This window comes from Dreissena polymorpha, chromosome 1 (genome assembly GCF_020536995.1).
Source record: "Dreissena polymorpha isolate Duluth1 chromosome 1, UMN_Dpol_1.0, whole genome shotgun sequence".
NCBI lineage: Eukaryota > Metazoa > Mollusca > Bivalvia > Myida > Dreissenidae > Dreissena > Dreissena polymorpha.
Window position 1 is genome coordinate 59,061,437 of NC_068355.1, and position 144,179 is coordinate 59,205,615.

The 144,179-nt window shown below is 34.4% G+C and overlaps 5 protein-coding genes and 1 long non-coding RNA gene across 8 annotated transcripts in view; 5 read left to right on the forward strand and 1 right to left on the reverse strand.

Moving 5' to 3' along the window:
- Nucleotides 1–14,642: 14,642 nt before the first annotated feature.
- On the reverse strand, nucleotides 14,643–39,963 carry LOC127882275 (APGW-amide-related neuropeptide-like). Its single transcript, XM_052430832.1, has 3 exons — nucleotides 39,487–39,963; nucleotides 27,072–28,015; nucleotides 14,643–15,900 (listed from the first exon to the last, which is right to left on the reverse strand). The coding sequence occupies exons 2-3, from the start codon at nucleotides 27,484–27,486 to the stop codon at nucleotides 15,794–15,796; spliced, it is 522 nt and encodes a 173-aa protein (XP_052286792.1). The 5' UTR covers nucleotides 27,487–28,015; nucleotides 39,487–39,963; the 3' UTR covers nucleotides 14,643–15,793.
- Nucleotides 39,964–60,608: 20,645 nt separating this feature from the next.
- Nucleotides 60,609–88,233, forward strand: LOC127882284 (uridine 5'-monophosphate synthase-like). 2 transcript variants are annotated; one of them, XM_052430844.1, is made up of 11 exons: nucleotides 60,609–60,777; nucleotides 67,004–67,096; nucleotides 67,709–67,870; nucleotides 68,149–68,252; nucleotides 71,945–72,089; nucleotides 73,589–73,732; nucleotides 76,109–76,242; nucleotides 78,385–78,514; nucleotides 80,284–80,362; nucleotides 85,092–85,193; nucleotides 87,443–88,233. In XM_052430844.1, the coding sequence occupies exons 1-11, from the start codon at nucleotides 60,649–60,651 to the stop codon at nucleotides 87,637–87,639; spliced, it is 1,419 nt and encodes a 472-aa protein (XP_052286804.1). In that variant the 5' UTR covers nucleotides 60,609–60,648; the 3' UTR covers nucleotides 87,640–88,233. The 2 variants fall into 2 exon arrangements, with proteins under 2 accessions (XP_052286804.1, XP_052286812.1); XM_052430852.1 differs by lacking the exon at nucleotides 60,609–60,777 and adding an exon at nucleotides 61,555–61,686.
- LOC127882318 (uncharacterized) lies at nucleotides 78,539–79,954 on the forward strand. Its single transcript, XR_008050486.1, has 3 exons — nucleotides 78,539–78,929; nucleotides 79,134–79,286; nucleotides 79,338–79,954. It is a non-coding gene; the product is annotated as an uncharacterized LOC127882318 (long non-coding RNA).
- A 13,520-nt stretch (nucleotides 88,234–101,753) lies between the features above and the next one.
- On the forward strand, nucleotides 101,754–106,283 carry LOC127882308 (uncharacterized). The gene is made up of 5 exons (XM_052430877.1): nucleotides 101,754–102,873; nucleotides 103,588–103,850; nucleotides 104,246–104,356; nucleotides 105,022–105,150; nucleotides 105,653–106,283. The coding sequence occupies exons 1-5, from the start codon at nucleotides 102,858–102,860 to the stop codon at nucleotides 105,788–105,790; spliced, it is 657 nt and encodes a 218-aa protein (XP_052286837.1). The 5' UTR covers nucleotides 101,754–102,857; the 3' UTR covers nucleotides 105,791–106,283.
- An 8,071-nt stretch (nucleotides 106,284–114,354) lies between these two features.
- Nucleotides 114,355–124,475, forward strand: LOC127882297 (uncharacterized). Of its 2 annotated transcripts, XR_008050478.1 has the most exons (6): nucleotides 114,355–115,384; nucleotides 115,768–115,845; nucleotides 119,938–120,194; nucleotides 120,627–120,737; nucleotides 122,271–122,399; nucleotides 123,020–124,475. XR_008050478.1 is itself a non-coding variant. In XM_052430863.1 (5 exons), exons 1-5 carry the CDS (start codon nucleotides 119,034–119,036, stop codon nucleotides 123,155–123,157), a joined length of 678 nt encoding a protein of 225 aa, XP_052286823.1. In that variant the 5' UTR covers nucleotides 119,019–119,033; the 3' UTR covers nucleotides 123,158–124,475. The 2 variants fall into 2 exon arrangements, 1 of the variants encoding a protein (XP_052286823.1); XM_052430863.1 differs by lacking the exons at nucleotides 114,355–115,384; nucleotides 115,768–115,845 and adding an exon at nucleotides 119,019–119,076.
- A 3,427-nt stretch (nucleotides 124,476–127,902) lies between these two features.
- Nucleotides 127,903–144,179, forward strand: part of LOC127876725 (uncharacterized) — a 34,976-nt gene continuing 18,699 nt past the window's right edge. Inside the window, exons 1-4 of the mRNA XM_052422187.1 lie at nucleotides 127,903–127,958; nucleotides 128,688–128,950; nucleotides 129,346–129,456; nucleotides 130,015–130,143. Coding sequence (XP_052278147.1) covers nucleotides 127,943–127,958; nucleotides 128,688–128,950; nucleotides 129,346–129,456; nucleotides 130,015–130,143 — 519 coding nt within the window. The 5' untranslated portion in view covers nucleotides 127,903–127,942. The remainder of the gene's footprint in view (nucleotides 127,959–128,687; nucleotides 128,951–129,345; nucleotides 129,457–130,014; nucleotides 130,144–144,179) is intronic.

Genomic DNA, 144,179 nt, shown 5'->3' on the forward strand with positions numbered 1-144,179 from the left:
AACACAAACTAGTTTGAACACATTGCCCGACCGTAATATTTAACGGCCAAAGAACTGCTTTGACATCGTAACCATGAAATTAACTTATCACAAACCATGCCCGGTTAGGGAACAAAACGAACGAATGTGTCAATTATTAAGCGACTACTGTATCAATACTAAATCAATCGAATAGAGGTAACCAATCAGTATCTTTTTTGCAAATTCATGTTCACAAACTCTTTTTTATACTTATTAGTGTTTTCGATTTTGTTTTGTTTCAGAGTTTATGTGTTTCAGAATGTTAGCGGACGCCAGTGGCTTAAGTGTCAAGATTTTGACCATTATTATCTAGTGATCTAGTTTTTGAGTCGATCGTAAGCTTTTTGACATACGTTAAGCACTGATAATGTATTTTCAGACGCCATACGTGAACTCGCTAATAGTCGTATTTTGACAAAAAATAAATTAAACATCATTATTCACCCATTCACGATCAACCTAAGCTTACACTTAACGTAATGCTACGTTAAATCTCTCTCTCCGATTTAGCTTTGACGTACGGGTTTGTGCCATACACAACAACACATTGAACAGTCAGTGGACGATTCGCATCAGTTTACAAGCATACATGATCGAGGACGCGGTTTGCTTTACACACATGTCTTACGAGATTGTCAAGAAACGTAAAAAACATAATGATTATCGATGCTTTCATTGCACAATTATTCGGCTCTGTTCATAGTAGGCCTAGCGTCGACTCATAGCCTTGGGCTCGACCGCCATAATTTCCAATCCAATATTTTCATGAACTAAATCCTGTTTGATAAACGCTCCTGGTCACAAGAGCAAATACTAGGAGGATGTCAAACAGATCATAATGTAACGAATTTATGAAAATATTACCATTGAGGAGAATTGTTCAAGTATGGCCATCACCCTGCGCACACTGCAAAAAACTTTATATTCTTTCCTTGTTTTTGAATATTTTAAATGCTAGTACCTCTGTAAATCCTGATGTGACAGTTATGATTTGTGTACTTTTCCCTAAGAATATCTTAAATTGTATTTGGATCCCTGAATTGTTTCGAGTTAGGCATCACACGAGAGACTGACAATTCAATCATATGTAAAAGGCAATAACTCGACCCATACTAAAACGTGAGTTGTAGTTCTTGCTTTATGCACATCGTTTTACTGTATCGAAGACAAAAGGTAAATTTAATACATTAAATACTGAAGTTATGTATAAGATGATTTACTTTAAGATAATAACTCTGTAAATACTGATAACTTTTTTATGGATCTTACAGTCTGCAATTACCCTCAATACCCACACTAATTTTATGAAGTTTGACTTGAATAGCTTCATTATTTTCTGAGTTATACACTGCGCAATAACTCGACCGATACTAAAACGTGAGTTGTAGTTCTTGCTTTATGCACATCGTTTTACTGTATCGAAGACAAAAGGTAAATTTAATAATTAAATACTGAAGTTATGCATAAGATGATTTACTTTAAGATAATAACTCTGTAAATACTGATAAAAAAAATTATGGATCTTACAGTCTGCAATTACCCTCAATACCCACACTAATTTTATGAAGTTTGATTTGAATAGCTTCATTATTTTATGAGTTATACACTGCGCAAGAAACAAATTATACACAACATAAGTAAATGATAATAACTCCATACCTACTGATAATCGCTTTTTGTACTCAAAAATATTTGTTATGTCCTTTTTCAAAAAGTTACATTTAACTACTTCCAACACAAAGGCAGTTATGCAATGCACGAGACAATGCTTTTGAAGAGGATGGATATAAAAGCATCAATCTAAGTTTATCTACATCACCATAATTGTGTATGTGGGTACGAACATTTTGGCTTACGAAAAAAATGGGTACGAAAATTTTGGGTACAAATATTATGCCAAAAAAATTGGGTACGAAAAATAAGTTTGGTTACGAAATAAAATTGGGTAGGAAAAAATAACTTGGTACGAAAAAAAATTGGGTACGAAAAAGAATTTGGGTACGAACAACAAATTAGGGTACGAACATTTTGTTTTGGGGTACGGGGAAGTAGTACCTGTGGGGAACTTGACCCATTCAGTGAAACTGGGAGGCGGGTTACATTCTCGATCAAATAAAACAAGAAATATCGTTAAAAAGATTTTCGACGTGTATTTTCTGTACCACTTATCTTAAAAAGCGTTATGTTACAGTAAAATGTTTGTGCGTTATAATAGTACGTTATGTAGCAGATATATTCAAAACTTGACATGCTCTTTAATTACACCATGCTCTTTAATTTCGCATGTATATCATACCAAACTTTATATTTCGTTGTTTCCTTTGCTAAGTTAATGATGTTATGTGTACGGACGTGATTTCACGTGCCCATGTGCATGAACATATAATTTTTCTCTTTTGATTATTGTTTTTTCTCTAATTCAATAAGCTTAGGCATGTTTGTTCGTTAAGTACGGCAATAATTTCATGATGATTCCCGAAAGTAGGTATGAGCACATATTCGAATACGACTTGAATACGTGAGTTCGCCCATGAACACATGGTAAGGTTAACTAAATCTCCGCGATATGACCTAATATGTGTTTAAAACAGAAAACAATATCCTACAAACGAATGAATTATACAACATAGTGTGTGCACTGATGTGGCTCTTTAATTTATGTTTGAAAAGTTTATCAAATATGCAAAATGAGAGAGCACGCATACGAGCGAGTTTCATATATGTCGCACGGCTAGTATGCTGTTTATATACCATACTCGCTTTAACATTTACAAATGTCAGGTTCGAAATAATTCGTTTTCTTTACACTCATGATCGCGTTAAACGTTAATTATACAAGTTTTCATTCGCAATTTATTTACAGAATCACAACAAATGTCAAATACAATACAGAAAATGCATAGCTGTTTCATTGATCTATAAACATTCAATGGATTGAATATTACTGATTTAAAATTAACGTATTCAAACTATTATTAAATCTTTTCCCCAGAATATGCTGTCCTATCTATAGCTGAGCTTCCTTTACCTTTATCAATGATAATCAGCGAGATAAGCCGATTAGAAAAATCGAGCTATCTCAATCGGACTGGCTCGGTCTTTTATATAGGTCGCCATTGTGAAGAATTTTTTCATGGTATGATAACTCAGACGAGCTGCGTCGCAGCATCGTCAAAAATAGACCTTACTCTGTAGATCCTTATGCAAGAATTATAGTTCTTGTACATTTTACTTTTCCTTGATGTCCCTCGGTATAACATTACGTTTATACATGTAACACGCAAAATTAGGATATAACTCCAAAACTTCTGATGAGAGAGTAGCGGTATTTGTACTTTTGTCTTAATGTCTTTTATCTATGAAACACTTTCCATTTAAATACCTTGCATACCAATGGCGTTACTATGTGCAGATATAAATTGATAAATCTGTAATCTCGGTGAAATATTTATATATGTTGTACTATGTAATTCGCTTGATTGTGATCTATCATGATATGAATCGCTTTTATAAAGTTCGGCTTCACACAAAGTACTTTTAGCTTTGCGGTTTTTAATGTAGAACATGCAAGGCACAAAACAACAGTTCGTTGTGTCATCGTCAAAACAGCCGAGACGTCGTTATTTCGGTATATTGTTCATGGTGAAAAAATAATGAGTACCTAAAAGAAGGAAATAATTATTGTCGAGAAATGTAAAGCACATATGAACCGAAAATAATATATAACACATCTTTTATGGGTTAAAACTGTGTATTTTCTACTATTGTCATGCAAATTAATATGATTATGATGTGATTATTATTTTACTCCCCAGTGTATACAACTTCAGATATTTAGTTTATAGACCGTTATCCGACATGATGTGCCTCCGAGGACAATCCCATATTTCATGGTCAAATAATTATATTTCGTGTTTTAGTAGAGTTTGAATAATTGAGACAATATTATGGTATTTAGGCAGATAATACTTCTTAAACGTGACTGTAGTTGACGATAAAGCAATTTCTTAAACGAAAATGCAACAATTTTTTTTACTTAACTATAACTTCTATATATCCTAAAATGACTTGATACAGCTTCACCATTAATTCATTATTAAATTTCAAAGAAAATTGAAAACGCAATACTTTGCTACTATACACGTATATCAAATTTTGTTGCGATGGTTACGATAATTTTGAAAGCGACACACGTGTGCTGCATTATTTATCATTGTGAGTAATTATTCATAATTTTGAGCACGGTTTGAGTATGATCATATTACAACACCGTAATAACTGGCATCTCAAAATTCGTGGGAAGAATAATTGGAATAATAGAGAGAATAATAATTTCCAAAGCCCATAAGAACCATGCAAAATAATGTAAAATACTTGTTGTAAACATATGGCATTTCCAATATCAACATGTGTATTTAAATAAGTAAACAAAGCGCACGGATATTTAAGAAATTCCTGTTAACGTGGACATAACAAGCGCCTGTTAACATGGACATAAACAAGCGCCTGTTAACGTGGACATAAACAAGCGAAACGCACGAGTTATGCTAATTATGATAATTAACACTATTGATAAGGTTTTAATCATTGTTTTAGTAGCATATTTTTAGCATTAATGGTACAAATATACAATAACTAGGCGAACATCACACATAAGGCTTGTTTCAGCTTGATGTCTTTATCTATGTAACACTATAATGTTCCTGTTTTTTTACGTATGCAACGTTTGTCAAATTATAATTTAAATATCGTTATGTATTGTTTTTTAATTTGTTAATTCTAAATGTTAAAAATAAAACTATTAGTTTGTAATAGGATTTCGGAAATGTTTAAAGTGTCCTTTAATTTAAAATGAGTAACAACACGCACATTCATTGAATTGATATCCCCCGCCAAAATACTTCTGGACACAAATATTTCTGGACGGATGGACAACGCCAACATCATCCTCTTATCCATGTATATACTCATACCAAGTTTCAATGAAATCCGTCAAAACACTTCCAAGAGATGGCTCCGGGCACACAAAAAAAGCATTTTCTCAAGATACAAAGGGCCCTAACTATATACTCATACCAAGTATTAATGAATCCGCCAAAGCACTTCCAAGATACGGCTCCGGACATAAAAAAGCATTTTTTCAAGATATAAAGGGCCATAACTCCATTATTAACAGATGGTGTACAATGCCTATTTGGCATGCATCATCCTCTTATCAATATATATACTCATACCAAGTTTCAATGAAATCCACCAAAGCACTTCCAAGAAATGGCTCCGGACACAAAAGTGCCGGACGGACGGACGATAGGACGGAAAGACGGAAGGACGGACAACGCTAAAACAATATCCCTCCGCCTATGGCGGGTGATAATAATAATTCGAGCAAATATGGTCGATTTATTTAATAGGGGGTGTTGTTGTCGGAATGTTCATGTTTGTTGTTGTTAGAATTGCAATCTCAAGAGTAAACGATGCAAAACCCAATTAAGTATCCGAACATGTCATTAGTTCGTCATAATGCTTCCTGCAGATTATTACCATGCTCGTATTCATGACCGTACGTGATTATTTGGATTGTTTTGAATTTATGTGCTCGCAGAGAGATTCAATATGTGTAAAATTTTGTTTAAATATAGTTCTTTCCTTTGGCAACTACAATGTTCATCAATCATTTATAATACAATCATTATAAGAAAAGGATTGAAACGAAAGAACAATTATTATATAGTTTCTCTCCTTGAAGAAGTATTTACGCAATACATGGGTGTGCTTTAAGACATAATTTAAATTGTCCAAGAAAAAAGAATTATGCATAAAACTATGAAGTTTAGAAAGATAAATTGTATGATAAAGGATAATTGTCCATAAAAGGAGCAAATATGGCCGCAGGTTCTTATACTAGTGTAACCGCTGCAGTGCGCGCACCCTTTTCTCTGATAGAAAAAATATTATATTTTTCTCTTTTCCGCTCGTCCCCCACTACATCTTTAACTTGTATGTATTAAGGTAAGGTGGTTATCTTCCAAGAAAAAGACCAAAATACCGGATACAAGCAATTTTAAAGTTCACATTACTGTTTGAGCAACCCTCGTTGTAGCAGCCTCGTATTGCATCCGCCATTTTGTCAACATTCAGTTTTGAAATACGACGATTTTCCAAGATGTTTGAGCATTTCCTTGTTGATTTCTTCATCGCAGCTGTACTTATTGTGAGGAAGCTGCAACCTGTAGACGTAATAGTCGGTGAGGTACAATTAAACAACACCTATGATAACGGGACAATATTAGTTCAGCCCAGAACGACGAATTTATCGCCATCCCTCCACTTTATTTTGACGCTCAAATGTCAAATTAAAAGGGCACAGTATGCCGAGAAAAACTCGTCCTGCTCTACATGTGCATGATCCTTCTCCAAGTGTCCTTCTACCCAGAACTAAACCCGGTCCAAAGATCAAATATCCATGTAGGGTTTGCAACAGGGCAGTGAAATGGAAAACACCAGATGTGCAGTGTGATTCATGTGATCAATGTTTTCATTGTGACTGTATGGGTATGTGCGAAGAAGTATATGCTGGTCTACGAAATGTTTCATGGGAGTGTGTAAATTGCGGTATACCAAAGTTCGCGTCGAGCCTTTTTGATCTGACATTTTACGAAACAACAGACAGTTTTGATCCCCTCTTGAATTATATCAGAAACCACTCAGAGTGTTTTATTAGCTTTGCGCCTGATCCTAAGGCAACATCATCTCCAAAGAGATCTGAATCTCCCCTTCAGGACCGTCTCCCTAGCGACTACTCAATCCCATGTAATACAGTTGGTGAGGAGGAAAACATGGAACACTCCAGCTTTTTGGACCAAAGGCATGGAAAATTATCCACAAAAGCCAGCAGTAGAGACAAGATATACCATTTAAAATTGTCACCCTCAACTGCTAAGCTGTTAAAGATAAAAAATCCCTCTCAAATCTGTGTTCTGGCACTGGTGCGGAAATAGTCATCGTTAACGAGTCATGGCTGAATTCATCTCATCTAAATTCGGAAATATTCTCTGAAAACTTCAACGTATACAGACGAGACCGTATACTCAAGATGGGTGACGGACCTGGTGGTGGTGATTTCATTCTCGTCGACAAAAAGTATCAAAGTTTGGAACCAACAGAACTATCCATAGATGCTGACTGTGAGATGCTATGGGTCTAGGTTACAGTCAGGGGAGCCAGAAACCTCTATGTTGGTGCCTTCTATCGCCCGCCATCGATGGACAGGCCTGAGTATCTATCGCACCTCGACACAAGTTTATCGAGGATTCCCACAGGAGCACATATATTGATAGGCGGGGACTTCAACCTTGCTGGCATTGACTGGGAAAAGAACTGCGTAGTGTCATATGCATACCATTCCAAACTTTGTCAACAGCTTCTGGCGATCATTTCCTTGATCAGCTAGTTTCGGAATCAACCAGCATCACAGCCTCGTCATCAAACATACTAGACCTTTTCTTCACGTATAAAAGTTTCATGATTAACACAATTCCTGTAATCTCCGACCATGAGGCAGTGTATGTGGAAGCTAGTCTACGGCACCACAAACTACCTCCGACAAATAGGACAGTCTTCGTATACAACAAGGCTGATTATGACGGCCTCAGAACTGACCGAAGACTAATAAATGGAGACTTGTCTAGATCTCCCAGAGAGTCAGTCGAAGTGTTATGGACTCAATCCAAGAATAAATTAACAGCTCTGATGAATTAGTTCATTTTTGCTAAAGTGCTTAAAGATAGCTATAAGCAAAGTAGACCGCAAAGTGAGAGCCTCTATGAGATACAAGGCGAACCTGTACATAAAGATGAAGAAAACAGGAAAAGAGAAAGACATCAGTAGATATAGACTTTGACAACCCAGAAGTTAGAGAGAAAACATGCCAGAAATACGTTAACAGCTTGATAGAAGTAGATGATCCAGACAGCACCAAACCTTCAAAACAGAAGAGATTCTGGAGTTTTATCAAATCCATTGGGAAGGACAACACAGGCATCTCACCATTGAAGGATAAAGGGAGGCTCTTTGATGCTGCACGTGTTAAGGCAAACATCCTGAACCGTCAATACACGTCGGTCTTCACCGACGAAACAGGAGGCGAGATCCCAAACTTGCAGGTTTGCCCTACCCTGACATGGATGAGATCGATATTCAGGAGGAAGGCATCTTGAAGCTTCTCAAGAACCTTAACCTCGGGAAAGCTTCCGGTCCTGACAATATATCAGCAAGGATACTGAAGGACTGTGCTTACGACTTAGCCTAGATCTTAAACCTGATTGTTTCAACGCTCCATCAGCGAAAGAAGGGTACCACAAGACTGGAGACAAGCCAACGTCACTGCCATCTACAAGAAAGGAGCTAGGCAAGATCCTGTCAATTATCGTCCGGTGTCCCTAACCAGCTTATGTTGTAAGTTGCTTGAGCATCTTATCGTCAGCAAGACACTCAATCACCTTGACAAGCATGAAATCCTTCACAACTGCCTGCACGGTTTCCGAGCTAGGAGAAGTTGCGAGACGCAACTTCTTACCCTCACCCACGTGTTTGCAAAGTCACTTGACAAGCGGATTCAAACATACTTGATCATACTTGACTTTATCAAGGCGTTTGACCGCATGCAACACCAGCGTCTACTCAAGAAAGTAAACCATTATGGAATAAGAGGAAACACCTTAGATTGGATATCGTCATTCTTACACGACAGAACGCAGAGAGTTGTGGTCAACAGGCAAAATTCAGAAGAGGTCCAAGTAGTCAGTGGAGTCCCTCAGGGTTCGGTGTTAGGACCTCTATTGTTCCTAATCTGCATCAATGGCCTACATGAGTGGCTGCTGTCAAGAGTTCGCCTCTTCGACGACGACTGCATTCTATACCGCCAGATCAAAACTGACCTTGATCGTCAGCTTCTCCAAGCGGACTTGGATGAACTAGCCAGTTGGAAAGCCACCTGGGGTATGGACTTCCACCCACAGAAGTGCAGTGTTCTTCGTATTACAAGGGCTTCATCCAACCTTATACAGTCTGAATATGTACTGAAAGGCATCAAACTATTCATCAACAAAACAACTAAATACCTAGGTGTGGATCTTGACTCATGCTTGCTTTTCTGTGGCGGAATCTCCGAAACACCTCTCAACAAACCTAGACATATGCTTACATCACATTAGTTCGATCCAACGTACTTCTGCACTGTATGGAGTCCACACTATGGAACTCACAAGTATCAGATCGAGATGGTACAACGTCGTGCAGCACGTTTTATTACCAACAGATTCCATAATTCAAGCAGTGTTGATAGTATGCTGGAAGAGCTCAACTTAGAAACACTCAAATCACCCCGCACAAAACATCAACTGACAATGCTCTACCGCATAGTAAACAAACTAGTTGACAGTGATACCAACAAGTACCTGGTACCACTAAAAAAGATGCACAAACACCCACACGGATAAGGCTTCTTACCAGTCACTCCTACATTTGATACCCTTAAGTACAGCTTTGTTCCACGCAGTATTCCACTTTGGAACAATCTACCAGCATATGTTGCTTAGGCCCCGTCTCTGGCATCCTTCAAGAGTGGGCTATCCAGCCTAACCTTCTAATGGGGACACCCTCACAGTTACGAATTAAGCATTCTAATGACGGACGCGAGCTATGTTGGCGGGGCCTTGTGCCCTGGTAACGTCACGGAAGCTAAATTGGTCTTGACCTGATGGGTGTGAAAAGTAACTGGGGCCTCTACTACACTTTCTTACTTTTACTTTACTTTTTTCTACCTTTAGTATTGTAGCTTTACGCTTTACTTTATATTCTTGTCTTGCGCACCGTCAAATAAATGCCAAGCCATGCCAGTTTGATGAAACCATGTAGATGTAGAACTAGAAGGAAAATTAGGCAGCAGCAATTCGTGACTGAGTCAGTAGCAGAATGTTGATAGAAGCGCATGAATTTGTACAGGTAGAGTTGGACATTTGTAAATATTTGAGAATTTTAATTTTCATCGAGACACCTACCTCAATAAAAGAAGTGTAGTGAGCACAATATCACTAGTTATACTAGAAATGTTGTAAATAAATTAATGGCGAATTTCATTGTAATATGGACATATGGAAAAGAAGTGGTTATTAGATTCAACAGTACCGCACGAACTCATAGGCGACGAATTATTTTTTTTCGCACACATGTGTTCACTAAGCGCACTTGATTTGGTTCTGAGCCGCGTGTGAGACACTTTAAGATAACGTTTACTTACATAATAATGTGACGGATTTTTTGTTAATCTTCTGTTCAGCTTAGATTTAAATATGTTCAGCATCTGGTAAAGCGTTCCATTTTCGGATAACTGCGAGAAGGAAGGAATTATAGTTTAGGGCTGATCTGCATTCGAATGTGCGTAAATCGTTCGCATTTCGAAAATTATACCTTGGAATAGATATTACATGTTGGGGTACAAGATCGGACAAGTACTGAGGGCTTAGTGAGTTTTGTATTTTGTACAATAATATGAATTAGTGTTTATTGCATCGATCTTGCAGCGGTTCCCAATTTATTTCATGTTGTAATTCATGTCTAGATACTAATTTGGATGCTCGACAGGCAAGTCGCGCTGCTTCGTTTTAAAATTTATCGAGTTCGTATTTTTCTGTTTGTGTTCAATTGTCCCATTTTACACCAGAATATTCCAATAGCGGGCGAATAAATGATGTATAAATGATTGGTAGCAATTTTCTGCCATGCACAAAATTAAGTTTGCGCATAATATTGATTCGTCCTCATGTTTTATTATCCCCCGCCATAGGCGGAGGGATATTGTTTTGGCGTTTTCCGTCCATCCGTCAGTCCGTATTTCCGTCCTTCCGTCCGTCCGTCCGGCACTTTTGTGTCCGAAGCAATATCCTTGAAAGTGCTCTGGCGGATTTCATTGAAACTTGGTATGAGTATATATATGGATAAGAGGATGATGCACGTTGGCGTTGTCCATCAGTCCAGAAAACGTTTGTCCAGAAGTATATTGGCGGGGGATATCAATTCAACGAATTTGCAAGTTAGTAATATATTTAAGGTGTAAGTGCCATTTACACGTGTTCAATAGGAAGACTCTAAGATGTTTATAGGAACTAACTTGAGGTATGTGTGTAGCGTGCGATTGTATAGTTATATTGATTTGATTGTTGCTTTCTGGATAATGTAAGTGTTCCGGATTAAGAAGGAATAAAAAAGACGTGACATTTAAACGCCCAATTAGAAATTGTGTTGATATCGTTTTGTAATATTGCATTTGAATGGTAGGGCTCGTAAATAATCATGTGAAGCGATCTGCAATCATCAAAAAGACGAATATATCTTCCGATGTCATTAAGATATCATTTATAAAGATTCAAAATAATATAGGTCCTAATATAGAGCCACGGGAAACCCCGGACTCTAGTGTAGCATGATTAGAAGCAGCGCCTGGTAATGCTACTCGTTGACGTCTACAATTACGATAATTTCGACATCAAGAAAGGAACTTCCAGCGGAAACCAATAGCACGGAGTTAAGTACGAGACTTTGGTGTCAGACTTTATCAAAGGATTTACTAATGTCAAAAAAGACAGCTTTAACCTCTAATCCATTGTCAAGGTCTTTGAAAAACGTTTCATATATATGAGTGAGTTGGTTGGTTGTTGAATCATCTGGTAAAAAGCCAGACAGGAATGAGGTGAGTATTTAATTACTAACAAGGTGATTGTACACATGCTTTAACATTATTTCTTCAAAAACCTTTCCACAGCGTAACGAAGTGAAGTAGGTCGGTAATAAATTACTACTTTTGAATCACCATTTCAAAATAATGCAATTACATTTTCTTCTTTCTAACAGCTTGGAATTATAAATGTGTTGAGGGAGAAATTCAAAAACTCACATAAAGCAGTGGATAGATCGGCTCGATATAAGTTTAGAAAATTGTTTATTTTACCGTCGGGCCCTAGTGCTTTGTCAAATGAAAGTGATTTTAGAATATCATCAGAAGGTGAAGGTCTCAGGCGAGTTAGCACTAGGTGCAAACGTGAGATCCGGTGTGCCCAAGTTATCTACAGTAGTAATTGATTTACTTTAAAATAATTTATTTCGAATGTTATCCTTTTCAAAACAGTCAATAGCGATGTAATTGTCGACTGGATTTGTAGGTGTGGTATTTATGTTGTTAGCAGGTTTGTTGATTAAAGACTTGAGATTGTTCCACCAGTCCTTATAAGTGGTATTAATTTATTTATGTTTTGCGCGTAAACTGTCGTAGTACTGTACTTTCGCTTGACAAATAAGTGTTATTGTCTGGTTTCTAATTGTACGAAACTTTGACCAATTATAAATAGTGTTTTTAGATTCGCATGTCGGTAAGCCCGTTTGCGTTTTCTTATCTTTCGACGTATATATGATTTGAGTCATTGGGCATCACGCGGTTCAATTTTTACTAACCTGTTTGGAAAACATTGTTTGGTATTACAAATGATAGTGTCAGTGATATAAGTGCAATAGGTGTCAACATAAATTCTTATATTCGTATTCTAATAAAGTGCAGAGAAAGTTTCATGCAGCAAAGCGTAGTTACCATCCTCCTATTTCATTATAAATGACACTCGTATACTTTCGCATGTGGTTTATTATATTAAAAAAGCCCACATATAGGGCTATTGTAGCGTTGTTGTTAATCAAGAAAGGATCACCAACACCTGATACAAAGCTGTTTGGTTTACTTACTAACATCAGGTGAAAAAATGACGATGATATTTCCGTAAAATGCGTTGATTCATTAATTACTTGAACAATAGTGTATACTAGGTACCATGAGTCAAGCGTTTTGACTAGTATAGGGTGACTGGTATTCAGATTGAAGTCTCCGGTTAAAATGATATCAGATATACCGGTTTCGATTGCTATGCCAATAGAGACATCAATTAAGGTAGTTTATGATGCATCTGACTTTGGTGGCCTATACAATAAAGCAAATACACACGTCTTACTCTACACGTTTAGTTCAATACAATTACACTCCAATGTCATAGGTTCGGAGTCAAATCTTATACATAGTGTATATAATCTTTAACGTACAGCATAATCCCACAGTGGCTATCATTTATTATATATTTGCGTTCGGGGCGGTGATATGAAGGGATAAGGAGTTCATCAGATTCAATAGACTTGTTAAGACACGTCTAAAAAAAATAACAAAACTTCAAAATTTGAAAGTTCTGCTGTAAGAATATATATTTTATTCGTATACGCATTATACTGAAGCAAAGAAAGGTTATATGGCATGGCTAATATACAGTGTGTTGAGTTTCGTTGCATCGAAATCTAGAGAACACATCGCTAAAGGGCCTGGGTTAAGGCGATATCCCCAGATAGCAACATATTATCTATATGCCATGTAATTAGCACCACTGTTAATAAAACAAAAATGGTACTTCTTAAACCAATTAAGTTAGAAATGAGACGGTCACCAACTATAGCGCGTATGTATGGCCAGCGGACGAATCGAGCAAGTTGAGATTGACCTTTGATGTTTCGATCGACTGTATCTTGATAGGATGTTATTTTTCATTTTGTAGAAGATTGCTATTAACGGTTATTGCTGTTATACTTAAACGTTGTTTTGTTGTTTAATAGTTTTTTAAATCAAGATCACAAATGGTTATAAGGTCACCGTGGCGTAGTGGATTTGGTGTCCTCTTAGCGACCGGGTGGTCATCGGTTCGATTCCCACTGTGGGAGTGTTCTTTAGATCTCTCCCATAGACACCAAGTACTGGTTCTACTTCCAGGAAATGGACTCGAAAATGTTTCAATTAAGCCTTAGGCTTGCAATGCAATCGAGCTAAAATAAATAAGTTTAAACTAAATGGTTATTAAGGATGCTTTATTAAACAATATCTTAAACAATTATTAGTCAGTTCCCCGTTTTTTTTTATCAAAAATAATTCCCCGTTTTTTTATCAAAAATAATAAAAGATGCTGTTTACTTTATGTTTAAGAATTTTCTATATGTTGCTCAATTTCGTGTCGGAAAAAAACGTTCAGTGCCTCATTTTTTTGCCAGAAAGTACTTCTTTGCGGAAATGAAATTAATAAACATGTTGTTTTGTTTTTTATAGATATTTCTGACTTTTAAAATTACTTTCAGGTGAAATATTTTATAATTGTTTGTTCGGTTACTTCTGAAATATTGTTAAAATGTCAGAAATCGAGGAATTAACAAGTTAAATGATATTACACAAAGCAAGAGGAGGGCGATTGTAAACGAGTAAGAATGAAATATGTTCAGATTATCGTGGATCTCAATTTAGACGTAAATGGATGCATAGGCAGTTTAGGCCAATGTTCATGCGTAATTCGAATAAAAATGCATATTGGCAAACATGGAAAGTAATAGTTAATTCAACGCCAACTTGAAAAGCAGTGATTACGGGAAATGCGATTTTCCGTTTAGTGGCTTTTTTGTTTAAATTATGTCTTTATAGTTTGTCTTTAGTAAAATAAACTTCAATAAGAGGTCCATTAATGGCGTTATAATTTCAGGTTAAAATGAAGAAAACATTTGTTTTACATCTTTATTGCAAATAGTACTTTTTAATCGATATTTCTTTAAAACAAATATAATTCAGAAAAAGTAGTGTAGTTTTGTTAGACACGTTAAGAGACAACTCATAATTCTACCTCATCACTATCACTGCGATCATTTGTAGAAAACATCTTAAAATTTTCAATAATTTTAAAATGACATTTGACTGAAATGTACAGTCTTTTTGAAACGCTGCATATGTTTGGAGCTGATTTGATCTCGACATTTGGAAAGCAAGGATTAAACGTAAATATTTAAAAATAAGCACTTCCATGACTGTGTATTTTCACCTGTACGTTAGGTAAATTAAAAAATATATATAATTTTTAACAAGGTCTGAAAATAATAATATGAGTAGTATAAATGTTGACAGACGAAAGGCACTACTTTCTTTAAAACATTGCCAATAGTACATTCACATGAATTATACGAGTTATTTATTTGTTTGACATAGTTACATGACAGTTGATGTTGTAAGAATACACTGTTTGAAGACAGTTGTACGTGATATAAGCATATATGCGTTGAGCATGTACATGTATCTGCCTGACGTAACTAATCGTTTTTAAACCATTTATACCTAGTGGACTCTTCCATCCTTCAAAATTGGATCAAGTTATTTCCAAAATTAGGGATGTCTAGTATATTTATTTCTATATTTAGAATATTTCTTACAGAAAAACATTAGCAAACAGCGCAGACCCAGATGAGACGCCGCATCATGCGGCGTCTCATCTGGGTATACGCTGTTTGCCAAGGCCTTTTTTCTAGACGCTAGGCATAAATGTGTTAAGGGAATCGCATATTGACACAGTTCTGAGGTAAAACCTCTTAATTATATTTCAATTAAAGTATATCAATTTGACCCAAAACGTCAATGTGGTTTCTTCTGTCTATATTTGAATTTATTCATAAAATGTTGTAGAAATTCCACTTATACGCATGTATTGATTATAACAGAGAAGTAACACCCATGTTTGTGCGAGGCAGTCTAATCAGATACTTCTAAAACTGTGTAGTAACGTAATAGTTTCAGAAAACAGTGAATCAATTTTGTATGCAGAGTTGGTCACTAAGTTCAATAAAACACTTTCAAGCAATGCACGCGAATGTCCACTTTGGATTTTTACTCATGCCCGGAATTATCGTCTTTGGGTTCCGGTTCCGGTTTGGACAAATCAAACAACGCCCTGACGTATGTTTGCAATTCGCCTATGTCTAGAGCATCGTCACCTGAAAATATAGATTATTGTATAGCAACTAAAATATAAAGACAATATTTCTTTTGCACTTACATGTTGCCAAAGAATATTGTTATATATTTATTTTCACCCATGTGCCCTGAACCACTTATATCTTTAACTAACAAGTTTATCGCGTTAACAGTAAAGACATTCCATCCACGAAAAGAGCTGGTGACGAGCTATAGTGCGTGCTCTTGTGTGTCACATATGTTCGAAAGTTTAACATGATTATTATTGGTTTTTATTTAATGGATCGACTATTTGCGTCCTTAAAAGCAACACTGATTTAGTTTTTTGTTTTTATAAACATGGCGTTTTGAATTATATACTATTTGGTACAAATTAATTCGTTTTAAAGAACATACATAATTTGTTTAGAAGTCATGTAGTTTACGTATATTGCGTTTAATCTCATACATATAATCAAATGGACCTACGTGTATTTGATATTAAATATAAAAATGTATCTTTTTAAAATAAATAAACACCAGCAAACAGCCTGTGACACCTTTTCGTTTAATGCAAAAAAACTTTTCATATCAATCTTCAGTTTAACAAAAAAATAACGGCTTCTGCTATGAATAAATGTATGCATTCGCGACAAAGGCGACACAATTGTCTCATCCCATTTTCAAGAAACGGAAAACTATAATGACTATTGACGTCCACTGAATTGCGATATTATTCGGCCATCATGTATTCTTAGAACTTCCGGCGTTCTGGTATAGCCTCGGGTTCGACAACTGTAATTTCCAGTCCAAATTTGCTTTGCCCCAATATTGCTTTAATAAATGCTCTGGTAATATGACCAAACTCCTGCAAGATGTCACAAAACAATCATACACTCGCGGCAACAAATTTAGGGCAATACTCGTGCACTGGAGGTATTTGTGAAATGATTTTGATTGTTTTTTGGTGTTAACATACATTTCCCTTTACAAATACGCTCCCGATAGGGAAAAACAACAAAAATACAACATATTTTTTGGTAAGTCATTTGTATGACCGACTGACTAATACCGTGTATTCCTATTTCATAGTCATCAAACATACATACAAACATGAATACACACAAAAGCTTTGTTACAACATCATACAACATAGTCTACAACAACGCCAGGCATACTGTATGCCGACACGAGTCCCTCTTCATAGGCAACTTATAAGGTAGCCACGCCTATCAACAGACTGCTACATCACCAGGCATACTGTATGCCTACACGAGACCCTCCACGAAATCAACTATAAAGTCAGCCACGCCTGTCGTCTCTTCCGGAGACCGAATCCCACAGTGGGATAAATAATAATTACTATGATACTGGTATACATGTATAAATTGAATACATGAAATGCATACTCAATGTGAATAAACGCATGACCTGTTGTAAAAAACGCAATCCTAAATTTCAAATATTAGCTCGTACCAGGGTAAAAAGCATGTAGATTACACATTTAAACAACAATATTTGTAATGTTACTTTTACTGTTATTCAAAACAAGTTAAAAATTAACACATGTATCGATCAGTCAATCCCAACGCTGAATGACTGAACAGAGTTACTCGGCCACTAGTAAAACGCTCTTTTACAGAGCCACCTATCGGAAACTACATTGACAAGGGAAAGTAGTTTTTGCCTAATTCGCACGTGCTCAAACGACGAAAACAATATATACCGTGACTATGTGAATATATCCCAGACATGGTATATATAAAAGGTGTGATGTCCAACACACATTCTGCATTGATATTTAAATATAAGATAACATCAGGAATGGAGATGATTATTGTCTCTTGGTTTTAAAGTAATATAAATTCAGTACATTGCGATACGAATATATACGGAATATTATGCTAGTCAATTGTTCCATGTGTTTGTATGTGTCGAGTGGCTCGTGTGATGACGTATCTCACGACAGGAGGAGCCTCGAGTGTGATACGAAATAGCGCAAGCCACAAGACTGATACAAACAAGTGTAACAATTGACTTGCGTAATATTCCTTTTATTATAAGCAACTTTGAATCATGTAAGATAAAAAATGAGTTTAAGCGTTCATAATTAACCAAGAATTCTCTTATAATTTTCTGCATTCAAAGTGACGTCATTAAAAGTAGTCCGGCTAGTATGGTAATACGGAATTGGAAAACTAGCGAGTAGCATAATACGGGAATTATTTCTGTGCAGTTGTATTTTACCGATTGATACAACTTGCATTTTTTGGGAACCTAAACCAGGTATATACTATATGTTTGTTATTACGTATTTTAAATATAAACGCATAAGTTCAAACAGATTCGAGACGAATGTAATGACATGTCATGTTTAAAAGTTACCCTGACGCCGTTGTTGCCAGTGCCTCTCCCAAACCGATGCAATAACCTATTATTTCTAGATATTATTACGCATTCTATCCGCAAATTGATTCAATCAGAGCAGAGCAAGGTGAAAAAGGCCAACTGCCCTAGGGCAAACGTGCGGGTAAGCTATGAACACGGATTTAAATTTCATTAAAATCTAATCCTGACTCAACAATATCGCTTTCTGATGAAACTAATCTTCTCATTAACCGCATCCTGATGACATTCGAACTTAATATACTTTCAATGCTGTTACAGATTTTTTAGGCGTCCAATTTAAATCTGAAGTGTAGAGGTATTGAAATGTTATGCATACTTGTTAGAGATAATTTTACGTAAGTTACACTATATATTATATGAATACAATGACAATTAAATGAATATTTGAACGCGCATAGTGGACAATTTGAACAATTGTCAAACTAGTCATTAAAAAAAACACACTAAGATTTCTCTTGCGTAAACTTATGACGCATTGCGAAAAAATGACCAATTACTATATTCACGAACGTGTATATTATTGTCTGTTAAGTATAGTTTTATGATTGTTTTGTCGCTAAAAAGGCTCCTATGAAAAACATCATAGTGTATTCGGTGTCAAACAATACAAAATTATTTAAAAATAAATAAATATTTTATTTACTGTAGTACCATTTGATATTGTTATCTGACATTGTTTCCGCTAGATTTCTCTGAATTTATTCGACTTTAAATTACAGAACAAGAAAATAAAATCCAGTTAGTCATGTAATTGTGATTAATAACCCACATATGGTTTTGATCCAGATATTAAGATATCTGATATTTTAGACATTTATAACAATGGACATGCCAAGATCAGTAATAAGAGGATTTTTTGCTTGATTTGCTGACAGAACTGTACTCGCTTGTCGTTACTCTCAATTACTTGCCTTTTAGACTTCCGTCGTTATATATGAAGAGGTTACACATACAAATACATACGAGCCAACAAAAGATTGCCTTGTATAGAAATGAGATGTTTGTTTTATTGGGGAAACAAGTACATGTATTCATGAAAGCATGAGTTGTTTGAATTGTCCGCGAAGAAAAATTTCTTTTACTGATATGCATAAGCCGTCTTAAGTCCTTATCAAGGAAATGAAATATTTCGTTAAAGAATTACATCCAAAGAGCTTAGATGTAGTTATAATCTCCGTACTGCAAGCATTTGGATAGGCGAGTCTTTTTCAAGAAGGTCGTAAACGTGTATTGAACTGTAATATGAAGTACTTAAAACGGGAATTTTGTATTAAGTAGCTCTGTTATAATGAAGAACATATAAGCTAATTTCATTGACCGTCATGAGTAGTGTCATTCAGAAAAAAATAATTAATCATTTAAACTTGTGCCCTAACAACATGCACTGGGTCTTATTTTGTTAAACTTGCTGCATAAATCAAACCATGGAAACGCTCTATTGTGGGTAACTTTTTGAAATGCAGAAATAAATGCACAAAAGTATGTAATATATAATACGATAATAAAGTGAATGTGTTGACCGTTACTTTTAACGATAATATAGATATTATCATAAAAATAATTCGCTTGAATAAATAACACCGAATGTCAGCAAGTGTAAAAATTGACGCAATATTGCATTTTATAAATGAATATGCATTTGTTTTGAAATGTTCTACTGACTGCGGGCAGATATCAATGTAAATCTTTATGGGCCGTGCTCTGTGAAAATGGGGTTTAATGCATATGCGCAAAGTGTCGTCCCAGATTAGCCTGTGAAGTCCGCATAGGCTAATCTTGGACGACACTTTCCGCCTTAACTTGATTTTTGCTAAGAATAGACTTTCTTGAAAAAAAATATCATAAAAGCGGAAAGTGTCGTACATGATAAGCCTGTGCTGACTGCACATATTTATATGGGACGACACTTGACGCACGTGCTTTAAACCCATTTGCACAGAGCACGGCTTATATATTTACTTTTGGGAACACATTTGAAATTAAAGAAGTATTCCATGTATACACACGAAGTGCATGTCAGCAGCCATCTATTCAGTTGTTTTGTTTATTTGTCATGCCTTTCAATGTTAAGACCATACACATAAATGAAGACATCCTTTTAACAAAATGAGGGGAAGAAACTGTGTTCAATATGAAAGTACACGTGATCAAGAACATATACAGACACATGAAACCAAAACATGATAGATGTACTACACACACGAAAAATTATCAAAATACCAATAAGAATAAGTGTACAGATTGTTTCATACAATGAATGTCAACTTTCAATTTTATATTTGGTACGTTCATCAGATTGCTAATCTGCGGGTAGCTTAACAGATGCTGTGGCTTTTACAGTTTGTTTTCTACACACATTTTTACTAACATTTTAAGTATGTATCATTGTAATTCATTTTTAGAGAATAAACTGATATAATACATCCACATCGATGTGTCATGCCTCATACAGAGAACTCCATCGGGACGTCATAAATCATACTGTAAAATTATCGATGGTTGTGAACAAACAACTAAGGTGACGTACTTTTGGAATTTGAAAATAATTGGAATCATATTTCCTAATTAAGGAATCATTCTAATCTTTGCGATCAATGAATGTTTGGGACAAAATAGCCTATAGCAATGGATACTTCATCTAAGTTCCATGATGTTCATTTTATGTGTATGTGAATCATGATTAATATGATGTATACATTATAAAGTTACTAATATTTAATCGAAATCTCACCTTGAAACTGTTATAACGACTGTTTGCTATAATAAGAAATTGCTAACACTTGTATTGGCATGGGTATTTTATTCAAAATCGGATGAATTGTAATTAAAGTTTTAACCTTGCAGTCCAAGCATCAGAAGCAAATTGAATCCATAAATTATTTGTTCTAAACATTCGATATGCATACCAAGAAAGAGTTGTTTATTAACTCGTTATAGTCATTATAAATTTGTCAAAAACAAATCGTTTAACAGAAATTTAGTGTGAAAATCAAATCGGAAAATGTATTTTGGTCATGGGGAATGAGGAACATCATAGTATATAACCATTGTTAACCAATCAGCCGTTAATGTGAAAAGATAGTTTTCTCTACAACTTTAGATTCTACTTGTGCATTTGGCTTTCAAATACTCAAGCTTGACCACCATTCATATTTTTGTTATATCGATGTTTATTCTTGTATTCCTTGCATAAAAGAGGGGTTAATATACAACCGCCACCAGACAGATCAAGTTCCATCGAATGATGATTTCTTTCAAAACAGAAAAAGCACATGTAGTACCTAAAAAATTAGCACAAAGTAGTATGAACGTAAAATGCTGAGAGGCTATCATTTCACGAAACATTTGTTTGATCGTATGACGAAACAATTATTTAGAGGTATTTTTGAAAATATTTTGTTAAACGTTGGCTATAAAGCTGTAAAATGTTTCTATTTATCCAAGTATGCCGCCTATGTAAGTACTGTTGCATTAAGAAGCACTTTTGATGAATTTTTATGACGACTGTCAATCAAATGTCAAATAATGTATACTTTGCCGTGGGGTTTTCCCATAACTTTATGTCGCACAATCTAAGAAAATATATAAAAAGACAGTTAAGTTAGCCAGAAAACATTACGCTTGTAAGTTTACATTTGATATTCTCGCAGTCCAGACTTTGAACCAGGCTAACACCAATATCTTGAAAAAAAAGTATAGGTCAAACTTAAGTGAAAATCTCAAAATCTCTTCTTAGCAAAAATCCAGTTAAGGCGAAAAGTTTCGTCCCTAATTAGCCTGTGCGGACTGCACCGGCTAATCTGTAACGACCGTTTACGCACATGCATTAAACACCCTTTTTAAATAGCACGGTCCATCTATGAATAAATGGCAGTTGGATTAAATCGTCAACACATATCGCAATTGGATTTATGCTGTGGTCGTGATATAAATTTCGTCTATGGGATCACTATCACAAGAAACAACTCATTTTTTTTAATACAACTACCTAAGTTCAAGCGTGCGCAAGGGGCTTTGGAACGCCAATATTTGTTTAAATTATGCAATACTGTGAAGGTCACGTTTCGATGGCTGGAGATAATTATTGCGTGGTGCCTTTTTCTAAAAGGTGATTACGTCCCTCGGGGTATAATGATATTTAATGCATGGGTTTCTTTACCTCACGGAACGTTGGTTTAATTTTTTGTAAACACTCTAAGGCGCAGTTGAGTAATAAGCACGATATTGTTGAACGTTTGTATCTGCGTTTATTTCGTCTTCAAGATAGACGATGATATCCCTGTGGTTTTCTAAATTCATATGTTACCATTCATCCGTTTGTTGGTTTCAACAGCTTGATCAAGGAAAGCATGTGCATTGCTAGTAAATTAGATATAACAAGAGATGTGTTTGTCAGAACACGCAATGCCCCCTACTGCGCCGCTTTGAAGCCGTATAGTTGACCGTTGACCTTGAGGGATGTTCTTGACCTTGACCTTTCAACACTCAAAATGTGCAGCTCCATGAGATACACATGCATACCAAATATCAAGTTGCTATCTTTAATATTGCAAAAGTTATGGGTAATGTTAAAGTTTTCGGATGGTCGGACGGACTGACGGAGTGACGGACAGATAAAAAACTATATGCCACCCTTCGGGGGCATAAAAGGGATATACACAATACACACCTTCTGAGCTAAAGAATCAGTACGCACAGTCATTCCAGTGTCAGAGTTGTTGTCTTAGCCAAAAATATACTTACATTATACGGCATACATTTTTATGAAAACCCCTGTTACATAAGAACAGAAGACGTATTGCATAAACTAACACATGTTTTCATCAAATATATATCAATCGACATATATTATAGGCCACGTGTGACGTCACACATTTTTAAATTGCATTTCGAATTATATATATATATATATTTTGGTATAATGTAATACCTTTGAAAATTATTTTATATTACCTTTTGGAACATTTTACTATGTTTTATTAAAAAAGCAAGAGATACGTATCGACTGAATGTTTTATCGCTAGGAACGCTAGTATGCAGGCGGTGAAGCTTTGTTGTATGTATAGACTTGCTTTCGTCATGCAAGAAGTATGGTAATAAATATGTAGTCCGCTGCATCAATGAATAACTGTGACAACTGTTGACAAATGACTATTCTACTACTAAAGTCATTTTAATATTTGTTTTAAGTTGAATTGTTATGTTTCAATACAGTTTTATAGTGAAGTGTGGTTTAGATTAAATTTTAAGTAGGTGTTTGTAAAAAAATGGTTCGAAAGTGTGACGTACTTCAAAGAGAGTATGCACGATTTTTATATGCGTTAAATTGTAATATATTGATAAAAATATGTTACAATAGCACAAAATAGGCAATACAAATTATACATTGAAGACGAATTTCATCAACTGCAGCAAAAACAAATAAGCGCCCCGAGCCTCGAGTGACGAAGATATTTCGAACATATTTTCCTACAATAACCGAAGCGTTCGTCTTTTTATTAGGATCAGAGTTAGTATTCGTGTGTCGTATGAATATATATCGTTGCAGAAAATTAAAATGATCCGTAAATCTTAATTTAGATTCACATCGTTCATGCATGACATACATGCTGGCGAATTCGACTGTACAGACATTTTCTATTTAAGAATTAAATATCTGACCTATTTCGCATTTTTCGACACATGTTCTTCTTAACTTTTATTTTAATTTATATTGAAATATATGTATCATATATGTAGTTACACATTTTATATAAATGCATAAATATTTCCTATTAGTGACAGTAATTTCCATGCACTCTATTTATTTAGGCCGATGTCTTTCAGTGAATCTGTGCTATAATGACACCGAATAAAAAAATCGACTTTTAAAAGTTGTATAACAACTAAAGGAACTAGATTATCAAAGGCACTAAGTCTCTTAGCTAAGACAAAAACAGCAAAATTGTTTTAGCATCAAGAATGGTGGTTGTATTATTAATATGGCCATTAAAAACCCCCATAACCAATTATAAAAGCCATATATTTGACCTTTGACCTTGAAGGATGACCTTGGCCGTGACCTGTCATTACTCAAATTGTACAGCTTCATGAGATACACATGCATGCCAAATATCAAGTTGCTATCTTCAATATTGCAAGTTATGACCAAGGTTAAAGTTTTTGGACACACACAATGAATGGATGACTGACTAACTGACAGACAGACAGATAGCCCAAAAACAATATACTCCCGATCATTCGATCCGGGGGTATAATGAAAACAACAACAAATATACTCGACAATTATTGACGTTATTAATAATTCTATCAATTTTCCAATAAACACTATTGGCCATGTTTATCAATTGCCTTCTTGTTTAAAGGGGCCTTTTCACAGATTTTGGCATGTTTTGAAGTTTGTAATTCAATGCTTTATATCGATCAATGTAAGCATTCGATCTACAAAGCTCCAGTAAAAAATCAAGAATAAAATTTAAAAAAAGAAAAAAGGTAACCCTCAGCAGGACTCGAACCACTGACACCTGGAGTCCTGGAGTAAATTAAAACTTGACCACTCGGCCATCCTTAATTTTACAATGATAGATGTATTTTATACTTCATATAAGCGATCCTCGTAGTTTCACAAAATCTAACGACAACAGCAAAACTCTCCAAATTCAATCGTTTCGCGATTGCAACGCTTTATAATTTTCAAGTTTTTAAATCGTCAAAAGATGCATATAAAGGCTATTTTAGAGCATGGTAAATGTTCAGTATTACGAATTCCTCACAAATATCATAATTAAAACGAAAATTTGCGAATATGAAACAACTTTTTTCAATTTTGTCAATTTACCACACCGTGAAAAGGCCTCTTTAATACAGACTATGATGCGGTTGATAGGAAATCGGACTCGGGTATCATTTTATTTCTGCATTCGTTGCGGTATCATTTCATTAATACAGGCTGTATACGACATATAATAAATATCAGAAAATACTAAAAAAGATTGTATTTAATGATTAAATGTGCGGTAATATCCACATATTAAAATCAAATCTAACAGCGTTTGAAAGAAATCTAACACGTTTTATTTTTAATATATATCGGATGTCAAACAGTCATTAAATTCTTTCACTAAGGACGCCCTTTATATATAGAGAGAATAATAGTTAGTGTTGATTATAGATCAGGTTTATCAGTTTTCCAATGTATGATCTTTTATATTACGCCATTTAACCCTTCTATCGGGATTGTAGAAGAAATGTTATGTGTGATTTTACCAGTTTCCCGATGTACATCCCATTGTAACCGTTTAGTTCGCTTTAATTTACTATGCTTTCATTTATCTTTCTGTGTTGTATATCCATTCAGAACCATTTTACGACTTGCCCGTATGGTCATGAACACGTTTGGAACGTTTAGTTCGCTTTGATTTACTATGCTAGCTGGAAGCGGACTAAGACAGAACCATTACAACATGAGTGAACTGCTGAAATTAGATGAAGGTTAACTGCAGACAAGTTTTCCAAACGTTGCAATCGCTGTACGAATATACTAAACAATTCCAGTTAATAACTGTCAAAGTGAGAGGTCATTTTAACATTATCACGCATGAAAAATTATCTGAGAAACACCATGAGTCAGGAAAGGTGGACATCATTGGGGCTACTGTCTATTGAATGTCAAGTCCTCCGAGAACTAGACTGCACACAGCTGGTCAATGACATTGGCCAGTCAAAGTTGTGTAGAAGAGACTTACAGGCTGGGATCCGTATATATAATGTAATTGTCAACTGTGTACAAATGCAAGTTTTCAGATCTTTGTGGTTGTTGTATCAAGTATGCTTTTCAATATACAGAAGGGGAACAGATGGACGGGGCCCCTGAACATGTGAAGCCTTGGGCCCCAAAACAGCTTAATCCGGCCCTGGTTATTATACTTTGTTAATGATTAAAATTGTTCGTCATTCTCTGTACTATTAAATTACAAGTACAAATGTAGTTCACATTAAACTTCAAATTACTAGAACTTTCAAGCGAGTATGTACGATCGTATTTTTTACAACTGATAAAACGCTGATGGATAGAACACATACAGACACCGTTTTGTTAGACAGCAAATACGAATAGCAAACGTGTTTGGTACGGCGTTAACTTTGTCCTTTTTTTAAAATTAAACACCAGTTGAGCCTTGTTCTGAGAAAACTGGGCTTAATGCATGTGCGTACAGTGTCATCCCAGTCCGCACAAGCTAATCATGGACGACACTTTCCGCCTTATTTTGATTTTCGGTAAGGAGGGACTTCGTTGAAACTAAAAATACCATTAAAGCGAAAGGGGATCGTCCCTGATTAGCCTGTGCGGACTGCACAGGCTGAGCTGGGACGACACTTTACGCACATGCATTATGCCAAGTTTTCTCAGAACGCGGCTCATTTGATAAACAGTAATATTATAAGAAAATTCACAATTTTAAAATAAACTGCCTTTTTAAAAAACGTAAATTGTCGCTTTAAATGTGACAATATTTATGAGAAAAAAGCAGTAAAACATGTTGACAGGATTGAATTTCTTTTAGAGAATGTTTTAATAATACTTAAAGCTCGATCAATTACACAAGAGACGTGACGAGAATGCTAACCTTCACCTTATTGATTTCACAGAGCGTAAACCGTACAAACGTTACTGATATAGCGGAGGAACATTTAACATATAACCGGTATCATATCAATCAATGGGTTCTAGCAACTTGCTGTAGATCTTCGTTATGTTTGAATCAATTGAAGAACAACCACACATCATAGTTTTGTCACTTACCATTCAAATCAAAAAGAGGAAGCAGTGTTTGTGCAGTATCAGCGGCAAATACATCGTCACGATCATTGTTTACGGAGCGCTTTCCCCAAGTAGCCATGCCGGTCCATCGTCGCTTTCCCCAGGCGCCCAGACTGACCCAGGAACGCGGTGCGCTATATCGCTTCCCCCACGAGGCAAACCTGGACCATGCTCTCTTCACTTGCTCTTTGTCTTCTTGAGACATATCACCTCGTTTTCCCCACGACATTAAGGGGAACCACTTACGCTTGTACATTTGGTCATCGCTACGTTTGCCCCACGAAGAGAATTTTTCCCACTTTCGCTTTTCTGGACTATCATCGTACATATCAGACTGATCATCAGCGCGTTTTCCCCACGACGAAAATTCAGACCACCTGCGTTTTTCTGCTTCCATGTTTCCAGCGTCATTTCATTCGTTTTCCCCACGTGGCAATAGGATTCCATTTTCGCTTATCAGCTTCTTCTTTAAGTTCATCGTCGAGTGGGCCATTAATCGTATCAAGGTTTTCCCTTTTACCCCACGAGGGGAATCCTTTCCATTCTCTCTTCTGCCTACTTAGCGAATCGCTTCTTTTACCCCATGTTGCAAGCTTTGACCAATCTTCTCTCTTCTCTGGAAATTCTTCTAGAGAATCACTGTCAGAATATGAACTGTCTCTTTTACCCCAAGCAACAAACCCTTTTCCATTAAAGCCTCGTTTTCCCCAAGACGCAAATTTAGCCCAGGACTCCCGTTTGAGTTTGTCCTGGATTTCCGAAGTGTCGTTATCTTCTACTTGGTGGTTTGTGGTCAGTTTGTTATCACCATCTTCTGAAAAGCTTGTTTCGCTTCGGCATGTGTTGAAAAGTACCACCAGAAACGTAACTACTGCGACTGTTATGGGGCACGTGATGGTCGATACCATTTTTTTCAACAGATGGTCCTGAAAAATAAATGTGAGAATATATCCGTTGTTTAAACGGACACGAGAAGATTGAAAGGTATGTTCGGTTGTCATTTTACGCACAAAAATACGCATACGAATACTTTATTAAACATGTTATTGATGGAAATTGAAGATCTTATTCGAAATTCGTCGCAACATTTAGTACAATGGTTATCACAGTATCACGTTTCATACAACAAACTGTAATCTTCACTAATCATTTAACACAATGGAATAAATCAATTATAAAAATAAATTGCGGAAGTCTTGCAACAACATTTTTTTCCGTGAAACCAGACTTCCATGTGTTGCTTTTATAGTTTAAATTGACTGTTTATTCTTTGTTGAAAAACAACAACATCACAGTTATACGTTCAAAGCAAGTGTTCGTATTGAATAATGTATACGGCTTAAAGGTCCAAGGGCAGCTATTTCTATAAAATAGTATAATTATATTTTTAATGGGCCTCTCGTTGGGTTTAATACGTGTGCATGAAGTGTCGTCCAAAATCAGCCTGTGAAGTCATGTCATATCTTTTTTATCCCAATGCATGCTTTTAAATGAGCAAATGAAATAAATATTTATTCAGGGACGACACTTTCCTCTTTTATTGATTTTACTTTTAAAGGAAGTCATTTCTTATCAAAAATCCAGTTTAGGCGGAAAGCGTTCTCACTGACTGCACATGCTAATCTCGGACGACACTTTACGTATATGGAAAGTGTTCTCACTGACTGCACATGCTAATCTCGGACGACACTTTACGTATATGGAAAGTGTTTTCCCTGACTGCACATGCTAATCTCGGACGACACTTTACGTATATGGAAAGTGTTCTCCCTGACTGCACATGCTAATCTCGGACGACACTTTACGTATATGGAAAGTGTTCTCCCTGACTGCACATGCTAATCTCGGACGACACTTTACGTATATGGAAAGTGTTCTCCCTGACTGCACATGCTTATCTCGGACGACACTTTACGTATATGGATTCAACTTCGTTTTCTCACTGACTGCACATGCGTATCTCGGACGACACTTTACGTATATGGAAAGTGTTCTCCCTGACTGCACATGCTAATCTCGGACGACACTTTACGTAAATGGATTCAAGTGTTCTCACTGACTGCACATGCTAATCTCGGACGACACTTTACGTATATGGAAAGTGTTCTCACTGACTGCACATGCGTATCTCGGACGACACTTTACGTATATGGATTCAAGTGTTCTCACTGATTGCACATGCTAATCTCGGACGACACTTTACGTATATGGAAAGTGTTCTCACTGACTGCACATGCTTATCTCGGACGACACTTTACGTATATGGATTCAACTTCGTTTTCTCCCTGACTGCACATGCTTATCTCGGACGACACTTCACGTATACGGAAAGTGTTCTCCCTGACTGCACATGCTTATCTCGGACGACACTTCACGTATATGGAAAGTGTTCTCACTGACTGCACATGCTTATCTCGGACGACACTTTACGTATATGGAAAGTGTTCTCCCTGACTGCACATGCTTATCTCGGACGACACTTTACGTATATGGAAAGTGTTCTCCCTGACTGCACATGCTTATCTCGGACGACACTTTACGTATATGGATTCAACTTCGTTTTCCAGACCAAGGCTCAAATTTTTAACGTGAATAAGTCTGTACAATATGGATTTTGCAAAATGTAATTATCTATTTCAAATATAAGATTTCACACATAATTAAATCAAAGTCATGGAAATAAATAGTATAAGATAAATTAAAGTGCGGAGCGCTGCAGAAGTGTCTTGAAGCTACACTCTCCGAAATTTTAAGATAGAGAAAACACGTTTTCATAAATCTTTTTAATTGATTGTAATGAGTTGGTTATTACTATAAGTCTGTTCGCGCGATAGGTTGCGAAGCCTCGAGTAAAAGCAGTAATTGGCATAAGTATATGCATGTATTCCATTCTCACTGAGCTCTTTCGACCATAGACGTAATAAAACAGATTTCATACAAGCTTAAACTGTTCACTGAAATAAACGCTATTTATTGCTATATGCATCGATCACGCGTTTAATTATTTTCGAATGGCGCTTTCAATAGTAAGTCGTGGAAGTGCATAAGTTTATAAGTGTGATAGTATCGTTTCGTACCCGGGTTCCTTTAGGCACACCATCCACCTCGAAGAAGGTTGTAATAAATAATAACTTTCAAATGGTCGTTATAACATATTTATTTTATCTCTTATTACAATTCTAAATATCAGAGTATGTAACCCTGGAATATATTGCTGTATTATGAGTACTTTGAACTAGTCATCAGGATTAACCTGATAACCTGATAACCTGATAACCTGATAACCTGATAACCTGATAACCTGATAACCGTGCTCAACTGGTGGGAAGGCCAACATAAACTTACATAATTAAACAAAGTTTATATAAAAAATATATAAACTTTATTAAACTACAACAATATACTTCAAATAGTTACAAAATTAGAAAATAATTATAATATTGTTGACATCAATATTATATAGGAACAATAAGTATAATTAATATATGAAAGAACGTTTTAAAGGATGGAAATTCCTTTAACATACCGGGAGGTAATATCACCCTGTTACATATCCCACTCCGTACGAAAAAAAATGTTTGAGAGTTAGAAAAAACACACATTTTTTCTTCCTTTAAAAAGAATAGAACTAGTGTATGAAACAAAAAAAAATGTACAAGTAACAGTTCCGGTACACACAAATCAGATAAATGATTTTAAAACGTTATAAACATTAATTCGATATTCATTCATAATCATACACCTGTAAACGGGACCAATGTATGCAAAAGAAACACAAAATGTAATACTAGTACCAGTACACACAATTCAGATAAATGAATTTATAAACGCTATAAAAATTAATTAGATAACGGGTTTTAAATTATTAATTTGCGGACGCTATTACAGATTAAATTAATATGACAAGGACGGAGTCTTCATGCATTTACATGTTGAAGATTATTATTGCTGCAATAATCCAACTCCCAGCTATTGACCCTCCAACAGGTAACCAGAATTTTCATGGAAACTCTGCTTTCCGGATTCAAGGCGGCACTTGTATTGGCAAAATGAGCAATATTTGCCTATTTTCTGGCATAAATAAACACCATCAGATCATAAATTTATCCTTATTGCTAATTCAAAACAACTTACTTGATGTGGTGTGCTAGCAGAATGATGATATTAATCCAATGTTTCAAACACGGCAACATTTCACGAAAATGTTTTAGATTTTTTAATGGAATACGCCGAGTATTCCGAACTTGAATATATGATTATGTATACATCGAATATATTCGGAATCCTCCGCAAGATAGATTTCCTGTTAAATCAACCAATCGTGCTACACCGACTATCTCCGAAACCTCCGTTATATAGATTGAATCGTCAATTTAAAACTTGGGTTTTCGGTTTTTATAACGGTTTTATCAACTTTTTGTTTGGGTCAGTTTATCCACAAAAGACACGCAAATTGATGTCGATGTGAATATGTATTGGGTTCGATACAGTTTATTAAGTTGATTGAATTAACTTTTAAAGACAAACTTGAGACTATTTTAACATGGAATTTGCTTATATAATAAAGAAATCAGAGATGTACGTATACGCTCATAAAAGCTTAGAGCATTCAAGAAGAACTAAGGGTAATATTCACCCTGTCATAATTGAACGTAAACGCCTTGATTACAGGTAAGCATCAAGTTTTTTTAATACCAATACTTTATAAGATTTCAAAAAAATCAACACTCTTTTCCCAGACTTGAAACGGTCATTGCATATGATTGGATTTGAAACTAGTTTAAATTCGTACCAAACTTCATACTTGGGGAAAATGAAAGATTTAAGTAGATTCGATGTGATTGGAATATACATTTTTTGTACAAATCACTCTTTCAGCAATTCCAAAATGGCAAAATTCTTCATTACATGGTTATTGCAATTCAGTTTCAGTATTCCGAAAGCATGCTTAAAATGTTGTATTTTTAACTAGCCAAAACCAATGGTAAAGTCAGGGTATAATCGATGGGATGGTTGAGATGTGAAAACACTAGTTAAATAACCATAAAAAGCTCGCGAAAGGAAGTTACATTTTCTTAGATTTAATTTAACAATAATTACACTCAACAGTTTTGTCTAGTGTATAAAATGTCAGATGTGTCTGTAACACAAGAGCGTTAAGATTCAGTAAATCGTGACTTGTTGTTTAATTAATTGCCGGGCCAAGATGCGTAAAGGATTTCTACCATGGGAGAATAGTGTGTCATGTGACGGTATCCGACGCTCTTGTTTGTGAACGGCATGGGACTTTCGTTTTATGTCGGTTGCGTCAACAACCTCTATAAATAAGAGTTATTTGATGGTAGTGGTTTTTCAGCTTGATCGCTTATTGGATTCAACTAATGTTAATACAGACAGCCACGTGGTATCATTGAATTAAGTAAAACATCCTGCGATGACATGTCAAATTTCTTCTATAATGTGCAATCATTTCTCGCATGTCCGTCTATCAGTGTAATTGAAATAATGATTCTGTCTTACTCGTACGGACTATGTAACCAATTTAAGAAAAATACAGCATTGTTTGCAATGTTATTTTTCATTTATTCTACACACCTGTTAGAGGGATTTTGATACCCCGGTATTTGCATGGTGTTTTAATTTATTAAATTACCAAGCATGCACAGACCACGTTTTTATCACCATAATTGTAATTCCCTCATGTTATTTCACCGCCTTAAACAAGTGTATATGCAATAAGGTACTCATTTGATGAAAATGAACTTTCATTGACACTGTTTTGGACATACATTACTCGTCGATAATCAAAAAGTTATTCTACGTATTGCACCGGAAAGTGTTCGCATTAAAAACCAGTAAAAACGTTCTCTACAAACGACAGTATTGCATGGTGGTTATCGTTCAAGATTGTTTGAATGTTTCAATACAACAGATCACACGTACGTTTCATAAAATGTTAATTACGTCTGGCATCAAGAAAATTGCAATTTAGCACTTTCAATTACATTTTAGTTCAATAATAATAATGTGTATGACCGATTTGTTCATACACCATATTTGTTTGATGAAAACTGGTCTTACGTTTGAACCTTCGATATCGGTAATTCTAAATTGCACTAATATTGTGTGAAGTGTTGGATTAAAAACTGGTATTACTCAACAAATACAAAATTAGTCTAAATAAAAAGCTGTAAATAACATTGATTGCATTTGCACAATACATATTAGTTAATGCATTAAGTGCTATCGAATGCTTATAAATGCGGTGGCTTGTTGTTAAACTCTTCTGAATTTCAAAACATACAACCCAAAATTTGCATCAAACACAAACGGTTTTGAGTTAATGTTATTACAGCTCAATCATGTAAAAAGATTGATAACACATTTCTTTACTACCACGGTTAAGTATGAATCAATGTCGAACACAATTTACAAATGAACAGCTACAAACGAAAACGAAATTCAACGAGCTATACAACGATCAGATGAGAGACGATTTAAATATTATGAATGGAACTGTATCACACATTTGAGTTCAAACATTAAAAGAAGTGCATCTACACGATTAAATAGACGAGTATGAGTACTAGTCTTCCCACGCAAGAAATCGTCATAAAAGAAGCATAACATGTAATCGAGCGTCCGCCGTAGACAATAAAATGAAAGATGTCTGAGACATTTAATTTAATGGGAACTATTTAATTGAAATAAAAAAATCCGAATTAGGAAATCAGAACATTGATGCAAACAACTAGCCTATGTTGATGTCCCCAACGTATTTGTACCAATTCCATTTCAGGACCTGGTGGCAACCACCACGAGTTGATGTTCTTAACGTATTTGTACCCAACACATGTTTGCTTTAAAATATGTTAATCCCATTGACCGTTTTGACATAAAACAGTTGTCACAAACACACAATAAATAATATTTTTGACTAAAACATCAATTATAAAATAAAACTTTCTTTCGATGACATAATTGATTAAGTCGGCCTCAAGAAATTTCAAGAATTAAAGAATGACAAGCAATTTTACCTTGTGACCATATGTCAGAAGTGAATATCACAGACGTTGATAACTGTTATCTACGTCTGTGTGGATATGCAATCCCACAAATAGACTTATTTACTCTAGCCGAATGCCCTTGAGGCATTATGTAAATTGCTCATATTATAAACTTACATCTCACTAGAGAAATGCTATATCAAATCATACACTGAGAAATCAACATCAAAAGGTTCAGTGCGGGTATTTTCGATCCGACTAAAACATATGAAACTGATAAAAGATTGATGAATACAACGTTTTATGAAGTATAAACTTTCAGAACACGTGGTAACAAAAAATCAACAAAATAGTTATTATAAAAATTAAAACAATTTATGCCTGTGTAGTATAAACAAATATTCACGTAAAAAAGCATGCACGCTTTCATGAAATCAAGTATGTGCAGATTTGTTTATTACACTATTATTTAACATCCCCAGTTCATTTGTATGTATTGGCTTACGATTGACAAAAAACATGGTTTCATTTTCATAAGAAAAGACAACCCTTTAATTTATTGCATTTGTTTAAATACACATTTCATTTAGTCAATTTTTTCATAGTTTTTTTACTGTGATTTTTACTTGAAAATATTTATTATATTTATCATTTAATATAATATATATTTACTCATTTATTAATTCACCCATATATCCACAAACTCATTTATTTGATCAAAAAACGCTACCGACTTAAAGGGACCGTCAACCACGAATGACGAAAACAAAAGTTCTAAAATACCGTATTTCTTACAATTATTAGTTTATATTGATTAAAATATCACGACTGGTATATTACATTACTTGAAAAAAATTTGTTAAGTTTTCATATTTTAATATATTCGGTAATACAATTTTACTGTGTATGTGTATCTGGTAACTACCAGTTAACTATAAATAGCGCAAGTAGATTGATCATCATCGTCACGTGGTAACCCCAGGAATGCAAATTGTACATGCGAAGTGAATTGTATATATATTATATATATATATAATAAACCTACTTGCGTTATTTAAAGTGTGTATATCGTTATGTCACCTATTTTCGCAATGTACTTTCGATTTAACATCGCGAAATTTTATTACCGAATATAATTAAAATGTGAACCTTTTAATAAGTAATGTTATATACCAATCGTGATATTTTAATCATTATAAACTAATAATTGTAAAGAAATACGGTATTTTAGAACTTTTCGTTTTTCGTCATTCGTGGTTGACGGTCCCTTTAAAACTTAACTAACAAATATCACTAAAATAGTCAGTAAACAATACTTACAAATAAAAAGCTTTCGCACTTATAATAAATAGCTTATTTAAAAAGCGGTACAAGACAGTGTGGTACAAAACTTCACTAAATGTCAGAAATGAATGGTCGTCGATTTTAAAATCATGGCTTAAAAAATATATTTTATGAGTTCATTAACACATCTTGATATCTAATTGACCTTGGAGATTAATCAATTGTGCCAACGGGTTTTACTGTAGTCTATTTATTCCAACTTAACTCAAACGAGGCGATTTCTAACAACGGTTATGCCTTCTATCGACGCCTTGGGAGTCTTTTGGTTTCTACCAATTTCCTTCGAATAATACATTTTTCAACCCCCAAGTTAGTAGTTGGTTAAATCGACTGCTTCGCGGAAATGTTATTAGTTACAAACATATTTCCATACTTTCGAACCCAAGTCTAAAACAAATAAGTCAACGTAATTTAAGGGTATAGATCTGACGAAAATGTAATGTTATTGTTTTAAGTTCTTTTTATTTGCAAGAAATGCGTTCCGTTATGTTTTTGTTCGAAAACGCGTAGCGCGGATGGAATATATATACACTTATACATTTGACGATGGTTACGAATTGTGTATACCTTCTATATTTACTATAGAAAGCAATATTCGATTTACTCCACAACGGAGTGTACTTACTCAATTTACTACTGAACGGGCTCTGTTACTCGACAAGCGCCAGACCGGAGTCTTCCTACTCGATTTACGCTTACTCCGTCGACAATAGAATGGAGTCTTATTATTCAATTTACACCTGAATGATGTCTTCTTACTTAAAGAGATCTTTTCACGGTTTGGTAAATTGACAAACTTGAAAAAAGTTGTTTCAGATTCGCAAATGTTCGTTATAGTTATGATATTTGTGAGGTAACAGTATTACTGAACATTTACCATAGTCCAATATAGCCATTTTATGTATCTTTTGACGATTTGAAAACCTAAAAATTATAAAGCGTTGCAACGTAAAACGATTGAATAATTTGGAGAGTTCTGTTGTTGTCGTTTAAATTTACGAAACTACGAAGATTGCCTATATAAGATATAAAATACTTAAATTATGTATACCCGGCGGAATAGCCGAGAGGTCAAATGCGTTTTTACTTCAGACTAGCTCCAGGACTCCGGGGGTCACTGGTTCGTTTCTCATTAAAAGGGTGTAACGGCAAACGCAATGAAACAGTTTATAGCTGTTTCTTAAACGTCACCAGACACAGTGTCACAATTTAATTAGCTGGGTGATAACGTTTTGAAACTTTTTACACCATAATTGGAATAAAAACAACGCATTTACCGAATATGGAACCGACAGTTACGTTATGCCGACTATCCACACTTCGCATCCGAGGTCCCATTTTTGTTCTAACAGAAAGTGACTTAGACATAATTCAATGAACTATGAACTCTAGCAAAGACTCGCTGAATGACTAGATGACATTTATACCTTCGACAAATAACGTCCTTTTTATGTAATGCTTTATTTTTCTTGCTTGAACAGCGATCGTTTTCGAACATTTCTCGTTTCTCACCAATATGTGTCATGTGAAGTGTATTTTTTATCAGTAATTAATACACGGGATAAATGTATTTAAATAAATCTGGATTAACAGCTGCTCATTGAAAATAATTCGTTTATTTCGTTAAACCATTTATGCCTAGTGGACTCTCCCATCCTTCTAAATTGGATCAATTAATTTACAAAATCAGGGATGTCTAGTATTTTTATTTCTATATATAGAATATTTCTTACAGAAATTCCTTTAAGCAAACAGCGTAGACCCAGATGAGACGCCGCATCATGCGGCGTCTCATCTGGGTCTACGCTGTTTGCCAGGTCCTTTTTTCTAGACGCATAAATGGGTTAATGTCCCGAAGCCTTTTGGCATATGTTAGTATGATTTGACTTGTATTCAATCAATACCATACTGCTTACATATGTCACTGGGAAATAGTGTTCTTGTCTACTAAATTATAACATGCTGTCAAAACATTCATATTCCCTGCACATTGATACATTAATAAAGTACTGTTATAAACTATATAAGCAGTCATTGAAATAATAAAGTCTTGTCTTATTAATAGATGTCACTATCATGTTACAGTAAACAGAGCATGTGCATTTCAAATGAGAAATCAAATGTCTTACATCGGTCACATTATGAAAGGGAATATATATAGCTTCCCTTCAAACATGCTCTGCAATTTTAGCAGGATTTTCGTTCATGCGAATGCCATAGTTAATGAACATCTTGCGTATAGATATAACAACAGCTAGAATATCATATCTTAAGAGGCCAATGATAAAGAGTACGTATTTTCTCTGTTAATGATTTTCCAAATAGTTGTGAAAATTATCCGTTGTGTCAATTTGAAACCCGATTAGCACAACTTGGCCGATTGCAGATGTTGTTTAAATGTTTTACATACAATCCACATAAGTAAGTTATAACGCACACAATGGTAGCTTTGGTATTTTGTACGCACTTCGTAATTTTGTTTTGAATTGAAGTTGAAACTATTTAAAAAGTCAATGAAATCGATTTGAAAAAAATACTTATGATAAACAATGTATGAAGTAACTGGAATATAACGTATGATTGCCGTTTAAGTAATTGGATTAGTGAAGTCAACCATTATTACAAAAATGAACATCGAATATAAAACACACACCCACAAATAAAGACAAGCTAAAGATAATACAATTTGAACAGGAAAGAAGACCAATAAATAAATATCATTGTTATATTATCAGAAATCTGTCTATGAGCCTTTCGTCGTACGGTATTACAGAAACATGTTTTTAATCATTTAAAACACGTTTGATGTAAATAACCCGTTAAATGCAAACTGAAGCAGTATGTATGTGAATGTTTGCATCATGCTGTGGTGTGAAACCAGTAAATAAAATTATTTTATACACATAACATTTGAAACTGGAATTGTTATCTAGAGTTAGTGAAAAATGCAAAAGGAAATCAACGAATGAATTGCAGGTTTAAATTATAAAGGCCATATGATGAACACTAATGTTACCATTACTGTATCGTCATTTCCGTGTGATAGTCTGATAATTGTATATAGAACATTAAAGATATTACAACGACTTGTATTTTAAACAAAACTTGGTCGGTTTGTATGAAGAATAATGATAACAAAAAATAACAATCGTAATACAGTTACATTAATTGTTGCAGAACATTGATCCCTGAAAGAATATAATTCAAAGGTATAAGTAGTTGTAGATTCCATGAATATTACGAAACAAAACGGCATATAATTGAGTTTTTTAAGCTTATGTTTTATTGGGTCTCCTGTTCAAGTTTACACAATTGCTTAGAACCGCTTTGTACAAAATATTCGTAGACAAAGCACTTACATGGTCATATTTAAATTCAGTTACACTGTTGTCGCGCATACATAAAAGATCAGTACTTGTTCATATTTAACATACAAGCAATACAGATTACGCAAATATTTTAAAGCAACTCCGAGAATGATGAAGACATTACTTAACCGAAATCTGTAATTCAACAAGATCAATTTAAATAAAAAATAAAGCATGGGAGCTTGATTGTCTCCTGCACTTAAAGTGGCTTTTTTATTTGCCTTTCTGTCAGATATTTATCACTGGTTCATTTCAATAAAAAAAAAATGATCTATTAGATCAAAATGCTTAATAAATTACTTAGTATAAAACTAATCAATTACAAATGGTAGATGTGAACGTGCATAATTTTAATAAATTTAAACATAACTAAAACACTCATTTTGCTTAACATGATTCCAATGTTTTATACTCATTTTGTCTGTGTTACAATGAGCGAATACAACGTTGAAAAGTCCTAAAGTGTATTCATTATTAATTGAGAATATGCAGCAAGCACAATTATATAATTGTTAAATACAAGTGTATTTGATTCATACAAATAAAAAACTGTATAGCAATTTACTAGTGTTCCTAAAACATGCCTTTCTTTATTATGTACAACTAATTAAATAATAATAAAACAACGAATTTCAATTTAAAGAATCCATTCGAAACCATTTGGCTCAATAGTCTTACCTTCTGTCAATTGCTATTCCTACTCACGATCTGTGCTGATAGTTGACCGTCGTCGAATACGAAATCTCACGTTCTGAAACCCATTAACAGAAACCTTTGCTGTAGTCTTTAAGTCAATAAAGGCGGGGCAATGGATCACGTGACAGTTCGTTTCACACTTACGACGCCGATTGTCCAATTATCTTGTGAAAATTAATTATTACGAATACTCTTCTATCTCTCGCTCTCATATACTAAGAGTTCTATGTTGTCACAGAAAGCCACCACTTGGGTAGAATAAAGTCGGATCAAGTATACGTATGGATGATAAAGCGGCGATGTTGTTCAGTCTTGGGCGTTTAAGAAAAAAGAATATGTTTGCAGACGTCATGTCAGTAAATCGTATTCACAAGTATTGGGAAATAATTGAACATGTTGAAGGCGTCGTGTCAGAAATATTTATTTTACAAGTATGAAAAATGACATTAATAATGCATATCATTTATGTTTTTATATTGTTTTATGTAAATTGTTTTATATTGTGTTTTATATGTATGCCGTTTGTACCGAAGACAAAACTGATCGTTTTAACAACTGAATACCACTTCGTGTTTCATCCTATTCCTCCAGCCGCATTGATGGTTAGATAACACATATATATCCTTAACGTGCTCCTTTTTACGCTCCGAGTTTATTTATTCTGGTTCCTGTCGTACTATAATATTTTAGTTCACAAAGTGACAGAGGCAGGTAATCCAGACTACCAGTTTAATCAACAGAGATGTCAGCGAGTATAAATAACATATCGTGTTTTGCAGGAGCTTAAATGTAAACATTTAGCTATATTTGCTTTAAGGCAGTCGTGAAAAGTGAATAACACTGACAAGTAATTATTAAAAAACAACTACCGTCAACATTGTTATGGAATCCTTTTAATTGCGTTGGAGTGTAACTGAGATATGTAACATTTAACCCATTTATGCCTAGCGTCTAGAAAAAAGGCATTGGCAGACAGCGTAGACCCAGATTAGACGCCGCATGATGCGGCGTCTCATCAGAGTCTGCGCTATTTGCTTAAAGGAATTTCTGTACGAAATTTTCTAAATATAGAAATCAATATACTGACCATCCCTAATGTTGGAAATAAATTGATCCAATTTAGAAGGATGGGAGAGTCCACTAGGCATAAATGGGTTAAACGCTCATTGCAACCACTCACAGCTTACAGTGTTTTACCGGGTATTTCTTAACTTTGAAATAAATTTCGCGTGCTGCTAGTACTTTAAACGGTTGTCAGTATTGAGAAAAAAATTCAGCTCAATTTTAAATGCACACATTGTGGCTATGTTATTGTTTCAAATTGTGTGAAATATGTATGAAAACGATATGTGCTTTATGTATTGAAGTCAACATAGTGATTAAAGTATGTTTCTAACACAATACGATACGATATAAATGAGCTCAATTTGTACATTCCACGTGAAGCGTCCGTGTGTGAAGTTATTTGTCGGTTTTCTAGTTATTGTTGACGAAACATATCCATTTCAAATATTAATTTTAGTGTATAAATAGAAAAAAAAAATTCACGCCCGGTGAAATTATATTTGTAATGAGCCCTGTTGTGGTCAGGTGTAAGGGTTATTTTTTTCTAATCAGTTATAAATCTGCAAAAACTAACACAAACAATAAGATAACAACATATTAACTGATAATCATCTTACCTCGTTGTGGCTTATAACACCATAACGCTAATAACGTGATCATGTAGGCTTATCATACCAACTCAAACAACATAAACCGCCGATGTCTTAATTAGAAAGGCTCCGTGCGTAAGCCGATTGTCAAGCGTCATTTACACCATCTTATCCTATAATACCAGCCTTATTTCAACATTTGAAACATCCTTATTAAAGCCGTGTACACCGGTTATAATTAACACTAATTATCTGTACATTCGTCAGGTAGTATTTATCCGATAAAAACATCCACGATTCGTACAATGTATGATATCAATGTCTGAATAGAACGTATTTTTTTACTTAAATGTAGCTGAAAGAATTAATTCAGATGTAATTCTTGAAAAATGTCAAGAAATGTAACACTACGTGAGGTGGGCGTGCAACGCCAGATGTGTGCAAATATAGCCAATTACACCGCGTATCACCTGAAAATTCAAAGAGATTCCACAAAACAGATCAATTCCATGACATATGATATACTTCAATTATTACATGTAAGGTGAATCGTGTGTTTTAAACGGAAACAAAGTGTGATATTCCAACGAAAAATATAACAAACATTCGTGTGGTTTTCTTCTCAAACTAACTGAAAAATACCTCTAAGTACACCGATTATTTGTTCAACAACTGAATATTTTGAGAAAGATAAACTATTGGAAAAATATTTATTGCAGCCAAGCATGAGTTTGAACAATTTAATGACAAAACATGCAATATGTAACACAGACGTCATTATGCCGTTGTACCTTACGTGCGAAAGATTTTAGATACAGTACGTTTTTGAGATAATATTCTTTTTCCATAAAAAAGAAGTTTAAATTCATTCATCTCAGATTCTTGACAAATCAGGCCATCGTTTTTCCTTGCGTTTCGGCTTTTGCTCAGCTCGTTATTGTTTCAGTCCATCACCTCTTACGTAAATTTCGTAGTTCACGTATTGGCATGTAAATGTTTCATTATTAATCTCATAGTCCGTTAATTAAAAAATGTCCTTTTGTCAGAGGTCTTAATTTCCAATGATAAGTCGTATGCAGCATTTATATCTCCTGAGATTTTCGAATGGGCTTCGTGTGAAAAACTAGCTATATAAAAGTGTATGCATACATACTTTTATGCACAATATTGTTGATTGAAAAAGTGCTTTTATTTAAAAAATACAATTAAGTACGTATAAGAAAATTGAACAGATTCTTTTCAGGATGGCAAATGTCAGGTAAAAACACGCCAACATATTTTTGAAACATGCTTGTATATAATAAACACACTAATACGAACATTAACAATCTGAATATTTACAATCTATATTAACAAGTATTATAGTATATAGTATAAAGTCATATACCAGTAATCACATTTGTATTCCGTGCACAATTTATGCTCTGGTAAAATATGTAGTAAATATATGAATGGTTCAATACTATCAATCACGATTAATAGATGAACCCCTATCGATAAAGACAAATTAAATAACTACAGATTTCCCCATATATTCTTCACTAGAATGGTAGCCGCCCATGTCAAACTTTCATTGGTTGTCTCTGGTTTGAATACAAAGAAAGAAACGTGTGACCGTAGCAATGCACTTGTGTCCATTCTTCAGAATATAGGAATTAAGGACTTGTTCCGAGCATTCTCGGAAAACCAACAGGGATATGTATATAATTTACATATTCACATGTACACACCTACAAAATATGAAGTTGAATATGTTAATTGTCGCCATCTCTACTAGATGGCATAATGGGCAGTAAAAATAGGCCCAAAAAGAAGTATACACAGCAAAAGACAAATATTCGATGCGTAAAATTCGTTTTACTAACATATGTAAACAAAGAGAGTACGAGAGTTAAATCATATGGCGGAGAAGGTGTTGTGGAGAGAGTTAATTTTTACCACATTGGTTAACAACGTCACAGTCTTTAGAGTAAAAAAGGGTCAAACTAGCCAAGACCGAATTTGATTCGTCAAAAGAGCCCATGTCACAAAAGCTAAGGTTAAACGTCGGTTTAAATATACGGGTTAAACAAGTAAAATTTTTACAGCAAATTAATAATTAAGAAGGCGTTCAATGACATAAAAAAATTAAGTGTGCATAAAATAGTATTGATTTTTTGGACTAGGTGGTAATTAAAAGGGCGTATACCGGGCGGACTCGTATGACGTGTACCAGCCTCAACTGTCAACTAAAATCCGTTATAAATATAGTTCCTACGTAGATAAATGTTATATCAATATCAGCCTGAACTGATAGCTAAATCAGGCAAAAAATTGCAGAATAAAAGTATGGTCAGAACTGATACCTAAAATCATGCATAGGGATAACATCAATATCAGCCTTAGCTGATATCTATAATCAGACATAATATTTCAAAAACATGCTTATATAGCCTGAAATGAAAACTAAAATCAGAAGTTCACTTGATAGTACACAATGTCTCATGAGCGTGGTCTTCCTGCTTCTAGCCGAAGTTGCACGTGTAGGTCCTTTGTGGCTTAAGGTATTGTTCAGGAGGATCGGCCGGAAACGTGCCTTATCACCACATTGTACAGGAAGTGCCCATATCGTGGTGGTGGGAGGTAAGTATGGCCTGACCTGATAACTTAAAGTGTGAATAAATATAACATAAACGTATTCTGAACTAATATCAGGTATTATAAAGTATAATATTGAGAATATAATAATAATATTAATAGGACATATTTTAAAAATTGCGACAAAAGTGCTAAAGTGGTGATTATAAAATAGTTGTGTCCAAAAACCTAAAATGAAATATAATGTGAGTCGAAAATAAGGGAACCAACGTAAGAAGTCACAGTGTGTCAGTTCTTGATATTTATTTATAAGAATGAGAGCGACATATAGGTCAGAGTGCAGAACTAAAACCTCTAAAACTTGTTTGTGTTGCAGATGGTGTTTTTACAGCAATCGACAGGTTTTATGGGGTAAACTTCCGGATTATCAGTACCTATATGCTATAGTCATAAACCACTCTCCCGAAGAGATATTCTTAAACTTGTAAATGCATCCAAACCAACCAAATGTGAACTTGATGCAATCCCAACTGCGAGACTAAAAGAACATCTTTCAGAATTAACACCTATATTGACAGAAATAGTAAATCTGGTGTATTCCCTGACACATGGAAAAGCGCTGTGATTAAACCATTGTTGAAGAAGAAAGGTCTCCTTTTGGAATTACCGAACTATCGTCCGCTTTCAAATCTGACATTGCTTTCAAAATTCTAGAAACAGCTGAATATCAAGGCTAATACTCTACTTCCACCTTACCATAGTGACCTATATAAGAGATCAGGGAGTCGAAACGGCAATGCTAAGAATTTATAATGAACTTGTAGAAAATATTGATGAAGGTAAAGTCACCATCGTGGTCCTGCTTGCCTTGAGTGCAGAGTTCGAGACCATTGATATCCCAATACGTATTCGTATTCTTCAAGACGAGTTTAGTATTCATGGCATTCCCTTAAAATGGATAAACTCCTATCTCACCAACAGAACAGTGAAAGTGTTAGTCGAATAGTTAACATCAGAAACTGAGCAAATACTTTTCGTTGTTCCTCATGAGTCTTGTGCCGGGCCAATTATCTTTACTTTGTATATATTGGCTCTTAACAGAGTGGTTGGAAAATACCTGGCTTATCTTTATGGATATGCGGATGACCATAAGCTAGCATTCAAAATTCCAACAGGTAATTCCGAAAAGGAGTCGACTTTTTTTCAACAACTTAATAGTTGCCTGGACGACGTAATTAAGTGGATGTCAACCTTCAAACTAAAATTGAATCAATCAAAAACTGAAATTATTGTATATAGAACCAGGCAACAATTGGCGAAATTGAGTACTTCAAGCGTGGTTGTCGATGGTCTTGAATAGAAATTTGTCAATCATGTAAGAGATCTTGGTGTTATCATGACCAACACACTCAACTTTGACAAACAAACCAGAAAAAGTGTCAGATCGCACATGCACAACTACAAAATATCAAATCTATACGAAAACATCTTACAACAGAGTCTACGGCATCATTAGCACGCACATGGATTAGTTCATTCGCATATTGACTTTTGCAATGGTCTTTTTACGGAAGTTCCCGCTTACCAATTCAAGAAGCTACAGCGAGTTCAAAATCATGCCGCAATAGTAGTCTTGAACGCTTCTTGTGAAGAACCTATCAATGATCTCATAAAAATGTAACACTGGTTCCCTGTAGAGGCCAAGGTGATGTTTAAATTGTAGTATTTCGGGAAATCAATGGTACAGCTCTAGTTTACATAAGAGACAATACAAATTAAGGTCACACAATGACACAAAATTCTTCATCCCTAGACGACGAGCAAAACTAGCCGACAGATCTCTTGCCGTCGTCGGTCTAAAATGGTGGAACAATCTACCTGAGTATCTTAAGGCTTGGCAATCTGAAGCCAGTTTTAGATCAAAGCTGAAAACACATCTCTTTGGACAATTTTACAAACAATAAGTGTACATGTAGGATTAGTATGAAGTCTGCATTTTACTAACTAAAATAGTAAATGTTTGTTGATTGTTTTCACGTTCTCGAACATAAATGTATATCGTTAACAAATTTTGGTCTTAATGCCGAATATGTAATTGTAAAGCGCAATAGAATATGTAAATACTTTTTGCGCTATATAAATGCTATGTAGTTGTATTTATTTGTATAGAACAATAAATTATCTAGTAATGGGACACAATTGGCACAAAGACCTTTAATGATAATGATAATATGAGCCACTGTTCCTTAATTCATACAGTTATTTACACACTAGCTAAATATGTGAAATGATTCACATTTTTGTTCTTGATTTTCTTAAATTAAGACACAATAATGTTTTAATATTAACTTGTCATCATGGCTTTTAATGACAATAAACCATCGAACACGTGCTTTAGAGATTGGTACATATGCATACATGTATGTGATGTTTATCACGTGCAAACATGTCATAATACATATGAAAATAAAGCATTTTTTCCAGACTGATGAAATAACGTATAGAAATGTATGTATTTAGATACTTGTTGAAGTGTAAATAGGGTCAATGAAACAATTATAAATTTATAATAAAGTTAACCATACAATTGTCATTAATAGAGCATGAAAACCAATACCCTAACAAACCAAATTACATAAGACTAATTGACCAATGACCATATAAATAAGGTTGTATTGACCGACATGAAACGTTGCTTGCATTTTGCAAAAACGTGGCGACAACTGTTATTGGGACAGTGGAAACCCAGCTTAACTGATAACTAAAATTCGTCATAACTATTCAAACCGTTCAAGCATATTCTGAAATTAAATTTTAATCAGACAAAACTATATTAGTTATTCAAGTTATTTAGAGCTGGCTGAATTGATTATAAAGATTTAATTTTTCAATAAGTGATTTTGGATGGTTTTCGAAACACAACAGATGCAACTGAATTTGGAGCATGTATAAGCGGGCATTAGGAACTAGTTGTATACATTACGCCATAAGACGCACGAAATGATGGAATAACTGAGGTGCCACTACAAGTTTGCAGAAAGTATATATAGGCCGGCTAAAAATAAAAAGCCAGAATTTTAATCAGGCACACATGTTAAACATTACATGTAATTGAAAACATATCTGACCTGAATCAGCTTGACTGAAAGAGGGCAGTGACAACTGCAGCTCGGATATACTTTGGAGAACGCGTAGCTCGTCCCGATCTGAAAGGTGACAACCATCCTAAAAGATGGTCTGAAGAAATGCACTTTTATCGATATGGGCACCACCATCTTGAATATCATCGATCGGACTTTAAGCGAACGACTATTCGAGATTTCGAAGAGACAATTTCTTCGGTGCAGCTTTCTACGGAAGCAAGGTCGCATTAAAGCACAACCGGCCTTCGGGACAGGGCCACATGCTATGAGAAAATTACGAGTCTCGGACATTCACTGTCTTAAGTTCACATTGTCTGCAGCCGAACATTGTCGGCCTCCGTAACAATTATGATTTATCAATTCACCACCATCTTGAATATCATCGATCGGACTTTAAGCGAACGACTATTCGAGATTTCGAAGAGACAATTTCTTCGGTGCAGCTTTCTACGGAAGCAAGGTCGCATTAAAGCACAACCGGCCTTCGGGACAGGGCCACATGCTATGAGAAAATGACGAGTCTCGGACATTCACTGTCTTAAGTTCACATTGTCTGCAGCCGAACATTGTCGGCCTCCGTAACAATTATGATTTATCAATTCACCTTTCACGTTCGGATCTGAGAAATGTATGTGCTGGTAAAATTTCTTATGGTGAAAGTGATAACTCTTCAAGTGACAACGTTGACATGTCAAAATCTAGACTGCAAACATTCAATAAATATGTGGAAAATAAAGTTAATTTTGCCAGTATTTTTCACATCCAATGTTCCAAATCAGATGCTCCAGGAATTGTGTTGGATGACTGCCAAAAGTAAATTCTTCAGAGATCAGCTTTTAAAGATGAGTATCGTACTTCTTTTCCGCTAAGTGGGGAAGTTTGAGTTGGTTTCTGGAACAATGGCAGAACATAACTTCAGAACAATTGGTTCTTTCAATCATAGAGTTAGGTTGCAAAATGGATTTTCTAGAATTGCTTTAGGATACAGGGATCCGTTTCACTGTAGAATCTGTTCAACACGAAAACTGTATTTAAACCAAAAATAAATACTTAACTTTAAAAAAGATGCGAACAAGTAAGTGCAAACGATGCTCACAATGGTTTTTACATGACCTTGTACACTGTTCCAAAACAAACGAAACAATGAAGCCAGTTATAAATCTCAGACCCCTAAAAGGAAAATTTCAGCATGAAAACCTTGTCAATAGTCATTCATCTAGTGAAACCAAAGCATTGGGCAATCATATTAAATTTGGCCGACACCTAGTTACACATTCCTATTTTCAAGGGTCAGGGGAAATATCTAAGAATCAATTTTCAAGATCAGTGTTACCAATTAAAAGTGCTAAAATCAGCCAACCGCGTGTTGACAACTTATGTGTCCGTAGTGGCGGGATATTTGAGAACAATTAGCATTCGTCTAGCTTTTTATCTCGATGACTACCTAAAACTGATGGTTTCAGTGGTTTCATGATAAATATGAGAGATTTCAGTTAGTTCCTACTAAATAATGTTGTATCTGTGAGCTCTGTTTCTTATAGAGGCAGGAATCATAATTCCTTCGGAGGAAAGATTAGTAAAATTTCAATCAGGAATAAAAAATATATCTGCAAACCTGTAGTGGCAGCTCAGCTATTCCACCATCATGTTCGTCATATGGCGTAATGCCCGCTTAAACATGCGCCCAATTCAGTTACATCTGTTGTGTTTCTGGAAACAATCCAAAGTTTCAGTAGATAAATGATTCCATGTACTTTTCACCCAAGATCTCATTTGGTCTGGTGGAGTCAAAAAGCAAACATTTTCAAGGTCGATCTATTTAGAATCAATTACCAGAGATCACTATAAAAACAGATGCATCCAAGATTATGCACGGGGGTTACACGGGGAAAATTGATTCCAATCAAACATCTTTAACTACTGTAGCTGAGTTCCTTTCAGATATGTTTCGAAGAGGGTCTGCAATATAATACCAATGCTAGATATAGATCTACGATGACAATTATTCTCCCAGATTGTTTTAAAGTAGGACAACATCCTGATATTACTAGATTAATTAATTGGGTTTTCAATTCCAGACCTCCTCAAAAAGACACGTGCCAGAATGGAATCTAAGATTCTGTTTTTGCGCAATTCCACAGAAACAATTTTGAATCAATGAAGACATCTTCATTTTAATTACTTACAAGACTGTATTTCTTATTGACATTACTTGTTTCTGGAGATGTAGTGATCTACAATCCCTGCAGTTAGGAGACAAAGTGAAGGACTCACTTATAAAAGACATGGGCTAGCTAAACATGACAGGGGATGTCATAATGTTACACATATCTTGCTTCCTACTTTCACAGATAATAAAAAAGCTGGATCTGAAAAAGACGTCTTTATTTTCATTTAAAGGACACTGAAGCTTTTCGTAGGTTTGTTCAAGAAACATGCTTTTCTGACAAGTGTCTTCACATACAATGCCTAATTGGAATGTGCAAACTTTAAAACTAGCTCTTAATGACAAATCATTACAAGTGAAAGGTAACAGCACCCGAGCAATTTGATCATCGTATGCGCTATATAAAGTTTATTTACTGAGTTATATCCTCTAAGCAGCTTATTGGAGTAGAAAATCAACTTTTGTTAAATATTACTTAAGAGATTTGAACATGTTGAGCTAAGAAAAGCTTGTATACACGTCTAAACTTCAGCGAGCCGCAAAGTGGTTGTATTCATTGTTTGCGATTTAACGAAGTAATTACTGAACGGTTTTACTATCATCATTGGTATAAATTATGGATGTAAAAAATGCAGCAGGAAGATGCACAGATAGAAGATATCCGAACATATGAATTGTGGGTCGTTCATCTGAAACAAACATACAACACCTTTGGGATAGAAAAGTGAGTATTGCTTTGAAATGCATCCTATAAGTAAATAAAATAAGTAAGTAAAACACGTGAAATGAAACTATACAATTTTGTTATCAAATTTGATTGAAATGATATATGTTTACTTACTTATTTAACTAGTTTCCACCTTCATCCCGTTTATGTGTTCCCATTGGCGGGGAACGTTTCAAGCCTAAAGCTTAACTGAAGCAAGTGAAATGGCAACAGGAAATTAATTATTAAGAAGGCGACTAATGAAATAACACAAATTAAAAAAAATGTGCAAATATAAGTTTATATTGTTCATATCAGCGTGTGCTATTGTTCTTGTTGTATAGTAAAATTCGTCTCTTAAATGATTATATATCATTAGCCAATCATGTCATATATAATTGATTATGAAACAAGCAGCCTATATATTAAGACATTGTAATATGCTTGTTTAATTTTCATTAATGACATTTATAATAAATGTTCATTTTTTAAATCCCCAACAGCACTCGCGGCACACAAACACTGTGTGCCCTATATTACTTTTATTAATTTAATAAAAACAACATATGCACAAATGTCTAGATTAATGTTTGCCATTCGCAAAAATAGGACTTTAAGTAAATATTAATTTATTTATTAGTGTTTCATGAAGAAAGATTTGGTAGCAATGAATAGAGACTCAATATATGTTTATTGAGTCAATGATACGTTAACATGTGTGACATGTGGAGGACATGGCGATATTTTTTTAGATTTGCAAATTAATCAGACAAAGAAGAATAAAGCCAGATGTCTAAATATCTTCCAGGCAGTACTCGAGGGAATAATTTGCATTAAGAAAAAACAGAGGGGGTTAAGAAGTTGATAAAACATCTTTTAAGCGAAGGTTCTCCTCAAATGCAAATGCGCACGTCAATATTTCACGGGGAATGCAGCGTAATATGTATATACTTTTAAACTTTGCGCATATGGGGTGGAAGAGATATAGTTATATAAATGTATTCTTAATATAGATGTGATATGTACAATTGCAATAGAATATGCATTTATCCTTTACCGGTTTATTTAAACCATTGAAAGCAGAAACAATTTGAAGATCGACACGATCTTAAGAAAAGTTTTAGCGAGACCAGCGCATTTAAGGATATTCGGTCTTTTCACGAGAAGACATATACGGAGTATATATTAATTGTCTGATAGAATTCTTACAACATTAAAAAATTATAATTTATGCTGCGGTTTTAAAAATATAATGTGTACATTCGGTAAATATATTATACATCTATACAATATACAATAATCTAAACATGTTCCCAATAGTAAACATTGTATAACAGATGACCAAACTTTTTTAGAAAATTTTGCCATGCTTATCAAATAAGTCGCGTTCTGAGACAACTGGTCATAATGTTTGTGCGTAAAGTGTCGTCCCATATTAGCCTGTGCAGTCTCTTCTTAGCAAAAATCCAATTTAGGCGGAAAGTGTCGTCCCTGATTAGCCTGTGCGGTCTGCACAAGCTAATCTGAGACGACACTTTACGCACATGCATTATGCCCACTTTCCTCAGAACACGACTCGAATGATCTTGCGGAGACTGTTTTTAAATTGTGCGTCAGTGTGTTTTTCTTATGCAAGTGGAACTCAATCATAAATCGCAAATGTAATGGTCGGACATAGATTCATCGTGGGTTGATTAATGAGCTCAGATGACTTTTTCTCACGGACTTGAACGGGGAAAATGGTTTGAAGGTGGTAACGACCATTATGCTAACGTAATGTTCAATAAATCGCCGGATCGATGTTCATTTTATATTCCGGTCCATAACAAGACAGGTTGTCCCACAACAATATTGACAATTTTAATCCTGTACACAATCATAATGATAAGCTATTATTTCTTATGATTAAAACGTAGTTTTATAATACATATATCATCGCATGGTCGTTGATACAGCTTATGATAAAATTTTGGTATATAACAGGTAACTATTCATGTATTTGTTGATTAGTTAAGGTTCATGTAAAGGCTTCAGTTTGAAAAATGCGGGACCCCTAGCATTGAACTCAAATTTAACTAAACGAAGAGTGCCACATTGAAAATGTTTACATATTTGCTTAAAAGGATGTTTTTTCTTCAAACTGCTACCAATTTTGTGCAGCAAAGTCTTATACTATCGACAAAATCAATCAAAATACAAAGCGATTTTAACACAAAAAATATACATTATTTTCAAAAATCTGAATGATGTTTATTCAACGTATTTCTGCGGAAAATTATATAACTAGTTAATAATATCGACATTGATGAGGCCAAGTTACGTTTAAATAGTAAAAAAAAAAAAATATCTAGAAATATCCAAACTCGAACACATGTCATTTCATGACGATGGGGGCAGCCATTTTTAAATTAATAAAATTGAAAGAAACATGCTAAAAACTCACTCATCGCCTATTTGACATTCCAAACGGTTGACGGTTACAAATGCCTTGGATTGTAATCTTTCCGTTGATGCGTGCAAACTGCATGATCAGACCGCATAAACACTCCAAAAAAATAACTTTGTAAGAAGCATTTCACCAATGTTTACACTTGTTGTCGAATCACATGTACTTGTATTATTGCGCACAAAATAGTTCGCTTACAGACTGACAGAAAGATCGATACGAAACTCCGTTTACTTCAACACGGTATACTATTTTATTGATAATATATAATAATAATTCGCTTCAACAACCTAAATGTAAAAATAATTCTTTTAAACGGAGTTTTTAATAACGAAAGTGAAAACAACGGAAGACGGATGGATATTATGTGAGATGCACTTCGGCTCCAGAAAAAAACAATACAAATACACTAAAAAAAGACGTGTGGGGGAAATTTTCAGCTGTAACATATTTTAAATGGGGTAAGTGATTATATCTCTGTGTGATCATATCTGTTATTAAGCGCGATCTCTTCTTGATTAATGTTAACAGTTGTCTTACTAGTCGCGACCCAACTGTCAAAATAATGATGTGTTTTCTCAGGTATGTGTAAACACATACCAGGTTTTGTTACTTCTTCATTTGATTTCGACCGATTTGTAATGCACGTTTTTTTCTACGGAGCACAGCGAGTGCCACGCTTTCAAAATGGGTAGAGGGAATCGATATACAAATGTTTAAAAAGATTCGGTTTGCCAAAAGGAACACATTATTCAAAACGGTACAAGGACAGTAGTTGTTCAGGAAGGAAGAAAGAAAATAACATGATAACTAGCAGTGTATTTCTATGTAAAACTATGATTTCTAGAGTCGTCTGCACAAAACTCATAAAATGATGATTAAATATTGTTATTGATGAGCAATATCTCCTTTTATCACAATGATTTCTACACAGCCAAACCTATTTCTTTATTTATTTGAGATGGTTTTAAAATTTCCATTTGGTTATAGCAAAAGTGTTAAGCCCTTGAAATAGAATGGTGACTCTTATTATCCACCATACCTGGATTTTTAAAAAGTAGTTCAGTTTAGTTATTTTTAGAACTTTGTTAAGGAAAATTATCCAAAAAATGCAGTTGAATAATAACTCATTTGTTGTTTTCTGACAATAATTTTCTGTGAAATGTTGCTAACTTGACCTTGTATATGTATATAGCTTTGTACTTATTCAACTTACGGTAGTGCATATCCTTCCTAACTTTAGATTGAGATTTGTAAATTAGTGTAAAAATGTATTGGTTTTAAACAAAAATATGAATAAAGCAAAAAAATATTGAATGACAAAAATGTGTTTATGTTATTCTATCCGTCTTAACCTTTAAAATGATATATAGTTTGACCATATTGTACCACATTGAATGAATAAAAACCAAATCAAAGTTTTAATGAATTTTATCCCTCTCATGAACCTTAACATGTATGCCTAGTGGACTCTCCCATCCTTCTAAATTTGATCAAATTATTTCCAAAATAAGGGAAGTCTAGTATATTTATGTCTTTATTTATAATATTTCTTACAGAAATTCCTTTAAGCAAACAGCGCAGACCCATCTGGGTCTACGCTGTTTGCCAAGCCTTTTTTCTATACGCTAGGAATAAATGGGTTAATACGCGCAATCATCATTTAACAATATAAATCATGCGCTGCAAATAACTGAAAACGTAAACATTTGGGACTAAATATAACATGGCGATATTCCATAATTTCTTTTAATAATTCATCATACAAACAAGAATACACCCAGAAGCCAAAGGCTCTGTTAAACAATGCTCATGGGAATATGTTGATCTAAGAAAAGAGAGATGGTGCGTTGAGAAGTTGATTAATCGGTGAACATATTCGTCGTTTCTCTCAGATACAGATGTTTATTGTTCCACGGACTTTTGACAGCAGCGGCAAATACACGCTTCTGCGTTAAACAAAGTACGTTACTTAATATTATTTTACTTCGGAGACTTGGGAATTAGTTTTCAATATTAATGACAGTACTTGATAAATTGATACTCATCCTACCCTTTTATAGATATATCCACTACTTTTCAGCGTGGAGTTTTACCGAACACTTGTGAATACGCTTTAATTCATAATCAAAATTGTATTGTTTAGTTTGTTGTTATTTTTGTCCTATTTAAATAAAAGTGGGTTGCTGTTGCTGTTGTTTGTTTTTTTTGTTAAATATTGGTCTGCCACAGTTGTTGGTTTGGGATAAATTTGAATTGGCAACAAGCACAGGTGGTTAGCGTGTGGCTATGATATTAATTAGTGAAAACATCATTTTGAATGATAAATAATCATATTATAACGAAAAATAAACTTTTCTGAAAAAAAATATTTCACTATCAAATATATATATATATTTGATAGTGAAATATTTTTTTTCAGAAAAGTTAATTTTTCGTTATAATATGATTATTTATCATTCAAAATGATGTTTTCACTAATTAATATCATAGCCACACGCTAACCACCTGTGGCAACAAGTTGTGGGAAATACAAAGGTGAACACGGTGTGCACCATGTATGCATTAATTTATGTGTATGTATCTGTTCGCGATTCTGCTTCGCGCATAGAAATTATAAATAAAAAATAATTACAAACCAAAGAGGTATTTATAACACAGTAAATAATACTGTTTACTAGTAAAACAACAGTCACAAATGTTCAACCTTATGTTAAGACATGTCATCGAGTCATATAATGTCACTCTTTATTCGGGCATCATTTCAATGCATGTTATTACAAGAAGTTTTGCCCTTAGTGTTTGTACACGTTATGCGATAAGAAAATAGCTTTGCTTTATTTCATTTTGTGTTTTTAAGTAAACATGCTTTATGTAGGTTTGTTCATTTAACGAAAGACTGCACATAGTTAAAAAACACAAATGACGATTTGAATATCCCGTTTTTTAGTCAACACAAGAGCATTATAGTTATTAATTACTATCCAGTTTTATTGTTAAAAGAATAAACTCATCATACAAATGATCGTGTTTTTTTTAAATAAATCATTTATCTTATTAAAATACTTTAAAGTGGTTCAAAATCTTGTGTTCTCTAATTTCCTGAATTGTCCTTAAGTGTGAACGCGCAATTCTCATACACGAAATATCGCTTAAGAAATATGGTAACAGGCGAAAGGCGACGCTGTTAAAACCATATCTAAATGGACCGTATATCTCCGGTAAAGATGTTTTGACACACTGTGACTGCGTTGCGTATTTGAATTAACAAACCTACGCCAGTTTCATTGGGAATTGTGGTGATAACACGCACAAAAAAAATACATCGTTTTCCAAATGGAACTATGCCGCCAAAGCGCATCATTCAAGAGATCCGATCTAAGAATTGTATACACTTTGATATTGTCGTATCCTTAATTTTGGTATCACAACAGTAGTGGTTTTAACTTACATAAACAGAAAGAAAAACAAAACTACATTCGACCTACCGGTATGTATTAAATACCAGTATGTATTTGGGACTTCGATGAACATACGATGTTTTAATAATGCTTGAGTATTCGATATTTATGGGTGAAAATTGACGAGATATGAGTTGCGTTCTGAGAAAACTGGGCATAATGCATGTGCGTAAAGTGTCTGCACAGGCTAATCTGGGACGACACTTTCCGCCAAAACTTGATTTTCGGTAAGGAGGGACTTCCTTGAAACTAAAAATACCATAAAAGCGGAAAACGTCGTGTCTGATTAGCCTGTGCGGACTGCAAAGGCTAATCTGGGATGACACTTTACGCACATGCGTTATGCCCAGTTTTCTCAGAACACCACTAATGTCTACTTATCAAACTTGTGACCTGTGGAAGGAAAATCTACTGCAATACAGCTTTCAGACTTTTCAAATCTGCATCGCAATTTTAACTTAAAGTAAGCAATAAACGACTTTTCCAAATTGTCGACGAAGAGAATGTTATTCGTTTTTATGTAACCAATTGAGATTGATGGTGATTATGAAAACACCGATATTTCTACATTTTTCTTAGTCAGAAGTATTATTTCACTGGTTTGAATATAGAGATTAAATTGTTTACGCGAATAGATAGCATTTTTTAAATATCTTTTTCCAAATGTGATAAAGTCCCTTTCAAACTTTCAGTATTTTATTCTGGAACGTTGAGCGCTGCCCATACATAACATATGATTTCGAGTTACAGCCATGGCGACTCGAGTGCAAATAAGTTGAAATCATAAAAAGTATAACGTTATACGATGCTCCTCCACCCATGTTTTACTTCGTGTCAAATGATCGATGTTCTATCCAGTCTAGAGAATTATGCCACGAAAAGGACTCATTCAGGCTGGCTTGGCTGAAGCATAATTACAGTTATGCTAATGGGCCACATGTGGGCTGTGGTCAGTCTCTCAGCATGTTAGGGTAATTAGGGGCCATAAAACTGCCATAAAACTTCACAGGGCTGGTGTGGTTTCAAGTTGCTTCCAAGTGCTGTTTAACCATGTATTCTAATAAACAGTTTTGCATGTTTTCATGATATATTTTTAGACTGATAAGTTAATTAAAATACAGTAAAATATATAATTTCAAGATATTTAAAATACATGGAATATTTCAAAATTCAGAATTGATAAAAAAAATAGGTACATGTATGAATAATATGTACTGGAGTCATGACATTTGAGACATATTGCTACATTATTAATTTCAAAATGTATTGTTTGCAAAAAAAAACAAAAAAAAAAATATCCAGAAAAAAACAATGTCACACAAGTTTATTCACAGATTAATGCAGTAATTAAGCTCACAGTGTGCATTGTTTTGCTAATCATGCTAAAATGTCACATTTTGAGATATTTTATTCAAAGTTTACACTGAAATAACACTAATCTACGGGAGTTAACAAAATTTTGCAAAGCAAAAAATTCAAACAATTCCCTCGCAATGTTTATGATGCACAAGGTATTAAATCTCGATTTCCAACAATTTTTGCATGTGCTTCCAGGATTTTGTAGTGAATAAAACACTGTGTAGCTGTGAAATACTAAAAACGCAAAAGGAACCTCAGAATTAAAGTTTGGGCATACCAGACAAATTCTTATCAACTACAATGGCCCCTTAATTACTCTAATCATGATGGGATGCTGACCACAGCACACATTAATGGGCATCTTGCCATTACCTGTAACTGTACATATGGTTGTCATTGACCAGCCTGAATGAGCGCTTTTCTTGGCATGTATATACATGTATGTTTCTTATCTGGACTGTATCCGAACTTTTCGCGGTATCAAACACGCGTCAACAGAACGAGATCAATAGCGGAAAGGCTTACTTGGGGAGTGTTGTGCGGCATTTGCGAATGTTAATTAATTAATGCCAATTAGCGGGGAATTACCACCATGTAGCGATAAGTCTCATAATTGGCCGGCGCGATGCCACGAGTAGGAGTTTTAGAGGTGAGTACACACGGATTATCTAGTCGCATCCCGGACACAGACATGAAACACTTAAAAGATGAAAACGCGCTTATTAATTTTAAATTCCAATGTGATAGTTCTTGCGTTTGAAATTAGTATCGATTTAGTGTCAACCACAGTGACACATTTATCTGACATTAAAATATTCTATACATTTATTTGAATTCGTTCGATAAGTTTTAGCTATATTTTATTGTGTAATAGTTGTGTGTTTTTTTTTGCAATATTGTAACTACAGGTGATTAGTATGTTAGGTAAAGGACTCAGTTGTAGGAGAGTGGCTAGTGATCTTTTTCTTTTATGTTTGGAAATTGAAATAATACACGTAAATATAAAAACTAAACTTTGTTTTCGATCCTTTATTACATTAAACATTCAATTCATAAGTATTCACACATTTGAACAATAGAGCACGTACGTATATATATGGTACCGGTTAAAAGTCTACTAGCATATTTTGAAACATTTCAATCGACCCTGCCAATAAAGACCATCTGCGAACAAAGACCACAACGACCAAATCCCTTGAGAGGTTTTTATTGGCAGGTTGGACTGTAGTAACTTTTTAGCTCACCTAAGCGCAATGTGCTCATGGTCTGGTCTGTTGAAAAACATGACCGCAACAGGGCGGGGAATTTTTTTTTATATGGCTCTAGTAAAATCTTGTTAACACCATAGAGGCAAATCTTATATGGTCCGATCTTCATGAAACTTGATCAGAGCATACGTCTAAATGACATCTTGGATACGTTCGAAAATAGTTCTGGTCTGTTGAAAAACATGGCCACCAGGGGGGGGGGCGGGGCATTTTCCTTTATATGGCTATATATATGGTTATAGTAAAACCTTGCTAACGCTCCAGGGGCCACATTTATTGTCCTATCTACCAGGTACATGAAAACTAGCCAGAAGATTTGTCTCAGTGATATCGAGGAAGAAAAACGTGGCCGCTAGGGTGCGGGGCATTTTTCCTAAAAATTGTTAACACTCTCAAAGTCACATGTATTGTCCAATCTTCATGAAACTCGATCAGCACATTAATTTTGTTCTAATGATATTTTTAAACGAGTTTTAAAATGGTTCCGGTCGCTTGAAAAACATTGCCGCAATGGGGCGGGCATTTTTCCTTATATGGCTATACATTACTATAATAAAACCTTGTTTAAACTCTAGAGGCCGCATTTATTGTCCGATCTTCATGAAACATTGTCAGAAGATTTGTCCCAATTATATCTAGGAGGAATGTTTATGTCATAGGCAGTTAGCGTAGCTATGGTCCAACCTGCGCATCTCGCAGTAGGTCAGGAGATACCTAATGCTCTCGACCACGCAACCTTGCGTGATTTATAGCGGACAGTGCAGATCCTGACTATACTGCAACTGCGCATACAGGGATTTAGCTACGCTAGCCAACGCTCTTTAAGACACACTTTCGCATGACGCGGCTCTTAAAGTATGATTTGAATGTGTCGAAAGAAAGTGCGTTTAAAATTTCCCTTTAAATCAAACATTAGAATACCATTTATTTCGATGGTGTAAAAATAAACTCATAAATTAAGCAATGTGAGGATACACATGATTTACGATTTTTATTTACGAACATTTACGTGTGTTTTGATTACACGTACAATTAGTAACACACATTTTATGTGGTGAATATGCGACTAGCAAGTGACAAAAAACAACATAAATAATTTAAACTTGTTTGTTGAATTTAATTAGTTAACAACACATTTTTCAGGGCTGATTTCAAAGTTAGGATATTATATTTTAGCGTTTCCAATCGACGAATGAAAATTGAATCTGCCAGCTGGCGCTTAAATGTAAATGTAAAGAAAATGGCGATGGTCCATAACTGGCGACTATTATTTTTTGTTGACGTCGGTCAATGAAGTAAGCGTTTACCACAAATAGTTTAACATTAAGTTAAAGGTTTACCATTTACGTAATATAAAACGGTAATTACGGTAAAAGTACATTAAAGGAAGTGCCGGGCATTGTTACATATGAAAAGTTAAAAGCAAATTGTGAGCAATTGACTCTTTGTGGCAAGTACGTTGTGAAATCAATCTTCGTGGTAGCAATTTAATTTCAGTAAATATTTGCTGATTCAAGTCCCTTCGTACGCATCTAAAAATCTTGTTTTTATAAGAGTGCGAGATCGTTGTTGTCGTCCGTCAAGTTCCACGCATGAAAAATGTGCGTATTGCAACAGATCAGGTGCTGTGACTAAATATAGACGTGCAATTCAGTACATGTAATATTTCATGATGAAACATTTAAATCGGAATAAATGCACGCGATGAGAAAGTATAAACTCATTGAAACTATATAAAAATACGTTTTATACGAATAAAACATTGCAGTAGATGGTACGTTCATAAAAAAATATATGGCAAGGGTGGGAGAGTAGAGGAGTTACATGTAAATGTTAGTTAATAAAAACGAAATAAATTGAAACAGAAAAAAAATAAATGAAGAATTTAAGTTCAGGCGAAAATATTTAATATTTTCAATGTGGTTTGATTGATAATTAATTTAATCCAATGCTTCTTGATACAGATACATTAATTATTAGAATTACATTGTGGTTCATTCTTTGTTAGAAGCACAGACTTTTCCTTAGCGTCAACTTAGATTACGTTTAATTTCGTTTTTCATCTGTGTTATCATAATTGGTGTTTGTGTTAATCCTTTGTAAAATTATCAGAGATTGTAAGTCAATGTCAATTTCTCCCTTGATGTTTTTGTTTGCAAAATCTCACCACTGTTTACAATTAAAGTAAATTGACTTGGTGTTTGAATTTTTCGTGGTCGTTCGATTGGCCTACGTTTAAAAGACGGACTTTAGGCCCTGTGACTGTACGTAATATTAAATACGTTCAAAAAGCAAACAACTGCAGTGGTTTCAGCGCTTTGATTCAATTTTAGTGGTTTTTAACCTCTTCTTTCTGCAAAACATGGACGGACTTATAATTGAATTATTTAATATCGAAGGTGTAAAATTTGGAAACTTTAAACTTAAAAGCGGTATACATTCACCAGCATACTTCGATTTACGCGTCATTGTGTCCTACCCAGAGTTAATGGTTTGTGTCAGAAATGTCATATATTTTCGCAATCGTACATGTTAACTGGTCCCATTGTGTCACACCGGTCTTACTGACAATAACGTAGTGACGTCACCATCTATGTATAGAATGAACTGGTTCCCCGTTGAATATAACCGTTCGGTCCGTCTAAAATGCGTATATGACCGAAAAGTGCGGATATGAACGAATATAGGCAATATCGATGCTTTTTCTGCAATGTTTAATTCAATGTTTAGTGAAAAATACACAATATGTGTTAAATCTGTTCATATTGTCTCAAAATAGAACACTTTAATAGGCATTATAATTTTTCCAACTCTAAATTCATGTCCGCGAACATGAAGTGCCATGAGATTGTTTTCAGGCTACACACGCCCAACAATATTACAACCACAGGTGGGTAGCGTGTGGCTATGCTATTAATTAGTGAAAACATCATTTTGAATGATAAATAATCATATTATAACGAAAAATTAACTTTTCTGAAAAAAAATATTTCACTATCAAATATATATATAACAAGGTATGCAACTCAAAATCAGCCCAAAACGGGGTGCATCGCTTTGAACAGCCATATCTTCATCAATTTTGCAGCGATTTTCACGATTTCGGTCTTATTCAACGCAGAAATGAATTTCCTTTCTGGAAATGTATATGTCTTGCAATATTTTTACAAATGCTGGGTCAACTTTTAAGAAATAACACGATACACAACACGCATGACCCAGTTGACAGTGATCATGTATTCTTTATGAATGAAATCTCCAGTTGTAAAGACACACCTCCGCATTGGACCAATGAAATCACTCGTATGTTTAAAATGTCAGTTAGTTGAAATGTATGTAAACAAAGGTTTCAAACGGCGCTGGACAGTTAGTCTTGATGCAGAATGTAACGACAAGAACGGTAATAATATTTTTTCATACGTTTTATTGAATTATGGTATCGAACTACATGAACTTTATAGGGAAGTTGCCCTTTACTCCGTGAAGATTTCAGTCTTAAAGACAGCATGATCACTGTCAACTGGGTCATGCGTGTTGTGTATCGTGTTATTTCTTAAAAGTTGACCCAGCATTTGTAAAAATATTGCAAGACATATACATTTCCAGAAAGGAAATTCATTTCTGCGTTGAATAAGACCGAAATCGTGAAAATCGCTGCAAAATTGATGAAGATATGGCTGTTCAAAGCGATGCACCCCGTTTTGGGCTGATTTTGAGTTGCATACCTTGTTATATATATATTTGATAGTGAAATATTTTTTTTCAGAAAAGTTAATTTTTCGTTATAATATGATTATTTATCATTCAAAATGATGTTTTCACTAATTAATATCATAGCCACACGCTAACCACCTGTGATTACAACGACCATAGGGACCGTTAAGTAAAAATATTCTATTATACTACATATATATATATGTATATAGTATATTAGAGTATTTTTTACCTAACGATCCCTGTGACCACGACGACACCACACATGTTTTGTTGTATTAGTTTACACAATGTTTATTTAATATACTGAATGTATTAATATTATCGATGTCGTCTTCTAAAAACTTAAGTATTTTGATTTACAATATGCTTTAGAAAATAGTTAAGTATTTTCGGACCGTTTAACGGCAGACACGAAGTAATCATGTTATTTGCCATATGGTTATATTTTTATTTGAATTTAAAATGTTGCATTACTTGAAATATACTTAATGTTTGATTGCAGTAAATAATTGTCTGTATGACAACATTTCAGGTGACATTTTTCATTCGAAAAAAAGCTAATTTTAAATGCGCCAATATGATAAAATCGACAAATGTGGTTTATCCAATAGATCTAAAGGCTCTATATTTGTAGTGCTATAATATCTTTATGCCCGGTAAAAGAATCTTATATGTAATTGTTACTATATATTATAGTTTATTGGTACGTACAAATATGCAAATTATTTTATTTATTAAAATTAATGAATAAAGGATATCGTAGTTCTTAAATGTTTCAAGAATGATTATAACCATTTTAGTTGCGCTCTTATTGAAAAGCAATGCATGTCCCGCGTACATTTTTGATTGTTCGTAAATATTATGTTTTATAAGTGAATGTAACAGATGTAATATTAAACTTAAACGTATAGGCTTGTATTTTAACTTATCGGGATATTGGATATGAACTGTTGAAATGTAAAGTGAAACTGCTTGTATGTATTGAATAATAATGTTAATAAAATGTGTGCATACTGAAGTTATATAATGCGCTTATAAAAATGTAACTATGACAGTTGACTCGCTTTGTAATTAAATTGCGTTATGCAAAGGTAAAATGTTGTTATACATATATTTAATTGTATTCATTCTTCATTTCGTATTTGGGTAATTTTATCTTTCATAACGAGGCGTTTAATCTGTTAAAAATAGGTATTTGAATAGAGAAGTTTGTAATGCGGGTCCTTTTATTTAAACTAGTTAAATATGTAGAACATGCGTACCTACAAATGTCCATTATGCTTATAATGAACATACAAAGGAAGCCTGCTTGTGGTAACAAGAAATTATGATTATGAAATATATTATGCGCATGTATACTGATTGTAGCATTTGTTGGTACAAGTCTAAGTGTTATTTAGTACATATTTATAATTTTATATTGACTATTGGATAAGTTTTGGATAAGATTTAGCGAAGGTATTTGACTTATGAATTTATATAATTATCATACAAATACCAGATTCACTGATTCAATCTCAGTATGGATTTATCTTTCGGAATTGGTGGTGGTTAGCCTCAAAGCCGGTGTTCTGACAGGTCCTTCATATTCGCGGATATGAATTGGTAGTTACTGATATTAAAATGCTAATGAAAAATGCTTTAAAATACCTCCGAACTGAACATTATACATGCACAGAATGTATTTTTAACCAGGTTTTCCGAAGGAAAAAACTGGTTATTAGATTGGCGAATGCGGGCGGGCTGGCTGGCTGGCTGGCTGGCTGGCTGGCTGGCTGGCTGGCTGGCTGGCTGGCTGGCTGGCTGGCGGGCTGGTGGGCTGGCGGGCGGGTGGAACAAGCTTGTCCGGGCCATAACTATGTCGTTCATTGTCATATTTTAAAATCATTTGGCACATTTGTTCACCATCATTGGACGGTGTGTCGCGCGAAATAATTACGTCGATATCTCCAAGGTCAAGGTCACACTTTGAGTTCAAAGGTCAAAATTGGCAATAAATGAGCTTGTCTGGGCCATAACTATGTCATTCATTGTGAGATTTTACAATTATTTGGCACATTTGTTCACCATCATGGGATGGTGTGTCGCACCAAAGAATCACGTCAATATCTCCAATGTCAAGGTCACCACAACTTAAAATAGATTTATTTTGAAACAAACTTACAAAGGGGGTTAATTTTGTTTGTTCATTTCAAAAGTTCAGTTTGAGTTGTCTCCCTTAATCAGATTTGTTTTCACAATGAAAACCTGGTTTTGTGACAATTTTGTCCCTTGTTGTTCATAGAACGATTTGCATATCAAAAAATGAAGGAAACAACATTTAAAAGCCATTATTTGTTCATATCCGCACTTTTCAGTCATATCCACGGATATGAGTCATATACGCACTTTAGTCGTACCCTAACCGTTGACTCCGTTGACTATAATATATAGGTCAGAAAACACTAAATAGTTTCCCTATATAATTCAATGTGAAAGGGACAAGTTTAGGCCAAAATAAATGCAACTTTTTGCACATAGAGACCCCCATAACTACCTTTTCTGAAAGGCCATTCTAAGCGGAATCAATTTATGCAATAAAAAAGATATGTAATGTTCAATGCAAGAAAGAACTTGACACAAATCATAATCAACTGTTTTTGCAACTTTTTTTTCTGCCGCTTCTTAGTGGAATGTAACCTTTTTCAGTGCGATGGTTTACTATAGTCTTCAAGTTTATCATATTTCAGGGATTCAGTAGTGAACACCTATTCATGCCCTACCATTATCTCCAAAAGATAACACCCGAATAAAAGATAAAAGTGTAAAACATGCCTTCATGTCAACTATGGTATTTTTTTAGAGAGTACAGCTTTAGTGTACTGTAACCTATATAGAGTATGCGATAGATAAGGGGCGGTAACTAATGTATCGTACATGCTATCCAGATGTAGGTTAGGTAACACTAAATTGTTTCGACTCGTTAAATGCAATAAACATATGGAAGATTCTACTCAACTAAATTGTTTTTTTTTAGTAGATTGTTCGTTTTATTTGTTATTTTAAATCAACACACATTACAACAAACGATATTCTGTAACAACAATGGATAATTAAAGATTACACAAAATGTTCAAAATTCTCCTTGGAATTAAACAAAAAAGTTATATACATGCATTTTAGATCTCAACATTAAGTTAATCTTCAATCCAGCAGAATAATTGAAACCTTAGTTAATATCTATAATATTTCATTACATTTTAATTATCATTTTTGAAGCTTTTATTAGCCAACAACAGCAATAATAATGCCATGTTTTTCCACAATCCTTAACAGGGACCTGGCCCATGCCCACAATGGGGAAAAAACACCTTAGATATATCCATACATGCCAGAAATTTTCAGGTCCAAATCGGGACAGTCCATTAAAAATGTCGGGACATTTGACCAAAAAGCAGGACACCTAAAACGATCAATCATGCCACCTTTACTGAAGCAGGGGTTTTTCTGCCTATTTTGGGAAAAGGAGTCTGACCAAATTGGGAATTTTTTATCGACAAAATTGGTCATTTTGGGAATTTTTGCTTCGATGAAACGGCTCATTTGGGAAAAAATTGTGAATTAATCATGCTTAAATAATTCAGTGGTTTAACAAATAAATTTGTTTTTATTTGGTTATTTTGTCTTCTTATGTAAACAGATGCAATATTGGGCATGTTCAATGTTAATTCAAGTACTGCAGTTTTGTTTTTCAGTTACAGTTACACTCTGTGATAAGAACTGAACAGTCAAAACCTTATAGCAAATATTTTTGACCAAAACAAACACTGGTTAGTCACACAAGTTATAAGACATTTCATTCTTAAAAAAAAAAAAAAAAAAAAAAAATTTTTTTTTTTTGTTTTTTTTTTTGGAAATTGGGATTTTTTTTAATAATTTCGGTTTGGGATCGGGTCCGTTTGCTTTGGGAGTGCCTCCGTTGTCCGGAGGCGCAGACAGTGCTGAAAAACCCCTGTGAAGTCAGTAATCAGCTACTTACTTACAAAACCTCATAATTTCTGGCAAATATTTATGATAAATGTGTTTAGAATTGCATGAACACAGACGTTCTCCATTTTCCGGAAGTAAACAAACATGTGCACTATGCAGATGAACCCATTTGTGACTAAGGCAACGTTCAACGGGATGTGCCAATCATCCATTAACTCTAAATTTAGATTGATGCAATATGTACAAATTATTTTCTGAAAATCAGCCAAAAATGAAAGTAAATTTATGTCTCTGGTATCGGTCAGCGCTCGATTTGTTTGATATATAATACACTGAATACAGCGTAATAATAGTATCTTTGGACTTGATTTGGGCAATGAAATACAAAAGCAATCTGCTTAATGCACTACGATGCATCTATCCCTAGCAATAAACTACCCTTTTTAAAAAAATACCCTGGTGTGAATGCCCGATAAAATCAATAATTTGCCGATATATCGCTGATAATGTGTCAAAAAAAACACTGGATCACTCGACTAGTAGATATGGTTTGTTAATAGGGGGCAATAAAGGGATAAGCGATGGTAATTAAAGCCAGACGGAGCATGAATAGGGAATTTTATTGTGAACTTAAAGAGCATATATCGTTTTGTTCGAATGTCGGGACAAATAGTGTTACATCGGGACACAGGGACAAACACCCCAAAAGCAGGACTGTCCTGCCAAGATCGGGACGTCTGGCATTGTATGGATATATCTTAGAAAGTGTTGTTAGCGATACCACATACTTTTTTGTTTTGTTTCCAAATTAGTTAAATTGTCACTAAAACATATTTTCTATTAAAAATTATTAGGATTTTAATGAATATAAGAAGTATATCACTATTCTTCAATGTTATTTTAATATACATGTATTATTTGTTTATGTTGCGTATCTTTGTGATAAATGTAACTATTACGTTTTAAAATTATTAACTTTTTATATGAATTCATATATCTTAAGTACTAGTATGTGAATTTCTATATTCCAGAAAAAGGTATCCCTTTTACTGCATGATGCTGCGTGTGGGTTACCATATCACTTTGTCTGCGGAGTACCATACACTGCTTTGCCACTTGCAACTGTACGTCATTATTCATGTTGTGGAAAGAAAATTTTAAAATAACACAAACAATTAGGATAATATTCATTGTAAATGTTAATTATACAATTGGAATGGAAATAGATGGGGAACCAATTTCACTTATTTTGAAAATTTAATCCTGATAGTATTTACAATTGAGCATTTCGATGGGACAACAAAGTATTGGTTATGCCTCATTGTTGTCTTGGATAAACTTTGCAGTCAACACAGGCTAATAAGAAACAACACTTTCGGCTGCCATTATTTTACTTTTTTTTCATGATATTTTTTGTTTACAAGGAAGTCTTTTCTCATTAAAAAATCCAGTTAAGACAGAATATTTCGTCCCCGGGTTTTTCTTAGCAGCCTGCACAGGCTAATCTTGAACAACACGTGCCCTGTTTGTCCAGAGTGCAATTGATGCTTATTGAAATTTAAAGAGAGAGTGTTCTGGAAAGTTAAAGAAATGAAGTCCTATATCAGATTGTTCAAGTGACATTGACAAAAACAAACATTAACAACTTATCACTTCCTAATTTAAATGTTACTAAGTTGTTAATAGATAGCACTAACTGTGTTAATAAAGTTGTTATTGTTTGAGCTTGTTTCAAGGTTATATCAGTGGAATGCAACAAGCCGATGTTAATTCGAAGGAGAGAGGCAAAGGACTATGGTACTAAGAAGATGATCGAGGGAAAGTTCTCCCCCGGCGATACTTGTTTAGTGGTTGAGGATGTCGTAACGAGCGGTTCAAGTGTGTGGGAAACTGTGCAGGTTTGTTGTCTGTTTAATCATATCTTGGCTGATCACTTGATGGAAAGAGTAATCAATTTGTTACAAAAAGCAGTTTGCATTTTGTTGGTGCAAAAAGAATAATCTGTAAAACTGTCACTTTTGGACCACCTAAACAATATAAAGTTTTAATATTGATTTTCGCACATATGAAACTTTTAAAGTTAATGTGCAGTTCTGGTTGATTTAGAAATATCAAATTAATTCTAACCTCTCTCCCCTACTCCCGTCTATCAAATCTTAATAAATATATATTTTAGCTGCTACAAGAATATGGCCTGAAGGTTACAGATGCAGTGGTTTTACTGGACCGAGAACAGGGTGCTGGTGAAAGACTGAAACAAAAGGGGGTGAATTTACATAGGTAAGAAAAACATGTGTACTGTTATTTCTTATTTTAAAGATTGATAAAAAGACATAAAAGGTCCAATCTTAAACTCTTTTTTTAATAAATTGAGAGAACAAAGCTGATTTTGAGAGGTCGTCAATATATAAGATATGTGGCTGTTATTTTGAAATCAGGACTTTTATATTTATTGTTTAAGAACAAAATCTTTATTATTTTTTTAATAGAATGTTTATGTTGGATGTTTGTAAAACTCCAGAAATAAAAGGTAATTGAATCCATTTCCTTAAAAAATTCTGATGAATGCTAGAACAATTCATACATTTTTATAAACAGAGCGGTGATACATTTGTAATTGCCATTGAATTATTTTAACTACCCGACTATAAGTACATTTGGTAAGCTTGAAAGCGATCACTTTGTCCCTTCGGATTGTCCTGTCAGCATGTCCAATTAGACTATGAGTGTTTTGCAAATTTTGTAAACCTATATAGAATTTTACATTACTGTCATACTAGTATCTTATGCTCATTACCTAATTCAGTCATCTTTCTAGTTTACTGTAAACCAAATGATTTCATTTTGATGTAGGTATACCATTTAAAATTTTGATTATTTGAACCACGGAGCGTATATCTAGAGTCCGTGTTTGAATATTTTAGTTAAAACATTTAGCTTTATTTCTTATTGTTAACACAAATTTGATGTTACAATCTTTGTGTTTCTTTTCTCACCATTTTGGGAATGGGGCAGAGTCCCTTTGGGTTGGAAAAAAATCGCTGCGTTTTGACCAAAATTGGGAAATAAATGTTTGTTTGTTTTTCTTGCTGAATAATTAAAAAAAAAGAGAATAAAAGTGTTTTCAATATTAAATTTAATAAAGAATAACTTGTAGAGCTGGATTGGGGACTAACTAACTGTTGATTTAAAAAGAAATTATTATAACTTTTTTTTTTAACCTTCAATTGGGAATTTTTAGATCTCATTTGGGAAAAATATATACTTGTTTCTGTTGGGAATGAGGCTGGATACTGGCCGCGATTTTGAACAACAAAAAAACCTACTAGTCAACCCTTTTTTGTTTGCCTGTTAAATACAAAGTTGCTTTTAAATGTTATAAATTTAATGAAAGTATGAAACTTTTGGCATGTGGAAATACCATTCTGCTATGGTAACGTAAAAGCATTAACAATAGATTTTAAGTTGATATGTTTGAATCAAGCATATAGAAAAATGTCCTCATAAACACTTAGAATAAAAAAATATGTTGTAAAATAAAGTAAACCAATAAAATATCAGTGTTCCTTAAAGCAATAGCAAACATTTCAACGCTAGATGTGGTCTGGTTACATAGATGTATTTAGATACAAAAGTCTAGTGTGTTTTTTTAGCTCTAATGAGCACAGTATGCTCATGGTGACCTTTTGTGATCGCCTTTTGTTGGTTGTGCCGCATCAACACTATCCTTGCTTACACTTTAGAAGCCACATTTTTTTGTCCGATTTTCATGAAATTTGGTAAGATTTGTCCCAATGATATCTTGACAGATTTTGAAAATGGTTCTGGTTGATTGAAAAACATGGCCACCAGGGGGTGGGGCGTTTTTCCTTATATGGCTACAGTAAAACCTTGTTAACACTCTAGAAGCCACATTTTTTGTCTGATCATCATGAGACTTGGTCAAAACATTTGCCCTATGATACCTTTGAAGACTTTGAAAATGGTTTTGATTGGTGAAAAACATGGCCACCAGGGCGTGAGACATTTTTCCTTATATTGCTATAGCAAAAACTTGTAAACACCTTAAAAGTCACATTTATAGTCTAATCTTCATTAAACTTGGTCAGAAACATTCATTGTAATGTTATCTTGGATACGCATGAAAATGGTTCTGGACTGTTGAAAAACCAGCCACCAAGCAGCAGGGCATTTTTCCTTTGACATTTTTTATGGCTATAGTAAAACCTTGTTAACACTTGAGAAGCCACATTTATTGTCTGATCATCATGGAAATTGGTCAGAAGATTTGTCCCAATGACCAGTTCGAAAATGGTTCCAGTTGCAAAAAAAAACCAAAGCCCCCAGGGGGTAAGGCATTTTTCGTAATATGGCTATAGCAAAACCTTGTTATCACGCTAGAAGCCACATTTATTGTCCAATCTTCATGAAACTTGGTCAGAAGATGTGTCCCAATGATATATTGGGAGAGTTCGAAAATGGATCAGGTTGGTTAAAAAACATGGCTGCTATGGGGAGGGACATTTTTTCTTATATGGCTCTCTTTAAAACTTATTGTCCAATCATGCAACTTGGTCAGAACTTTTCTTCTAATGATATCTGGGATGATTCGAAAATATTTCTGGTCTGTTGAAAACATAGCCACCAGGGGAACTTATTCTAATATGGCTATAGTAAAACCTTTTTAGCACTCTTTAAGTTACATTTATTGTTCACTCTTCATGAAACTTGGTCAGAACATTTATTCTAATGGTATCTTTAGCGGCTTAGAACAATTCAGTTCCTTTGTATTTTAGGTGGCGACTTTTGACCTTTCCGGCCTTCTTATTTTTGGTTTGAGATTTGCATCGGGCAGTGTCAAAATCAGGATGTATTTCTTCCATGCTCCCGAAGCCAATCTGGTGTTTGCTTGTAAATGTTTGAATATGTCTCCGGAAATTCACATGGAATACATTGTCACAATAAAAAATATTGGTTCTCACGTTAAATCTATGTTTCCATACCACAACTTATGTTTAAATTGTTGCTATTGCTGTCACGTTATATGAATCACAAGTCTGAATGTAAAGTTAAAGTTCTTTATTTAAGATAAACAAATAATTTTAAAACCAAAGTAAATAACACAAAACAAATATTTCCGAAGAGAAGCCAAGGGTTCCAATCTTTCTGTTTGACTGTGTATTTATAGTACCCGTTCCATACTCAATTACTTCGTCGTGACTCTCGCCTGTCAGGGCGGTTCGCTGCTCTTGGACAGGTGACATATTATCCCGACGGATTTTATGTCCCTATACGCGCGGGTTTCCAATTGAATAGACATCCCCAATTTGTTATCCACACCTAGAATACATCTCGGGAAGTCGCCTCTCCCTGACTAATGTATGTTTAATTGTTTCTATGCATTTAACAAGTCACGATACTTTTAGGTATTATGTAGAAGAGACCTAATTGTATGTAATGACATGTTAATTACTTTGTTTTCGTTTGGTATCTTAATTACTAACCGTCTTTATTTAGTTATAGTGTAGTTATTTATGATTTTGTATATTTCTTGCCTCTGTATTACAATTTGATTATAACATTATTAATCCTAATATAATTACAATTTGATTATAAAATTATTAATCATAATATAATTTTCTGTGTAACAGTCACATTGCTATAATTAAGGAACAGTTCATTTGTGAGGGTTAATTTTATTTTACAAATAATTTACGAAATATTAATAGATTTTGACTTGTAATGGGGCTTTAAGTTTCCCTCAGCTGTGAGACCTTTTTCCCATCTTTAATGATGCCACATCAAAACACTCTTAGTATAAGAAAGGTTGATTATCTTAAAGTTTGCTATTTGAACAGCAAACATGCTTCCATTAAAAAGACTTCAACATGAATTATAATATAGCTGCACCATACACTTAATGAAAGAATCAGTCTACAAAATTGATCAACCCTTGCACCCTTGTTTTACAGTGTATTAACGATGACAAAACTTGTAGACGTGCTACGGCAAAACAACAAGATAGATGAGGACATGCACCAGAAAGTGTTGCAATTCGTCAGTGACAACCAGTTTTCTGTAGAAATAGAGGAGCCCCCAATGAAAACAAGGAAGCTGGTAGATATAAATTAGCTTCAACAGTTTTACCTAGAGTTGATTTAAGCGTATGAGTGTATAACAAGTTAGATAAAATGGTTTTATAAGTTTCTGTACTGGAATGAATTTAAATCAATTTGAAAAGAATCCAACCCACTGAAAATTTAATCATTGTATCTAACAAAAAACAAAAACACCCGAACAAAACTGAATAAAATATAGGAAACATTTTTATATTTAATGTTCCTAATTAAGCGCACTTATACTTTCATTTAAGTGTATCCAAGCTTAATTTAAATGAATTGTGCCTAATATTGAATGTATCGTTTTAAACATTAACATTGCTTAGAATGTAAAACCAGATTAAAATTACTCTCTATTGCAGGATCACATCCTTGCATGTATATATAAGAAATAAATACACATGTATAAATAATGGAAATCTATCGCATTAAATTTCTTGATCTTGCTGTAAATTAATGTGACCTTTACATTCAGGTATGATAAATTGAGACAGAAGCCATGCTGGTTGCCTTTTTACACATGTTTTATGCATAGTTTTTAATAAAAAGTGATACTTTTATTAACTAACCCTGAGGAACATATATGTTGAAATTATTGTTATATATAGCTAAAGGCTTACTTGCTTGCAGGTTTTCAGCAGTTATATTGTTATTTCAGACTAAATGCTCATTTGGTGGTAGGTTTGCAGCATTGATAGTGTTACCTTAGACTAAAGGTTCATTAATTTTGTTTGCAGCATTGATAGTGTTACCTTAGACTAAAGGTTCATTTGTTTGCAGCATTGATAGTGTTACCTTAGTCTAAATGTTCATTTGTTTGCAGCATTGATAGTGTTACCTTAGACTAAAGGTTCATTTGTTTGCAGCATTGATAGTGTTACCTTAGACTAAAGGTTCATTTGTTTGCAGCATTGATAGTGTTACCTTAGACTAAAGGTTCATTTGTTTGCAGCATTGATAGTGTTACCTTAGACTAAAGGTTCATTTGATTGCAGCATTGATAGTGTTACCTTAGACTAAAGGTTCATTTGTTTGCAGCATTGATAGTGATACCTTAGACTAAAGGTTCATTTGTTTGCAGCATTGATAGTGTTACCTTAGACTAAAGGTTTATTTGTTTGCAGCATTGATAGTGTTACCTTAGACTAAAGGTTTATTTGTTTGCAGCATTTAGATTATTTGATTATACTCTTATCCTTAAGATTCATTTTGCTGCAGATTCGCAACATCTTTGCCACTTAGATACGTATTTTTACGCATTTCTAGTCCCGCAGAAATTTAAATTGTATTAAAGGCTTCTCTTACTAAATCAGAGTTTTAAAGGTTTCAGTTTCAACCCTTGTATACTGATGAGCAGCAAACAGCATAAAATCTGAACAGACTGCGGGTTACTCACAGGCTGTTCTGGCTTTATGCTGTTTGCAAAAGCCATTTTAAATTGGCTTCTTTTGGGGGGAAAGGGTTATACTCTCATCCTTAATGTTCATTTGGTTGCAGGCGTGGAGCATGTCTTTCAAGGAAAGATCTGAGCATGAACAGTGCAAGAATAGTGTTGCAAAAGAATTGTTTGCAATCATGGAAAATAAGCGCAGTAACCTAGTGCTATCTGCTGATTTAACGAATGCAGATGAAATTCTTAAGGTATGCTTTAGCAAGTCAGCTTATTTTGCTTAATTATTCCCCCCTTCGAAGAAGAGGTGGTAAATTGTTTTGCACATGTCGGTCGGTCGGTAGGTCGATCAGGCTGCTGGTCGGTCCACCAGATAGTTTCGGGATGATAACTCAAGAACGCTTAGGCCTAGGATTATGAAACTTCATAGGTACATTGATCATAACTGGCAGATGACCCCTTTTGATTTTCAGGTCACTAGATCAAAGGTCAAGGTCACAGTGACTAGAAATAGTAAAATTGTTTCCGGATGATAACTCAAGAATGCTTACGCCTAGGATCATGAAACTTCATAGGTACATTGATCATGACCGGCAGATGACCCCTATTAATTTTCAGGTCACTAGGTCAAAGGTCCAGGTCACAGTGACTCTAAATAGTAAAATGGTTTCCGGATGATAACTCAAGAATGCATACGCCTAGGATTATGAAACATCATAGGTACATTGATCATGACTGGCAGATGACCCCTATTGATTTTCAGGTCACTAGGTCAAAGGTCAAGGTCACAGTGACTCAAAATAGTAAAATGGTTTCCGGAAGATAACTCAAGAATGCTTATACCTAGGATCATGAAGCTTCATAGGTACATTGATCATGACTGGCAGATGACCCCTATTGAATTTGAGGTCACAAGGTTAAAGGTCAAGGTCACAGTGACTTGAAACAGTAAAATGGTTTCCGGATGATAACTCAAGAATGCTTACGCCTAGGATCATGAAACTTCATAGGAACATTGATCATGACTGGCAGAAAACCCCTATTGATTTTCAGGTTACTAGGTCAAAGGTCAAGGTCACAGTGACTCAAAACAGTAAAATGGTTTCCGAATGTTAACTCAAGAATGCTTACGCCTAGGATCATGAAACTTCATAGGTACATTGATCATGACTGGCAGATGACCCCTATTGATTTTCAGGTCACTAGGTCAAAGGTCAAGGTCACAGTGACTCGAAACAGTAAAATGGTTTCCAGAAGATAACTCAAGAATACTTAGGCCTAGGATCATGAAACTTCATAGGCACATTTATCATGACTGGCAGATGACCCCTATTGATTTTCAGGTCACTAGGTCAAAGGTCATGGTCATAGTGACAAAAAACGTATTCACACAATGGCTGCCACTGCAACTGACAGCCCATATGGGGGGAATGCATGTTTTACAAACAGCCCTTGTTAATCAAATTATGTATATACATAGGCAAAATTCCCCTCAATTTGTTTGCAAATCAGAATATGTTTAAAGCCTTTTTATGCCCCCTTTCGAAGAAAAGGGGGTATATAGTTTTCACACTGTCAGTCTGTCACACTTTTCGTGTCCGCTCTCTAATTTAAATTGTTTTTGTTCCGATCTTTACGAAACTTGGTCAGGAGTTGTATCTAGACAATATCTAGGTCAAGTTCTAATATGGGTCATGCCGGGTCAAAAACTAGGTCACGGGGTCGAAAAAACAAATCCAAGGGAAGTAATAAGCTTTAAATGGACATCAAAGCGGAGCAGTAGGCGGCATTGTGTTTATGTGACAAACACATGGTGGTAAAAGGTCAAGGTCATCCTTCATGGTCTAAGGTCAAAAATACAAATCCAAGGGAAGTAATAAGCTTTAAAGGGAGATAATTATTCAATATTGAACATAGCATCTTGATATTTGGCATGCATGTGTATCGCATGGAGCTGCACATTTTGAGTGGTGAATCTACAGTCACGGTAGTGGCTTTTACTTACTTGCTTCTAAAAATAGAGATTTGTTAGATACAATTATTTTCAAGTGAAGTAATTTATATAATTATAAATTTCAGATTATATATTTCCTTACCAAGAATTTAAGTTCTTTTCACTGTTACTGTACAGATTTTTAATTTTGATTATTTATAACTCAAATGATTGATTTGTCAAATGTTTTTTTTTTGTTAATGAAATAATAATCATTTCTTTCCTGTACTAATTTGTGATAAACCACAGGCATTGATTGTCAGTGATGTCTGACTTGGTCATTTTTGACTGTCTACAGCCATCCCCCCCCCCCCCCCCCCCCAGTTGGATTGTTGGACAAAATCCAAGGGAAGTAATACAAGCGTTAAAGGGAGATGATTTCTATACCTGCTAAATGATGAATAGAAATATAATTTCAAAGCGGCGCAGTAGGGGGCATTGTATTTCGGACGAACACATATCTTGTTTTCATTTAAAGTTGTAGTAACTGCTTTCGGTGTGTGTTATATTGGTATATGTATTATAAATAAGTAAGGTAATTATAAAGAAATCACCTGATTTTCATTGGTTATTATCATAATACTTTTTCCTCAAAAGGTGTGCTCATCAATAAATTCTTGTGTCTTTTCAACAGCTTGTTGACAGCATTGGGCCAAGTATCTGCATGGTTAAGACACATGTCGATATCATAGAAGATTTTAGTCGAGACTTTGTAAACAAACTTGTAAAAATGGCCCAGAAGCACAACTTTCTTATCTTTGAAGACAGGTAAACTTGTTGCTAGCTTTTACTTTCATCAGGTTAGTCTATGAATCAAAAGCATAAATCTGTAATGTGTTCTGTAATACTAGGGTATCTTAATGGCTTATGCAATTGAACAATTAGTTTTTTAGTTTGCAAATTTCTGTGAAAGTTGTCAACACTATTGTTATAACATGGTAGTTTCAAGTTAATAGTTCTTCATCTGATTTCATTTGTATCAACTCAAATCTTACCACATTCTGAGATTAATGAAGAATGTTTATGAAAGTTTTCCTCTTGTTCCTCTTCATTACCTCTTGCCAATTTTAATTCTTTCTCTAAACCTCTGTATCTTTTTATCTTCAAACACCAGAGAAGCAGTATAAAAGAGCCACAAACTCACAAAATGTCTACTATTCAGTTGAACACTGGTGTGTAAACAGCAGGAAACAAAAATGATTATTTTCAAAATATTTAAGTTTGTATTTAATATTTTCCAATGAAATTTGGCATACATATACTTTAGTATACAAACAATATGTATGTGTAAGCTGGTGGTTGTAAGTTATATAGTTATTGACTTACAGAAAAAAATTGTTTGTTGTCTGCTTGAAATTCAAAATTCCCTGTAAATGCTAATCACCGCCCACTTGAAAGGTTATGAACTTCTCTCAACTAGTAGCTAGCGAATGACTCAAATCAAGTTTGCATGTAAATATAGATTCAACAGTATACCAAATGCTGTCTGCTCAAGCACGTGTTTCTATTTATAAACACTCTTATGTTATCAGCAAATCACTGGCAGATAAACCCAGTCCACTAGTTAATGTAGGTTAACATTTTACCACCGCAAAATCAAGAAAGTGAGATCCGGCTTTTGATCCTTTCTTTACTCAACCTCTTCTTTACCTCAAAGGTTTGTACGTCAGAATTTGAAATCCTTGTTAATGGATTGGTATCAGGGTTTTTTCAGCACTTTCTGCGCCTCCGGAAAACGGAGGCACTCGCAAAGCAAACGGACCTAATCCCAAACCGAAATTATAAAAAATACTTCCCAATTTCCAAAAAAAATTAATTTTTTTTTGTTTTTTTTTTAAAGAAAGAAGTGTCTTAAAACTTGTGTGACTAATCAGTGTTTGTTTTTGGTCAAAAATATCTGCTATATGGTTTTGACTGTACAGTTCTTATCTCAGATTGAAGCTGTAACTGAAAAAGAAAACTGCAGTACTTGAATAAACGTTGAACATGCCCAATATTGCATCTGTTTATATAAAGAAGACAAAATAACAAATAAAAACACATTTATTTGTTAATCCACTGAATTATTTAAGCATGATAAATTCACAATTTTTTCCCAAAATGAGCCGTTTCATTGAAGCAAAAATTCCCAAAATGGCCAATTTTGTCGATAAAAATTCCCAGTTTGGTCAGACTCCTTTTCCCAAAATAGGCAGTAAAACCCCTGGGTATAAGAAACTTTATGGCATTCAAGCTTTCAGGCGACGTCATTCAGGTTGTTTCTGGTCAATAACTTAAGTTTGCATTTAAAAAAAAACTTGCTGAAACTGTGGGTATTACAAGTTTACTTTAAGAACTAGCTGAGGATTGTATTTTGGGTATTTTTTATCAAACCATCATGGGTAAGCTCTTTTTAACTAGGTAATTAAATGAAGGTCAAACTTAGTGGTCAAATGTCAAATAGGGCTGTACAACTGCTAAAAAAAAACTGTCTTGCCCATAGCTTTGTGACGTATGTATGGATTTTTAAGTAACATGGCTCAAATAAAAGCCATCATAACAAAGTGTGTTGCATTTAACACCTGTCCCCCATCTACAGGGGTCAAGGTCACACTAAGAGGTCAAAAGTCATATTTCACCATTAAACAGCCAGGTTTTTACATAAGTGGAATTTTGAGACGTGTGGAATGAGGAGACCTGGACAAGTGTCTTCTTTTTAATTATTACTCACTTTTCTTTAATAATTTTACCTATTCTCTTATTTACCTTTTCTTAACTTCTATCTCTTTACCTTCAACTCTTCTTCATATCTTGTTTTTCTCTATCTCCTTATTTTCTCTATTATTAAGTTTTGACCTCTAATTGTTCTTTACCTGGTTAATTTTCTTCATCTTTACCATTTAGCGCTACAATGGGCACTTTTAATTGCAGGAAGTTTGCTGACATAGGCAGCACAGTTCAGCACCAGTTTTCAGGCGGGGTATTCAAGATTGCTGATTGGGCACATGTTATCAACGCTCACAGTGTTCCGGGCCCAGGAGTCATTCAGGGGCTGAAAAAGGTCAGAGGCTTTTTCTGGAAAATATCCTGAGCATTTTGATCTTTTACGATCAACAGTTATGGCATTGCATGATTATATTTCATGAGACATAATGCAACATAAAAAACATGTAATAAAAGTGATCTGGGTTGTTCCCCTGTTATACACTTTTGGGTATTGAATAGTGTAGCAGGGTTTGGTATAAGAAGAACTTATACTGCCTTTCTTTATGAGATAGCTTTTATTGCGACATAGTAGTGTCTGCCTGCTTTGGAACCGGGAGGTCCAGCTTTTATTGCGACATAGTAGTGTCTGCCTGCTTTGGAACCGGGAGGTCCAGCTTTTATTGCGACATAGTAGTGTCTGCCTGCTTTGGAACCGGGAGGTCCAGCTTTTATTGCGACATAGTAGTGTCTGCCTGCTTTGGAACCGGGAGGTCCAGCTATTATTGCGACATAGTAGTGTCTGCCTGCTTTGGAACCAGGAGGTCCAGCTTTTATTGCGACATAGTAGTGTCTGCCTGCTTTGGAACCAGGAGGTCCAGCTTTTATTGCGACATAGTAGTGTCTGCCTGCTTTGGAACCGGGAAATCCAGCTTTTATTGCGACATAGTAGTGTCTGCCTGCTTTGGAACCGGGAGGTCCAGCTTTTATTGCGACATAGTAGTGTCTGCCTGCTTTGGAACCGGGAGGTCCAGCTTTTATTGCGACATAGTAGTGTCTGCCTGCTTTGGAACCGGGAGGTCCAGCTTTTATTGCGACATAGTAGTGTCTGCCTGCTTTGGAACCGGGAGGTCCAGCTATTATTGCGACATAGTAGTGTCTGCCTGCTTTGGAACCGGGAGGTCCAGCTTTTATTGCGACATAGTAGTGTCTGCCTGCTTTGGAACCGGGAGGTCCCATGTTCAATCCTATTGTGTTATGGGATTTTTTTCTGGCTGGGTTACATAAGCTATTTGCAGATGTATAGGTATAATAAATTTAACAGTCCACTTAAAAGTGTTGCAAACAACTGTCTGTATAATTAAAGTTCTTAGATGCAACATCATAGAAATTTTCTTTGTTAGAACAAAAATATCTTCCCCTCAAACAGACTGAGATTTCAAGAAATTTTAGAAAGTTTTAAATTATGAAATTTTTAGTATTTAGTTAGGTTGCTGATCTGTAACAAATTTTGAGTTGTTTTCATCCCATGGGTTTTCTAGAAAATCGGGATTTCTGTCCTATTTATAGGTCCATCTCTTTATGCAACATATTATGAAAACACCCTGGGCGGAGAAATGGGTGGGCGGCACATTTATTGCTTTATTTCTCTTAGTAGGACACTTTAGAGAATTTTACCATGTTTTCGTGAAGTTGAGGCCAAGTTGGATACCCAGCCAAATCACACCAGGCTGTTTTAAAGTTTTTTCCCTTTATTTATATAAAAAATGTTTATTTTGTCCTTTCTGCTCTCTAACTCTTGCGGTTTTCTTTGGATCTTCACCAAACTTTTGTTTGTTGACATAAAATAAAAGAGGTGTTTGATTACCAGCTAATTGCCCTTTGTTTTAAAAAAAATCATTCATCTTAAGTACACATTGAATGATGTTTTGCAAAGGCAAATCTGACACAAATAAGCATTTTAAATGTATTGACACTTGATCTAATTTTGTTAAATTAATTTCTATCTAACAAAGCATTTCTATGTGACATGAATAGTCTTGAGTCTTATTTTGTGTTTGAAATCTGTCTTGCAATATGTGTCTCTGACTGACCAAAACTCGATGCAAATAAATGTTCTGTTTATAGGGTAACAAGCAGAGTGCCTGCTTGCTGATAGCAGAGATGAGCAGCGCTGGAAACCTGGCCAAGGGAGACTATGTTAAGGGTAAAAGTGCTTGGCCCATAATCACAGGGTTAAATCGTATTGTGTAAACCTATGATGAATGTTGACAATTTTATGAGTTGTATCATGCTCACCTGAGCATGTATTGCTCATGAGTTGCTTTTTGGATATCTATTGTCCATTAACTTGATCTTTAGTAGCATATATTGCATTCAGATGTATACAAATTAAACATTGTTATCCGAAATTACACACTATTTTAATTTAATTTTACAACACTTTTAAAAAATTAACTAATTTCTTTGTAACTTTTTTCAGTTTTCTATGGTTGTAAAAGTTTATCACTTTTAAAATAACACCTAATTTGAAGATTTCTTAATCCACCTAAACAAGATTGGGTCTCTTCATGTTAAAATTCGTCATAAATGAGGGCAGACAGAGTGTTAAGTTCAAAATTCAAATCCAGAAACAGATAATAGGTTTTATCATTCAATATTTTAGCCTCAGTTTGAAATAAAAGGAAAACACATTTATGTATTTAATACCAAGTGCTCGCGGTAACATGGTTCTAAGCCTCGCATTATAAACTTGATCTTTATCCCAAACTCACATTCTCTCTGTAATCTAAAACCTTGTTCAAACATTTAACAAGATCAATTTACATTTTATCCCATGATACTTTTTGTCCCCTACCTGTTTCACCGGAGAGGACTTATGGTTTGCGCTCTGTGTGTCTGTCTGTGAATCTGTATGTCACACTTTTCTGGATCCTGCACTAACTTTTAAAGTTCTTCATTTTTGTTCATGAAACTTGAAACATGGATAGATGGCAATATGGACATTATACACGTCATTTAATTTTGTTCCTACATCAAAAATTCTGGTTGCTTTGGCAACAAAAAACATTTTTTTTTAATTCTGACAATGGTGGAGACGGTAGGTGACATATATTGCTTAGCAATAGTCTTGTTTATTTTTTTTTCAAATCAAATTGTGTGCATCTTCAACTTAAAATTTATTACTATTATAGAGAACTTATTTTTCATCCAATTTTAATTAAACTTTGTCATAGTGTTTGTCTGGACATTTTTTTAGGCCGTATTTGTCTAAAAACTATGTCAAATTTTAGTAGAAAAATATTGTTTCCACTTTAAAGGCCAAATGATTTTGCCATTAAACTGCTTGAAAATTCCTTTCTCTGCCAAAACTTTGCCATGAAATAATGGATTTTGAGAAAAAATTTGCTCTAACGCATTTCATCATAATATGACAAGTTTCATACAAAACTAGTCTGCCCATCTTAAATGTCAACGTTAAACTTATGAGTATGAAGACCAAATTTGAACAGCTAGTTCAGACTCTTACTTTGCTATAAGTCATGTATAAAAGTATATAAAAGTAGTGGCTTAGACAGAATAGGACCTAATATCCTAAAACTTTGCAAAGATTATATTGTACAACCTCTAACAACATTAATAAATACTTCAATTTCAACTGGAATCTTTCCAGACTTACTTAAATTAGCAAGTGTCGTACCTCTCCATAAAGGAGGAGATGAACATGATCCTAATAATTTTAGACCTGTCTCCTTATTACCTACAATTTCTAAAATAATTGAAAGACATGTAGCCATTCAATTAAATAAATATTTAAAAGAAACATGTATACTTAATGAACACCAATCAGGTTTTAGACAAAACCACTCATGCCAAACTGCTTTAATCAGACTCGTTGATTCATGGTTAAATTGTGTGGACGATGGTTATTTGATAGGAACTGTTTTTGTGGACTTCAAAAAAGCATTTGACTTAGTAGACCACACCATTCTTTTGCATAAGTTGAAACTATATCATTTTTCTGATTCGTCTTTAAAGTTTTTAAAATCATACCTACAGAACCGTTCGCAACTAATAATTTGTAAATACCGGTAACTCAAACATAGAACATGCAGCAACCCAAAAACTTCTAGGTATCCATATTGACAAACATTTATATTGGAAGTCCCATGCTGATAAAACTTGTTCAAAACTTGTTTTGAAATTATCACTGTTCATGCGTATTCAATATTTTCTAACACCTGAGATGAAAATTATGTTCTATAATGCGTACGTAACACCAATTATTGAATATGGATTCGTCACATGGCAACATGCAAATACTAGAGACATGAACAGAATATCAAAACTGCAAAAAAGGTTTTTAAGAGTAATAGTACGTAATGAATTAAATATAAATGATTATGATTTTTCACAAAAAATTCAATGGCTTTCTTTTAAAAACAGATGTAAATATATATACTTGCTAAATATAATTATTTACAAATCTCTTCATAATTTAACGCCCATATATATCGACGACCTGATAAAACTAGTTTAAAAAAAAATTACAATTTAAGATTGATATCAAACAATGATTTGACGCATAAAACACCTCACTCAAACCTTTTAACAAAGTCGATTAGTTACTCTGGTATGGAAATATGGAACCACAGATCGGTAAGTAATCGACAATCTCTCACTCTCACCACTTTCAAACATAGGCTTAAAAAATATTTCCTTATTGAGGCGCAAAATGAGTTACGCGTAGTTACATTTTTATGATCCCCCAAAATTTATTTTGGGGGGAGTATATAGTCGCCGCTTCGTCTGTCCGTCCGTGTGTCCGTCCGTGCACAATTTTTGTCCGGGCTATTTCTCAGCAACTACTGACCGGAATTCAATGAAACTGTATGGGAAGCTTCACTACCAAGAGGAGATGTGCATATTATCAGCAGGTTCTGGTCGGATGATTTTTCACAGAGTTATGGCCCTTTGAAATTTTCTATAAAAAAATTGTTGTCCCCCCAAACTACTGTGCCCTCAAGACGTTCCTTTTATCTGAATATATAGTGCAATATTTTGACCAAAAAAACTTTGGGTAGCATCTTTCTTGTTTTTTTCTACTATTCAAAAGTCAAATACTCTGTGTAAGTCGTAATGATTACTGCAGATTTAATATCTGCAAACTAATACATACATATTGCTTTTTAAAACTATTTATTTCGCAAGGAGGTGCAGGCTATTCTTCATAACAGTTGTGTGATTTCATATCCTATTGTGAACACGGGTCATGAATGTTGTTTTCTGTAATTAGAATATTTGTGTATATCAGCCACTTTCTGTCAATTGTAAACTATTTCAAGAATAATGTATTACACGTTTCTAAACTCTGACTTTGTACAATTATGTACGCGGCTGTTCTTGTTAACTTCTTGATATTGTTATTGGTGGTGTTAATTAAGATATGTATTTTATATATGTGTGTATAGGTGTGAGTGTGTGTGTGTGCCCGCCGTGTTTGTGCCTGTGTGAGAGTGTGTGCATATGGGAAAATGTAATCAACAAGAAACGAATATTCTTAAATACTTTCTGTAAATAAATAATTGTTCCTCGAGACCATTTCAATATTGAAACAGAAATTAATAATATAAGAGAAGTCATGCAATAGAGTTGCTTTTTATGACACTTCTATAACACTGTTACAGTACTCTTATGTCCGTCAAAGTCTACATGTTTCGCATGATAATGCAGAAATGCATTATACATACCATAGTTGTTTGAAGGCCTCATTGAAAATAAGATTGCCATTGTTAAATTGTTTGCATGACTTTGTATCAATGTGTTGTCTTAATGAGTTACCTTCAGAAAATAGAGAGATTATTGTCCCCTACCGGTGAAACCTGGAGGGGAATTATGGTTTGCGCTCCATGTGTCAGTATGTCAGTCTGTCTGTCTGTCAGTCTGTCTGTCAGTCAGTCTGTCAGTCTGTCACACTTTTCTGGATCCTGCGATAACTTAAATTTCTTTATATTTTTTCATGAACTTGAAACATGGACAGATGGCAATATGGAGATTATGCATGTCAATTCATATTGTTCCTACGTCAAAAATTGTGGTTGCTGTGGCAACAAATGTAAAAAAAAAAAAATTACTGACAATGGTGGAGTTTCACCGGTAGGGGACTATATTGATTGGCAATCTCTTGTTATTATTATTATTAAAAGACACCCTTTTGTGTATTACAAATGTCTTTCGTACTCAAGTTCAAAGTCAAACTTAGTGGTCAAAAGCCACATTTTTGGCTTTAAAACAGCTTTCAAAGCCCAGGTACCATCTATAACATTTTCATATATTGATAGATTTTAAAATAAACCTAATTCATCATAAGACTATGTGTCGCTTGTAATAGACATTCCCCTACCTCGAAGGTTAGGGTCATATTTCAGAGATCATGCTATTTTAAGATGACATACCACTAATGACAACCATGAGGACACAGCATTTTGTCTATTAAACCTGTCTTTCAACTCAGAGGTCAGGATCACACTGAACGGTTAAGGGTCAAAAGAGGCTTTAAAACAGCTAAGCTAGGCTTTAGCTTTTTTTATTCATCATTCAATTTTAAGACAGCTTACCACAAATGGTTACCATGGAAGACTGAGCATGACAAAATTTGCATTAAACACGGTGAACTCTACAAAGGCGGAGTTTTTAGACCAAAGTGGAATGTTGGGATAGCCTTGCCTAATGGTCACATGTCTTGTTGAATAATGTTGATCTAATGTTTTCTTACTTAGTTTGTACTATATACCAGGTCAAGTATCAACAACTGGTGTCAGATAACTCATGCTAGCGCTTAAAACAATCATGGCCCTCTTGTTTTCTTTCTCCATCAGTATCAGTAATAATATGATGTCAAAAGTTTGTATTTATTGCTGGATTCTTCTTTCCAGAGACGTTGAAGATTGCCCAAGATCACCCAGATTTTGTGATTGGGTTCATCAGCCAGTCCAATGTGTGTGAAGACGACCCACAGCTTATCTGCATGACGCCTGGTAAGTTTAGGATACAACGCTAAACAGAATTCTTGCTTGCCTTTATCTTCCAGGGAGATTTCTTGATTTTAACCCATTAGGGAGGCAGCGTTTTCACTGTATTGGTCGCTTTGTCCGCAATGTTTCGGGAGCTTCATGATATTTCTCAAGCCTTTAAATTGAAATTACGAATAGGTCATCATCATGAAGTGTACATGCGCAAGACTATTTTCGTTCACTGTGATTTATAGATTTCTTAGTTACCATGCCCTTTAATATATTGTTTACAGCCTTGAGTGGAGTTCAGTCAGGTGAGTGACAAAGCTATGGTCCAAAATAGGAAGATAACAAATATTTTGTTATAATGTATGTTGGTTTCAAGTAGAAAATCCCCAGCTTTTTATTGCAGAAGTCACTTGAAGTGTTTTTGTGGTACAGTATGGAATAGCTTAATTATTTCACTCCAAATGTAGGGGAGGTTAAGTATTTATACCCTCATCGTGTGACACCAGACTTGGTTAAGGCATAGCAGAAAACCTCTTCCTTAAATGACTCCACAGTTAGTAGAGTAGGTCCTCATCAGCAGAAAATCCCCTTCTTAAATAACTTCAGAGTTAGTAGAGGCTTAGTAGGAAATCCCCTCATGGTATAGCTTCAGAGTTTAGAGTTTTAGTAGGATATTTCCCTCAAAGTGTAGCTTCAGAGTTAGTAGAGGCTTAGTAGGAAATCCCCTCATTGTATAGCTCCAGAATAAGTAGAGGTTTAGTAGGAAATCCCCTCATTGTATAGCTCCAGAATAAGTAGAGGTTTAGTGGGAAATCCTCTCATTGTATAGCTCCAGAATAAGTAGAGGTTTAGTAGGAAATCCTCCCATGGTATAGCTTCAGAGTTAGTAGAGGCTTAGTAGGAAATCCCCTCATGGTATAGCTTCAGAGTTTAGAGTTTTAGTAGGATATTTCCCTCAAAGTGTAGCTTCAGAGTTAGTAGAGGCTTAGTAGGAAATCCCCTCATGGTATAGCTTCAGAGTTAGTAGAGGCTTAGTAGGAAATCCCCTCATTGTATAGCTCCAGAATAAGTAGAGGTTTAGTAGGAAATCCCCTCATGGTATAGCTTCAGAGTTAGTAGAGGCTTAGTAGGAAATCCCCTCATTTTATAGCTCCAGAATAAGTAGAGGTTTAGTAGGAAATCCCCTCATGGTATAGCTTCAGAGTTAGTAGAGGCTTAGTAGGAAATCCCCTCATGGTATAGCTTCAGAGTTTAGAGTTTTAGTAGGATATTTCCCTCAAAGTGTAGCTTCAGAGTTAGTAGAGGCTTAGTAGGAAATCCCCTCGTGGTATAGTTTCAGAGTTAGTAGAGGCTTAGTAGGAAATCCCCTCATGGTATAGCTCAAGAGTAAGTAGAGGTTTAGTAGGAAATCCCCTCATGGTATAGCTTCAGAGTTAGTAGAGGTTTAGTAGGAAATCCCCTCATGGTATAGCTTCAGAGTTTAGAGTTTTAGTAGGATATTTCCCTCAAAGTGTAGCTTCAGAGTTAGTAGAGTAACAGTCGAAACTCCCTTCCCTGTATGACTTGAGTTAGAAGATCATCATCATAAACATCATGAAATGCCCTCCTTAAATGACACCAAGTTTACAAGACGTACAGTAGAAAATCCCTCCTTTGTATGACTTTTCAGATAGTAGAGGTCTGGTTGGAAGAGGTGGCTTATTAATAACACTTTCCATGTATGACTTCAGCCTTAGTATAGGTCGAGAAGGAAATCCCCTACCTCCAATGAAACCAATGTTAGTACAGGTCTAGAACACAATCCCATTAATTGTATGCTTCCTGAGTCAGTTGAGGTCCAGTAGAACATCATATTTATTTTCTGAATCTATAGTTAGTATAGATCTTACAGAAATTCACCACATTGATTTAAGATTTTCTTAAGAAATGTTTACCATCTTGTACAAATCCAGAGCTAAGAAGGCTAATAAGGGACCACTTTTCCCGCCTAAACTTGATTATTGCTTAGAAGACACTTTCCGTAAACAAAAAATACCACAAAAGCGGAAAGTTTCGTCCCTGATTAGCCTGTGCAGACTAATTCTAATTCACTTCACCTTAATATGTCTGTTAACCTTTATAGTTTTTTGTAGATAGCTTAAGGAGTTTTGCTACAGACAACCGAAAGGGGCCGACACTTTTGCCTCCAACAGGAGTAACCCTTATATGTAATCTAGTAAGGCGAAAAGATGTTGATAATATTTTGTTAATATATAAATTTGTAGGTGTCAAGTTGGAGAAAGGGGGTGACTCACTTGGCCAGCAGTATGTTACACCATATGAGGCTGTGTATGCAAACCACACAGATCTGATCATTGTTGGTCGGGGCATCATCGAGGCGTCTGATCCTGTGGTCATGGCTGAGGAATACAGGGAGGCAGCCTTCCAGGCGTATGAGCACAGGATTGCACTTACCTTGTGAAAACCTTCTAGGTTGATCAACTCAAGGACGTAATTGCATTGCCATCACCTTCTTGGAGTATGAGTGTAAGGTTGCTGTGGCATGAGTCTGGAATATTATGTTGTGTTAACCCTTTGCATGCTGGGATATTTGTCATCTGCTAAAATGTCGTCTGCTGAATTTCTAAAATTAGCATTTTCTTTGATTTTGTTTCAAAGAATACTATAAGAATAGCAAACAGTTTGGATCCTGATGAGACGCCACATTTTGTGGTGTCTCATCTGGATCCAAACAGTTTGCAAAGGCCTTCAAAATTCGGTTCCAGCGCTGAAAGGGTTAAAAGTTTAAGAGTGTAAGGTTTATGATGTTGCAATTGTTTAGTAGATCTGTTCATTAGTTTAAATTAATATTTGTAAGATAATTAGATTCTTGTCAATGTCTTAAGATCACCAAAGTGTTCATCTTTGTGTTTCAATTGGTGCAGATTTGAGTCTTTTTTTTACTATTGATACCATTTTTGAACATGTTATTGTATTCAGTAAAATGTATCAGTGTAATACAAAAGAAGCTGATTACCTCTTTGTATGTTTTGTCTCAGTAAAATGAACATTGTTATGAGTTAATTTTTTTATAATTTCAATCATCATAAACAGAGCTTGCTAGTCAATGCTTATTGAAAGCTGTATCTAGTGTTCACAGATATTTGACAGGTTTTGTGCGCACCATACTTTACAACCATGGGAAGTAACATATCTTAGAAATTGGTGTGATGTCCATTTGAGTTTACTCCCTTGAGTTGTTCCCAATCTTAAGCACGTGTGCTCTATCATGTTTAGTATGTTAAACTGCATGATATATAGGGCCCTATTTAGCTCACCTAAGCTAAGTTCGAAAATTATTTGTTTAACAAGGCTGCTAGTTGTTGGGGCATATTTCCTTCAAAGTTTATTTTTAAACCTTAATAACAATACGACTTTACCGTTAGTAACGGGTTAACTGATAATAATACTAAAAGTTGCATATGCTACTGATATTATTCTACTACTACTACTGCTACTATTCATTCTGCGGTTAGAGCTACTTCTTCTGTAGAAAATTATTTGCTGCTACTGCATGACTTCTAATACTTCTAGCACTGTCGCCACCGCATTAAGCATACGTATTAAACTACGCATATTAGTCGCAAAATTGTTTTCCAAATGCTTTATAAAACTATATTACACCGTAACGGTCGATTTTAAGGGTACTAAGTTTCCTGAAATTACAACTACACATTTCCGGCATTAAAGCATGTTCCGTAAACGTAAAGCAGGGGGTGTAATGCGGATATTTTTACGAACCCAACAGTTTTATTTGGCCTATTAAGGACGGTTTCAGTTTTATTTGGCCTATTAAGTATGGTGTTCTTATATTTCACGGTTATCGTTTGATCCCGAGCTGATGTAAATCAAACTAAAAATTACTCATAAATATAGGTTTAAAACAGGGACCTAAATATTTGTTTGTACAGGTCCCTGTTTAAAACCAGCATTACACAAAACGATGTTTTGACTGATGAAACGTTCCGCAATGTGGTAGCCCAACGTATGCCAGCTTCCTATTTTGTGTTAACCTTGAACCATTAACTATCGTGTTACCTATCGTATCGGTATGTATATAATAGTATGATTTCGTCTATTCCCTGTAATCAGTTAAATTAATGTTAAGCGTATCTGGTTTACCAACAGCGAGGCGGACATTTAATTATTATGTGTTGTTCAAGTAACATATTTCAATTTACGAATGGCGATGGTGATTCCTAATGTGTATCATATTCATCGTCGCCTCGTAATCATTATCATCATCATCATCATCGTGATCATCCGTCGCCACATCATTGTCGCTTCATTGTTTTCATACTTTTCCTAACTAGTCATAATTCATCATCTCCGTCGTTACAGCATTTAGCATGAGTGGAGGAGGAGGAGGAGGAGGAGGATCACGATGATGGTTACAATAATAACGACCAAAATTAGGAAAAGGCGAAGAACTTTACATAGTCCTAATCAAATGCCATTTTACAAATCATCAAACAAATATGTTGTCCCCGGAATACTTGCAACATGTATTCATTTCTGGATTCATGTGGAAATAATTAAAGGTACATCTAAGTACGCCCAACAATCAACCTAAGGTTTCTACATGCATGAACCAGAAACAAAATTCTATTTTACGTAACTTGGTTTTAAGCGAGCACACATTTTCGGAATACAATTTGGCGTCGCTCTCATAAAACGGTGCTTTATGCATTTGCGTTGTGTCGTCACATATTAGTCTGTGCACTCCACACAGGCTTAATTATTAGGGGAAACACTTTCCGCCTTAACTGATTTTTTGCCAAGAATATACTTCCTTCATCGAAAAAATATCCTATAAGCGGAAAGTTTCGTCCTTGATCAGCTGTGCCACTAAGGTCCGTCCTCACTGAGCCCCGTTCATAATGTAATAAGAAACTGTTAAATTGTCATATGAAGACTCGCAAGTGGCATGCGATTTCAACATTTAGTGATCTCGTTCTGCCCTAGATTTTACAATTACTGATCAACTTAAGGAAAGACATTCATTCCCTGTGGGTCATCCATAAACGTATTTGAACACAAACGCCTGATGCTCAACTTTAGACTTACTAAGCTAATACATACGTATTACATTCAGAACGGTAACCGCACGTTTCAAACTATTTTTTACTTTTCAAGTTAAATATAGACCCTACTATGTTGAAGAGAAATGTGGTGTCAACTCGCGTATTCATGCATAAAAATGTCATGTATCTAAACCTGCATTATTTTAAATGTATTAATAAATAAGGAATTTGGCCGTGATCCATTTACCGGAAAGATTACCTATCAAATGCATCACATTTCATCATCGCATGGTGAATAACTTGGTAAACCAACGATGAACAGGAAATGATATTTTGCGGCCTTTATTGCATTTTTTTTATGAATCATAAACTAAAGCAGTAACACGTTCGAAGTAGATCTTACGATTACATCTGTTCTTCGCTTAGATTTGTATCAGTTAACATATGAGATATAATGGTTATAGTGCGGTTTATAGTCTGCTTCGATAACGTATGCATCTTCAGCTGTCTTCGACATTATCTCTCATTAATTCTCTTTTTAATGAAAATATGAAAATAAACTATTGAAATTTTACATTACAGTACTGTTGTAATGTTCATATAATACAAACAACAATACAGACTAAGGCGTAAGTATAAAAAGGAAATTCGTGATATGATCGAGATCATAGATATGAATTAATGGAAATAGTAATGTGGTGGGAATATGTGCTCGTTCAGATTTCATATCTTATTCAACAATGGACCAAGCATTTTAAATGAAAATTCCAAATAAATTGAAAGGTATATAATTAATTGCTTTTTGCTTTATGCATTATGGGTTTAATGTATTCACCAATCGTTATCATTCGCGTGTCTAGTAAATAATTTTGTTATAGTGACGTCGGAATCTAATCTTAGACATTGGCCCATTCAACCCTGTATGACAAGTCAATTTAGTTTGACATACACAGTACTTCGATACTTGGTCTGCCAAGTATACGCTCTTTCTAACTAATAAAGTGTCGTGTAAAAGGAAACAGATATAAGGCAAATAGAATATATTCAGTAAATTCATATCGTTAAAAGCAATACTCATATATTATGTGTGCATATGCATGTGACACGTATAACACTGCTCGGGCAGTTTTAAACGTATACATACAAAATACTCATGAAGAGATCCTGAACTTGTTTTTAATACGTCAGGAGGTACATGTGCATACATGTATATACATACATGATACTCATGAAGAGCTCCCGAACTCGTTTTTAATACGTCAGGAGGTACATGGCAGTTTTAAATATATACATATATAAGTTCATGTGCACACATGTATATACATAAATGTATACGCATCGCTCTTGGAAAACGGGGTTTTATGCATGTGCATCAAGTGTCGTCCAAGATTAGCCTGTGCAGTACGAATAGGCTAACCAGTGACACACTTTCGGCTTGTATTGTTTTGTTTCGTTAAAAGGAAGTCTTCTGTTAGCAAAAATCCAGTTAAACGCAAAGCGTCGTCCCTGAAAAGCATGCGCGACACTTTACGCGCATGAATTAAAATCCGTTTAATGAGAGCGTGGTTTGTAAATGAATCTTCGTGAGATATATGGCGTATCAGTAATGCTGTATCGTTTTCTGAAAAAAATGCATCATATGATTCAAATCGCCCACGCGTTAACCTTTTGTTAAACCGACTATAATGAAAGCTGCGGCACAAAGTTAACGCATTGCTCATGGACAGTAAATGCGCATTATAAATGTATGATGGACAGGTATTTACGCTCCTACACTAAAGTGTAGAAACTGTGTCCGACGTCCACGGGTTCGTTAAAGGGACCGCCAACCGCGATTGACGAAAAAAGAAAAATTCTAAAATACCGTACTTTTTTACAATTATTATTTTTTATTAATTAAAATATCACGACTGGTATATTACATTACTTGAAAACGTTCATATTTATGTTTGTACAAGCATACACTTCAAAGACAAAATGTAGTCAAAATGATAGACAATGATCAGTTTGAAATGCAATATTCAGTTATTAAATAATCAATCATTCTGTTCATACAATTTTAGTATAACTAGTTAATTCCATAGTTGATTGAATAATAAGCCTAATCGTTTTGGTCAAACAGAAGCACGTTCAAACACGTGTGTCGTTCTACATTAACATTTTTAGAAAACCTACAAGATTAATGAATATATTTCTTTTAAATTCGAAACTAAGAACGCTTTATCGAAACCGACCTAAGTTCGTTTACTCATAGTAGCAGATGTTCTTCATTGGATAAGGCTGACTAAACGTGCTTAAACATTGGAAATTACAGCGGAAACTTATAATAATGGTAATTTTATAGGTGTGTGGCAAGTATGCGTAATATTTAGGCACTTTTTGGCGGCGATAAAACATAGTCCACTTCTTTTCACTGTTTATTAAATACAAAAGTAAATAAATATAAATTATCATAAATGCTGACTCATGTTTATATTTATTCAATGTCCTTTTTAATACAGAAGCTATACAGTATAAATGTCCACTACCTAAGTAACTATTTTCCTAAGCAGCTTCATTCATACGGACCCTTGTAGAAAACCCATTTGAATGAACGTCCGTTCATTATATAGTGAGTGAATGATAAGCCGAGTGGAATCAGGTGAGAAACACGTAAATCAAATAACTGTAACACCTAAAACAATGCCAATATACAAGAAGTCAACACAATTTAGATGTAAATGACGGAATCTCGGCTGGTTATGTGTAGGGAATAATCCACGCAACTCCACACCTTGTCGCATGTGTTCATGGGAATATTGGCATTGAATAGACCATATGAACTTGTCATGGAAGAAATAGATTGACCAATAGAGTACCGGGGGGGGGGGGGGTAGCTGTATACATGTTTGTATGACACACAATGCTAAGAATCAAACCCTCGGTCCTCTGATGTATAGCCCGCTCCCCAAATGAGTTTGCCGGAAGGGATCCGGAATTTTATAAATATACAAAGAATTATATTATTGAACATTCTTCAAGGAGTTATTGTACATTCTTCGAAGGGTTTTCGTACAGTTGATGTACAGTTTTTTGTGACGAAAAATATGGATGAAAATAACATCGTCATGAAAAGGTCGAAAATGAAAGGCTGTTCTTCCGGTCTTGCGAGAATGTCAAAGGCTATGGACATTTTTTTATCCGAGAATCCACCTGTTGAACATGTAAAAAATCTCCAGTTGAATTTAGCGAAATGCTGGAGTGATTATGAACGTGAATATTCAGACAGATCCATGTTCAGGTCCGAAGAACGTTTGGAGATCAGTTCGTTATTTGAAAGGACCAAAATAGACTATCTAGCACTTTTAACAAGTGTTAAAATGTGGCTAGCGACAAAAGTTACACCTTCGAGTGTCAGCGGAGGGAGCAGCCAGAAGACGGCATCATCAACGCTGCGGAAGCGCCAACTTGCGGAACTGAAACTGGCGCAAACAAAGCGGCGTCTGGAAATGGAGCGACGTCGCATTGAACTTGAGCTACAACAAAAGTTACAACAAACAGAATTACAGCAACAAATAGAAATCCAAGCCCTGGAGGACCGAATTGCTAGATCGGAAATATGTTACGATTCCGATAGCCAGCTTTCCGGGAATAGTGATGACAAGGGATCGAACAAGGTCAACCCAGTGTTGCAAGTGGACACCAAATCTTCACAAGAGGTCACCGATTACATCACAGGACTACGCGCGGATGCTGACCCATCGGACCGACAGGCAGATGTCTACAGAATATTTAGGGACATGACTATTAGTGTTCAAGAGAGTTTAAACTTACCCAAACCGGAAATATTAACATTCAGTGGCAATCCTGCGGACTATAGCAAATTCATTCAGAATTTTGAAACTAACATTGAGTGCAGAGTAACAGACGATAGACTTAAGTTATTTTATTCAATTTTGTAAGGGTGATGCAAAACGGGCAATTGAGGATTGTGTGGTTCTTCCTCCCTTAGATGGATATTTAAGGGCTAAGAAAATTCTTCTCAACAGGTATGGTAAGTTTCACTTAGTTGCTAGGTCGCATGTTGAACGTTTAATTAATGGCCCCAGCATTCGATCTAATGATGTCCAAAGCTTAATGGATCTGTCACTTGACATGGAAATTTGTGAAATAACACTTTCACAGTTGGGTTATTCGTCTGATATTAATAACACGGAAAATCTTAAGAAAATTGTAAGAAGACTACCAATGCATATTCGGTCTAAAAGGGCTGATCAAGCTAGCAAACTAATTGAACAGGGTTCCGAGCCCGCATTCAAAGATCTACCGTAATTACTCTATGTTTTCGGACACTCTAAGTTTTCGGACACCCCCTTTTTAGCAAAAATAATTATTTTTCGTGACACACGAGTTTTTCTCCATAATTAATGTCTCTAAGTTTTCAGACAGTATATTTTACATTATTTTATCAAATTTCGGACCTGATTTCGATATCTAATGACACTTCGATCATGGGGGATTTACAACCAGATTAACATCATAAAACATTGCATGTGCATGCCTGAGGGCAACGCACCATTACATTTGCGTTATTGGGTAAATAACCTTGTAAACCGGTACCCGATAGCATAGGCGTTATGACAATTACCAGGGGTAGTGCCAATTAACAGTTCAATTATCTACCGCAATGGTAATACCCATTCTCAGTATAATAACTGTGACAAATATTAAAGGCTTCAAAATGTGATGCACCCTATTGCAAGCTTTACGAACAATGGAAGGTGTTATACAAACTATCGGAAATGAACAAACAAAGAATTCATTGTTTGCTTTTTTATTGCGTGAATTACAGCTTCATACTAGCGAGTATCGGTACATCACATGCTCATCTTCGAACTCGTTGGTCAAAGTACAACTTTGTAGTAACTTCCTGTCAAAGAAATTAAGCAATTAAAATTATTTAAAATGCAGAACAAACATATATAACTGTAATTTATGCTATACGGCATGGTATTTTACAAGCGCGTGCTATTACCGGTAGGCGTTGATACAATTGACGCTATTTTCGGACACTTCAATTTTCGACTCTAAGTTTTCGGACACCAGTAGTGCGTTCAGTTACAGCGAACGTTCGCTATAGTTCGCGAACGGTCGCGAACGTTCGCTACTAAACGCTCGGTTCGCCGCGAACGTTCGCGAACCGAAGCGAACCCTCTTGGGAGGTAGTTCGCTATAGTTCGCTAGCGAAACCAAGATGGCGGACAAATAAATATGTTGTATTTGTTCAGTGTAACTTCGATATTGTTTCCTTTTTTTTGTAGTACAAAAATCAATTGAACAATAAACAAAGTGTATATGAGGTTATGGGGATTCCGATAATGACGTCGCGTTTGCGCATCCTCAAATTTTGGCCGTCAACACTGCGGCCATTCTGCTTTTGTTTGCGTTTGATGATCCGCATCGTGATAAGATTTCAATCATATTCGAAACCCTTTTAAGAACAACAAAATACTCAGAAATTGAAATTCTTTCAGATTAAATAGAATCCAATGAATGAACACAAATAAGGACGAAAACAAACAACAAATTGATTGATTTTATGTAATCAACATAAAGAAACTATTTGACCTATATGTCCGTAAAAACTGACCTTGTTGGAGATTAACTAAATCCTCTTGATACATGTAAATGTTTTTATTTAATTGTTCACACCAATTTTGACACTCCTTATTTCAGCATGTTTAACCACCCATTGTTTAATTGCCCCTTCATCACAAACCGATTATCTCGATATGATCGGATACAGTCCAGACAATAACTAAGAAAACAGGGTGTCATAAACCCAGGGACCTATATTTGTATGACTCAGTATGGGGTCTTTAACCACATGTGTTTGGTCATTAAACACAATTTATGATACCTCCGTGTCATCTCTTGGCATATTAAGCCAAACACTTAACAGTTGCTTTAATAAAACATTTGAACATATTTAAAAAATAGGCGTACATTTGTCCGAAATGGATTAACAGGAACTATTAAGTATGTATATTAACCAGTTTAAACATAACACTAAAGTGTTTTATGATGAAATACATTTAAAATATTGTAGAAATTTACTGCTACACAATTATCGTATTTAACGGGTACCTGCAAATGTAAACTCCGATGTTATAACGTGTAAAGATCGTGCGTGTTTGCAGTGTTCGAAACATCATCGTGAAAACAAGCAATCGCGTTTGATCATAATACGGATATAAAATACTTGGGTAAAATAAATGTATAGATTATGGTATAATAAAATGCCAGATTTGTATCCCTCATTATCACTACAATAAGTTTTCAATATAGATGTGCATTCAAAGACAGTTCAATTCGCAAAATATGCAGGTGTTGTTTTCCATTTGAATGCTAAAATTTATTAATATTTTCATTAAATGTAAACGAAACGAAAATTCATTCAATGTAAAAGAAAATAACAACTACATTTGAAGATTGTAATGTATTGCGCTATTTTAGGGCTTTGTTTTATAACTGATTCAATGTACCTCTTACACTAAATTTCGATCGCTAATGAAAAATAACACTATCGCATCCACACCACTTATAATTATAATCAAATTATTATAGGTTTTATTATTTTTGAAATATCTGTTAGATAAGTACTTTCTGTGTTATTAGCGATTTCCGCCATCAACATCGCAATCAATTTTCTGGGAGCCGCCATCTTGAAACGTTCGCGCCGAACTTATCGTTCAATAAGACCGAATCGCAAACGAACCATCATTGGCGAACGTTCGCTGTAACCGAACGCACTACTGTATTTTGTGGATATTTTTCGTATCTAAGTTTTCGGATGCGAAAAAAAATTGATTATTTTTAAGTGTCCGAAAACATAGAGTGACTACGGTACTTGCATTTATTCAAAAGAGGGCTATTGTTGCAAATACATTGTACGGACAAGATCTAGTTAATGAGTGTAAACCAGTCATTTTTAAGCAGCCAGCCGGGCGATCTGGGTCAAACCGTGGGAAATTTGTAACTCTATCCACAACAACAGCTGATAGTAATGGCAGAGCGCGTAGAGGCAATGGCCGAGCGTTATATATCAGTTAGGGGCTTATCATGTGTTTAATGTGGGGAGATTCATAGGCTGGTTGACTGTGTATAGGACTGATGAATTTGTAAGAAAAACAAAATGACTGAGAGATGAAAATCGGGTCATTATGCGCGTATAACAAAAAAAAACATTATAAAATACCGAATATCATCCAATATCAGATTTTGGGTGAACTGATTAGCAATGATTACATACATGCAAATAAAAGGACATATGATTAAAGAAAGTACAATGTCAAATGAAAGAACATTATATGTAAAAGTACATATGATTAAAGAAAGTACGATGTCATTATTTACACAGGAATAAGATACGACGTAGTAGAATATTAAAACAATTTCAGTATTTGTGAAAAGGAATATCAATTGTTCATTTTTAGACATTCTAGTAAATGTATTATCTAAAAACTTAGCCTTTTCAAATAAAGTGTCTTATGTCATCGAACGAAAATCAATCTAGAAGTACATGGCTTTCGTCTTCAATATTACCACAAAACGGACATTTTCGTTCCAGTACACTTAAGCCCTCGCAACGCCCTGTTTCTATGCTCAAAGGAGCGACACCGCAGCGTAACTTGCTTAATGCAGCGCGATGTTGTGGGGGCATAACAAGTGTGCAATACATCTCGGTCTTGTAATCATTTTTAAACAGCCGATACGTATGCAACTTATTACCACCACGACCAGAAGGGCCTGTGGCACAATTTAAAGATTCCAGCCATTCTGAAACCATTTTTTCTTGCATCTTGCTGGTAACTTTATTGACAATAGAATGCTTTGGAATTGAAACACTAATGCTACAATATTGTTGTGCATCACGAGTTTTTAACATATTACCAACATAGTAAACCCAGTTCCTGCATGATCTATTTGCTGCAGATGCAGTGCAAAGTGCAACTCGTTTATTTACTCTACAGTCAGGCATATTAGATAATCTAGCCCAATAAATAGCAGTGGATTTCCACTGTCTGATTTCCGGGGGTATCCATCCCATTTCACCAGAAACCGCAACATTTGGCGTATATTTACCGACACATGAAAAGAAACGCATGGCGCGATACTGCACGGAAAGTTGGCCTAGATATGGGTGAGATAATAACGCGTACAAAAGTTCGTGAAAGTTATGAAAACATGTGTTCTATTGACTCAAACTGATTTTATTTCGACTTTTGTCTTGAGAGTGTACATTTCACCTTTATGTCCTATTTTCATCTCAAATAGGTTATACATTGTATCTGGCTTATATTAAGTGGTAACATTGAGTGCGTTTTTTTTAAAGATTCGACCATATATTAAATAGTTTGGGTAGCCAATTCTTAACAAGTAATATATTTCCTTCTTTCATATTCTGACTATTTAAGTTTTAAGACTGATTCATAAATGTATCTCTTGGAGAGGTTTGAACGTTCATTCACTTCCAAAGGCAGTCGAAGAGGGGCGTGGAAAGGGCGTTTCTTTACCGGGTATTTTGATAAAAATGTTCAGGAAAAGAACACCTATGAGTTAACCAACTCTCTACTTGGCAAGTTGTGTCAATTTTAACAGGGTGGTAAATAAATATTTTGCATTGTTCGAACCCATTTCTAATATTTTCCATTAACTGATCATATTTGTGAAACAGGACCGTCGAAATGTCCGCCCCAATTACAATTAAAGATATTATTAGATGAATAAAACGACTATCATACAAAAAAGCTTCAATCCTTCACCAAACATATGTTTTTATTTCACTTTAATTTAAAAACAATCTATTTTATGGAATAGGATGTACAACAATATAAACAAATTAAGTTTTCATTTTTTTATGATTGCATGTGATGTTTTTAAATAATTTTAGATACGTGCTCATGTATAAAAAATATGATATTCAATGATATTTTTCAAAGAATATAAGAACAATTTGTTTTCAAGGTAACGCTAAATTAAATGAGAAACACAAATTATTTTTTACAAATGTGGTGAACTTATTATTTATGAAAACTGACACATTAAGAAACACTACCCTTTGTGTTTGTTAGTTCGGATAATAAATTGCGATCGATTAATTTAATTAAAGACAACAAGAACATGAATTTTATTTAAAAAGACAAATTTGCATCATACAAAACAGTTATGGGTCCGTTTCATAACAAATTTATTTATTTGTTGGTATGGCAATAGGAATATTTAGTAAACTATATGACTATTACATCAAACTAGTATATATTGTGAAAAATGAACTCCATTTACTACCGTAAATACTCTATGTTTTCGGACACTTAAATTATATTTTTTTCGTATCCGAAAATTTAGATACGAAAAATATTCACAAAATACAGATGTCCGAAAACATAGAGTCGAATATTGAAGTGTCCGAAAATAGCGTAAATTGTATCAACGACTACCGGTAATAGTACGCGCTTGTAAAATACAATGCCGTATAGTATAAATGACAGTTATAAATGTTATAAACCTCGATTAATATATTTTTAACGCTAATGAAATTCGTAATAATATAGACAATCAGTTATAATTGTTAACTCTTACAAGACTATAGCCAGCAATGTTATTTGATTTTTCATTGAATATGTTTGTATAAGTAAATAATTCTGCAATTTCCTCATGTAATAATTGAAGATATAATTATATTGATTACTAATGTATTTACTGTCTTTTTGTAAACTTCTCTTAAATCATTGTATATATATTAGTAAATACACTGCGTAACTTTCTGTTTTGTGGCAAAAAAGCATTCTATTATGCTTATATGCTAATAAAAGTTGTTGTTGTTGTTGTTGTTTGCACTGCATTACACGTAATTTCAAGGCTGTACTTTGACCAACGAGTTCAAAGCTGAGCATGTGATGTACCGATACTTGCTAGTATGAACCTGTAATTAACGCAATAAAAACAAGCAAACTATGAATTCTTTGTTTGTTACTTTCCGATAGTTGTTGTCTGACACCTTCCATTGTTCGTAAAACATGCAATAGGGTGCATCACACTTTGAAGCGTTTAGTATTTGTCACAGTTATTTAACTGAGAATGTGTAGTACCACTGCGGTAGATAATTGAATTGTTAATTGGCACAACCCCTGGTAATTGTCATAACGCTTATTATATCGGGCGAAACCATTCTTTAATACCGGTTTTCAAGGTTATTTACCCCATAACGCAAATGTAATGGTCCGTCGCCCTCAGGCATGCACCTGCCATGTTTTATGAAATCTGGTTGTTAAACCCCATGATCGAAGTGTCATTAGATATCGAAAACAGGACCGAAATTCGGTAACATAGCGCTGTAAAATATATTGTCAGAAAACGTAGAGACATTAATTATGGACGAAAACTTGTGTGTCCGAAAATTAAGAGTCACGAAAAATAATTCTTTTTGCTAAAAAATGGGGTGTCTGAAAACTTAGAGTGTCCAAAAACATAGAGTAATTACGGTACATACCATACATTTCAAGGACACCTGATAAAACATCAACAACAAACAAGTATTGTCAAAGTTTGGAAATACCTTTTAAGGTCATACAAATTGAACGTCGTACAGCCTTAAATGTTTAGCACTTAATCGATTGAAAAATGTTGATGTTATTTAGTATCATATATAGTTACTGCAACCTTTCGTATTTGTTCATTATTACACATGTATAAAAACATGATGTACAGTCATATTAGCATGAAGTACTGGTTCCGGGCGTTAAAATAATGACGAGTGATTAGTTATAGTAATACAACTTGCTATGCGAAACTAACTAAAGTGAGTCCTTTTACTTTTAATAAAAAGTTTGAGACTGACTACAGTTGGTAATTGTAACTTAACATGCCCTTTGTAACCAACGACTTTTCTTTAAAATTTGGGGGAAAAGTAGTAAGTTGTATTATATTATAATTCATTTAGCTGACGGATTTTTTATCTATTAATCTTTTATTAAGGGGTTTGAATTGTATTCATCAATATTTACAACTTATCATTATTAATTAAAATACAAATCGGGACATAATGTCTTTAGCATACAAATATGGTAAAAAAAAGGAAATGCATACAATTATATGCATACTTGGACATTATGTATATAGATATATAAGTATCGATAATTCAATAGAATATAAATGTATACATACACAATTCAAGAGCTATATATGCGTTGCTAATATCAAATACTGAAATATTATGAAAACAAATACTACAGGCAAACTAAACTGTTCAAATTAAGAGGGAAACACACGAAAACGCCCTCGTCCTTTCTGTGCAAATACGATCTATGTAATTGAACTTTATAATTAAAATTAAACGTTAATTCACCACTTGAAGGCAATGACTTTTACATCCTTTTGAACAATGGCTTGCATACTTTTATTTTCTATTGACACTTATAAAATATACAAAAGTATATACCAATTAAATCAACAGCTTTAAGTCGCACTGGACTTCGATCGAATTGTTTTGTTCAATCCTTAAACATACTTTCCTCAGAATTAAGGCGTCTATACGGTTCTAAGAGATTAATTAGTGTATCTCATATTGTACACTTGAGAAGTAGCACTTATTGCGGCAAATGTCTTCATACAAATGAACTTCAAATCAACTATAAAAATACCACAACTATTTAAATAAGTTATTCTAGCGAAACTATTGGCTATTGAAGTGGTGTCGACGTCGCGCCAAGTTTATTTTATTCGTCCAATGGACAGTATTTATTACAACTGATAGTCGACCTAGTGGTAAATACTGCATGTACAATAATTTACTGTGGTAGTCATGAATAACATGTATGTAAATTCAAATACGCTCTGTGTAATGTAAGTTGTAACAAACTCTTCTTTAGATTAACAAATACACCTTTACGTTTTTTCTTGACTGATTACTGGATGAGAAACGCGTCTAATGAACAAGCCATCAATGGATGAATTCGATTGGAACGAATAAATGTATTGGCCTTTTTGTTAAAGATGTGATGTTGCATGCAAAAGTTTATATTGTCAATCAGAATTAATAAAAAACTTCATAGTATGACGAAAAAGAGTATCACGAAAGTCAAGAAATCCACGATCGTTTACAACTGCGTGCATCGTAAGTGTCAGATGGACATGTATGAAACGCGATTGTAAATATAGACCACGAACATGATAACTTAGTTCACTGGGTTAACAGTCCAATATACGTGCTAAGGTCATGGCCTATACAATCAAATAATTGTTACATAACACCGCTTGTATCTCTACCACTATGTTGGTTTTCCCCAGTCTTTTTACTACAGCGATGGAGGTTTCGCACGCTCTGGTTGGCTCGATCGCTTTCAACTGCAACGGGTTTCCCAATAATTTCTTGAGTCGCTTTAGAGAATTCGACACAATTTAATTGCGTCCATGGTTTACAGAGATTCTCCTAGAAATGACGAATTGGACAATCCATTGATCCTAATAATATTGACCGCTCTTGGTATAAATGGATATGTTTTGAAGATTGATATATTTAAATGTTAGTAAGCAATACCGAAACATACTAGTAAATCACGATCGAAAAAAATCAGCCATGAAGAAGCTATTTTGTAAGTTAATATTAAAACTGGTATCAGAGATTTAATCATCTTGGTAAAAAAGTGAACAATATTTCTTTAAATTGCTTAATGTAAACGTAAGCAGGAAGGTAATTTAGTAATTTATTGTGAGGGGATGGGCTTAACTTGTTTTGAAAATTAAAATAAATATTGCACGCATTACATCATCTCATCTTGACCTGTATTTGCTCGTTCTAAGGCTTCGTATTGTAAAAGAGAATTCGCAGTCGTAGTATTCAAAAGTTTTAATTTCATGAGAATACGCACAAGAACGTAATGTTAGAATGTGTGCCACAATTAGAAAATATTGCTAAACAAATTTTGCGTGTTTAGTTTCGTGATTTGGTGAGTATTCACAAATAAAATATGGACTGCTGAAAAACATCAAAAATGCATTTCACAATGAAACGATTGTCAGTCGAAGTATATTCAGTTTCAATAGACAAATTGAAATGATCGAAACGAGCGCGTTATTTGATTTGTCGTAATAACACATGAAATATATTTTTATAGGGCGATTTTTCTGACTATCGATAGATATATTGACTATGCAGGCTATTCAATAATTACAGTTTAACATTCCAATAACATACGATTTTGTTTGGTTGTCTTATTGATAATATGAAGAAATATCACTGATAAACGTAAATGTATTAACATATTGTTTTTATTCATTGCTTTGAAAATGCTTATCGAATCTTTCAGATGAGTACGTTGTGGTCCTTTGTGGACTGTTTTCATACCAGGGTTTGCAAGCTGCCCCTTTGACAACAGAACAATATAGGTATGACGATAGTTTCTCGTCAAGTGACGTCAGCAGTAAGACGTCAGAAAGGGTCACCGAGTCAACGACAATGACCCAAACAACGACCAGCCTGAGTTTAACGATTAATGCATCGCAGCTTTCTGGCGTGTTCTTATCTATTGAGAGGCTACAGATGAGGGTTGACGAACAATTTAACAAACTGGTAAGGTTATTCTATATTGTGCTATCTCGTGTGCTGTTGATAATGTTAATATCTATTGACAGTTGGACATATATTTCATCATGTTCATAATGTCCCCTTTATAATTTTGCGTTTATTTCAAACTTAGTTATTGGTTCTTCAGTAAAACAAATAATGATGATGTTTGTCCAAAACACTCATGCATATATACATTAATTTGAAAATGAAACATATAGTCTTTGTGTTTAATGTGTAGTCTAAATGGAATAATATATTAAATTCATTTTTTAGATTTAAACTTATATTGTTGAAATGCATACGTATACAGGTATACAAATTTGAACGTACACATGTAACAGAGTATGTATAAAACCGCGTGCCTTTAACAACACTGTGGAATTATTTATAATTTGCAGACGCTCGGTTCAAACGTTACCAGGCAGAACATTTACACATTAGAAGTCCAACAACAACGGCCGGTGTTAACGCCAGAATCGACGGAACACGCACGTCAGTGTGAAACACAGGCACGTTTCACATGATTCCCGGATTTCTAGATACAAAATGCGTATTGATTTGTATTTAAGTCAAAATATGATTATTGAGCTATATCATCGATTTTCACCACACATATGAAACACATTTGTATAAAACTTGTTAACTATTTTCCTTTGATTTTTAATGTTCAAAATGTCTTATGCTTGAAGAATCTCACATACCTATATTTTTACTACTTGCACAAATACAAGTCCGTGTGATGTCACTCAGCGACATAACCAATAACTTTTTATGCAATTTAACCCCCCCAAAAAAACAAAGTCAACAAAACAATTATATGAACTTTCTTTGAAAATTATACTCGGAAACGTCAACCCCACTCATTATAAATTCTCGAAATTAAATCGTCTGATAGCAAGCATTCTTTTTCTCTATTATAAATATAATTGGCTGTTTAATTTTATATACGTTACATGAATTGCTTTATCAAACCTTAATCGCTTTTATCAATACCACAGAATCATCATTAACACAACCACCACTATCATCATCAGCAGCATCAGAGGCCGCAGTGCTACAAAATCAAAGACAACAACCAAAAACAAAAGCCGTCACAATAATTTTGTGTTAAAAATTAGTGTAACTTTTGTTGCCCGTCGTTTATAATGTAAATTCGCTTATATTTACCGCACAGACGTTGCTGGTGTCTATTCGCAAGATGTACTATGAATTCGAACCTTGGTGTATCGAGATGGAGTCCTTCGTTCCAGAAAAGGTTGTTAGAAACTACCTATATCAGACACTGGACGCTCTGGATAGCTTGGTGAGTGTCGTGTTGTATAGAAGTATTATGTTATTATCAAAGAATAACTGCCTTATATTTAAACGTTGGAAATTGTGAATTGTCTATAAACAAAAAATAAACATTAATCTAAAAAAATAGAATCTCTTGAATAAAGTTTGGATAACAAGTGAACATAAAGTCAATACTTACAGGTAATAAAAATACAAATATGTATATTCTACTCAATGCTTTACATTGTTAAGTAGTCAAATTGGTAGTTTGCCGAATTACCGGTATGAACAATTTCAGGATGTCATTCAACTATTGAATACACTAGTCTATAAAAATAAATCGGTGAAGGACCACACTAGTATTGGTGAAAACTCTTTGTCTGTGTTAAAACAAGTTCGGCAGAGTCATACGTGTCTGTGATTCATCTAGCTAATTTAGATTAGTACTGATGTGCTTTGATTTCATTATTTTAACATTATGTATTTATGTATCATAGGGCGAGCAATTATTGCAATTATTCATTTTCTAGGTGGTTGATATAGGTTTTCACGCAAGCCCAGTAACTACAGAAAACACATACGACGTCCTAAAAACTCTGGCGTCATTGTACATACAAAGTGAGCGTGCAGCAGACGGTATTAAAATGTTATGGAGAACATGCTTTTAAAAAGTGTAAAAGGAGAGTTACTTAAAATGATAATTGTGCACAAATGCAACGGATTGTTGTTCTTGACATTATATTTTGATCTCATGTACTAGTATTTTGTATTCTAAATTGATCTTTTCATGTTATGTTTATGTTTTAATTGATATGGATTCACTTTTATTAATTTATTTTTATGTATATAAATTGTGTTTATTTATTACGATGTTCATACTATTTAAATGCATATGCTTAAAAAACTCTAAACATTTATAACTCGCCACAGAAAGTTACATAGTTATATTTTTATACTAAGTTTACATATTTCTATCTTATACTGTGACTGCTATTTAATTAATTAATATATTAATTGTTGTATAATAGTTTTACCGTAAATGTATTATTATTGAATCAAATGTGTTGTTGAGATTATTGCATGATATTTATAATATTTATTTGGACATCTAACATGTTTGTGAAATGAACGTATATATTATTAATTGCTCTTAAATGTAGGTTTGTTAATTGTGTGCCTTTATACTGTTTATTATATTTTTATTTTTATTTAATAAAAAAATGGAAAAAAATGTTGTTGCAATGAACAATCTAGTGTTAATCAAATGGGGAGGGAGCGAGGATTAATGTTAAATCACATATCGAGGGTTTAGCGGGAAACTTTTGTTTCGGCTTACCAACAAGACCCAATAATAAGGCTCTAAAACTTCAAATATTTTGAAGTGTGTGATGTGAAAACATGTTGAAAAGAAAGCGATTAAACCATAATTTAACCGCTCTACATTACATAACCTACCAATGTCAACAATATGAAAGAAAAAGGGAAATGATAGCCCTAGAGTGAGCATCTGCTGTCAGGTACTACACTTATTTGACATGGTGAACAAGAGTTCGTCTTCTCGCGACTCAAGTTCAAATAAGCATGCATACATGCCTAGATATTGCCAATATAAGCATTGTGGCACTTGGAGTTTCATCAAGATTGAATAATTAATGTTGCTCAGTAATGAGAGTGCATTTCTTCAACTATACCCTTTGTTCTTAAGAGGTTAGATTGTATGTCATTAATTTGACCACATGACCTTATTTGTTACCCAAATTATTATCAAGATAAAAAATATAACTAAGTTTGGCAAAGCGTTTAAAGTGGTTTCACAGATATTACAAGATTTGACCACGAGGCGTCATTAGTGACCATACTTTACTCATATGCAAAACTTTCCTGAAGATTTTGTCAAGATGAACATTTTAACCAAGAGACCGCCATCAAACATCCACCTCTATCGAATCTTGCATCAAATATAATGTGCACATACATAAACCGATATTTTATTTAAGAATATTATCTACGAAGATTGTATAAACACAAAGCAGTGATTCGAGATACAAAATGAGATGGTACAAACAGAACAAAATTACGTGTCAACATGTGTGATGAGCTTATTATTTATCAAACATACACAAACACAAACTGGAATGCAAAACAGTGTAAATGAGGGCATGATTTCACTGCTGGAAAGTAGTCGTGCACTACTGTGGTAGTTATTTTTGCAAAGTCCTGTATTACAAACGCTCAAGCGCTTACAATGTGTCGCATATAAACATGACAGACATATTGTATTGATGTTGAGAGTTGAGTCTTAAACTGTTGTCGCTTCGTGCCAGTAAATAGGAATCCTAACCCCTGCTTCGTTTCTGTAAATTGGAATCCTAACCCCTTCTTCACACTAAATCTATCCCCAGGCCTTCAGCGCCTACAGCGCTTTTATTTTAAAGCATATTATTCATGCATGTAAAACTTGCAGATTTCAAAATGTTTTCAGAATGTTAAGATTATATTTCTAACGCGGACAAATTAAGACGATTGAAGCCGGCATGTTGACATTTTACCCAATATTATAACTATTAAATATAAAACTGTTAAAGAACAGATTCTTAGCAGCAATATACTAATGTAATAATTCTTTAATTTGGAAAAAATGACATGATCATGTTAATACCTAAAACCAATAATACTAATAACATATATTAACATATATTGTTTATTTGACTTATTTGTTTGAACTGTAGTCCTAACCACTGCACCGCGTATGTAAATTGGAATCCTAACCCCATATACTGTCTCTTAAATTTTGAGTACTACAATTTTGAATTTTTACCCTTGTACCGTGTCGATAATTGGAATCCTTGCTCCTGCACAGTGTATGTAAATTGGAATCCTAGTAATTTGGAATTCTTACTATTCTTACTCCTGCACTGAGTGTGTGTAATTTGGAATTCTCACCCCTGCACAGGGTCTGTAATTTGGAAATCCTACCCCTGCACGGCGGCTACAACTTGGAATGCTGACCCCTGCATCAGGTCTGTAAATTGGAATGCTAACGTCCTGCACCGTGTTTGTACATAGGAATCCTAAATCTCTACGTGTTTGTGAATGGCAATCGAAAACCATGCACCGTGTCAGTAAATTGGAATCCTAACCAATGCACCGTGTCTATAAATTGAAATCTTAATCCATGCACCGTGTCTGTCACGTGGAATCCTAAACCCTGCACCGAGTAAAATGTATATGATCATGCTTGCCTTTGCACTGTTCTGTAAATTGGCATGCTAACTCCTGTAATGTGTCTTTTAATTGGATTGCTAACCCCTGCACCGTGTCTGTACGTATATTTGAATGCTAATCTCTGTATGATGAAGGTGGTATAATAAAGGGATTGGGGTAATTGAAATGCGATTTAGCCCGATTGAAAATTTGATGCGAATAAGGGGGTGAAGGTAGGCACAATTTAGTTTTTATTATACATTTTGTAAGGGAAGGGGGTGACGACAAAATTAAGCATGAATGTATATCTTTAGGGATTTTGTCCAGACTTCGTGTAGTAATCACACGCACTATAGGTCAATCAATTTCGAATTTCACAGGTTATGTCGAAATATTGTACATGTACATCGGAAATACTACTTGAAAAGATTTAAGTTCACATAACATGCGTTTGTTACTCACGATTCTTCTTTTAAATTTTGGAGATTTAGAAGTAGTCGTTTAATAATACAATTAACTGTCTTTAGCAATAGAGCAGACGGAAATTATTTTGTTTTATATCATTATGTTAAGGGGATGGAGGATTTATTATACAAATTAAATTGTTTCATAATACAATTTGTTACTTTTATTATTTTTCAAGTCCATCCATAGTGTCTCCCCATCTTGAATAACTCCAGAGTTAGTAGAGGTTAAGTAGGAAATCCACCCCCTATTGTATTGCTTGACAGTAAGTAGACGCTTTGTAGGAAATTCCCTCATTGTATAGCTCAAGTGTTTGTAGAAGTTAAGTAGGAAATCCCCACATGGTATTGCTCCAGAGTTAGTAGAGGTTTAGTAGGAACACCACTCATGGTATAGCTCCAGAGTTAGTAGAGGTTTAGTAGGAAATCCCCTCCTGGTAAATCTCCAGAGTTAGTAAAGGTTTAGTAGGATATCCCCCATGTTATAGCTTACGAGTTGGTAGAAGTTTTGTAGGACATCCCCTAATGCTATAGCTTAAGAGTTAGTAGAGGTTTACATGTAGTAGGACATCCCCTCATGGTATCGCTCCAGAGTAAATAGTGATTATTTAGGAAATCCACTCATGGAAAAGCTCCCGAGTTAATAGTGGTTAAGTAGGAAATCCCCTCATGGAAAAGTTCCAGAGATGGAAGAGGTTAAGTAGGAAATCCATTCATGGAAAAGCTCCGGAGTTTATAGAGGTTTAGCTGGAAATCCCCTCATGATAAAGCTGAAGAGTAAGTAGTGGTTAAGTAGGAAATCCCCTAATTGTATAGCTCCAGACTTAGAAGAGGTTTAGTAGAAAATGCCCTCATGGAAAAGCTCTAAATTTAGTAGAAAATCCACTCATGTAAAAGCTACAGAGTTAATAGAGGTTTAGTAGGAAATGACCTCGTGGTAAGGCTCAAGAGTAAGTAGAGGTTTAGTAGAAAATGCCCTCATGGCAAACATTAAGAGTTAGTAGAGGTTTAGTAGGAAATCCCCTCATGGTATAGCTCTAGAGGTAGAAGTGTTTAAGTAGGAATCATCTCATGGTATATCTCCAGAGTGAGTAGAGGTTTAGTATAAAATCCCCACATGATATAGCTCCAAAGTTAGTAGAGGTTTAGTGTAGAAAATCTTCCCATGGTATAGCTGCAGAGGTAGACGTGTTTTAGTAGAAAATGCCCTCATGGTATAGCTTCATAGCTAGTAGAGGTTTAGTAGAAAAGACCCTAATGGTCAAGCTTCAGAGTAAGTAGATGTTTAGTAGGAAATCCCCTTATGGTAAAGCTCCAGAGTTAGTAGAGGTTTATTATGAAATTTGCTCATGGCAAAGCTCACGAGTTAGTAGAGGTTTAGTAGGAAATCCCTTCATGGTAAAGCTCCAGAGTTAGTAAAATGTTAGTAGGAAATCCCCACATTGTAAAGCTCAAGAGTTAGTAGAGTTTTAGTAGGAAATCCCCTCACGGTATAGCTCCAGGGTTAGTAGAGGTTTAGTAGAAAAACCCTTTATTGGTAAAGCTCAAGAGTTACAAGAGGTTTAGTAGGAAATCCCCTAATGGTAAAGCTCTAGAGTTAGTAGAGGTTTAGTAGGAAATGCCCTCATGGTAAAGCTCAACAAGTTATCCGAGGTTAAGTAGGAAACACCCTCATAGTAAAGCTCAAGATTTAGTAGAGGTTTAGTAGGAAATCCTCTCACGGTAAAGCTCCAGATTTAGTAGAGGTTTAGAAGGAAATCCCCTCATGGCATAGATTTAGTAGTGGTTTAGTAGAAATCCCCTCATGGTCAAGCTCAAGAGTTAGAAGTGGTTTAGTTGGAAATTCCCTCATGGTAATGATCCAGATTTAGTAGAGGTTTAGTAGGAAATCCGTTCATGGTATAGCTCAAGAGTTACTATAGGTTTAGTAGGAAATCCCCACATGGTAAATAACTACCGTAAAGCTCCAGAGTTTTAGTTGAAATCCCCTAATGATGTAACTCATTAGTTTGAAGAGTTTTGGTAGGAAATCCCGTCATGTTATACCTTTAGAGTTAGTAGAGATTCAGTAAGAAATCCCCTCATGATAAAGATTCAGAGTTAGTATAGGTCTAGTAGGAAATCCCATCATGGTACAGCTCAAGAGTTGGTAGAGGCTTGGAAGGAAAATCCCGAAGGGTATCCCTGTATTACTCTAGAGTTAGAAGAGGTACATCATTAAATGCCCTGCATCAATCACACCAAGCCTACACGAAGTACTGTTGACAGTAAAGTAGACAATCCCTCCTTTTTATTGACTTCTTAGCCAGCAGAGGTCTGGTTGGAGGAGGGGGCTTATTAAAAAGAATCGTCCATGTATGACTGCAGAGTTAGTACAGTTGGAAAAGGAAATCCTCTACCTCCAATAAAACCAATTTAATACAGGTCTAAAACACAATCCCATTCATACTTCCTGATTCAGTTGAGGTCCAGTAAAACACCATATTTATTTTCTGAACCTATAGTTAGTATAGAACGTGCAGAAATCCTCACATATTTATCATATTTAGTATGTTAAACTGTATGATATATAGGGATCTATCTAACGCATCTGAACTAAGTAGGAAAATGATTTTTTTTAACGTGACTGTCGGGTGGTGGGGCATATTTCCTTAAAAGTTTATTGTGAAACCTAGTGGACACTACCTCTTTGCCGTTATTAACGGTTTAACCGATAATAATACTAAAAAATGCCTTTGCCAATGCTATATCTTCTACAGATACTAGTGCTACCATTACTTCTGCTGCTTGTGCTTCTTCTTCTGCAGATGTTTGCTGCAACTGCATGACTTCTAATACTTCTACCACTGCCACCACCACATTGGGCATACGTATTAAAATACGCATTATATTCGAAAAAGTGTTTTCCAAATGCTTTATTATATAAATATTACATGTCTGACAGGGTGACAGTATATTTGTCAACTTGAGGAAATACTGTCAACCGAGGCGAAGCCGAGCTTGACAGTATTTTCCCGAAAGTTGACAAATTTACTGTCATGTTGTCAAACATGTAATATTTATTTTATTAAACCGAAAAAAACTATTCAAAATGAACGATTTATGTGAACCATGAACAACTTTAATATTCAATAAAATCGTTAACTGGCAATAATGCTTGCCATTTTTTACAATTTACGTCAGATTACGTCGGAAATGCAAAACTGCGTACTGCGCATGCGCGAATAGGACAGTTTATTTTTTTACCATTCCGCACGTGATTGCTAAGGTAACGGGTGACAGTAATTTTTTAGCGGGCGACAGTATATTTTGGACAGTACATTTTTTCCGCTGGGTCTGACAGTATTTCTATGTAACGATTGCCTATGGGAGATAAGCATTTTGAATAAAAGTGAGGTATAATTAAAAAATAGATCACGACATACAGTTCGGTTTAAAGGGTACTTAGTGTATGAAATTAAAATTACACATTTCTGTTGGCATAAAAGCATGTTCAGCGAACGTAAAACAGGGCAAAATATATTTGAATAATACGGATTTTTTCCGAACGCAATATTATTTGACCTATTAAGTAAGGTTTCTGTAGTTTTCTAATATTTCACGGTTATCGTTTTATCCTGATCTGATGTAAATCAAACTAAAAATGACTTATATATTTAGGTATAAAACCAGCATTATATAAAACGATGTTTTGTCTGATTAAACGTTCCGCAATTCGGTAGCCCAACGTTTGCCAGCTTCCTATTTGATGTTTACATTGAACCATTAGCTAAAGTGTTACCTATCGTATCGGTACGTTAATAATAGTATGAATTCGTCTATTCCCTGTCATCAGTTAATGTTAAACGTATCTGGGTTACCGACAGCTTAAATTATTGTGTGTTGCTCAAGTAACATTTTTCAATTTACGAATGGCGATGGTGATAATAATGATAAATGCTTTAGCGACGAGGATGATGATGATGAATAATGATTGATAAGAAAAAGTTTGAAAACGATGAAGCGAAAATGATGTGGCGACGGATGATCACGATGATGATGATGATGATGATGATGATGATGATGATGATGAGGATGAGGATGAGGATGATGATGATGAGGAGGAGGAGGAGGAGGATGATGATGATGATGAGGAGGAGGAGGAGGATGATGATTATGATGATTGCGAGGCGACGATGAATATGATAAACATTAGGAGGAGGATGATCACGATGATGGTAACAATAATAGCGACGAAAATTAGGAAAAGGCGAAGGACTCTACATAGTCCTTATCAAATGCAATTTTACAAATCATCAAACAAATATGTTGTCCCCGGAATACTTGCAACATGTTTTCATTACTGGATTCATGTGGAAATAATTAAAGGTACATCTAAGTTCGCCTAACAATCAACCTACATGCATAATCCAGAAACAAAATTCAATTTTACGTAACTTGGTTTAAGCGTGCACACATTTTCGGAATACAATTTGGTGTCGCTCTCATAAAACGGTGCTTTATGCATTTGCATTGTGTCGTCACATATGTCTGTGCACTCATCACAGGCTTATTAGTGGAAACACTTTCCGCCTTAAATGAATTTTGCCAAGAATATACTTCCTTCAACTAAAAAATATCCTTGAAGCGGAAAGTTTCGTCCTTGATCAGCAATGCCACTAAGGTCCGTCCTCTCTGAGACCCGTTCATAATGTTATAAGAAACTGTTAAATTGTCATATGAAGACTCGCAAGTGGCCTGCGACATTTACATTAAGTGATGCCCTAGATTTTACAATTACTGATCAACTTAAGGAAAGACATTCATTCCCTGTGGGTCATCCATAAACGTATTTGAACACAAAAGCCTGATGCTCAACTTAAGACTTACTAAGCTAATACATACGTATTATATTCAGAACGGTAACAGCACGTTTCAAACTAATTTTACTTTTTAAGTTAAATATAGACCCTACTATGTTGAAGAGAAATATGGTGTCAACTCGCGTATTCATGCATAAAAATGTCATGTATCTAAACCTGCATTATTTTTAATGTATTACTAAATAAGGAATTTGGCCGTGATCCATTTACCGGAAAGATTACCTATCAAATGCATCACATTTCATCATCGCATGGTGAATAACTTGGTAAACCAACGGTGAACAGGAAATGATATTTTGAGGCCTTTATTGCATTTTTATGAATCATAAACTAAAGCAGTAACACGTTCGAAGAAGATCTTACGATTATATCTGTTCTTTGCTTAGATGTGTATCAGTTAACATATGAGATATAAAGGTTAAAAGTTAAAGGTGCGGTTTGTAGTCTGCTTCGATAATGTATGCATCTTCAGCCGACTTCGACATTAAGTATTATTTTAGCTTGCACCGCACTTTGTTACCGGTCAACTCCACTATCTTCGTCGGGGATAAATAAATATCCACCAGAACGATAAAAAGGGGTCAGAAATGACATTATTGTCGTATTCGCGCCTTTTGTTATTCTTGAGGGTTGGCCATAACGATATCGCAGGTATCAGCAATCAAATGTAGTTGACTGTCAATGATGTACTGATGTCAATGATCCACAGATGATGTGCTCCACTATATCCCGATTGACATTTACATTATATAACAATAACTAATGTTATGTATTTCAGCAGAAACATTTGTCAAAATCTTATTATATCCGCAACATGTTTATCATGCATGTATTTATATCAACAATTTGTCCTTGTACTTCATAGTTCAATAGTTAAATGTTGGTGATTAATTTACACCATAAAGTATAAATTAATCAAATTGACAAGGAAGGTTGTGTAACGTAGCATATGCATATTGTTTATTCTTATAACATAAATATTATGTTATACAATGGTAATTAATGATACATCTTATATTATAATAATAAGGGTTCTATAAAGAAAATATTTGAATGTTAGGAACAATAATAACATAAATGAAGTTTGGAAATTTAATAGCAAAATCTTTATGATATATTGGCCATGATTATATGGTTTGATTCTCTTGCAAGTAGAAACATGACATACCTTACATTCACTGTACTAAATCAACAGGGTGAAAGATCAAAGATAGTTTTATCTAGAGTCTGTATGTTTAACAGGGCATTTATTTGATGGAGTAGTCAAAGTTGTTGACAAATGGGATTTAGGATGGTACTTTGTTTGCATCAAAGTATTCGTACATTAAGACTTTATATCACTATGTTGATAAGCGTGTCAATACTTGAATATTAGTCTCTCAGTACAGTACATTAAATAGTCGAATCAGATGTTAAAGAGGAGTCCACCTTTAGCCAGCGAAGAGACAGGTCACGCTTTCGTGTCGCCGCCTGCGATGTTAGATTGTATTTCACGAACATTAGCAAGCGTTGTATTAGAAAATATTCAACAGAAATAAATCGAGATGGAAGCTCTTATGAACTGGTGTGTTTGTTTCTGTGCGTTCCCAACGAACAATATTATTAATTACGTCACACAGAACTTTTATGGTCGCCGATGCCAGGATACGAACCGAGAAGTTAAAGAAAAAACCACTAAACGGAGTATGAATTATCACGGGAGAAAAGAACACAATGCGCGACATAGAAAACGGTCAGTGTTTTCATAAATTATGGCAAACAGGGGTTTATTTCAAATTGTATCAAGTAAGAAATAAAAAGTAAAAGGCGGCATGACAACGAAATTTTTAAGAATTGTTTGAAAAAAATAATTACGTAGTTAGGTGTTAAAGAAATAATTAATCATGTACGGAGAGTACATGTAATGTAGAGCGGGTTATCTCGTGCTATATTGCACTGCTCTTGGGCGTTTATATTATGTATAAACTTGCTTAAATGTAATTAAGATATTTTAATAAAATGTGTTGTATGGACAAAACCGCACACACATGTAAATTTAGTTAATAATATTAATTTCTTTAAAATTCGAAACTAAGAACGCTTTATCGAAACCGACCTAAGTTTGTTTACTTATAGAAGCAGATGTTCTGGATTGGATGAGGCTGATTCCACGTGCTTAAACATTGGATGTTACATGGAAAACTTATAATAATGGTAATTTTATATGTGTGTGGCTAGTAGGCGTAATATTTAGGCACTTTTTGGCGGCGATAAAACATAGTCCACTTCTTTTTACTGTTTATTAAATACAAAAGTAAATAGATATAAATCATCATAAATGTTGACTCATGTTTATATTTATTTAATGTCATTTCTTTATTCAGAAGCTATACATTACAAAACGTACCACCTCCGAAAATTACAGCATGTAACGTTTGCAGTTTCATGTATAATTTACACGAATATATACGTGTCATTTAAATATATCTAATAATCATCTATATGTTTCTCTTTTATAAATTGTTCCGTGAATAAACATAGATCTGCATATGCCACTGTACATAATGTATTTCTCGCAACAAAGGTCTTAAATGTCCACTGCCTAAGTAACTATTTTGCTAAGCAGCTTCATTCATATGGACCCTTAGAAATTCTGCAGACGACATTTTAGCAGAAGACAAATTACCCAGCATGCAAAGGGTTAAACAAAAATCCAGTACAGGCGGACTGCACACGCGAATCTGGGACGATACTTCACGCCCATGACTCAAGCCGCGTTTTCCAAGAGCGAGATTCAAATGTCAAGCCGCGTTTTCCAAGAGCGAGATTCAAATGTTTAAGAACCCCCCTCCCCCCACACGCAACACAAATTAAAAAAATAAATAAATAGAAGACGACATTAAGTGAATCTATATTTGTCCGAAACATTCGTAGTGACATCGAAAGACATATATACATAAATATTACTACACTTAATGTATAATTTGATTGGGTGGTGGTGATGTTATTGGCAAATATTTTCAACTTATCATAATACAAAAACATACAATTAGGAACTTGAATATGTAGCAAGCACATTGAGTGCGAATGTTGAAAATAATTAATTTATGATAGAACAATTAACTTCCATTGAATGCTTTAAATGAGCCGCGCTCTGTGAAAACCGGGCTTACTGCATGTGCGTAATGTGTCGTCTGGCTGTGCAGACCGCGCATACGAATTAGTGGCAAAACTTTCCGCCTAGATTTTATTTTTAAAATACTTCCTTTCAACGAAAAATTACATGCAAGCGAAATGTATCGTGCCTGTTTAGTTCTTGCCTTAAAGTGGCCTTTTCACAGATTTTGGCATATTTTGAAGTTTGTCATTAAATGCCTTATATTGATAAATGTAAACATTCGATCTTAAAAGCTCCAGTAAAAAAATCAAGAATAAAATTTAAATAAGGAAAAAAAAGGAGCCGGTACCAGGGCTCGAACCAGTGACCCCCGGAGTCCTGAAGTTAGTCTGAAGTAAAAAAAATATTAGCCCCCTCGGCTATTCCGCCGGGTATACACAGTGGAAGTATTTTATACATTATATAAGCAATCTTCGTAGTTTCGTAAATTTAAACGACTACAACAGAACTCTCTAAATTATTCAATCGTTTCGCGTTGCAACGCTTTATAATTTTTAGGTTTTCAAATCGTCAAAAGATACATATAATGGCTATATTGGACTATGGTAAATGTTCAGTAATACTGTTACCTCACAAATATCATAACTAAAACGAAAATTTGCGAATCTGAAACAACTTTTTTCTCAATTTTATCAATTTACAAAACCGTGGAAAGATCCCTTTAAGGACTACACGGGCTTATAAGTGACAATACTTTACGCAAAAAGCGCGACTCAATTATCCATGCCTGGAAGTTATTTATTGCATATATTAGAGCAGTATTAGAAAATCCGACAATAAACGATAAGAATTCTATTAAAAAAATATAAACAAAAACTAAAAATAAAAAATGTCAGTTCTTTGCAGAGACTATTTAATTTCCTTTCAAACTATTCATTGACCAATAAATGACAATTGTTTTTTAAGTTATGAAGAAACCATTGTCACGCATACTATTAAGTTCTATTGGTACTTAAAAAAAAAGTGTGCATCAGTAAAATCAAGCGCTTGAATCCTGGTTGAACATAAATCAAATTATTAATTTTATTTCCTGAAACACACTTGAGTACAGGAGGTAATTAATGTGATTTTAATTGTACCCTTGAGACCATTGTACCACTGAGAGTCAGCACTTTATTGTTTCATTGAGAGTCAGCACTTAGTTTGGTCATTGTTTTATACATATTAACTTGAATTCAACGATTTTAAATATAACACAACTAAAACACGTTGATCGAATAAGTGGTTATTAACCGCATTCAAAATGATTGGCTATTCAATTATTGCCGGCGCAGAGACAGTTGCATTTATTAAAAAAACGGACACTATTTGTCACACATGTTCGATTCAAGAAGTTTTTCACAGCACGTACAATAATAAGCTTAAGTAGTTTTATATGAATAGTTATCAGGGGCGACACTTTTCGCTTAACTGAATTTTCTTTTTGAAGAGACTTTTTTAAACAATCCATAAGAGCAAAAAGTGTAGTACTTGGTCAGCATATGAGGACGCACATGCATTAAGCCCCGTTTTCCAAAAGCGCGGCTCACGTCTTATATGTTGAGTTAAGCAGATTCGGCAGAGTGGAACCACCTTTACGTAAAATCATCACGATTTTTTTCATATATATATATATTGCTGCGATCGAACTTATGTTGAAACAACGAACGCATTCGTGTGCATGTATTAACAATCTTTATAATAGTACGGTGTCGATCGGAATGTGTTTAAGACAGAATAATCATGTAAACATGCAGTTTCCTGAAACTCTCATAAATCCGTGACAATTTACGGCTTCAAGTTTTTTAAGTTTCGTATCCACAGGTACTCAATATGTTTGTTAAAAAACACCATCCTTACAATACTCACTTGCTACAAACGTTTAATATAGAACGCGAATAAAATTATGATAACGTAGTTCACTGGGTCTATAGTCCATGGCCAATACATCCAAATAAATGTTACATAATTGCAGTCGTAACTTTACCTCTCTCACAGTTACTACAGAGAGGTTTCCCACGCTTCTGATTGGTCAAAACGCACACAGCGGATGTTCGGGTTTCCCATTTTTCGTTTGGCGCTTTAATTAAAAACGCTTTTATTTTCGTCATGTGGTTTTACTGATGAGATGCTGTCAAAAGTGGACAATCCACTGATCCTAAAAATATTGAACGCTTCTAGGGTATAAATACCATTTAGATAGATTATTTTAAAATGTTGGTAAGCTGTAAAGAAAACATAGAAAATGAAGCAAGAACGAAAAGAATCAGTCTTGAAGATGCAACAATGTATGTAAACAAAGATAATTATTTACTTGCACTAATAGTAAAATATAAAACATCAGTTTAAATACTAGGTATAGATACGGATTCAGTTACGTGACTATTGATGCGATTAATAATGTATTATTCTGCTTTGATTGTGTTGATTTAAAATATCGCAGTAGATCTTAAGACACTTATATGAAAATATAGAACATCAGTTAAAATACTAGGTATAAATACGGATTCAGATATGTGACAATTGGTGCGATTAGTAGTGTATTATTCTTCTTTGGTTGTGCTGATTTAAAATATCGCAGCAGATCTTCAAACACTGATAGTTTAATATAGAACATCAATTAAAGTGCTAGGTGCGATTTGTAATGTATGTTTCTTCGTTGATTTTGTTGATTTAAAATATTGCAGAAGTTCAATTAAAAAAAACACAACAAAAACTCATAACAGCAAATAATTCTCAGACACAGGCTTGCCATTATCTAAAAATTAAAATTTCATATAGTACATGGTTATGGATAACACGTTTAAACTCTACAACTACGTATACAACAATTATTTCCGAATGCTAACCGAAAACTTAAAAAGGTATTTATGCATAACAAAATAGTTTTGTGAATTGAAATTAGTAAGGGGGTCAGAAAAAAAATAATAGCGCAAGATTTTAATAACATATTAAAACTATTTTATTCTCAAAGTTCATCAGGAAACAACACTCAGCAGTTGGCTTTTTTGTTTATGTTTCCTTTTATTGAGTGAATTTTCAGATATACACACTTAAGTTTGAACTTAAACCAACATTGCTCTATGGTATGAATGATTGTATAATACGTTTTTATTCATGGCTTTACACGTGCATATTGGATTTTTCAGACGTATTCTTTGTGGTCATTTGTGTACTGTGTCGATGCCAGCGTTCAAACGCGGCCTCTGTGACAACGGAACGTGCGAGCTTCGACGTCAGCTCCTCTTCGAGTCACGTAACAAGTCAGAAAACAGAATGGTCAACCGTAACAACGGTCCCAAACCAGGACGGTCAAAGTATAACCGTAACTACCGCGCACCTATCTGGTGTATTCCTGGCTATAGCGAGACTCCAGAAGAAAGTTGAAGAACAATTTAAAAAACAGGTACGGACAATTGATACTTTCATTTTGCAATGTGCGAGTTTAAAGTTTAACTGGGACATGTGCAAAGGTTTGGTAAAATGATAATGGCCATATATAATAATTAATAATGTATGCATGTTTAAAGAAAAGAAATATGTATTTATGTCTGTTCCAGAGATCTTCGTCATAACAAATAATCAAATTGATATAAAAAATTTCAACAGTAACCAAACATGAACTGCTCTGAAATTATTTTTTTAATGGTTCGAAAGAAGTTGAATATGAAAAAATTATACCACAGTTCATACTAGATCTTACACAGTGTAACACTTATATAAAGTAAACATTTATTGGTAAACATGTGTAGGATATCGTATGTGTGCCCGTGTTTTTCAAAACGGTATTCTCGTTATTTATATTGTGTGGTTTTAACACTCGCAGTGATATTTACAGACAAGCGGCTCTAACGTTACAATGAAGAACATTTACACGCTGGCTGTGCAACTTCAACGGCCTGTATTGACGTCTGAATCAACGGAACACGCACGACAATGTAAAGCTCAGGTAGGTTTCGCAAGTTTCTTTCATTTCTTTTTATGATGTTAGTGTTGTACAGTCAGACTAATAGTTGTAACCCGTGTCTACTCCAAAACGCTATGACAAAGGAATAATAAATAACATGTGTCACGACGATGAGCCAGACTGAAAATCCGGGTTTAATGCATGTGTGTAATGTCGTCGCAGATAAGCTTGCGCAGTCCGCACACGTTAACCATGAACGACAGTTTCCGCCTCGACTGGATTTTGGTTAAGATAAGACTACCATACAACGAACAATTCCACAAGCTACTATGAGACGATTCTTGAAGCACAAGCATTAAGCCAAGTGCGCCGTTAACTTACTTATTAATCTAATCAATATCGTTTGTCTTGAAAACGATCGGAGCTTATCAAAACACAACTTGGGTCGGTTTCATGGCAACACTTTTACTGTAATTATATTGGTGTAAAACCCACGATATTCCAACTGGGAGTCAGGCATTATACTTTCTACGTAAATATTCCATCGTGGTCATTCATTGTAATGGCGTATTTCCATGATCCGATTTGACGTGTTCAAATTGACAAAAAAAAAACACTAAAAGAATTGCAAAGAAACGGGGTTTAATAACAGAATTAGTTTTTTTTTCACATTTGATATTTTTAAGATGCTTGGCTTTTGTGCACACTTACATTGAACTCATTGATTAAACCCAAACCTAGTCAATAAACCACTCTGTGTTGGCACTTCGCGATATTCCAATGCTATTTATGAAATGTCACGTTCAAGATTAAATCAGGTTAATTATTTTTTTATAATTATAGAACGAGAAACACATAAAACTAACTACATTATTTACTTCTTTCTTCTAATACCTCTACAATTTATATCTCGAGATTAAGTCATGTTACATTATCACTTTTTTTCTAAAAATGCAAAATATCCACTAAATCCGAAAGTTGTGAATAAATAATAGAAAGTTAATGTCTAAAAATAAACTCCCTCTGTATTTATGAATGAAGTATGCTAAGTGTTGTGTTACGGTATACACGATGTTTCATTCAGTAATCGGCATACCTTGCATGTTAATATGAATTCAAACAGGCTGAGAAAGGATTGAAATAATATATCACTGTGTTATTCCGATACATTTAACTCTTTTCCGATTGAAAATGAAACCGAACGAACTGAATTATTATGTTAGTTTATTTGTTTTACGAATTGCTGTTTTAAAGTGTTACTTTTGTTATAAATCTAAATGTGTTGTCCAATTCAATTTAAAATTGGTTCTTTCTTCTTTATATAAAATCTTCCTCAAATTTATCACAATAACAAGATCATCATAAGCAGCAACAGTATCAGCAGAATCAACACCACAACCACCATCATTATTATCATCATCATCATTAGTAGAGGCAACAATTTAATAACCACCACAACAACAAAAGCATAAACTAAACAGCACAATCTAAACACCGTCACCAGCATCATATGCTTACTTAGTGTGTACAGTTGTAACCTTTAGACTACAAAATTCCTTTCATATTTGTTGACAGACGTTGTTGACGGCTATTCGCAAGATGTACGGTGAATTTGAACCATGGTGTCTCGAGATGGCGTCCTTCATACAAGAAGAAGTGGTTACAAATTACCTTTTTCAGACAATGGATACGCTGGATTACTTAGTAAGTGTCGAAATACGCGTGGTATGAAATAATAGTTGAACAATAAATATAAGTTATATTTCAACATGACAAACTTTGACAATTATCTCAAAAAAATATTTCAGAAAGTATAAATTGTAGTTCACATTACGGTTCAACAAAAGTTCGCATTTTGACATGACACGGAAGAATCAAATAAAATATGTTCTCGTTTTTCAACGTTGCTTATCGTTAAAACTCAAGTGTTTTGTCGCTTTATGACCCATTATATGTCATTTTTCCACTATAGAATATGCTAGCATATGCATATAAATATGAGGAGATAAAACTAGTGTTGGTGAAACGTCCACTCTCCGTTTAGCCTTTACCACTTAGATACGTATTATCAAGCATGTATCGTCCCTTAGAAAGTTTTATTTAATTTAAGAACTTACCTACTAGATTCAAGTTTTTAAGGCTTCATCTCCAAGCCTTAGATACTGATGAGCAGCAAACATCATAAAACATGAACAGACTGCGTGTTATTTGCAGGCTGTTCTGGTTTCATGCTGCTTACACATAACCATTTTCATTTGCCTTCTAAGTGGGAAAGGGTTAATAAGATAGAGGACAATTAAAATGTCATGTTTATTATTCTGTAGGTGGCTGAATCAAGCTTCCAGCAAAGCCCAGTTACGACTGAAAACACGTACGACGTCCTGAAAACTTTGGCGTCCTTGAATGTACAAAGTTATCGTGCAAGAAACGTTATTGAAATGTTATGGAAAACGTGCTTCTAAATTATTTTTAGCAAATGGGAGTAACACTTTAATAACAAGTGTGAACAAATACAACGAATGGTTGTTCTTGTTAACTCATTTTGATCTGATGTATTTCCATTTTTATTTTATTTATTTATTTATTTGTATATACATTTTCATTTTTTGATTTGTTGTGTTGTTCATTACATGTATATGCGTATTAAAATAATGCTCCATATGTTTCAAATTCATCACAAAAAATGACTTATGTTATTTTTATATTATGATCATCTGTTCATATTTTGTACGTGGAGTATGTTTAACTCGTCTTTGAACAAATTGTATTTGTAAAGATAAAATGTAGACATTGATGTGTAAGATTTACATTTTATTAACACGGAATGAGTTATATGACAGTTAACGTTATTTATTAAAGTTAACATTCCTTTAATTTTACTGGTGATATGCTCGTTATCATTCATTTGCTAAGATTAACTTGCAACTGTTAATTACAATGCCAGAAACAATACTCGAATGCAATCGATTTATTAAGTTGTTTGTTTTTGTTTGGTTATGTTCTTATTACAATACATGTTTAATACTCAGTGGATTTGTAAAGATTACATTCTATTCAGTACACATACATACAACATGTCTATGTTATCAATGTGTGAACATTCATTATTCATCACAATTATTGGTATTAGCTTATAGTTTAGTGTTAATAAACTGAAAGTTATTTGCATATGGCAGATCAACAAATAGTGTATTATACCATTATTGATGTAGCCGACAGTATACCGCCATGTGTTCTTCATCAATATTCATAGAGACTCTTGTTTCATCGAAACATAAAATTATACATGTTACTAGATGATATATGTTTATGAGAATTGAATTGTGCACTGTGTTCTTTGTTTGGTTACTCATACAGTAATTACAAATATTTATAATCACCTCTACCTAATTATACTTGTTTTAATTGTTTACTAAATGTATTGTTTTCCAAACTACAAACTTTATTGCGTTTTCATTATACACATGCAAGGTGTATTCTCGATAATAACAATTTCACTGATTAATTTGCAAGATCGTTTTTATAGTAAAAATGTTTATAAAGTTGCAGAGTTTCGAATCAGATTGATTTTACGATAGAAAGGCTACATGGAATATACATTACTAATAGTGTGACTGTTTATTTAATAAATTCGTATGTAAATTGTTTTACAATTCTTGTACTCTCAATATTTACCGGTGATTCAAACGTGTCGTTGAGATTATTGCATGATATTCAAAATATTTATTTACAAATCTAGCATGTCTGTGAAATGCACTTATATATTTATTAATTGCTCATTAATTTATATTACTTTTGTATCGTAACACTGTTATATTCATATTATGTTTTATTTAATAAAAACGGAAAGAAAAACTTTGTTGCAGTAACCATTCCAGTTTTAATCAAATTGTGAGGGATTGAGATAAGCAGTTATTCTCAGATCAATGATTAAGCGTGAAAACGTTGTGTTTGTTCATACACGAGTTCTGCGCTCAACCACAAATATCCAGTGTTTGACTTCATGTTACCAACATTTATACTGGGCGCGATATGGACAGGCAATGCATTCATACAAAACAAATTCTTGAAAGCTAAGAAAACATGTGTTCTATTGACTCAAACTGATTTTAATTCGACTTTTGTCTGGAGATGTCAATTCTGAACAAGTAATATATTGCCTTTATTCATATTCTTGCTATAACAGTTTTAAGACTAATTTATAAATGTACCTCCTGGAGAGGTTTGCACGTCAATTCACTTCCAAAGTCAGTCGAAGAGGGGTGTGGAAAGGGCGTTTCTTTGCCGGGTATTTTAATAAAATATTCAGGAAAAGAAAACCTATGAGTTAACAAACTCTCTACATGGCAAGTTGTGTCAAATTTAACCGGTAGGTAAATAAACATATTGCATTGTTCGAAACCATTTCTGATATTTTCCATTAAATGATCATATTTGTGAAAGAGAGACCACCGAAATGTCCGCCCCAATTACCATTAAACATATTATTATATGAATAAAACGACTATCATACAACAAAGCTTCAATTATTCACCAAACACATGTACTTTTTATTTCACGTTAATTAAAATACAATTCTATTTCATGGAATAGGATGTACAACAATAGAGACAAATGAAGTTTTCAAAAAAAATGATTGCATGTTTTGTTTTAAAATAAGTTTAGATACGTGCTCATGTAATAAAAATGTTATATTTTATGATCTTTTTTCAAAGAATATAATAACATTTTTTCTTGGTAACAATGAATTAAATGAGACACACAAATTATTTTTTTTTCAAATGTGTTGAACTTATTATGTATGAAAACTTACACATATAGAAACACTTTACCCTTTGTGTTTGGTCGTTCGGATAATGAATTGCTGTCGATTCATTTAATTAAAGACAACGATGTACCTGAACATGAATTTTATGTAAAAAGAAGCGTTGTATCATACAAAACAGTTATGAGTTCGTTTAATAACAAATGTATTAATTTGTTGATATGCAAATAGGAATATTTTGCAAATTATATTACTATTCCATCAACAAATATATATTGTGGAAAATGCAATCCACTAACTACATACCGTACAATTGAAGGACACCAGATAAAAAAACATCAACAACAAACAAGTATTGTCACAATTTGGAAATACTTTTTAAGACCATATACATTGAACGTCGTTCAGCTTTAAATGTTTAGCATGACATCGATTGAGAATTGTTGATGTTTTTTGGCATCAAGACTTGTTACTTAATCCTTTCGTTATTACAAATGTACAGGAATATAAAAAACATGATGTACAGTCATATTAGCATGAAGTATCGGTTCCGGGCGTTATTATTATGACAAGTTATTAGTTATAGTAATATAACTTGCTATGCGTAACTTAATAAAGTGAGTTGTTATAATTAAACATTTGAGACTGACTAAAGTTGATAATTGTAACTTAACATGCCCTTTGTAACCAACGACTTTTCTTTAAAATTTCGGAAAAAGTAGTTAGTTGTGTTATATTATAATTCATTTAGCTGACGGATTTTTTAAAATCTATTAATCTTCTATTAAGGGGTTTGAATTGTATTCATAAATATTAACAACTCATCAAATACAAATCGGGACATAAAGTATATAGCATGAAAATAAAAAGAAGAAGGGCATACAAGTATATGCATACTTGGACATTATGTATGTAGATAGATAAGTATCGATAATTCAATTGAATTTAAACATATTCATTTACAATTCAAGAGCTATATATGCGTTGTTAATATCAAATACTGAAATATTATCAAAACAACTACTACAGGCAAACTAAACTGTTCAAATTAAGAGGGAAACACGCGAAAAAGCCATCGTCCTTTCTGTGCACATACGATCATTATAATTGCACTTTATAATTAAAATAAAACGTTAAATCACCACTTGAAGGCAATGACTTTTACATCATTAAGAACAATGTCATGCATACTACTATTTTCTATTGACACTTATAAAATATACAATAGTATATACCAATTAAATCAACAGCTTTAAGTCGCACTAGACTTCGATCAAATTGTTCTGTTAAATCCTTAAACACACTTGCCTCAAAATGCGTCTATACGATTCTAAGAGGTTAATTAGTGTTTTTCATATTGTACAACTGAGAAGTAGCACTTATTGCGGCATTTGTTTTATACATATCAACTTCAAATCAACAATAAACATACCACGAATATTAAAATAAATTATTCTGGCGAATGGAAACTATTGGCTATTGAAGTGGTGTCGTCGTCGCGTCAAGTTTATTTTATTCGTCCAGTGGACAGCATATATAACCACTGACAGTCGATCTAGTGGTAAAAACTGCATGTACAATAATTTACTGCGACAGTAATGAAAAACATGTTTGTAAATTCAAATACGCTCTGTATAATGTAAGTTGTAACTACCTCTTCTTTAGATTAACATATACACATTTACCTTTTTTCTTGACTGATTACTGGATTAGAAACGCTTCTAATGAACGAGCCATCAATGGATGAATTTGATTGCAACGAATGAATGTATTGGCCCTCTTGTTACAGTTCATGTGCTATTGCAAGAGATTAGATTGTCAATCAAAATTATTAAAATACTACATAGTATGATGAAAAAGAGTATCACGAAAGTCAAGAAATCCACGGCCATTTAAGACTGCGTGAATCATGTCAGATGGACATGCATGGAACAATATTGTAAAGAAACACGCCGATTTTAAATAAATCTGTTTTCTGATGATCTTGCCTACAATACACGTGTATTCCTACGATAAAAGTATCACAATCCCTCTACTATTTATCGAAGAAGCCGTTAAATATAGACCACGAACATGATAACTTAGTTCGCTGGGTGAACAGTCAGTTATACGCGCTGAGGTTATGACCTATACAATCAAATAATTGTTACATAACACCGCTTGTATCTTTACCACTATGTTGGTTTTCCCCAGTCTCTTTACTACAGCGATGGAGGTTTCGCACGCTCTGGTTGGCTCGAGTGCTTTCAACTGCAACGGGTTTCCCAATAATTTCTTGAGTCGCTTTAGAGAATTCGACACAATTTAATTGCGTCCATGGTTTACATAGATTCTTCTAGAAATGACGAATTGGACAATCCATTGATCCTAATAATATTGACCGCTCTTGGTATAAATGCATATGTTTTGAAGATTGATATATTTAAATGTTAGTAAGCAATACCGAAACATACTTGTAAATCACGAACGAAATAAATCAGCCATGAAGAAGCTATTTTGTAAGTTTATATTAAAACTGGTATCAGAGATTTAATCATCTTGGTAAAAAAGTGAACAATATTACTTTAAATTGCTAAATGTAAACGTAAGCAGGAAGGTAATTTAGTAATTTATTGTGAGGGGATGGGCTTGACTTGTTTTGAAAATTAAAATAAATATTGCATACATTACATCATCGCATCTTGACATGTATTTGCTCGTTCTAAGGCTTCGTCATGTATAAGGGAATTCGTAGTCGTATTATTCAAAAAAGTTTTAATTTCATAAGAATACGCACAACAACGTAATGTCAGAATGTGTGCCGCATTTAGAAAATATTGCTAAATAAATGTTGGAATGCGTGTTTAGTTTCATCACTTGGTGAGTATTCAAAAATAAAATATGGACTGCTGAAAAACATCAAAAATACATTTTACAATGATACGATTGTCAGTCGAGGTTTATTCAGTTTCAATAAACAAATTGAAATGATCGAAACGAGGGCATTATTTGATTTGTCGTAATAAAACATGGAATATATTTGTATATTTGTTTAGGGCGATGTTTATGACTATTGATAGATATATTGACTAAACAGGCTATTCAATAATTACAGTTTAACATTCCAATAACATACGATTTTGTTTGATTGTCTTATTGATAATATGAAGAAATATCACTGATAAACGTAAATGTATTAACATTTTGTTTTTATTCAATGCGTTGAAAATGCTTAGTGAATCTTTCAGATGAGTACGTTGTGGTCCTTTGTGGACTGTTTTCATACCAGGGTTTGAACGCTGCCCCTTTGACAACAGAACAATATAGGTATGACGATAGTTTCTCGTCAAGTGACGTCAGTAGTAAGACGTCAGAAAGGGTCACCGAGTCAACGACAATGGCCCAAACAACGACCAGCCTGAGTTTAACGATTAATACATCGCAGCTTTCTGGCGTGTTCTTATCCATTGAGAGGCTACAGATGAGGGTTGACGAACAATTAAACAAACTGGTAAGGTAATTCTATATTGTGCTATCTCGTGTGCTGTTGATAATGTTAATATCTATTGACAGTTGGACATATATTTCATCATGTCCATTATGTCCCCTTTATAATTTTGCGTTTATTTCAAATTTAGTTATTGGTTCTTCAGTAAAACAAATAATGATGATGCTTGTCCTAAACACTCATGCACATATACAATAATTTGAAAATGAAACATATAGTATTTTTGTTTAATGTGTAGTCTAAATGGAATAAGAGACTAAATTCATTTTTTAGATTTAAACTTTTATTGTTGAAATGCATACGTATACAGGTGTACAAATTTGAACGTACACATGTACCAGAGTATGTATAAAACCGCGTGCCTTTAACAACACTGTGGAATTATTTATACTTTGCAGACGCTCGGTTCAAACGTTACCAGGCAGAACATTTACACATTAGAAGTCCAACAACAACGGCCGGTGTTAACGCCAGAATCGACGGAACACGCACGTCAGTGTGAAACACAGGTACGTTTCACATGATTCCCGGATTTCTAGATACAAAATGCGTATTAATTTGTATTTAAGTCAAAATATGATTATTGAGCTATATCATCGATTTTCACCACACATATGAAACACATTTGTATAAAACTTGTTAACTATTTTCCTTTGTATTTTAATGTTCAAAATTTCTTATGCTTGAAGAATTTCACATACCTATATTTTTTCTACTTTCACAAAAACAAGTCCGTTTGATGTCACTCAGCGACATAACCAATAACTTTTTATGCAATTTCACAAAGAAAACAAAGTCAACATATTTTTTGTTCATGGTTATAAGAAAGTACAATGACAACACTTGCGTGAATTCATTATCAAACCTTCATCGCTTTTATCAATACCACAGCATCATCATTAACACTACCACCACTATATTTATCAGCATCATCAGACGCCGCATTGCTACAACATCAAAGACAACAACCAAATACAAAAGCCGTCACAATCATCACGTGTTAGATATAAGTGTCACTTTTGTTGCCAGTCGTTCATAATGTAAATTCGCTTATATTTACCGCACAGACGTTGCTGGTGTCTATACGCAAGATGTACTATGAATTTGAACCGTGGTGTATCGAGATGGAGTCCTTCATTCCAGAGAAGATTGTTAGAAACTACCTATATCAGACACTGGACACTCTGGATAGCTTGGTGAGTGTCGTGTTGTATAGAAGTATTATGTAATTATTAAAGAATAACTGTCTTATATTTAAACGTTGGAAATTTGAATTGTCTATCAACAAAAAATAAACACTAATTTTAAAAAATAGAATCTCTTAAATAAAGTTTGGATAACTAGTCAACATAAAGTCTATACTTACAGATAATGAAAAGTAAAAATATGTATTTTCTACTCAATGCTTTATATTATTAAGTAGTCAAATTGGTAGTTTGCCGAATAACCGGTATGAACAATTTCAGGATGTCATTCATCTATTGAATAAATTAGTATATAACAATAAATCGGTGAAGGACCACACTAGTGATGGTGAAAACTCTTTGTCTGTGTTAAAACAAGTTCTGCATAGTCATACGTGTCTGTGATTCATCTAGCTAATTTAGATTAGTACTGTTGTGCTCTGATTTCATTATGTTAATATTGATGTATTTATGTATCATAGGGTGAGCATTTATTTCAATTATTCATTTTCTAGGTGGTTGATACAGGTTTTCACGCAAGCCCAGTAACTACAGAAAACACATACGACGTCCTTAAAACTCTGGCGTCATTGTACATACAAAGTGAGCGTGCAGCAGACGGTATTAAAATGTTATGGAGAACATGCTTTTAAAAGTGTAAAAGGGGGAGTAACTTCAAATGATAATTGTGCACAAATGAACGGATTGATGTTCTTGACATTATATTTTGATCTCATGTATTTTGAATTGTAAATTGTTCTTTTCATGTTATGTTTATGTTTTAATTGATATGGATTCACTTTTATTAATTTATTTTTATGTAAATAAATTGTGTTTATTTATGACGATGTTCATACTATTTAAATGCATATGCGAAAATACTCTAAATATTTATAACTCGCAACAGAAAGTTACATAGTTATATTTTTATATAAAGTTTACATATGTGTATCTTATACTGTGACTGTTATTTAACTAATTATTATATTAATTGTTGTATAATAGTTTTACCGTAAACATTTTATTATTGAATCAAACGTGTTGTTGAGATTATTGCATGCTATTTATAATATTTATTTGGACATCTTACATGTTTGTGAAATGAACGTATATATTTATTAATTGCTCATAAATGTACTTTTATAAATTGTGTGCCTTTATACTGTTTATTATATTTTTATTTTTATTTAATAAAAAAATTGGAAAAAATTGTTGTTGCAATGAACAATCTAGTGTTAATAAAATGGGATGGGAGCGAGGATTAATGTTAAATCACAGATCGAGGGTTTAGAGGGAAACTTTTGTTTCGGCTTACCGACAAGACCCAATAATAAGGCTCTAAACCCTCAAATATTTAGAAGTGTGTGATGTGAAAACATATTGAAAAGAAAGCGATTTAACCATATACTTGGAAAAAGTATAACTTAAACTTAAACGAAAATGATCCTACCAATGTCAACAATATGAAAGAAAGAGGGAAATGATAGCCCTAAACTAAGCATCTGATGTCAAATAGTAGAAATAAGCATGCATACATGCCTAGTTATTGCCAATATAAGCATTGTGACACTTGGAGTTTCATCAAGATTGAATAATAAATGTTGCTCAGTGGTGAGATTGTATTTCTTCAACTATACCTTTTGTTCTTAAGAGGTTAGATTGTATGTCATTAATTTGACCACATGACATAATTTTTTACACAAATTATTATCAAGAAAAAAAATATAACTAAGTTTGGTGAAGCGTTTAAAGAGGTTACACAGATTTTACAAGATTTGACAACGAGACGTCATTAGTGACCATACTTAACTCACATGCAAAACTTTCATAGATTTGGTCAAGATGAACATTTTAACCAAGAGACCGCCATCAAACATCCACCCCTATCAAATCTTGCATACAATATATGTGCACATACATAAACAAATATTTTATTTAAGAATATTGTATTAACATAAAGCAGTAATTCGAGATACAAAATGAGATGGTACAAACAGAACAAAATTACGTGTCAACATGTGTGATGAGCTTATTATTCATCAAACTGACAAAAACACAATCTTGAATGCAAAACAATGTAAGTGAGGGCACGATTTCACTGCTGGAAAGTAGTGGTACACTACTGTGGTAGTTATTTCTGCAAATAACTATTACAAACGCTCAGGAGCTTACAATGTGCCGCATATAAAAATGACAGACATACTGTATTGATGTTGAGAGTTGAGTGTAAAACTGTTGAAATTCTTACCGCTGCTTCGCGTCTGTAAATTGGAATCCTAACACCTGCTTTACGTCTATAAATTGGAATCCTAACCCCTGCTTCGCGTCTGTAAACTGGAATCCTAACCCCTGCTTTGTGTCTGTATATTGGAATCCTTATCCCTCCTTCGGGTCTGTAAATTGGAATCCTAACCCCTGCATGGTGTTTGTATATATAATCCTAACACCTGCTTCGTGTCTGTAAATTGGAATCCTAACCCCTGTTTCGCGATTGTAAATTGGAATCCTAACCCCTGTTTCGCCTGTTAATTGGAATCCTAACCCCTGCTTTTCGCCTGTAAATTGGAATCTGAACAACTGCTTCGCGCCTGTAAATTGGAATTTTAACCCCTTCTTCTAGCCTGTAAATTTGAATCCGAATCCCTGCTTCGCGCCTGTAAATTGGAATCCGAACCCCTGCTCGTGTCTATAAATTGGAATCCTTAACCCTGCTTCGCGTTGAAAATTGGAATCCTGATCCCTACTTCGTGTCTGTAAATTGGAATCCTAACCGCTGCTTCGCGGCTAAAAATTGGAATCCTAACCCCTGCTTCGTGTCTGTAAATTGGAATCCTAACCCCTGCTTTGTGTCTGTAAATTGGAATCCTTACTCCTGATTCGTGTATGTAAATTTGAATCCTAACCCCTGCTACGTGTCGATAAATTGGAATCCTAACCCCTGCTTTGTGTCTGTAAATTGAAATCCTAACCCCTGCTTCGTGTCTGTAAATTGAAATCCTAACCCCTGCTTCGTGTCTATAAATTGGAATCCTAAACTCTGCTTCGCGTCTGAAAATTGGAATCCTAACCCCTACTTCGTGTCTGTAAATTGGAATCCTAACCGCTGCTTCGCGTCTAAAAATTGGAATCCTAACCCCTTCTTCGTGTCTGTAAATTGGAATCCTAACCCATGCTTTGTGTCTGTAAATTGGAATCCTAACTCCTGATTCGTGTATGTAAATTTGAATCCTAACCCCTGCTACGTGTCGATAAATTGGAATCCAAACCCCTGCTTCGTGTCTGAAAATTAGATTCCTAACCCCTGCTTCGCGTGTATAAATTGGAATCCTAACCACTGCTTCGTGTTTGTAAATTCGAATCCCTACCCCTGCTTTATGTCTGTAAATTGGAATCCTTATCCCTGCTTCACATATGAAAATTGAAATCCTAACCCCTGCTTTGTGTCTGTAAATTGGTATCCCAACTCCTTCTTAGTTTCTGTAAATTGGAATCCTAACCCCTCCTTCGTGCATGTAAATTGAAATCCTAACACCTGCTTCGCGTCTGTAAATTGGACTCCTAACCCCTGCTTCTTGTCTGTAAATTGGAATCCTAACCCATGCTTTGTGTCTGTAAATTGGAATCCTAACCCCTGCTTCGTTACTATAAATTGGAATCCAAGCCCCTGCATCGTGTAATTATATTCAATCCTAAACCCTGCTTTGTGCGTGTTAATTGGAATCCTAAACCCTGCTTCGCGTCTGTTAATTGGAATCCTAACCCCTCCTTCGTGTCTGTAAATTGGAATCCTAACATCTGCTTTGTGTCTGTAAATGGGATTCCTTACCCCTGCTTCGTGTCTTTAAATTGGAATCCTAACCCCTGCTTCATGTCTGTAAATTGTAATCCTAATCCCTGCATCGTGTTTGTAAATTTAATACCAACTCCTGCTTCGTGTCTGTAAATTGGAATCCTAACTCCTGAATGGCGTCTGTAAATTGGAATCCTTACCCCTGCTTCGTGTCTGTTTATTGGAACCCTAACCCACGCTTCGTGTCTGTAAATTGAAATTCTAACCCCTGATTTGCGTCTGAAAATTGGAATCCCTACCCCTTCTTCGTGTCTGTAAATTGGAATCCTAACCCCTGCCTCTTGTCTGTAAATTGGAATCCTAACAACTTCTTTGTGTCTGTAAATTGAAATCCTAACCCCTGCTTCTCGCATGTAAATTGGAATCCGAACCACTGCTTCGCGCATCTTAATTGGAATCCTAACCCTTGCATCGTGTCTCTAAATTAGAATCCTAACCGCTGCTTCGCGTCTGAAAATTGGAATCCTAACCCCTTCTTCGTGTCTGTAAATTGGAATCCTATCCGATGCTTTGCGTCTGAAAATTGGAATCCTAACCCCTGCTTCGTGTCTGTAAGTTTGAACCCAAACCACTGCAGCGATCTGCCAATTGGAATCCTAACCCCTGCTTCATGTTGGTGAATTGGAATCCTAACCCCTGCTTCGTGTCTGAAAATTAAGAAACCTAACACCTGTTTCGCGTCTGTAAATTGGAATCCTAACCCCTGCTTCGTGTCGGTAAGTTTGAACCCAAACCCCCCTGCACCAATCTGCCAATTGGAATCCTAACTCCTGCTTCGTGTTGGTTAATTGGAATTCTTACCCCTGCTTCGTGTCTGAAAATAATTATGAATCCTAACACCTGCTTTGCGTCTGTATATTGGAATCCTAACTACTGCTTCGTGTCTGTAAATTGGAATCCTAACCTTTGCTTCGCGTCTGTAATATGGAATCCTTTACCCTGCTTCGCGTCTGGAAATTGAAATCCTAACCCCTGCTTCGCGTCTGAAAATTAAAATCCTAACCTCTTTGTGAATTGGAATTTTAACACCTGCACCGTGTCTGCAAACTTGAATCCTAAACCCTGCTGCGTGTCTGTAATTTGGAATCTTTACCCCTGCATCGTATCTGTAATTTAGAATCTTTACCCCTGCATCGTGTCTGTAAATTGGAATCTCAACCCCTGCCCCGTTTATATCATTTGAAATCCTAAAATCTGCATCGTGTCAGCATATTGGAATCTTTACCCCAGCACTAGGTACGTAATTTGGATTCATTTACCCTGCAATGTGAGTGAATTTTAAAATCTTTACCCATGCACTGTGTCTGTAATTCGGAATGCTAAACCCTGCACTGTGTCTGTAAATAAGAATGCTAACCCCTGCATCGTGTCTGTTAATTTGCATGCTAACACGTATATCTTGCCTTGAAATTTGCAGGCTAACTCCTGTACCGTGTCTATATTTTGGAATGCTAGCCCCTTTACCGTGTCTGTAAATTTGAATGCTAACAACTATACCATGAAGTTTTAAAATAACGGGTACTGGGTAATTGAATTGCCATTAATGCTGATGAAAGATAAGATTTAAATCAGGGGTGAAATTTTGAAGGTATGCGCATTTGAGAATTTAAAGATATTTTGTTGTTGTTGTTTTTTTTGTTTGTTTTTTTTTTTGGGGGGGGGGGGTGGGTGGGTTAAGGAAACAAATGAACATGTAAAAAGGAGGCATATGCATCATACAGTTATCACACATGAAAAACATTTAAGGAATTTGAATAATTATATACACAGTATTGTGTGTTTACTTATTTGGACAAGTGTATACTTGTTTGCATTCTTCGTGCAAATATGTCCAAACGGAAATTATTTTTGACTTCATGTAGTAAAGCACACAAAAGGATATGAAAAAAATAACTCCATGTGTTTTATCAGTTAAAAATTAAACAGGTTAGGTGGGAATAAGTACATATGTTAATCAGAACGATACTGCTATTTAGGGGTTACAATTGATCAAAATTTGTCTTTTACTTCTATGGCAGAGTCAGTCATGAAGAAGGCCAATGCAAGGTTAAAGTTTTTATATCGAAAAAAGGAATTTTTATCCACAGATACTAGAAGGCTTCTAGTAATGTCTTTAATTCAGTGCCACTTTGACTTCAGATGCTCTGTTTGGTACACTGGTTTAACTCAATTGTTAAAAACAAGTTACAAGTCACCCAAAATAAACTTATCAGGTTCATATTAAATTTACATCCTAGTTCTCACATAGGTAAATAACACTTTACTAGACTTAACTTGTTGCCTATTGAAAGTCGAGTAAACCATATCACACTTTGTCATGTTTTTAAAATTAGCTCTAAGTTGACTCCGCTATATATGGGAGATAATTTTACTCCAGTCAGTAATATTCACAATAAGAATACTAGGTTCAGAGTTAGAACACAGTCAGACTCACCTACTACCGATCTTAACATGCATGATTGCAATAGGTATGCTATTCCAAGGGTCAAGGGTTCTGGCAAAAAGTCATTTGCTTTCAATGGGTGTACTCTCTGGAACTCTCTTCCTCAGCATATCAGAGATGCCAAAAGTATGTCATCTTTTAAACACAGTGTTAGGGAGCATTTTTCAAGCCAGGTAGGTTTTTAATATGCATCTCTTTAAGATTTCTTACTGTTGATTTAATTTGAATGTTAATATAGATAGATTTATTGTGTCTTATCTAGTTGCTGTATGATTATTCTTTAGCATGGCAAATAATTTTATGTTAATTTTTAAACACTTAAATTGTGATAACTTCTTAATAATGTCTAGTCTAGAACTTATCAGAATATATTCTATGCATTTAGGTTAGTGTAACTTAAATATGTCATATGTCTTTCATTATTATTTACTGTGATATTACTATATACTGTGATATAAAACGTTGTCTCCTATGTCATACAATATTATAACTAAAGGACCACAATGGTAATAAGGGTTTAATTGCAAACCCTTTGTTGTGCAATCGTTAACGTATAATGTTGATTGACATGGCTTTGTTTATACATGCAGGTTGTTTTTATTACTTATTGTGTGTATATAACATGCTGTTATGTAAATCTATGCATTTTATGTTGAAATAAATATATCTATCTATCTTCTTCTTAACATGCGTTTATTACTAAAGATTACTCTTTAAAATGTCGGAAAATGGTAGTAAGTTGTTTAATAATACACTCAACTGTCTTCGCAATAGATTTAGCAATTTAGCAAATTCTTAGGCTTTGTCAACGAAAATTATTTTGTTTTATATCCTTATGTTGCGGAGGGGGGGGGGGGGGTTATTCACAATTATTTATAAATATTAAAAATACATGTAAATACAATCAGGAATTTAGCAGGCAAAAGAGTGTGAATAAGGACAAACATATAAGTCCGCGATTTGGAGTTCTGAAAATAAGCAATCGAGAATCAGACGGGATCGAAAGATATACAGTTACATTAAGCTAGAGCTATATATGCTTACTAATATAAAATGATAAAATCAGTACACGCAAACACGTTAAAACGACATTTCCTTTTTGTGCATGGACCTTTTATGGAATTGCAATTTTAACGATTATTCTCCACTTGATGACCATTGTTTTTTATTGCGGAACAATGGTCTCCCATACAATTAATTTTCAATGGATACTCATGACAATATACATAGCATTGACCAATTAAATCAACCGCTTAAATACGTGCTGAGCTTCGAATGAATGGCTTTGTTCAATGTCCTTGAACATACATGTGTTACGGAAGCTGTCATGCTATCCTACGAGGTTAATCTACTTGATTTTGCAAAATTGATTGGGGCCATTGTTTCATGCATATGAACTCAAAATCAACGATTTAATTTTTTTAAACCACAACATTTAAAAATGATCATCGATAATAAGTTATCATGGACGAGTGGAAATAATGGCTATTGAAGCGTTTTGGCGTCTTGGCAAGTTTATTTTATTTGTGAAGCGGACAGTATATTGTCGATCAAGTGGTAACGCATGTAGAATAATAAGCTATATTAGTTATTAATAACATGTATGTAAATTAATACAGATACGGCGCAGTGTAAGTTATAACTACCTCTGCGTTACATAAACAAGTATAACAATACTTATCGGATGATAAATAACTGCAAATAACGAAAACGGATCGAATGAATTTCGCATCAAAAATGAATTAATTGGCCTACTTGAAATGTGCTGCGCTGTAGATGAGTGTAGATTGTCAATCGAAATGTATAAAATACTGCAGAAATGATGACGAAGAGTATCATTGAAGTCAAGAATTCCACATTAATTTATGACTGCATTCATCGATGGTGTCTGATGAAAAGTTACGGAACGCGTTTGTAAGAAAAGAATTAAGATTTTAAATTGATCAGTTTTTTTCCGATGGTCTCGCCGAAAATACACGCTTACTCTTTCGAGAAAAGTAACACGATCGCTTTAATACTTGTTGGTGCAGCCGTTAAATATAGTAAATGAATATGATAACTTACTTAAATGGGTTAAAAGCCCATAATATGTCATAAGGTAATGACCATAACAATCAAATAATTGTTACATGACACCGCTTGTATCCAATCTCCACGCAGAGTTGTCGTTCCTTGCTCTCACATACAACTCTGCGAAAGGCTCAGCCCTCCATTTTGTCTATAAAATAGATAAAACCGAACAAACGCATTCAACGTATATTTGATTGGATATTTAAGATCGCATATCTTCAACATAACATATAATTGTATTTCTTTGTCCAAAACAAGCACACATACCCACACCTAAAAATGAAAATGATGCATGTAGTCTTTATAGTCTTTATTTATGCGTAACCTTAATGGAAAAAATAATATACACATTCCTCTTTTTTATTTGAATAAATATGAATGTATTATGCATATATTTACCGTTGTAAGAACGTTTTGACATAATTATTTATAAAAAAAAAAATATCAAGCGGTCTTGTTGTGTAGGGACATTTGAACGTGCCTGTAACACCATTCCTGGTATTATTTATAATTTACAGACGCTCGGTTCAAACGTTACTATGCAGAACATTCACACGATTAACGTCCAACAACAACGGCCGGTGTTAACACCGGAATAGACGGAATACGCACGTCAGTGTAAAACACGGGTACGTTGCACATGTTTCCCGGAATTCTACATAGAACATTGATGATGTATTACAGGTGTAATGTATTAAACTATTTTTCTCATAAGATGCGGGGATTTTTTCACCACACCTATGAAACACATTTGTATAAAACCCATCAAATATATTCATGTGTATGTTAACGTTCAAAATGACGTATGCTCAAAGAATTTCAATCCCTATATATTTACTATTTTCACAAGTACAACGTCCATATGATGTCACTCAGTGACACGCCCAAAACCCATTAATGAAATGTCACACATTTTCTCAAAAAACAAAGTAAATATATGAACGAGTTGTGTAATGTTTCGCAATAGACGATGTTTCATTCATAAAAAGTCCGACCTTGCAACTTATGCGAATTCAGGCGCAACGGATTAAAATTACATGTATACACCACTGTGTCAGTCCGATACATTTCTATCTCTTCCGATTGAAACTGAAAGCGAGCTGGATAGATTCTTATGTTGATAAAAGTGCTTTACAAATAACAACACTTATTACCAACCTTATTGTTTTAATAATTATACAAAAAAAGTAATAAAAATAATAATTAAATAATAATATCAATCAATATAATAATAATAATAATAATAATAATAATAATCACAATAATCATAATTATAATAATCATAATAATATATGTAATAATAATAGCTATTATTCTTAAAAGGTCGTTTAGTTCAATTGTATATTAGAAACGTGATTATATAGTCCAACCCCAGTTATATTTTTATATTAAATAAAGTGCTAAAAAACGATAGATTTCTTAAGTTTATTATTTTTCCTTTTATGTACGTGTTAATTGAAATGCATGTAAAATATTGAGTGAATTTGTATGCAATGGGTATGTTAACTTTTCTTTAATATTCATTATTTATCACATTTATTGGTAAACTAATTGGTATTAGTTTATTGTTCTTCAGCCAAATATTTGCGCATGAAAAATCAATATGAAGGTCTTTTACCATTTTTGATGGACCTTAATGTATCATTATTTACAACAGTGTATTCTACATTAATATATAGTGAGTATCTTATTTCATTGACCAATATACAAGTAACAAGAGGATATTTGATCATGATATTTTAAATTGTATCTGTTTATATGTACTTTACTTTTTTGTAGTTTACAATGAAATGTTTCATACATAATTGGTAATGCTAGTTACCGTTATATTTTTTTAACAGGATACTGAAATATGATTTCAGTTCACACATGTACAATTTATTCCTGATAACAATAACTTAATAATATATATGTTTTATATTTACTGTACCGTAAATATGTACTGCCGAATCAAACGTGGTATTGAGGTTATTGTATGGTATTTGAAATATTTATTTAGAAAGCAAACATATTTCTCAAATTCACTTTTATATTTATTAATACTTCATAACCATTTTATTATTTATTGTGTACCTTTATACTGTTAAATATAATCTTTTTTATTTAATAAAACGGAAAAAAATGGGGAGGGAAGAAGGATAAAGGTTAAATCACAGATCGAGAGTTGAACGTCAAACTTTTGTTTCTGCGTACATTTCTGTATGAGACACAATAATTTGGCTCTCAATCCTTAAGATTTAGATGTGTGTGATGTTTGACCTCATTACCTAGTATTTACGCCTCCCAATTATAATCGTGATTGATTGTTCGGTAGCATAACGTAGATGTACATGTATATGTAGTGTTTTAACACAATTTTTGTCAAGATAAATAATATAACTATGTTTAATCAAGGTTGATAAAACGTTTATGGTGGTAACAATATTTTTAAAGATTTGACCACGAGGCCTTATTATTGGTTGTACTTAACTTAAATTTCCTAGATTTTGTAAGGATGAACATTTTGACCAAGAGACCGCCAAAAATTATCCACCCTATTAAATTTTTCATCAAATATATGTGCACTTACATAAACAATTGTGTAATATATGTATATAATCTTATAAGACCGTATTAACTTAAAGTAATAATTCGAGATACAAGATGATATGATGATGACAAAAATATAATTAAGTGTCATCATATGTGATGAACTTATTATTAATCAAAACTTAAAAAAAAATGGAATACACTGCAATTCAAGAGAGGGCACGATTACACTGCTGAAAATACTGCTTGTGTTCAACTTTATAAAACACATTTTTTAAATATTTTTTATAACATTTTATTACCAGTGCATCGAATAAAATAAGGTAGTAATTGCTACTATGAGAACATAGCCTTTAAGTACAAACGCTCTGACGCTAACAATGTGCCAAATATACATAAGTACAGATAAACTGTATTTATGTCAATAGTTGAGTATGAAACTGTTGCATCCTTTAAGGCTTTTTATAGCGATATAATTGGTTTACGCTGAACATTGTTGCAAAATGCATTGCTGTATCCATTTTAATGAAAACCGAATCCGAATTGTGTTTACCCGATTCTTCACAAAATAGAAAGTCATTTGAATTACATGTAAATATAAATCTGATACTAAAATTCCATGCATTTATTCGGGTCTACTGCCGGGAAATTATTTTCAAATTTTATTTCATGCTTACAAAGGCCAGCTAAGGTGAAAGCTGGTTCATAAGATACGCCAAAACATGAAAAACAAATAGCCGGAGTAGCATTCGAAGTATATCCGATGTACAATTGGTCGCTATCAAACTTGAGTGGAACTTATTGACATCATGGCACAGTCTTTGTGCCATTTAACTTGAGCACAAAGACTATTCTGCCTTATCATCAGACAGCACATTTCAAAGAAATTGATAAAATAAAGAAACGTCCCAAACGGCACTTAATCCATAAATATTATAATAAAGTTGTATCATTTTCGCGAGGCTTTTGCAGTTTTTAAAAAGCATATTATTCATGCAGATAAAGCTTGCAGATTTCAAGTTGTTTTCAGAATGTGAACATTGATTATATTTCTAAAGCGGAAAAATTAAGACGATTGAAGCAGGCATGTCGACATTTTACCCAATATTATAACTATTAAATATAAAACTGTAAAAAAAGAACCGATTCTTAGCAGCAATATACAAATGTAATAATTCTTTAATTTGGAAAAAAATGACATGATCATGTTAATACCTAAACCAATAATTATAATAACATATATTAACATATATTGTTTATTTGACTTATTTGTGTGAACAGGAGTTCTAACCACTGCACCGCGTATGTAAATTGGAATCCTAACCCCATAAACTGTCTCTTAAATTTTGAGAACTGTGCAGAGTCTGTAATTTGGAGAGCTTACCCATGCAACATGTCTGTAATTTGAGGACCTTACCCCTGCACGGTGTCTGTTATATGGAGACCTAACTCATGCACGGTGTCTACAATTTGGAATCTTTACCCTTGCAACGTGTCGATAATTGGAATCCTTCCTCCTGCACAGTGTATGTAAATTGGAATCCTGGTAATTTGGAATTTTTACTATTCTTACTCCTGCACTCTGTGTGTGTAATTCGGAATTCTTACCCCTACACAGGGTCTGTAATTTGGAATGCCTACACCTGCACGGTGGCTAAAAACGGAATGCTGACCCCTGCATCATGTCTGTAAATTGGAATCCTAAAACTCTACATCGTGTTTGTGAATGGCAATCCAACTCATGCACCGTGTCTGTAAATTGGAATCCTAACCAATGCACCATTTCTGTCTTGTATATTTGAATGCTAATCTCTGTATGATGAAGGTAGTGTAATAAAGGGATTGGGGTAATTGAAATGCAATTAATCCCGACCGCAAATTTGATGCAAATAAGGGGGTGAAGGTAGGTACAATTGAGTTTTTTATTATACATTTTTTAAGGGAAGGGGGTGAAGACAAAATTAAGCATGAATGTATATCTTTAGGGATTTTTTTCCAGACTTCGTGTAGTAATCACACGCATTATAGGTCAATCAATTTTGAATTTAAAAGGTTATGTCGAAATATTGTAAATGTACATCAGAAATACTACTTGAAAAGATTAAGGTTCACATAGCATGCGTTTGTTAGTCACGATTCTTCTTTTCAATTTCGGAGATTTAGAAGTAGTCTATAAATAATACAATTAACTGTCTTTAGCAATAGAGCAGACGGAAATTATTTTGTTTTATGTCATTATGTTAAGGGGATGGGGAATTCAATATACAAATTAAATTGGTTCATAATACAATTTGTTAATTTTATAATTTTTCCAGTCCATCCATAGTGTCTCCCCATCTTGAATAACTCCAGAGTTAGTAGAGGTTTAGTAGGAAATCCCTCCCCCCCCCCCCTATTGTATTGCTTGACAGTAAGGAGACGCTTTGTAGGAAATTCCCTCATTGTATAGCTCAAGTGTCTGTAGACGTTTAGTAGGAAATACCCCCATGGTAAAGCTCCAGAGTTAGTAGAGGTTTAGTAGGATATCCCTCATGTTATAGCTTATGGAAAAGCTGCAGAGTTAGAAGAGGTTTAGTAGGAAATCCACTCATGGAAAAGCTCCGGAGTTTATAGAGGTTTAGCCGGAAATCCCCTCATGATACAGCTCAAGAGTAAGAAGTGGTTAAGTAGGAAATCCCCTAATGGTATAGCTCCAGACTTAGTAGATGTTTAGTAGAAAATGCCCTCATGGAAAAGCTCCACATTTAGTAGAGCTTTAGTAGAAAATCCATTCATTTAAAAGCTACAGAGTTAATAGAGGTTTAGTAGGAAATGCCCTCATGGTAAGGCTCAAGAGTATGTAGAGGTTTAGTAGGAAATGCCCTCATGGTAAAGCTCCAGAGTTAGAAGTGGTTTAGTTGGAAATCCCCTCATGGTATAGCTCCAGATTTAGTAGAGGTTAGGTAGGAAATCCGTTCATGAAATAGCTCCAGAGTTAGTAAAGGTTTGTAGGAAATCCCGTCATGGTAAATAACTACCGTAAAGCTCCAGAGTTAGTAGAGATTTAGTTGGAAATCCCCTAATGATATAGCTCATGTGTTTGTAGAATCTTGGTTGGAAATCCCGTCATTTTATACCTTTAGAGTTAGCAGAGGTTCAGTATGAAATCCCCTCATG

What these genes read in the sequence shown, in the direction of transcription:
- LOC127882284 (XM_052430844.1), top strand. Translation starts at nt 60,649, where the DNA reads ATGGACGGACTTATAATTGAATTATTTAATATCGAAGGTGTAAAATTT. An exon ending in TGTCCTACCCAGAGTTAATG is followed by an intron (nt 60,778 to 67,003) that starts GTTTGTGTCAGA and finishes TCTATATTCCAG; the next exon opens with AAAAAGGTATCCCTTTTACT. An exon ending in GCTTATCTGCATGACGCCTG is followed by an intron (nt 85,194 to 87,442) that starts GTAAGTTTAGGA and finishes ATAAATTTGTAG; the next exon opens with GTGTCAAGTTGGAGAAAGGG.
- LOC127882275 (XM_052430832.1), bottom strand. Translation starts at nt 27,486, where the DNA reads ATGGAAGCAGAAAAACGCAGGTGGTCTGAATTTTCGTCGTGGGGAAAA. An exon ending in TCCTCTTTTTGATTTGAATG is followed by an intron (nt 15,901 to 27,071) that starts GTAAGTGACAAA and finishes CTATATTTTCAG; the next exon opens with GTGACGATGCTCTAGACATA.
- LOC127882308 (XM_052430877.1), top strand. An exon ending in ACGAACAATTTAACAAACTG is followed by an intron (nt 103,851 to 104,245) that starts GTAAGGTTATTC and finishes TATAATTTGCAG; the next exon opens with ACGCTCGGTTCAAACGTTAC. An exon ending in TGGACGCTCTGGATAGCTTG is followed by an intron (nt 105,151 to 105,652) that starts GTGAGTGTCGTG and finishes TTCATTTTCTAG; the next exon opens with GTGGTTGATATAGGTTTTCA.
- LOC127882297 (XM_052430863.1), top strand. Translation starts at nt 119,034, where the DNA reads ATGAAGCAAGAACGAAAAGAATCAGTCTTGAAGATGCAACAAT. An exon ending in AGTCTTGAAGATGCAACAAT is followed by an intron (nt 119,077 to 119,937) that starts GTATGTAAACAA and finishes TGGATTTTTCAG; the next exon opens with ACGTATTCTTTGTGGTCATT. An exon ending in AAGAACAATTTAAAAAACAG is followed by an intron (nt 120,195 to 120,626) that starts GTACGGACAATT and finishes TGATATTTACAG; the next exon opens with ACAAGCGGCTCTAACGTTAC.